This window comes from Raphanus sativus, chromosome 9 (assembly GCF_000801105.2).
Source record: "Raphanus sativus cultivar WK10039 chromosome 9, ASM80110v3, whole genome shotgun sequence".
Classification (NCBI taxonomy): domain Eukaryota; kingdom Viridiplantae; phylum Streptophyta; class Magnoliopsida; order Brassicales; family Brassicaceae; genus Raphanus; species Raphanus sativus.
In genome coordinates, this window is record NC_079519.1 from 18,330,186 (window position 1) to 18,474,364 (window position 144,179).

At 35.6% G+C, this 144,179-nt stretch overlaps 15 protein-coding genes, 1 long non-coding RNA gene, 1 other non-coding gene and 8 pseudogenes across 18 annotated transcripts; 12 read left to right on the forward strand and 13 right to left on the reverse strand.

Annotated features, from left to right (window-relative positions):
* The first annotated feature begins 15,620 nt into the window (after nt 1-15,620).
* On the forward strand, nt 15,621-16,918 carry LOC108827037 (F-box/kelch-repeat protein At3g27150-like; annotated as a pseudogene).
* Nucleotides 16,919-19,410: 2,492 nt separating this feature from the next.
* Nucleotides 19,411-19,518, reverse strand: LOC130500517 (small nucleolar RNA R71). The gene has a single exon (XR_008939138.1). It is a non-coding gene; the product is annotated as a small nucleolar RNA R71 (small nucleolar RNA).
* Nucleotides 19,519-28,427: 8,909 nt separating this feature from the next.
* Nucleotides 28,428-29,704, forward strand: LOC108830357 (F-box/kelch-repeat protein At3g27150-like; annotated as a pseudogene).
* A 2,119-nt stretch (nt 29,705-31,823) lies between these two features.
* Nucleotides 31,824-33,098, forward strand: LOC108826988 (F-box/kelch-repeat protein At3g27150-like; annotated as a pseudogene).
* Nucleotides 33,099-35,218: 2,120 nt separating this feature from the next.
* On the forward strand, nt 35,219-36,492 carry LOC108827042 (F-box/kelch-repeat protein At3g27150-like; annotated as a pseudogene).
* Nucleotides 36,493-38,694: 2,202 nt separating this feature from the next.
* Nucleotides 38,695-39,964, forward strand: LOC108830351 (F-box/kelch-repeat protein At3g27150-like; annotated as a pseudogene).
* Nucleotides 39,965-42,128: 2,164 nt separating this feature from the next.
* On the forward strand, nt 42,129-43,396 carry LOC108824806 (F-box/kelch-repeat protein At3g27150-like; annotated as a pseudogene).
* A 3,792-nt stretch (nt 43,397-47,188) lies between these two features.
* LOC108824808 (F-box/kelch-repeat protein At3g27150-like) lies at nt 47,189-48,413 on the forward strand (annotated as a pseudogene).
* Nucleotides 48,414-48,739: 326 nt separating this feature from the next.
* Nucleotides 48,740-50,821, forward strand: LOC108830349 (uncharacterized). The gene is made up of 10 exons (XM_018603952.2): nt 48,740-48,898; nt 49,006-49,067; nt 49,136-49,255; nt 49,347-49,446; nt 49,533-49,613; nt 49,700-49,749; nt 49,824-49,974; nt 50,058-50,114; nt 50,187-50,308; nt 50,390-50,821. Exons 1-10 carry the CDS (start codon nt 48,884-48,886, stop codon nt 50,592-50,594), a joined length of 963 nt encoding a protein of 320 aa, XP_018459454.2. The 5' UTR covers nt 48,740-48,883; the 3' UTR covers nt 50,595-50,821.
* LOC108823450 (probable choline kinase 3) lies at nt 50,698-53,566 on the reverse strand. 2 transcript variants are annotated; one of them, XM_018596660.2, is made up of 8 exons: nt 53,413-53,566; nt 52,935-53,288; nt 51,885-52,006; nt 51,602-51,803; nt 51,311-51,428; nt 51,179-51,226; nt 51,008-51,108; nt 50,698-50,929 (listed from the first exon to the last, which is right to left on the reverse strand). In XM_018596660.2, exons 2-8 carry the CDS (start codon nt 53,286-53,288, stop codon nt 50,819-50,821), a joined length of 1,056 nt encoding a protein of 351 aa, XP_018452162.1. In that variant the 5' UTR covers nt 53,413-53,566; the 3' UTR covers nt 50,698-50,818. The 2 variants fall into 2 exon arrangements, with proteins under 2 accessions (XP_018452162.1, XP_018452161.1); XM_018596659.2 differs by having other exon boundaries at nt 52,935-53,294; nt 53,413-53,557.
* Nucleotides 53,567-58,856: 5,290 nt separating this feature from the next.
* LOC108824809 (uncharacterized) lies at nt 58,857-59,204 on the reverse strand. The gene has a single exon (XM_056993933.1). The coding sequence runs from the start codon at nt 59,202-59,204 to the stop codon at nt 58,857-58,859; it is 348 nt and encodes a 115-aa protein (XP_056849913.1).
* Nucleotides 59,205-60,529: 1,325 nt separating this feature from the next.
* On the reverse strand, nt 60,530-60,877 carry LOC130499648 (uncharacterized). Its single transcript, XM_056993934.1, has one exon. It carries the CDS (start codon nt 60,875-60,877, stop codon nt 60,530-60,532), a length of 348 nt encoding a protein of 115 aa, XP_056849914.1.
* Nucleotides 60,878-62,202: 1,325 nt separating this feature from the next.
* Nucleotides 62,203-62,550, reverse strand: LOC108837065 (uncharacterized). The gene has a single exon (XM_018610139.2). It carries the CDS (start codon nt 62,548-62,550, stop codon nt 62,203-62,205), a length of 348 nt encoding a protein of 115 aa, XP_018465641.2.
* Nucleotides 62,551-63,874: 1,324 nt separating this feature from the next.
* LOC108837064 (uncharacterized) lies at nt 63,875-64,222 on the reverse strand. Its single transcript, XM_018610138.2, has one exon. It carries the CDS (start codon nt 64,220-64,222, stop codon nt 63,875-63,877), a length of 348 nt encoding a protein of 115 aa, XP_018465640.2.
* A 1,326-nt stretch (nt 64,223-65,548) lies between these two features.
* On the reverse strand, nt 65,549-65,896 carry LOC108829773 (uncharacterized). The gene has a single exon (XM_018603372.2). It carries the CDS (start codon nt 65,894-65,896, stop codon nt 65,549-65,551), a length of 348 nt encoding a protein of 115 aa, XP_018458874.2.
* A 1,325-nt stretch (nt 65,897-67,221) lies between these two features.
* Nucleotides 67,222-67,569, reverse strand: LOC108830356 (uncharacterized). Its single transcript, XM_018603959.2, has one exon. The coding sequence runs from the start codon at nt 67,567-67,569 to the stop codon at nt 67,222-67,224; it is 348 nt and encodes a 115-aa protein (XP_018459461.2).
* A 1,326-nt stretch (nt 67,570-68,895) lies between these two features.
* LOC108829774 (uncharacterized) lies at nt 68,896-69,243 on the reverse strand. The gene has a single exon (XM_018603373.2). The coding sequence runs from the start codon at nt 69,241-69,243 to the stop codon at nt 68,896-68,898; it is 348 nt and encodes a 115-aa protein (XP_018458875.2).
* Nucleotides 69,244-70,567: 1,324 nt separating this feature from the next.
* Nucleotides 70,568-70,915, reverse strand: LOC130499647 (uncharacterized). Its single transcript, XM_056993931.1, has one exon. It carries the CDS (start codon nt 70,913-70,915, stop codon nt 70,568-70,570), a length of 348 nt encoding a protein of 115 aa, XP_056849911.1.
* A 1,325-nt stretch (nt 70,916-72,240) lies between these two features.
* Nucleotides 72,241-72,585, reverse strand: LOC130499646 (uncharacterized; annotated as a pseudogene).
* A 16,876-nt stretch (nt 72,586-89,461) lies between these two features.
* Nucleotides 89,462-90,749, forward strand: LOC108829770 (40S ribosomal protein S18). The gene is made up of 4 exons (XM_018603368.2): nt 89,462-89,615; nt 89,738-89,898; nt 90,224-90,412; nt 90,483-90,749. Exons 1-4 carry the CDS (start codon nt 89,613-89,615, stop codon nt 90,586-90,588), a joined length of 459 nt encoding a protein of 152 aa, XP_018458870.1. The 5' UTR covers nt 89,462-89,612; the 3' UTR covers nt 90,589-90,749.
* A 12,664-nt stretch (nt 90,750-103,413) lies between these two features.
* On the reverse strand, nt 103,414-104,401 carry LOC130499887 (uncharacterized). The gene has a single exon (XM_056994361.1). It carries the CDS (start codon nt 104,267-104,269, stop codon nt 103,766-103,768), a length of 504 nt encoding a protein of 167 aa, XP_056850341.1. The 5' UTR covers nt 104,270-104,401; the 3' UTR covers nt 103,414-103,765.
* Nucleotides 104,402-109,941: 5,540 nt separating this feature from the next.
* LOC108838184 (transcription factor TT8) lies at nt 109,942-113,143 on the forward strand. Its single transcript, XM_056993685.1, is given in 8 exon segments — nt 109,942-110,281; nt 110,398-110,649; nt 111,188-111,284; nt 111,413-111,427; nt 111,541-111,597; nt 111,842-112,076; nt 112,204-112,949; nt 112,952-113,143. Coding segments are annotated over 8 exon segments (1,581 nt in total). The 5' UTR covers nt 109,942-110,123; the 3' UTR covers nt 112,973-113,143.
* A 553-nt stretch (nt 113,144-113,696) lies between these two features.
* LOC130499419 (uncharacterized) lies at nt 113,697-114,475 on the forward strand. Its single transcript, XR_008938272.1, has 2 exons — nt 113,697-114,102; nt 114,268-114,475. It is a non-coding gene; the product is annotated as an uncharacterized LOC130499419 (long non-coding RNA).
* A 7,370-nt stretch (nt 114,476-121,845) lies between these two features.
* Nucleotides 121,846-123,489, forward strand: LOC108830577 (uncharacterized). The gene is made up of 3 exons (XM_018604181.2): nt 121,846-122,170; nt 122,891-122,971; nt 123,061-123,489. The coding sequence occupies exons 1-3, from the start codon at nt 122,012-122,014 to the stop codon at nt 123,382-123,384; spliced, it is 564 nt and encodes a 187-aa protein (XP_018459683.1). The 5' UTR covers nt 121,846-122,011; the 3' UTR covers nt 123,385-123,489.
* Nucleotides 123,490-131,232: 7,743 nt separating this feature from the next.
* On the reverse strand, nt 131,233-132,946 carry LOC108830579 (uncharacterized). The gene is made up of 4 exons (XM_018604182.1): nt 132,828-132,946; nt 132,453-132,767; nt 131,710-132,306; nt 131,233-131,659 (listed from the first exon to the last, which is right to left on the reverse strand). The coding sequence occupies exons 1-4, from the start codon at nt 132,944-132,946 to the stop codon at nt 131,233-131,235; spliced, it is 1,458 nt and encodes a 485-aa protein (XP_018459684.1).
* Between the last annotated feature and the right edge of the window lie 11,233 nt (nt 132,947-144,179).

The following is a 144,179-nucleotide window of genomic DNA, read 5'->3' on the forward strand; positions in this document are numbered from 1 at the left end:
AAAGTTTACAAGTCGAAGCTCTCTTGAGCAAACCCTCCCCTCAATCGAGCCCCGACTCGAGGGTGGACTTTATCCTTGGAGGATCAGACATATGTCAAGACTCCGTCAATTCCATTAAGAATCACGTGCGGAAGGCTGTGTCTAACACTGGACCTAAGCCTCCTAACCCTGAGTCCAATACTAAGATTTCTTTCTGGGAAAGCGAGACCTCAAATCTTGACAGACCTCACGATGATGCGTTGATTGTCACCCTGAACATCGCAGGATACGAGGTTCCTAAGCTCATGATAGACACAGGAAGCTCTGTCGACCTCATTTTCTATAACACCCTAAAAGGGATGGAAATAGACGACTACGAAATTATTGGCCAAAAAGCTAACCTCGTAGGCTTCTCCGGAGAAACAACTACCTCATTGGGAACTATCAAGCTCCCAGTCATAGCTGGCGGAATAATGAAAATGACCAACTTAGTAGTCATCGATAGACCTTCCCCGTTCCACGCGATTTTGGGAAGACCCTGGATTCACAAAATGAAGGCAGTAGCCTCAACGTACCATCAGTGCGTAAAATTCCCAACACCCGAAGGGATAGCTACCGTACATGGTAGCCAGAAGATATCCAGGATCTGCTATTTGGGAGGATTTGAAATCCTCAAAAAGTCCCCCAATAGCAATTACAGATCCAGGAGGGTCGCGAAATGCAACAAAATATTCGAGGTCCCCCCAGGAACCTAACCGAAAAAGTTTGCATCGACGACTCAGATCCTGAAAGACAGGTGAGCATCGGGTCCGAGCTACCTCCTGAGACCAAAAAGGAGCTCATTGATTTTTTGAAAAGCAATGCCAAAACCTTTGCATGGTCCACCAGTGACATGAAAGGAATAGATCCGAACGTCACCACCCATAAGCTAAAAGTTGACCCTACTTTCAAACCGATCAAACAGAAGCGTCGTAAGCTAGGCCTCGAAAAGGCTCAAGCTGTTAACGACGAAGTTGACCGACTTACGAAAGCTGGGTCCATTCGAGAGGTACATTACCCCGACTGGTTAGCTAACCCAGTAGTGGTAAAGAAGAAAAACGGGAAATGGAGAATCTGTATAGACTTCACAGACCTAAACAAAGCTTATCCTAAAGACAGCTTCCCGTTACCTCACATCGACCGCCTGGTTGAAGCAACAGCTGGCCATCGACTCCTATCCTTCATGGATGCCTTCTCAGGATACAACCAAATCATGATGGATCCTGAGGACAAGGAGAAAACTGCATTCATAACCGAACGAGGAACCTATTGTTACAAGGTTATGCCATTCGGATTAAAGAACGCAGGAGCTACCTATCAGAGGCTAGTAAATAAGATGTTTGCTGGACAACTTGGAAAAACCATGGAGGTCTATATCGACGACATGCTAGTCAAATCCTCAGCTGGAGAAGATCATATCTCCCACTTAAGGGAATGCTTCGATATCCTTAACAAGTACGATATGAAGCTCAATCCCACTAAATGTACTTTCGGGGTACCCTCAGGCGAGTTCCTAGGCTATCTCGTAACCGAAAGAGGCATTGAAGCCAACCCGCAGCAGATAGCAACCTTCCTAGAAATGCCGTCACCTAAGACGACCATAGAGGTATAGAGATTGACTGGACGAATCGCGGCATTGAATCGATTCATTTCCAAGTCCACCGATAAATGTCTCCCATTTTACAAGCTTCTAAGAAATAATAAGAAGTTCTTATGGGACGAGAAATGCGAGGAAGCCTTCAAGCAATTGAAAGCCTATCTCTCCGAACCTCCGATCCTATCTAAACCAGTAGTAGGAGAGCCATTGTACCTATACCTCGCTGTATCAACTGCTGCAGTCAGCGGCGTTCTAGTACGAGAGGAACAAAACGAACAAAGACCTGTCTATTACACCAGTAAGAGTTTGATAGACGCCGAAACCAGGTACCCTGCAATGGAAAAACTAGCTCTAGCAGTCGTAACAGCTGCCAGAAAATTGCGACCTTACTTCCAATCGCACTCGATCGTTGTAATGACCTCACAACCATTACGAATGATCTTGCACAGCCCTAGCCAGTCAGAGCGATTGGCTAAATGGGCCATAGAGCTCAGCGAATATGATATTGAGTATAGACCTCGAGCAGCAGCGAAAGCTCAGTTATACTCCGAAATGGAATCTCCGAAGTGGAGCCTATACGTCGACGGAGCCTCATCAAAACAGGGCTCCGGTATCGGTCTAAGGCTAACCTCTTCAGCAGGAGAAACCATTGAGCAGTCATATAGGCTCGGATTCAGCGCCTCAAACAACGAAGCTGAATATGAAGCACTAATCGCAGGGTTGAAGCTCGCCCTAAGCCTCGGAATCCGTGAGCTAAATGCTTATAGTGATTCACAGCTAGTAGCTAGCCAGTTTCACGGAGAATATGAAACGAGGGACGAAAGAATGGGGGCATATCTCGAAGTCGTCCAGAACCTCACTAGGCAGTTCGACCAATTCGAGCTAACGAGAATCCCACGAGGAGAGAACTCCTCAGCAGATGCGTTGGCTGCTTTAGCTTCCACGTCAGATCCCCTCGTAAAACGGATTATACCCGTAGAAGGAATCGAGAAACCAAGCATCGACATAGCTACTAAAGCTGAGAAAGAGAGCAAACTAACAGCGCAACTCGAAGGTACCTGCCCTGAAACGGTAGCTACCCAGGTTGTCACAACATTTTGGTTTCCAAAAACCAGAATATGCAGCTCTAAAAAGCATACCTCCGGGAACACAATCCAAATCATGGAAGATATTCCTCGAAATTCAGACTCCCTAGAGCCTGATCTCAAGAATACCCCTGGGGGCACCAACTCAGACCCAATCATCTGCAGAGTTAAAACCAGAAGCCGTACAGCTCTCCAAAATTCATCTGGAGGTATTCCTCGGAATTCAGACTCCCTGGAGCCCAATCCTACCAATACCTCCGGGGGCACCACGACACCAGGTCCTGAACAGGAACCTCCCTCGTCTCTTCATAACAAAGTTGTAGGAAGAGAGGATTGGAGAATTCCAATCACGCAATACATCCTGGAGGGAAAGACTCCACCCAATAAATGGGAGGCTCGAAAGCTCAAAGCACTAAGCGCCAGATATTGCGTAACTGAATCTGTCCTCCTCAAACGAAGCATTTCCGGACCTTACCTAAAATGCGTCCATGGCCTCGTTGCTATGAGACTCATGAAGGAAATGCACGACGGTTCCTGCGGGAACCACTCTGGAGGAAGAGCTCTAGCCATCAGAATCAAAAGACAAGGATATTTCTGGCCTACCATTATTGCAGACTGTGAGGCCTATTCCTCTTCATGCGACAAATGCCAGAGGCATGCACTGATTATACACCAACCTGCGGAAAAGCTGTCTAACATATCTGCCCCTTATCCATTTATGAGATGGTCCATGGATATCGTGGGACCACTAGTAGCATCAGGAAGTGGAAAGAAGAAGCTACGCTTCCTTTTAGTCCTAACAGACTACTTCACGAAATAGATAGAAGCTGAAGCTTTCCAACAGGTAACCAGGGTCGAGGTCGAGCAATTCGTATGGAAAGAAATCGTGTGTAGACACGGCGTCCTATACGAAATCGTAACTGACAATGGAGGACAATTCATATCCCACGATTTCAAAATTTTTTGTGACAAGTGGAATATTCGCCTGACCTTCTCATCACCTCGCCGACCTCAAGGTAACGGACAGGCGGAGGCTGCTAATAAATCAGTATTAGCAAACCTCAAGAAACGCCTCGGAACCCAGAAGGAACTCTGGTCAGAGAAGTTACTTGAAGTACTTTGGGCATGTCGGACCACCCCACGAAAAGCTACAGAAGAAACTCCTTTCTCCTTAGCATATGGGATGGAAGTTGTCGTTCCAGCTGAAACCATTGCTGGTAGCCTCCGCCGGGAACTCTGTACGTCCAATCCTGCAGCTAATGATCAGCTCCTAACCGACAGCCTCGATCTAATCGAGGAAGGACGGGACCGAGCTTTGATTCGCATTCAGAACTATCAGCAAGCAATGGCACGACAGTACAATTCCAAAGTCAGGCTCCGGCAGTTCGCTGTAGGTGACCTAGTACTTAGGAAAGTTTTCGAAGGAACCAAAGAACCAGATGCTGGGAAGTTAGGAACCAACTGGGAAGGTCCCTACCAGATCATCCACGTGGTACGACCTGGCGTTTACAAGCTCCGAAAGGTGCGAACCGGGGTACCTGAAATCAGATCGTGGAATGCCACGAATCTTAAGAGATATTATCATTAGGTACCTAAAATTCCTGAACTACGTTAGGCTTGATCCCTTGACTGGGTACGTAGGCAACTCCGTCATGAGTGCAGCCCCAACCTCATCTCAACACTTCGTTCACTACAATCAAAGGGGGCATATGACTAATTAAAATCACATAGCCCACACAGAAAGTGTATGATCGTTATAATGCAACAACTGTATGATTACTGTGATACCACATATCCAATTATCAATAAAGAAATTGTTCTTGATATCTCAATTCTTTGACCAAAACAGGTCCCCGTAAACGTGGACCTAGGGTCCTAAAAATCCTTCGGTTTAGCTCAGGTCCCTACAAACCTGGATCTAAGGTCTTAAAATCCTTAACAATCTAAAAGGTCTTAAAACCCTTCAAGCAATATCAGGTCTCGACGAACCCGGACCTAAGGTCTTAAAATCCTTACCAAATCTCCAAGGTCTTAAAATCCTCATCAAATCACAAAGGTCTTAAAATCCTTATCAAACCTCAGAAGGTCTTAAATCCTTATCAAATCCCAAAAGGTCTTAAAATCCTTATCAAATCTCAAAAGGTCTTAAAATCCTTATCAAATCTCAAAAGGTCTTAAAATCCTAAGCAAACTTCAATGGGTCTTAAAATCCCACACACGAATTCAGGTTCCCATGAACCCCCTCCTAAGGTCTTCAGAGTAGCTCAGCCCTGAGCTAATCTCAATGTTTCAGGAACTCCTTCTAAGGATCCTCGTAATCGAATGTACTCGAAATCTTCAAGACCTGATAAGTCATTGGACATTGTATATAATAATCACGATACATGTCCAAACCAAAACTTCCACTTGACAAAAGTCAATCTCATCCAAGAAACGATCAAACCAAGTCAAATGACTTAATACGAAAAACAAAACCGAAATTTGAATAAAAGGGTTTAAAAGCCTCCTAGGCTAACGAGGGTTTAGAAGACCCTAAGGCTTAAAAGCCTCCTCAGGCTATAAGTCTGAAACGTAAACAAATCCCATTGGGCAAAAGTCATGAAAAGCAACATTACAATTCAAAAAGAGCCGCAGCTCTTAGCCATCATTATCACGGGAGCTCATCCCGACATCCTTGTCTCCCTCGACTGGATCACTTTCTTTGGCTGGATCTCCCTCATCTGCCTCCTTGTCATCGCCCATCTGGGACGTCTCGACTGGAGCTGAATCAGGGCCCACCAAACCTAAGTTTGAACCATACTCTCCGGAAAAGGATAGATTAAACATGTTAATCTCGAAAGTACCTGAATTCTCTGAGAATTGAGGAATGGGAAGCTTGCTGGCCGAGAAGTCGGATACTTGCGCCTTTTCATACGCAATCGTAGCCATCAGATTAAGCAAAGGAAATCTTCAATAAAGATAACTGTTGCTCGAGATCTCAACAAAAAGATTGATGCTCGGCGGCTAGGTTTAGCTTCCGAGATAAGAAATCTTATCTCGAAAGCTGGGGGCAACTGTTGGGTCCAAATATGACCCCCTAGCTAGTAATAGACAATAAGAAATGATAACGGGCCGCGAAAGGCCCATCATGAATTCAATCTTCAAAAACAGCTAAGTCAGATCCGGAGGCTGTGAGCTAGAGATGTTCATCAGAGAGGTCAAGGAAAAGAGGCAGCTCGTTGACAAGTAAACAGGCGCAGGACCCGGTCAAAGAGGTAGCTCGTGGGCAAATAAATAGGCGCAGGACCCGGTCAAAGGGGAGCTGTTACAAATCCCTCAAATCACGGAGGAGATCTCGGGAACCAGTTGGTAGCGACCAAAGGGGGCCTGAGGCTATTTAAAGAAGACATCAAACAATAATCAAGGGACCCGCATTCTTACGATTCATAAGCAATAGCTCTCAAATTCATTACTTTCCTTGTAAACGTTATAAACATCTCTTGTAAACAATTCTTACAAAAATATCAATAAATCATTCATTCATTCTACAAAGTTCTTACGGGATTCAGCCCACGTTATCTTTCCCTAATCTTTCCCTAATCTTAACCTGATCTCAAAACCAGGAGGTGAGTTTAATCCCTCACAGAGGTGATCTCAAAGGAGGCGAAGAGCTGGGTCACTGCGGCTCAGATAAAGAAGAGTTTGAAGAAGTTTGATGTTGCGATTTTTACACAGGATGGGAAGCATAAGGTGATGATACCGGATGAGGTCCTCGCGGATCAAACTCTGTTGTGGGATGATTTTCTTGTAGGTAAATTTCTAGATCTTGCTCCTCACATGGCGAAGGTCCACATGGTGGTGAACAAAATTTGGAAATATGGGGAGCTTGATACGAAGGTGGATATCTATGAGATAAGTGCGACGACGATGCGATTTAGGATCTCCAGTTCTAAAGCCCGTGAAAAGATATTGAAGCGTGGTATGTGGAATATTGCAGGAGTTCCTATGGTTGTGTCGAAATGGTCTCCAAAGACGGAGGAAGAGAAGCAAGAAGAGAATGAGATTCTTATGTGGGTTCATCTTAGAAAGGTGCCACTGCACATGTATTCCTGGGAGGGTATTAGCTTCATGTCTAGCACGGTTGGGTTTCCTGATAGATTGCATCCTGAGACGATTGCGTGCACGAACATGGAGGTAGCAAAAGTGTTTGTGAACGTCGATATCTCAAAGAAGTTATCTAAGGAGATTGATTTCACAAAGGATGGGAAGGAGTTTACGGTGGAATTTCACTATCCTTGGTTACCAGCGAAATGTAATTTGTGTGGTAAGTGGGGGCATACAGAGAGGGTATGCATGAAGAATGGTAAAGAGAAGAGGAAGAGAGTTGATAGTAAAGAACAGAGTGAAGGTAGTGGAGTGAAGGAAGTCAGGGTTCTTGGTAATTCTCATGAAGACAAAGTTAAGGAGCAGGAGAAAACTGATGATATGATGAGTCCTCAAGTGAATCAAGGTGATAAATTAGCTAGTAGCCCAAAGGAGAGTAACATCTTAAATTGGTCTCTAGTTTCTCCAGCAAAGGTGGGCAGATCGCAGTCGACGCAAAGTCATGTTCCTGAAATACAGATATCTGCTTCAAAATTCTCAGTTCTTGTTGACGAGACTGAGGAGGTTTAAGAAGGAGAATTTCTTGAGGATGATCTAGAGAACAATGAAGAAGAGAAGTTGGATATAAGGGAGGTAGGTAGTGAGTTTGAAGGTGATCAGTTGGAGGATGATATTTTGGAGCAACATACAAAAGAGAAGAATAAGGTGGGGGCGAAGAAAGGGACAAGAAGAGTTCAGAGGGGTAAAGCTCAAGATGCAAATCCAAAGAGCACAAGACCATCTCGCAAAAAAACTGATATGACGAGTTTCTTCTGGAATGTGAGAGGATTCAATAAATCTTTAAAACATTCAGTAGTTAAGCAGTGGATAGGGAATAAGGATATGAAGTTTGGTTGTTTACTTGAGACAAGGGTTAAAGAAAGAAAGTCAGAGAAAATTATGAAGGAGGAGTTTAAGGATTGGTCGATGATGAATAACTATGATTGCAGTCAGGGAGGAAGGATTTGGGTTCTTTGGAGGGATTCTGTTTGTATGACACCATTTTACAAGTCAGATCAGTTGATCACTTGTTCAGTTGGTATTGAGAAGGAGGAAGATTTCTTTTGCACTTTTGTTTATGCGCGCAACCAGGTGGAGCAGAGAAAAAAGTTGTGGGATGATCTATGTTATCACCATGATTCAGTAATGTTTAAAAACAAGGAGTGGGTGATCATGGGAGATTTCAATGAGATTCTTGACGGAGAGGAAAATTCAAGATTCTCAAGTTTAGAAAGGTTGCCTAGAGGTATGAAGGATTTTCAGAAGGCGATTCTACATTGTCACCTATCTGATTTGGGGTATCAAGGGCCACTCTTTACTTGGACTAATAAACAAGAGGAAGGTATCATCTGTAAAAAGCTTGACAGGGTTTTGATGAATGAAGCTGCACTTCAGAGATTCTCTTCTGCTTATTCTGTTTTCGAAGCAGGTGGATGTTCGGATCACATGCGATGTAAGACTCAATTCTGGCCTCCTCAAGAAAAAATCAGACGTCCTTTCAAATATGTAAATGCTCTTGCAAGATTATGAAGCTTCCTACGGATGGTGGAGGAATTTTGGAACTCAACGGATGTTCTATTTCACTCTACTTCAGCTATGTACAGATTTTCAAAGAAGTTAAAGAGTCTTAAGCCTCTGTTGAGAGAATTGGGCAAAGAAGGACTTGGTAACTTATCAAGAAGAGCTAAAGAGGCGCATGAGCATCTATGTGAGAAGTAGAAAAGTAAGCTATCAAATCCGAGTGAAGGAGCAGATCAGGAAGAAGCGGTAGCATATGAGAAATGGTTGCACATTGCTAGTCTTGAAGAAGATTTCCTTAAGCAAAGGTCGAAACTACACTGGTTAGATGTTGGTAATCAGAACAACAAAAGTTTCTATAATGCTATAAGGACGTGTCAGGCTCAAAATATGATAAGAGAGTTGAGATGTTCAGATGGCAAAGTTGTCACAAGTCATCAAGACATCAAGATAGAAGCTGAGAGATTTTTTCACACTGATTAAATCACTGTCCAGAAGAGTATAAAGGGGTAACAGAGGAGGAGCTTCGAGAAATGTTAGATTTCAGATGCAGTGAGGAGGACTGTGCTATGCTTGAGGCTGAGGTAACTGGAGAGGAGATTCAAAAGGTATTGTTTGCAATGCCAAATAATAAATCACCTGGTCCAGACGGCTTTCCTTGTGAGTTCTTCAAGTCTACTTGGTCGATATTGGGGCATGACTTCATTGTGGCGGTTCAGTCAGTCTTCAAGTTTGGATTTCTTCCGAAAGGGGTGAATTCTACAATACTAGCATTGATCCCAAAGAAGATAGATTCAATGCAGATGAAGGACTATAGACCGATTGCATGTTGCAATGTTCTATATAAAGTTGTTTCAAAACTTCTGGCCAATCGTTTGAAGTTGCTGTTGCCAAGGATTGTTTGTGAGAATCAGTCTGCATTAATAAAAGGGCGTCTGCTTATGGAAAATGTTCTTTTGGCCTCTGAGATGGTTAAAGACTATCATCAGGATTCGATCTCACCAAGATGTCTTCTGAAGATAGATATATCAAAGGCCTTTGATTCTGTTCAGTGGGAGTTTGTTCTGAAGGGATTGGAGGTTCTAGGATTTCCGGCTACATTTATACACTGGATTCATCTATGCATTACAAGTCCTTCATTCTCGGCTCAGGTAAATGGGGATCTTGCTGGGTATTTTCAAAGCACTAGGGGGCTGAGACAGGGATGCTCTCTCTCTCCATATCTCTTTGTGCTTTGTATGGATATCCTATCGAAGAAGATTGATAAAGCAGTTGCAGAAAAGAAGTTCAAAATTCATCCTCGTTGTCAATCCCTCTCCCTTACTCATTTGTGCTTTACGGACGACTTGATGGTGTTCGTGGAGGGTTCCAAAGCTTCTATTGAAGGTGCTCTGGCAGTGTTTGATGATTTTGCAGTCTGATCAGGTTTGAAAATCAGTATAGAGAAATCTAGGATCTATATGGCAGGCATATAAGAAGTTGAGAAGAGTAGCATCTTAACAAATCTCCCACTGGCTGTTGGTACTCTACCTGTGAGGTATCTTGGGCTACCCCTTATGACACAAGCGATGAAGAAGCAAGATTATCAGCCCCTTATAGAAAAAATCAGGAACAAGATCAGTACTTGGACGAACAGATTTTTATCCTACGCAGGTAGATTGCAATCGATAAAAGCTGTACTAATGAGTATTGTGAATTTCTGGTCTGCTGCATTTAGGTTACCTAGTCAATGTATGAAAGAAGTTGAGCAAATTTTCTCTGCTTTCTTATGGTCCGGTCCATCTCTTAAGACTACTGGAGCCAAAGTTGCATGGGTTGAAGTATGTAAAGGGAAGGATGAAGGTGGGCTGGAGTTGAGAACGCTTAAAGATGTCAACAAAGTGTGTGGTTTAAAGCTAATATGGAGGTTGCTGTCGGGTGATTCTTTGTGGAGTAAATGGTTAAAAGCAAATATGTTAAAGAAGAAAAGCTTTTGGGAAGTGAAGCATGTCACGCAAAGTGGATCATGGATGTGGAGAAAATTACTCAAGTTAAGAGATGTAGCCAAGAGCTTTTATCGTAAAGAAGTGGGTAATGGACGTCACACATCTTTCTGGTTTGATAACTGGAGTGATAAAGGGGTCCTCTTTGATCTATTGGGTACAAGAGGATTTATTGATATGGGAATTCGAAGAGAAGCATCAGTAGAGGAAGCTGTTCTGTGTTATCGAAGAAGGAGGAAGCATCGAGTTATGATTTTAAACAACATTGAGGAGGATTTGGATAGGCTAAGAGAAAAGATTGGTGAAGCTACGGAGGATATCTGTCAATGGAAGAGGGAGGCGGGGTTTAAACAGGATTTTTCGACGAGTGAGACTTGGAAGCTTATTCGGGCAGTGCAGGAGAAAAGGGAATGGGCGAAGTGTATCTGGTTCTCTCAAGCTACTCCTAAGTATGCGTTCATGATGTGGTTAGCTTGCTTGAACAGGTTGTCCACAATGGATAGGATTGCTCGTTGGAATAGAGGAGTAGACACTACTTGCGTTTTGTGCAAGAATGCTAATGCTCCGTTTTGAGTGCTCCTATTCTCTTCAATTATGGGAGAGTCTTGCTAAGGGGATTATGGGTAGCTCGTTCACAAACTCTTTTTTGGATATAGTAAGTATTGCTACTGCTGGAGCAATGGAGAGAAGAAATAGATTCTGTTTTCGTTACGCTTTTCATGCTGCCATGTATTCTCTGTGGTGTGAAAGAAACAGAGTCAAGCATGGAGAAAGATTGAACCCGGTGATAGTGTTAAAGAAGCTGGTGGATAAGGGAGTAAGAAATAAATTGAGCTTGTTGAGACAGAAGGGAGTGAAGGGGATGGAGGATACCATTCAGTTGTGGTTCAGCACTCGTGGCTGAGATTTCTCTTTGGAGATAGTAGAGTTTGAGGGTTTATCTAACTGTTTGAAGTAGGACGAAGAGTTGATGTCTTGTCCCCTAGCTAAGGGATTCTTACTCTTTTTCCCCATTAGAGTTTTGTCACATTTGGGTTTTCTCTAATGTGGGTTTTAATGAGGAGAATCTCTTAGCACTTCCAAATTTGACTTGTGTCTCATGGTCAAATTTGAGAGGGAATGGGAAGCTTGGAGTAGAGTAAGAAAATAGGTTTTTCTCTTTTGAGTTGTTTGTTTCTATTTTGCTTGTTGCACAAGTAATCAGTATGCACTAGTTTGTACAAAGGTTTTTTTGATGAATAAAATTTAACATTCATTTAAAAAAAAAAAAAGAAGATTTTGACAAGTGTTATTCTGAGTTTGATTCAATCATATATTTGTATTTCTTTTAACGTGGGTGATTTTTTTGTAAGATATGTGCATAACAAGTTTAGTCTGCAGTACAAAGCGACAACTGGTGCTGATTTCGTCACCAAAGAGCTTCAGATTGGGGATAAGCTTGTTACTCTACAGGTGGTGACTCTTTTTTTAAGATTTACATCCATTTAATTAAAAAGTGTTTTATTGTAAAAATATATGGGATACTGCGGGACAAGAGAGGTTCCCGAGTCTTGGTGCTGTCTTCTACAGAGGCGCTGATTGTTGTGCCCTTGTTTATGATGTACAACATTGCCAAGTCCTTTGAGTCCCTCGATAACTGGCACCAGGAGTTTCTTAAACAGGTTCCTTACTCTCACTATGCTTTTTATATACAAAACAAGATGATTCACATGCTTTATATCTTTGAAAGATCATTATTTCCCAATAATTGTAACAATTTATCTTCTCGTCCTGCCAAGGCTAGTCCATCGGATCCAAATAAATTTCCGTTTATAGTGCTTGGAAACAAGGTTGACATAGATGGAGGGCGCAGTAGAGTGGTAAGAAGAAGTCCCAATCGTTTTGAAAAAACATATTCTACTCGGGGTCTGGTTTTCATCCTCTCTATATAACTTACAGGTCTCAGAGAAGAAAGCGGATGACTGGTGTGCTTCAAATGGAAACATACCTTATTCCAAGACTTCAGCAAAATAGGACTACAATGTTGATGAGGAAGTCCTTACCATTGCCCAGACCGCTCTTGCCAACGAGCATGATCAGGACACGTATGTGAGAGCTCGGCTCATTTAAGATTTCTTTACAAGTGTTTTAAATTTCCCTAATCCCTAAAGACGAGAGAGACTGAATAGTGCAGAATCTCAATCTAAATCTGAATTAGGACGTTTAAAAGTAAAAAGGCAGAAGAACTTTATTGACATCGTATCTGAGTGAGATTTATTTGTTTACCCTTAAAATCCATATTCCGTATGTTGCAGATACTTCCAAGGCATAGCAGAAGAAGTTACCGAGAACGAGCCAAGAGGGGGTGGTTGCGCTTGTTGAACCATCTATTTTCAGTTTTGTTTACATTCGTTTTTGATGCATTTTGCCTATTATTGATTGGAGGAACTGTTATTGCTCTTTAGTCATTTTGCATCGGTAATGGCTTTTTTTAATTGCACATATTTAAGCATATGAACTTAGTAGCACACATTTTAAGTACATGAACTTATTTACTTCCATTTTCAAAGATCAAAACCCGAAACCACACAGACATAAGTTTTGGAGAAAATTTCACTTTTACATTTTTTTGGATACCACTAATCAATTTTACCATCAATTAAAAAATATTTTCAAAAATACTATATTCATTAATCTGTAAAAGACTAAACTAACCTTACCTTATCTACAGCATCATCTACCTCTCTCTAATCCTAAAACATCAATTCTAAACCCTAAAACATTAACTCTAAACCTAAACCCTAAATTTAAACCCTAAATACTAAATCCTAAACTCTATATTTTTTGAAATTCAAACCCTCAACTCTAAACCTAAACTCTATATTTTTTGAAATTTGAACCCTTAACCCTGAACCCTAAACCCTAAGCCCTAAACCCTAAACCCACAACTCCAAACCCTAAACTATATTTTTGAAATTTGAACCCTAAACCCTAAACCCTAAGTCCTAAACCTTAAACCCAAATTCGAAAAAACAAAAATATTTTTTTATTTGTAGGGTTTAGAGTTTCGGGTTTAGGTTTTATACCCTAAACCCTCAACTCTATACCCTAAACCCTAATTCGAAAACAAAAAAAATATTTTAGGGTTTAGGGTTTAGGTTTTAGTTAAACCTACTCTAAACCCTAAACCCTAAACCCTACCCCACCCTAGAATTATAAATGTCTTTTACCCTTCATTAAAAATGAGGGTAAAAGTAGTTAGTGTAAACATAAAAGGTGATACCATGAAAATGCTATTTTTGGCAATTTCCCAAAGTTTAGCTTGGTTTTACTAGTTGTGAAACTAAAATGGTATCTAAACTGGTATCAAACCAGTTAAACCTATCAAACCAGTTGGTATCAAACTGAAATTAAAATCCTATTGACCTGATATCCAAATAGAACTTGACCCAACAACTTACTAAAGAGTTGGATCGAGTACTATTTGAATATCAGATTGATCGGGTTTTAATTCGATACTTACTAGTTTGATCGGTTTACTTAAATGGGAGAAAGACTGTTTATAGGTTATTTGGTTTTTAACCATAAACCATGGTTGTATTTTTTTTTTTAATTCCTATTTTATTTTATATGGTTAGATAATGGAGTTACTAAACATAGAATATACTAATTTAGTTTTGGTAATTTTGATACAACAATTGTATTATATTTTATATGAACCCAAATTGTATTATTTTCATAGAGGAGTGGCAAAATAATTGAGTTATCAATAATTAGAAATAAGCAAGCAAACGATATGAAAAAGTGCTTATTTATCTATAAATAATAGTAAGAATAACGTTTTTATTTTTATAATATTATTTATCAGTGTAATACTAGTGGCTTGATGTCCGTACTAGCTACTAGATAATCCCAATTTCAAAATTCTTTATTATTTATCCGTGATCAACGATTTGTCTTCACTATATTTTGTTTCTTTGAAGATGATTTAAGGAACTCTCTGAAGCTATAGGAGAATCAGGTTTTTGTTCATACAAGTGAACATTGTTAGCTACCTAAAAAGTTATCCGAGAAACAATAAATATCTATTGCATTGTAATAAATAATACATTTTTCCTATTATGATAGTAACCAAATACAATTCGGTTCGAGTCAGGTTAATTAGTTTTGTTTATAAATTGTATGTGTTATATATACAAATAGAACTTGATCTGAGAAAAAAAAAATACAAATGGACTTTCATGATACCTGTAAAGTAATCTTTTAATTTGAAATGCAATCATCTTATTTCGGAAGTGTTAACTTTGTTATTTATTAAGTTTTTTAATAATGCATACATATTTTTAAAAGTTACAATGAATTAAAATAAGTAAGTTAATTGATAGCAAAAAAATATTCAACTTAATAATTCTGAAACAATTAAGAAAAACTTAGTCAAACCTGCAAAAAGTTACTAATTAGTAGTCTTTTATTGTGTGTGAAAGATTTGAAAAAAATGATTAAAGTCGAATTACAAATTTTTAGAGAATTTATAACTTGTATTTATGGTAGAACGTTGAATAAGCATATAGCATTACTATGGAAAGAAAATTAAGCAAAAGATTATAATTATGGAAGAGAATTCATAATAGATATATAATATATATCTGAGGAACAGAGTGAGAATTTCCTATTTATATATTCAATAAACTAAATATAACTGAGATTCAAGTGTGCGTTCAATAAACATAAGCTTTTAAGGTACACATGCAATTTTTATAAAAATCTAATCACTAATTAAATTATTAGTTATTCAGATTTTTATACTATATCAACATCAAAAATATATTTATCTTTGTCCTAATATGCTTGAAATTATAATTTATATAAATTTCATATTCTATAAGTTTTTAAATGGTTAAATTTATAATCGTAGAAATTATCTAATTGTATATATTCAGAAGAGTAGTTTTCCCTTTTCATCGTGTTACATAATTTAAAATTTTAATTTCTCTTTTGTTTTGTTTATAGTCTCTTTCGATTTTTAAAAAAATAATGAGATAATTTTTTAATCTCGTGTAATATCAATTGATGAATACATGAAAATTTAGAAAAACATTAATTAATTAGTTTTTGGAAAATGATTGAGTTTAATTTAGTTAATGCAATTTTGAATCTCTTTGTTTTCCCAGTGTACATAAAAACTATTTATGGTTTTATTAAATAAAAATTGGGAGTTCTGATTATTAAGTTTGTAATTATATTTAGTAAAATTGTTATGTCTGATTCTTTCAAATAAGTGATGTTACTACTAGTATTATTTTGGAATTCAAAGGAATGATGTCTAAAGAGATGGCTAAAATAAACCAAGATATGCTAATGCTAAGAGAAGATTAGGCTCCTAAAGTTGGAGAAAGCTTGAGCCAATATAAACGGAGGAAGATTTCAACAGTTGGCGTTAAACCCCATGTACCTGACCTGAATGTGAAACCTTGTTCTGATTCCGATGAGGAAGAAAAAGGAGAAATTACAAAAGCATTTTAGAATCTTTCAGGTTTAAAATCTCATGATGCATGTTATGTTGATCATAAGCTTTCGTACGAGCTTGAGGTCGAGATCTTTGCTCGTCTTCCATGCTTCGAATACTGGAAACTGCAGTTTCTTAACAAGAAAAATTAGCTATTGTTAAGAAGTTGTGAAATTTTCAGGGTGAGACAAGAAAGGGGACTTGTGAAACCCCATGTGATTTTGCATTCAGGGGGCTGAATCTAATTGTGAAATGTTTGATAAGGATTTTAAAACCTTTCGAAGACTTCTTAAAGTTCTTTCTTCTCACTATTGCTTTTTCTACAGTGATAAAGAAACAATTAGTGGGGGTACTCAACTAATTATCATAGGAAAAGAAGTTGAGGGAATTATGGTGTTTCACTATGAGCTAGAGAATCAAGCGGTTCAAAGGTCCTTCGATGATCAAACCGAGGGTCATGTACGGTTCTGCAAGCCATGGAAAACCGCATTTTTGCAGGAGTCATTCAAATGGATGACAATAGGAACCCTAATGTTGTGCGAACTGTAGAAAAGTATAATGCTGATACAAAAAGTTGGACTATGGTTAGTGGAATGCATAAAGCAAGAAAGTTCAGCTCAGGATGTTTCTTGCGTGGAAAATTTTATGTCATCGGTGGCAGAGATGAGAATAATAAACACCTCACTTGTGGAGAAAGTTATGATGAGACCACAAATTCTTGGGAATCAATACCTGACATTTTAAAATACATGAAATTCATCATGCCTTCTCAATCTCCGCCCCTTATTGCTTTGGATGATAACAATCTATACATGCTGGAGACATCTTTGAACGAGCTTCGTGTATATGATATTAACAAAAATGTTTGGAAGAAACTTGGTGTTGTCCCTGTGAGAGCAAACGCTGCTTTTGGTTGGGGGGTTGCGTTTAAATCGATGGGAGATATACTTCTGGTTATTGGAACTTCTCACTCTTGCATAGGACGGCAGCAGTCTATTCATGCTGTCCGTCTCCAGACGTGGAAGAGCAGCACTGGGAAGAACTAAAACACTGGTGTGATGGTGCTGAAATCCCACAATTCATTCATAACTGTTGTCTGATGTTTGCTTAAAGTTGTTTTCGAGGAAAACTTGGCTGTTTTGAATTATGCTTACAACAAGTTTTATGTTGTTTGTGTTTTTTGATTCTTTTGTTTTGAATGTGGGATACAAAGGTTGTTTTTTCGTTTATTTTAAGTGCTTCTGTTTATTCAAAAAAAAAAGATCAATGTTTTTTATGGAATGCTTATTGAATTTTATGGTTTTGTGTTTTCCGCTCTGCAGCCATGTAATTTCACTTAATCATGTTCAGTTAAACTTTTATATGGTTTCAGTTTGTTTTTCCAAAGTTTATAGGTTTACAAAATTATGTAACACATTAAAATCAAATCTAAATTTATTTGCTTGGTTTGGATGACTAGAGTTTTTAGGTTATTGATATACCATGGATTTTATCCGTTTTTAACCATGGTATACTAGTATTTTATTATATATTTAATCTGTTTTCTAGCATGTTAGGTATGTTTTCAGGTTCAGGAGCATTTTATGAGAAAGTGATGTTTTTGGAGCATTTTGGAGTACAAGAGATGATATACCCGAGTTGACCATTCAAGACTAAGTCGGAAGTCAACATTGCGGTTATAATCGATCGATACTCATCCTGAGTCGTCGATCGATGTAGCTGAGAAGATCCGCGTACTAGAAGATTATAATCGATCGATACACATCCAGTGTTGTCGATCGATATCGAGGACGAAATGGTTTAGCCGACTACTTCACCAAGACTTCACCAAATTACGAGATTGCCCCTGACAAGTTTTTAACCTAATGGAAATGCTTAAATATTCCTGCAAAGTGTCTTTTGACGGCAACCTTCGAAAGAAGCAAGCTTTTAACAACCCTCAAATCAGAGAGTGTGAGAGAGAGACTAGATTTTTATTTGTGTTGAGAGATTGGAGAGATTTCTCATCTCCTTTTGTATTTCTACTTTATTCTATCTATGCAATTCTTTCATCTATCTATTGTTATGAATTGCTTAGCTATGTCTGAGTAGTCTACTTGTTAGATCTAGGGTTCAAATAGGTTTGTGGGATTAGCCCCAAACTATAATTGCTAAGTTGTGATACTCATCAAATGGATTGCACCCTATGCTTGTTTTAAATTAGCTAACTAGAACATAGATCACTAGGATCTTTGATTATCTTGAATTATCCATTTGAGCTTGCCTGTCTCCCGTTGAGAAGAACGGCAGTTCCTCCTTGAGACCTTGTGGTCATATTTGGCTCGCGCCTAGGCAGATCTAGAAGCCGTCGATCGATATCCCAACAGGTGAATTGATCGGCGCTGCGAAAGGTGTATCGCTTGATATCTCAAAAGGATATCGACCGACTATTTTTATGTGTCATCATGCGAAAGGTGTGGCCAGAGATCTAGATAATTTAACCAGTGATACTTCACTTGAGTTAAGCGGCTGAGATCTATAGTATCATGCAAGCAACTTGTTAAAGCATTTATAGAGATTATAATCTCCATTCCTGAATAGAAACCCTATGTCTAGCACTCTTTATCACATTTAAACAACCCATCATATTGTTAGTTAGAGCAACTACCTTGCTCATTTTAGGAATTGTTACTTTTTATCTCCATCATATAAACCAACCTTGCCTAGGATTGATTAGTAGATTTTATTTAATTGGTTCCCTAGCTCCTCGTGATTCGATCCCTAAGTACTACAGTTGTACCTCTTATTTGAGAGAGTAAGCTCTACTGGGTAATTTGAGCACTATCAAATTTGGCGCCGTTGCCGGGGAGCTTTGATCGCCATTAGATTTAATCTTATTAATCTTAGGTTTTTCTTTTTACCCCCTTTCTAATTAATTTTTTTCTTGTCTTTTCAGGTACATGCCCAGCAGTACCAGAAGCAACAGGGAAAATCAACTATTATTCTCAGAAGATCCTGCACACTTGGAACGTTCAATCCGCAAAGACCTACGCTCTGCATCGATCGGTCGACTGATACTCACGTTCAACAGTCGACCGACACTCAGACAGAACCGTCGACCGATACCGTTCGCCGATCCACATCGTTCGATACTTCTAACCGTATATCGATCGACACTACTCCGCGAAGCATGGTCGCGATTGTTATTCTCACGCAGGGCGAGAATGGAAACCTGTACGACCAAGATGGTCATCTGCGTAATGCAACAGGTCAGAAGCTAGATGCACAGGGAAACATAATCCTTGAGCCTAAAGCTGAGGCTACAGAAATTCAGAAGCCGAACTTTGAACTCAAGCCTCAGTACTACTCTCATGTGTCTCAGATACCTTACTCTGGGCTATCACACGAGCATCCTATGGACCATCTGGAGAGGTTCGAGGATCTTATCGCTGTTATTCGTATGGATGGAGTCCCTGAGGACTACCTACTCTGCAAGCTCTTCAAATACTCACTGGTTGGAGAAGCTTCGCACTGGCTCAAGCAGCTACCTACAGGATCACTGACATCCTGGGCCGACATCAAAAACGCCTTCCTGCGTAATTTATTTGATGAGGCACGCGCTGAAGACTTAAGGAGCAAAATCGCTACTTTCGCGCAAAAGCCTAGTGAGACTTTTAAAGATGCGTGGATCAGATTTAAGTTCTTCCAGCGAGACTGTCCACACCATGGATTCAATGAAGTGCAGCTGCTAAGCACTTTCTACAGAGGTATCAGATGGCTCTTGATACTGCTAGTGAGGAGAACTTCAACACTAGGAATCCAATAGAGGCTGTGAGACTTATTGAGAACCTAGCCAATAGCAGCAGCACCAAGAACACTGACTCTGACAAGAAGAAATCGGTTGCAGCCATCAGGGAAGACCAGATGAATGAAGTCAGAGCCAAGATAGATGCTTTACATGCATTTCTGGGGCAGCCAGTCTTCTCAGCTGAAGAAGGAGAGGCTAGAGAAGATGATACAGAGGAAGATGTGAACTACATTGAAGGTACTGGATTTCAGAGATATGGAAACCAGAGTGGAAACAGAAACTCTTTTGGCAGTGGTCAGAAGAGTAACTACAACCAGAGTTCACAGTATATGAAACCCTTCACCAACACAAGGAACTACGGCAACTCAGCTTACCAAAACCCACCGCCACCCACCCAGGAGAGTAAATTTGATGCCATGATTGATAGAGTTCTAGAAGGACAGCAGAAGCTTACAGTAGACTTCAATGGGAAGATTGATTCTGTCTTCAACAATCTGACCACGAGGATAGACACCATTTGCACTCAAGTTAAGAAACTTAAGACACAGATTGTCCAGACTGAAGACTCTATCAGGAGAATTGGAACTTCTAAGGAAGTAGGAGAAGGAAATAGGAAACACCACGTCAATGCTATCATAGATGATGATTTTTGGCAAGTGGTGAAACAGGAGAAGCTACAAGAAGGAGACTATGAAGTGGAAAGTTCATTAAGTTTCGGTGGATCACAATGGTGTCGATCGACACCAACTAGTCCACATCGATCGACATCGAGTATGTCATTTCCGGATACGACTGCAGATTGTAACGCGGTTAGGATATTGACACATGCTGAAAATTCACGGCTTCTCATCCATACCCACCCACCCACACCTACAAAGATATCGATCGACGAGACAAGCCACTTATCGATCGACACAAAGACGAGAAACGTATCGATCGACCCTACTCACCACCTATCGATCAACACGCACCTCTCACATACTGAGTGCAACTACCATCGATAGACAGCAACCGAATAAATGCACTCAGACCCACACCGAAACCACAAGCTAACCCTACAGAAATCACTGGTAACCCTTCAGACACTACACCTATATCAGAGGGAACTGAAGGAAGAAGGTTAAGGAGTAGGAAGGAGAAGATTCCTAAGAACCTTAAGAGGGAAGCTAATGAAAAAGAGATTGATGGTTTCACTAAGAGAGTTATCAGAATCCCACCAGAGAAACCTTTTGAGGAGGTTTACTTCACAAGCAGATTGTGGATGTTCTTCAGAGAAACAAGGGAGACTGAAACTGACATTAGGAGAAGGTTTGACAATGTCAGAGAGGATATGAGGAAAAGGATTACTTTGGAGAAGAAGAGTGATCCTGGGAAGTTTGCAATACCCTGTGTAGTAAAAGGGATTGAATTTGCTCATGCACTATGTGACACTGGTTCATCAGTCAGCATCTTACCAAAGGTCATGGCAGACCATCTAGGCCTGCAAGTAGAGCCTTCACCAGAGATCTTTACATTCGTGGATTACACTCAGAAAAACTCTGGTGGCTTCATCAGAGACCTGGAGGTACATATTGGTAATGCTATCGTCCGTGTGGATTTTCATGTCCTTGACATCAAGCTAAATTAGAACTCTTCCCTCTTACTTGGAAGAGCATTTATGGCTACAGTAGGAGCCATATGTGACATGAACACCAACAGGATGTGCTTGACTATGATAGATCCAGAGATCCACTACGACCCTGTCAAGCTTGGCAAACCACCAGCCAAATCAGTGGTAAAAGATGATGATACTGGTATCATAGCAGTTTGTTATTGTGAAGTCGAGTACGAGACAGAGTACTCGGGATCGATCGACAGCACTTTAACATCATCGATCGACACTTGCAAGACAGAGGAGATCGACAACAAATACGGATCATCGATCGACAAAGACCCACCTGATGATGAACTCGATCTACCAGATCATTGCTACCCTAATTTCGCCATCCCACCCAGCCGAAAGGAAGATGATTACTTAGTAAGGAGTTGGGCAGATAGCGGATTTCATGAGAGTTTTGCAGTAGACATAGCCACCTCTTCCCACAGTGGAGACCACAGTGAAGAACATGATGCAGACTATTGGGAAGAGAGAGCTTGGGAAAATTACTTGGAGAATGACAGATTTGCAATTCGATTCCCACCATCGATCGACATCAAACGCCCACCATCGATCGATTATCTACTTCATCCAGCAAAACGACATCGTCCATCGATCGACATCGCCAGTATCACATCGATCGATATTAACCCGGACGACTTGAAGGACAAAATCGGAATTTCACCGATTAGGGCAACACATGGGTATAAAAGGTTGACAACTCAAGCCACGAAAATTCAAAACTTTTCACCTTCTACCCAGCAGCTTCCAGCATTCAGAAACTCATCAATGGAGGACTGCAACAACATGTACAATCGATCCAACCGTGCAGCTAGACGTGCACCATCGATCGCCACCACCACATCACCATCGATCGACGCCTTCAACAGAGCTCAACCTCGATCTCATGAACCTTACGATATCAGGAACGTTTCACTAACACCTGATGAATTTGGAATTTTCAGGGACACAGATGGCTATGCAAGAGCAATGGATGGAAGAGTTCTGCACATAACCAGAGAAGACGTAGCAGACATCCTCCAAGTTGCTAATGGACCAGAAAACCTGTTCACACAGCAACGTAGCCATCCAGACATCCTAGCTCACATCCAGGACAACCGCAACACCAACACAAGGGAGGATACAGTTCCTCAACAATTCGGTCAACCTAGGAATTCCGCATCGATCGACATCATTTCAACACCATCGATCGACGGCGGATATCCCGGATCGATCGACAGACCAAGAGTCAGATCGCCCGACCTACGATTGGAGTTTGGATGACGCGCCTTCAACACTGATGGATCCAGGAGATTCAGATGGGAAGCTAAGGATGAATATGGTGTCTACAGAGATGAGTTTGGCTATGCTAGAGGAGTTGATGGTGAGATCATCCAAGTTACCAAGAAGCAAGTAAAGAGAATTCTGGATAGAGCATCCATTTTTCACAAATGTTGCTTACGCCTTCCAGAACACACACGCTCTTACCATGCATACATACCACCACCAGTACCCTACAGTAGAGAGGAGATAGATGATATGGTGACTGATGTATGGAGAGCTCAGGCAGACCTTGAGGCGAACTTGCACACATTGGTGGAAGACACTTTCCAGCTTTTGGATGTCAGTTACAAGGACTTCCAGAATGATATGGCTGAGATAAGAGTGGAGCTTGGAAACATATTGACCATGCTTGAGAAAGAGGCTACGCCACCAGTATCGACCGACAGAGTACCTGTACCATCGATCGACATCGGCAAGACTACATCCATGGACCGACCAGAATGTTCATCACCTAAAAGAGATGAATGGGAGGTTGCTTACATCAATACACGGATTGGAGACGTCTACAGCCCTCTCAGCAACAATGTCGAATGGTTAAGCAAGAGGATCGATCTTCTACAGAACGAGCTAGCATCAATTCGCAAGAAAGATCAAGCTCAGAATGCTAATTTTCCATCGATCGACACACTGAACTCATCGTCGATCGACACAAGGTTCGCAGAACTGGAAGATAGGATGAAAGCATACGAAGAGAAGCATGATCTTTTAAGTTCACCTATCATGCGATACCTGGATACACTGTCACGACAGCTGGACAAACTAGAAAGAGATATGAGAATAGTTCAAGCTTATATTGATCTTCGTGACAGAAACGAAGCATCGATCGACAGGCCTAGACCAACATCGATCGACACCGAACCACCACCAGGAAAGAGAGCATGCACCACAGCAGAAGTTGATGAGATCAAACATAAGCTGTACGTAGCCATGAATTCTATGGAGGAGAGACTCATAGAACGAAGTGATGACATTGACAACACCCTCAACGGAAGAGTGACCAACCTCTGTAGAGCTACTGGTCTCTTGAAGAATGAGATAAGCAATATGCAGAGAATTCTTGCGTACCAAGGCCAACGCTCAGAATCGATCTACCCAGATGAAACTTTGTCGACCGACAGAGATCCCAGCGAAACGACCGACACACAAGTTGTAGCATCGATCGATACAGAATCCTTAGCGGTCCAAAATCAACAAATTCAAGACCAGCACGAAAAAGACCAACATGCAGAACTACCTGAGCATTCTAGATTTGATTTCTATCAGCATCAGTTAGACACGGAGGATTTGGTCAGAAGGTTGCAAGTCATCAAAGCAGATTTAGCAAAGATATCTCCTAGATGGACAAAATCAGATGATGCCACAAGAAGCTTCACTGCTGCTGAGTCCAAAGATGAGGGAAGTGTTTGCCCACCAGCAAACAACAACCCCCACTGCACCCCATGAGTCACTCACCTACCACAGTCAAGCTAAATGACTATAACAAAGCGCTGAGTGGGAGGCAACCCACTATTAGGTTTTCTTTTATTTTACTTTATTTTATTTATTTTTCATTTTTGCTTTTATTTTTCGGATTTATTTTGCAGTTTTTATTAGATCTAAGTAGAATGATGATTCCATTGACCGACATTCACCATTCATATCGCTCGACACCACACGACCATTACTAACGATCGACGTATACCACTACGAATCGATCGACACCTTGTCGATCAGGTTTATTCATTCTACCTAGTTATACTTATTATTTATGATTTATTTTACCTCACCACCGGCTGTGTTATACTGGGACAGTGTAATTTAAGTCTGTGGGGGAGTTTACTAATATGTGTTTTTATTTTGTTTTTTTTATTTAAATTGTTTTTCAAAATTATTTTTCGCATAAGTATTAAATAAGGAACATTGATATATATTTATATTTGATTGTCTGACCACTCTTTAGCACCATTCTAGATTACTGACTGCAGATAGTACTAAAGATGCTAAAGTGGATCAACCTGCCATCTATATTCACTAGCTAAGATTGTTTGAAGGAACCAAAGCTGACCTCCAATACTAATACTGACCTATTTGCTTGTCTTGGGGCTTGGAAATCACTGGATCGGAATCCTCTTACAAGTCTGGAAGGTAAAAAGTCTGTGTGTTTCTGGTTCCCTTCCTTCTCTCTCTTCAGCGTCTCGAGATCTAAGTTTATGTTATAAAAGATTGAAATGATTTCTTGAGAGGCAGAGGGGTAGGAGTGTCTCCCGCGACCCCAGTATTCTAAATCTCAAGGATAATCACACATTGTGGAAACGAGGGATAGGTGGAGTACCGAACCCCATTATTCGCTACACTTTGCCAAAAATGTATGAGTTACAATGCAAATGTCAATGAGATGGACTAGATGACCTATGTGGCATCGAAACCTGTTGAAATTGAAACTAATAAGAGATTCAGAGAAGAGAGATGAGGGGAGAAAGGGATCAAAGAAGACTACATGTGTGTTCAGATACTTGTTTGAGTTGAATCCATGTGTCCTTTGATCGATACTCCCAAGGTAAAGCCTGCACTTTTATTTTATGTTAAGAAATGAGGTTAGTAGAGGGGAATGTCAGATGAGATTTGCTAAGTTGTTGACTAGATGAGTTTGGTTGCTAAGCTAGGATAAAGCATAATGAACTTCTGTGATTAGGATGTTTAGACATGAATTGCAAACCCATAGAGTGATGACTTCAATATTTTTAATCTTTGAGTTCCTGCTATTTTCAAACCTTTTCCAAAGACTACTGTTTTTGCTTGAGGACAAGCAAAGGAGTAAGTCTGTGGGAGTTGATATACCATGGATTTTACCCGTTTTTAACCATGGTATACTAGTATTTTATTATATATTTAATCTGTTTTCTAGCCTGTTAGGTATGTTTTCAGGTTCAGAAGCATTTTGTGAGAAAGTGATGTTTTGGAGCATTTTGGAGTACAAGAGATGATATACCCGAGTTGACCATTCAAGACTAAGTCGGAAGTCAACATTGCGATTATAATCGATCGATACTCATCCTGAGTCGTCGATCGATGTAGCTGAGAAGATCCGCGTACTAGAAGATTATAATCGATCGATACACATCCAGTGTTGTCGATCGATATCGAGGACGAAATGGTTTAGCCGACTACTTCACCAAGACTTCACCAAATTACGAGATTGCCCCTGACGAGTTTTTAACCTAATGGAAATGCTTAAATATTCCTGCAAAGTGTCTTTTGACGGCAACCTTCAAAAGAAGCAAGCTTTTAACAACCCTCAAAGCAGAGAGTGTGAGAGAGAGACTAGAGTTTTATTTGTGTTTGAGAGATTGGAGAGATTTTTCATCTCCTTTTGTATTTCTACTTTATTCTATCTATGCAATTCTTTCATCTATCTATTGTTATGAATTGCTTAGCTATGTCTGAGTAGTCTACTTGTTAGATCTAGGGTTCAAATAGGTTTGTGGGATTAGCCCCAAACTATAATTGCTAAGTTGTGATACTCATCAAATGGATTGCACCCTATGCTTGTTTTAGATTAGCTAACTAGAACATAGATCACTAGGATCTTTGATTATCTTGAATTATCCATTTGAGCTTCCATGTCTCCCGTTGAGAAGAACGACAGTTCCTCCTTGAGACCTTGTGGTCATATTCGGCTCGCCCTAGGCAGATCTAGAAGCCGTCAATCGATATCCCGACAGGTGAATCGATCGGCGCTGCGAAAGGTGTATCGCTCGATATATCAAAAGGATATCGACCGACTCTTTTTCTGTGTCATCATGCGAAAGGTGTGGCCAGAGATCTAGATAATATAACCAGTGATACTTCACTTGAGTTAAGAGGCTGAGATCTATAGTATCATGCAAGCAACTTGTTAAAGCATTTATAGAGATTATAATCTCCATTCCTGAACAGAAACCCTATGTCTAGCACTCTTTATCACATTTAAACAACCCATCATATTGTTAGTTAGAGCAACTACCTTGCTCAGTTTATGAATTGTTACTTTTTATCTCCATCATATAAACCAACCTTGCCTAGGATTGATTAGTAGATTTTATTTAATTGGTTCCCTAACTCCTCGTGATTCGATCCCTAAGTACTACAGCTGTACCTCTTATTTGAGAGAGTAAGCTCTACTGGGTAATTTGAGCACTATCAGTTATTTGGTTTTTAACCATAAACCATGGTTGTATTAATTTTTTTTTAATTCCTATTTTATTTTATATGGTTAGATAATGGAGTTACTACACATAGAATTTACTAATTTAGTTTAGGTAATTTTGATATAACAATTGTATTATATTTTATATGAACCCAAATGGGATTATTTTCATAGAAATCAATAATTAGAAATAAGCAAGCAAGCGTTATGAAGATGTGCTTATTCATCTATAAATAATAGTAAGAATAACGTATTTATTTTTATAATATTATTTATCAGTGTAATATTAGCAGCTTGATCTCCATAACTATCTACTAAATAATCCCAATTTCAAAATTCTTTATTATTTATCCGTGAGAAACAATTTGACTTCACTATATTTTGTTTCTTTGAAGACTATTTACGAAATTCTCTGAAGCTATAGGAGAATCAGGTTTTTATTCATAGAAGTGTGACATTGTTAGCTACCTAAAAAGTTATCCGAGAAACAATAAATATCTATTGCATTGTAATAAAGAATACATTTTTTTCCTATTCTGCGAGTAACCAAATACAGTTCGGTTCGAGTAAGGTTAATCAGTTTTGTTTATAAAGTGTATGTGTTATATATACAAATATAACTTGATTGAAGAAAAAAATATACAAATGGACTTTCATGATAACTGTAAAGTAATATTTTAATTTGAAATGCAATCATCTTATTTCGGAAGTGTTAACTTTGTTATTTATTAAGTTCTTTAATAACGCATGCATATTTTTAAATGTTACAATAAATTAAATAAGTAAGTTAATTGATAGCAAAAAAATTCAACTTAATAATTATTCTGAAACAATTTAAAAAACTTAGTCAAATCTGCAAATAGACACTAACTAGTAGTCTTTTGATGTTTGTGAAAGATTTGAACAAACTGATTAAAGTTTAATTATAATTTTTAGAGAATTTATTACTTGTATTTAACGTTGAATAAGCATGTTGCATTACTATGGAAACAAAGTTAAGAAAAAGATTATAATAATGGAAGAGAATTCAGAATAGATATACTATATATATCTGAGGAACAGAGTCAGAATTTCCTATTTATCTTGTCAATAAACTAAATATAACTGAGATTCAAGTGTGCGTTCAATAAACATGAGATTTTAAAGTACACATGCAATTTTTATAAAAATCTAATCAATAATTAAAATTATTAGTTATTCAGATTTTTATACTATATCAACATCATAAAATATATTTATCTTTGTCTTAATATGCTTGAAATTATAATTTATATCAATTTCATATTCTATAAGTTTTTAAATGGTTAAAATTTATAATCTTAAAAATCTTCTAATTGTATCTATTAAGAAGAGTAGTTTTCCCTTTTCATCGTGTTACATAATTTAAAATTTTATTTTCTCTTTTGTTTTCTTTATTGTCGCTTTGGATTTTGTTAACAATAATGAGATAATTTTTTAATCTCGTGTAATATCAATTGATGAATACAAGAAAATTTAGAAAAACATTAATTAATTAGTTTTTGGAAAATGATTGAGTTCATTTAGTTAATGCAATTTGGAATCTCTTTGATTTCCCAGTGTACATAAAAAATATTTATTTTTTAATTAAATAAATATTGGGAGTTCGGATTATTAAGTTTTTAATTATATTTAGTAAAACTGTTCTGTCTGATTCTGTCAACTAAGTGATGTTACTAATAGTATTATTTTGGAATTCACAGGAATGATGTCAAAAGAGATGGCTAAAATAAACCAAGATATGCTAATGCTAAGAGAAGATCAGGCTCTTAAAGTTGAAGAAAGCTTGAGCCAATCTAAACGGAGGAAGATTTCAACAGTTGACGTTAAACCCCACGTACCTGACCTAAATGTGAAACCTTGTTCTGATTCCGATGAGGAAGAAAAAGGAGAAATTATAAAAGCATTTCAGAATCTTGCAGGTTTAAAATCTAATAATGCATGTTATGTTGATCATAAGCTTTCGTACGAGCTTGAGGTCGAGATCTTTGCTCGTCTTCCATGCTTCGAATACTGGAAACTGCAGTTTCTTAACAAGAAAAATTTGCAATTGTTAAGAAGTTGTGAAATTTTCAGGGTGAGACAAGAAAGGTGACTTGTGAAACCCCATGTGATTTTGCGTTCAGGGGCTGAATCTAATTGGGAAATGTTTGATAAGGATTTTAAAACCTTCCGAAGACTTCCTAAAGTTCCTTCTTCTGACTATTGTTTTTTCCACAGCGATAAAGAAACAATTAGTGTGGGTACTCAACTAATTGTCATAGGAAAAGAAATTGAGGGAATTGTGGTGTTTCTCTATGAGCTAGAGAATCATAAGTGGTTCAGAGGTCCTTCGATGATCACACCGAGGGTCATGAACGGTTCTGCAAGCCATGGAAAAACCGCATTTTTTGCAGGAGGCATTCAAATGGATGACAATGGGAACCCTAATGTTGTGCGAACTGTAGAAAAGTATAATGCTGATACAAAAAGTTGCACTATGGTTAGTGGAATGCATAAAGCAAGGAAGTTCAGCTCAGGCTGTTTCTTGCGTGGAAAAGTTTATGTCATCGGTGGCAGAGATGAGAATGATAAACACCTCACTTGTGGAGAATGTTATGATGAGACCACAAATTCTTGGGAATTGATACCTGACATTTTAAAAGATATGACATTCATCATGCCTTCTCAATCTCCGCCCCTTATTGTTGTGGTTGATAACAATCTATACATGCTGGAGACATCTTTGAACGAGCTTCGTGTATATGATATTAACAAAAATATATTTGGAAGAAACTTGGTGTTGTCCCTGTGAGATCAAACGCTCCCTTTGGATGCGGGGTTGCGTTTAAATCGATGGGAGATGGACTTCTGGTTATTGGAACTTCTCACTCTTTGCATAGGACAGCAGCAGTCTATTTGTGCTGTCCATCTCCAGACGTGGAAGAGCAGCACTGAGAAGAATTAAAACATTGGTGTCGTGGTGCTGAGATCCCACAGTTTATTCATCACTGTTGTGTGATGTTTGCTTAAAGTTGTTTCCGAGGCAAACTTGACTGTTTTGAATTATGCTTACAATAAGTTTGTGGCCGTTTGGACCCAAAACAAGTGAAGTTGTGGTTTTATGTTGTTTTTGTTTTCTGATTTTTTTTTGTTTTGAATTTGGGATACAAATGTTTTTTCGTTTATTTTAAGTGCTTCTGTTTATAAAAAAAAAAAATCAATGTTGTTTATGGAATGCTTATTGAATTTTATGGTTTTGTGTTTTCCGCTCTACAGCCATATAATTTCATTTAATCTTGTTCATTTAAACTTTTATATGGTTTACAAAAGTTATATAACACATTAAAATCAAATCTAAATTTATTTGCTTGGTTTGGATGACTAGAGTTGTAGGTTATTTGGTTTTTAACCATAAACCATGGTCGTATTAATTTTTTTAATTCCTATTTTATTTTATATGGTTAGATAATGGCGTTACTAAACATAGAATATACTAATATAGTTTCGGTAATTTTTATATAACAATTGAATTATATTTTATATGAACCCAAATAATAATCAATAATTAGAAATAAGCAAACAAACATTATGAAGATGTGCTTATTTATCTATAAATAATAGTAAGAATAATTTTTTTATTTTTATAATATTATTTATCAGTGTAATATTAGCGGCTTGATCTCCGTACCTAGCTACTAGATAACCCCAATTTCAAAATTCTTTATTATTTATCCGTGATCAACGATTTGACTTCACTATATTTTGTTTCTTTGAAGACAATTTAAGGAACTCTATGAAACTATAGGAGAATCAGGTTTTTGTTCGTAGAAGTGAACATTGTTAGCTACCTAAAAAGTTATCCAAGAAACAATAAATATCTATTGCATTGTAATAAAGAATACATTTTTTCCTATGCCGAGAGTAACCAAGCACAGTTTGGTTCGAGTCAGGTTAATCAGTTTTGTTTATAAATTGTATATGTTATATATACAAATAGAACTTGATCGAAGAAAATAAATATACAAATGGACTTTCATGATAACTGAAAAGTAATCTTTTAATTTGAAATGCAATCATCTTATTTTAGAAGTGTTAGCTTTGTTATTTATTAAGTTCTTTAATAACGCATTCATATTTTTAAAAGTTACCATGAATTAAAATAAGTAAGTTAATTGATAGCAAAAAATATTCAAAATATTCAACTTAATAATTATTCTGAAACAATTAAAAAAACTTAGTCAAACCTGCAAAGAGTCACTAATTAGTAGTCTTTTGATGTTTGTGAAAGATTTGAACAAACTGATTAAAGTTTAATTACAATTTTTAGAGAATTTATTACTTGTATTTATGGTAGAACGTTGAATAAGCATGTTGCATTACTATGGAAAGAAAATTAAGGAAAAGATTATAATAATGAAAGAGAATTCAGAATAGATATACTATATATATCTGAGGAACAGAGTCAGAATTTCCTATTTATCTTTTCAATAAACTAAATATAACTGAGATTCAAGTGTGCGTTCAATAAACATAAGCTTTTAAGGTACACATGCAATTTTTATAAAAATCTAATCACTAATTAAATTATTAGTTATTCAGATTTTTATAATATATCAACATCATAAGATATATTTATCTTTGTCTTAATATGCTTGAAATTATAATTTATATCAATTTCATATTCTATAAGTTTTTAAATGGTTAAAATTTATAATCGTAAAAATCATCTAATTGTATCTATTAAGAAGAGTAGTTTTCCCTTTTCATCGTGTTACATAATTTAAATTTTTATTTTCTCTTTTGTTTTCTTTATAGTCGCTTTGGATTTTGTTAAAAATAATGAGATAATTTTTTAATCTCGTGTAATATCAATTGATGAATACAAGAAAATTTAGAAAAACATTAATTAATTAGTTTTTGGAAAATGATTGAGTTCATTTAGTTAATGCAATTTGGAATCTCTTTGATTTCCCAGTGTACATAAAAACTATTTATTTTTAATTAAATAAATATTGGGAGTTCGGATTATTAAGTTTTTAATTGTATTTAGTAAAACTGTTCTGTCTGATTCTGTCAACTAAGTGATGTTACTAATAGTATTATTTTGGAATTCACAGGAATGATGTCAAAAGAGATGGCTAAAATAAACCAAGATATGCTAATGCTAAGAGAAGATCAGGCTCTTAAAGTTGGAGAAAGCTTGAGCCAATCTAAACGGAGGAAGATTTCAACAGTTGACGTTAAACCCCACGTACCTGACCTGAATGTGAAACCTTGTTCTGATTCCGATGAGGAAGAAAAAGGAGAAATTATAAAAGCATTTCAGAATCTGTCAGGTTTAAAATCTAATAATGCATGTTATGTTGATCATAAGCTTTCGTACGAGCTTGAGGTCGAGATCTTTGCTCGTCTTCCATGCTTCGAATACTGGAAACTGCAGTTTCTTAACAAGAAAAATTTGCAATTGTTAAGAAGTTGTGAAATTTTCAGGGTGAGACAAGAAAGGGGAGTTGTGAAACCCCATGTGATTTTGCGTTCAGGGGCTGAATCTAATTGGGAAATGTTTGATAAGGATTTTAAAACCTTTCGAAGACTTCCTAAAGTTCCTTCTTCTGACTATTGCTTTTTCCACAGCGATAAAGAAACAATTAGTGTGGGTACTCAACTAATTGTCATAGGAAAAGAAATTGAGGGAATTGTGGTGTTTCGCTATGAGCTAGAGAATCATAAGTGGTTCAAAGGTCCTTCGATGATCACACCGAGGGTCATGTACGGCTCTGCAAGCCATGGAAAAACCGCATTTTTTGCAGGAGGCATTCAAATGGATGACAATGGGAACCCTAATGTTGTGCGAACTGTTGAAAAGTATAATGCTGATACAAAAAGTTGGACTATGGTTAGTGGAATGCATAAAGCAAGGAAGTTCAGCTCAGGCTGTTTCTTGCGTGGAAAATTTTATGTCATCGGTGGCAGAAATGAGAATGATAAACACCTCACTTGTGGAGAATGTTATGATGAGACCACAAATTCTTGGGAATTGATACCTGACATGTTAAAAGACATGACATTCATCATGCCTTCTCAATCTCCGCCCCTTATTGCTGTGGTTGATAACAATCTATACATGCTGGAGACATCTTTCAACGAGCTTCGTGTTTATGATATTAACAAAAATATTTGGAAGAAACTTGGTGTTGTCCCTGTGAGATCAAACGCTGCCTTTGGATGGGGGGTTGCGTTTAAATCGATGGGAGATAGACTTCTGGTTATTGGAACTTCTCACTCTTTGTATAGGACAGCAGCAGTCTATTTGTGCCGTCCATCTCCAGACGTGGAAGAGCAGCACTGGGAAGAATTAAAATATTGGTGTCGTGGTGCTGAGATCCCACAGTTTATTCATAACTGTTGTGTGATGTTTGCTTAAAGTTGTTTCCGAGGAAAACTTGACTGTTTTGAATTATGCTTACAATAAGTTTGTGGCTGTTTGGACCCAAAACAATTGAAGTTGTGGTTTTATGTTGTTTGTGTTTTCTGATTTTTTTTGTTTTGAATTTGGGATACAAATGTTTTTTCGTTTATTTTAAGTGCTTCTGTTTATGAAAAAAAAATCAATGTTGTTTATGGAATGCTTATTGAATTTTATGGTTTTGTGTTTTCCGCTCTACAGCCATATAATTTCACTTAATCTTGCTCATTTAAACTTTTATATGGTTTCAGTTTGTTTTTCCAAACTTTACAGGTTTACAAAAGTTATATAACACATTAAAATCAAATCTAAATTTATTTGCTTGGTTTGGATGACTAGAGTTTTAGGTTATTTGGTTTTTAACCATAAACCATGGTTGTATTAATTTTTTTAATTCCTATTTTATTTTATATGGTTAGATAATGGCGTTACCAAAAATAGAATATACTAATTTAGTTTCGGTAATTTTGATATAACAATTGTATTATATTTTTTATGAACCCAAATGGTATTATTTTCATAGAGGAGTGGAAAAATAATGAAGTTATCAATAATTAGAAATAAGGAAACAAACGTTATGAAGATGTGCTTATTTATCTATAAATAATAGTAAGAATAACGTTTTTATTTTTATAATATTATTTATCAGTGTAATATTAGCGGCTTGATCTCCGTAACTAGCTACTAGATAACCCCAATTTCAAAATTCTTTTTTATTTATCCGTGATCAACGATTTGACTTCACTATATTTTGTTTCTTTGAAGACAATTTAAGGAACTCTATGAAACTATAGGATAATCAGGTTTTTGTTCGTAGAAGTGAACATTGTTAGCTACCTAAAAAGTTATCCGAGAAACAATAAATATATATTGCATTGTAATAAAGAATACATTTTTTCCTATGCCGAGAGTAACCAAGCACAGTTTGGTTCGAGTCAGGTTAATCAGTTTTGTTTATAAATTGTATATGTTATATAGACAAATAGAACTTGATCGAAGAAAATAAATATACAAATGGACTTTCATGATAACTGAAAAGTAATCTTTTAATTTGAAATGCAATCATCTTATTTTAGAAGTGTTAACTTTGTTATTTATTAAGTTCTTTAATAACGCATACATATTCAAATATTCAACTTAATAATTATTCTGAAACAATTAAAAAACTTAGTCAAACCTGCAAAGAGTCCTAATTAGTAGTCTTTTGATGTTTGTGAAAGATTTGAACAAACTGATTAAAGTTTAATTACAATTTTTAGAGAATTTATTACTTGTATTTATGGTAGAACGTTGAATATGCATGTTGCATTACTATGGAAAGAAAATTAAGCAAAATATTATAATAATGGAAGAGAATTCAGAATAGATATACTATATATATCTGAGGAACAGAGTCAGAATTTCCTATTTATCTTTTCAATAAACTAAATATAACTGAGATTCAAGTGTGCGTTCAATAAACATAAGCTTTTAATACACATGCAATTTTTATAAAAATCTAATCACTAATTAAATTATTAGTTATTCAGATTTTTATACTATATCAACATCATAAAATATATTTATCTTTGTCTTAATATGCTTGAAATTATAATTTATATCAATTTCATATTCTATAAGTTTTTAAATGGTTAAAATTTATAATCGTAAAAATCATATAATTGTATCTATTAAGAAGAGTAGTTTTCCCTTTTCATCGTGTTACATAATTTAAATTTTTATTTTCTCTTTTGTTTTCTTAATAGTCGCTTTGGATTTTGTTAAAAATAATGAGATAATTTTTTAATCTCGTGTAATATCAATTGATGAATACAAGAAAATTTAGAAAAACATTAATTAATTAGTTTTTGAAAATGATTGAGTTCATTTAGTTAATGCAATTTGGAATCTCTTTGATTTCCCAGTGTACATAAAAACTATTTATTTTTAATTAAATAAATATTGGGAGTTCGGATTATTAAGTTTTTAATTATATTTAGTAAAACTGTTCTGTCTGATTCTGTCAACTAAGTGATGTTACTAATAGTATTATTTTGGAATTCACAGGAATGATGTCAAAAGAGATGGCTAAAATAAACCAAGATATGCTAATGCTAAGAGAAGATCAGGCTCTTAAAGTTGGAGAAAGCTTGAGCCAATCTAAACGGAGGAAGATTTCAACAGTTGACGTTAAACCCCACGTACCTGACCTGAATGTGAAACCTTGTTCTGATTCCGATGAGGAAGAAAAAGGAGAAATTATAAAAGCATTTCAGAATCTTGCAGGTTTAAAATCTAATAATGCATGTTATGTTGATCATAAACTTTCGTACGAGCTTGAGGTCGAGATCTTTGCTCGTCTTTCATGCTTCGAATACTGGAAACTGCAGTTTCTTAACAAGAAAAATTTGCAATTGTTAAGAAGTTGTGAAATTTTCAGGGTGAGACAAGAAAGGGGACTTGTGAAACCCCATGTGATTTTGCGTTCAGGGGCTGAATCTAATTGGGAAATGTTTGATAAGGATTTTAAAACCTTTCGAAGACTTCCTAAAGTTCCTTCTTCTGACTATTGCTTTTTCCACAGCGATAAAGAAACAATTAGTGTGGGTACTCAACTAATTGTCATAGGAAAAGAAATTGAGGGAATTGTGGTGTTTCGCTATGAGCTAGAGAATCATAAGTGGTTCAAAGGTCCTTCGATGATCACACCGAGGGTCATGTACGTTTCTGCAAGCCATGGAAAAACCGCATTTTTTGCAGGAGGCATTCAAATGGATGACAATGGGAACCCTAATGTTGTGCGAACTGTTGAAAAGTATAATGCTGATACAAAAAGTTGGGCTATGGTTAGTGGAATGCATAAAGCAAGGAAGTTCAGCTCAGGCTGTTTCTTGCGTGGAAAATTTTATGTCATCGGTGGCAGAGATGAGAATGATAAACACCTCACTTGTGGAGAATGTTATGATGAGACCACAAATTCTTGGGAATTGATACCTGACATGTTAAAAGACATGACATTCATCATGCCTTCTCAATCTCCGCCCCTTATTGCTGTGGTTGATAACAATCTATACATGCTGGAGACATCTTTGAACGAGCTTCGTGTATATGATATTAACAAAAATATTTGGAAGAAACTTGGTGTTGTCCCTGTGAGATCAAACGCTGCCTTTGGATGGGGGTTGCGTTTAAATCTATGGGAGATAGACTTCTGGTTATTGGAACTTCTCACTCTTTGCATAGGACAGCAGCAGTCTATTTGTGCCGTCCATCTCCAGACACGGAAGAGCAGCACTGGGAAGAATTAAAATATTGGTGTCGTGGTGCTGAGATCCCACAGTTTATTCATAACTGGTGTGTGATGTTTGCTTAAAGTTGTTTCCGAGGCAAACTTGACTGTTTTGAATTATGCTTACAATAAGTTTGTGGCCGTTTGGACCCAAAACAATTGAAGTTTTGGTTTTATGTTGTTTGTTTTTTCTGATTTTTTTTTGTTTTGAATTTGGGATACAAATGTTTTTTCGTTTATTTTAAGTGCTTCTGTTGATGGAAAAAAAGATCAATGTTGTTTATGGATTTGTTATTGAATTTTACGGTTTTGTGTTTTCCGCTCTACAGCCATATAATTTCACTTAATCCTGTTCATTTAAACTTTTATATGGTTTCAGTTTGTTTATCCAAACTTTATAGGTTTACAAAAGTTATATAACACATTAAAATCAAATCTAAATTTATTTACTTGGTTTGGATGACTAGAGTTTTTAGGTTATTTGGTTTTTAACCATAAACCATGGTTGTATTAATTTTTTTAATTCCTATTTATTTTATATGGTTAGATAATGGAGTTACTAAACATAGAATATACTAATTTAGTTTCGTTAATTTTGATATAACAATTGTAATATATTTTATATGAACCCAAATGGTATTATTTTCACAGAGGAGTGGAAAAATAATGAAGTTATTAATAATTAGAAATAAGCAAACAAATGTTATGAAGATGTGCTTATTTATCTATAAAAAATTGTAAGAATAACGTTTTATTTTTATAATATTATTTATCAGTGTAATATTAGTGGCTTGATCTCCGTAACTAGCTACTAGATAATCCCAATTTCAAAATTCTTTTATATTTATCCGTGATCAATGATTTGACTTCACTATATTTTGTTTCTTTGACGACAATTTAAGGAACTCTCTGAAGCTATAGAAGAAACAGGTTTTTGTTCGTAGAAGTAAACATTGTTAGCTACCTAAAAAGTTATCCGAGAAACAATAAATATCTATTTCATTGTAATAATGAATACATTTTTTCCTATTCCGAGAGTAACCAAATACAGTTTGGTTCGAGTCAGGTTAATCAGTTTTGTTTATAAATTGTATGTGTTGTATATACAAATATAACTTGATCGAAGAAAAAAAAACTTGATCGAAGAAAATAAATATACAAATGGACTTTCATGATAACTGGAAAGTAATCTTTTAATTTGAAATGCAATCATCTTATTTCGGAAGTGTTAACTTTGTTAATTATTAAGTTCTTTAATAACGCATACATATTTTTAAAAGTTACAATGAATTAAAATAAGTAAGTTAATTGATAGCAAAAAATATTCAAAATATTCAACTTAATAATTATTCTGAAACAATTAAAAAAAACTTAGTCAAACCTGCAAAGAGTCACTAATTAGTAGTCTTTTGATGTTTGTGAAAGATTTGAACAAACTGATTAAAGTTTAATTACAATTTTTAGAGAATTTATTACTTGTATTTATGGTAGAACGTTGAATAAGCATGTTGCATTACTATGGAAAGAAAATTAAGCAAAAGATTATAATAATGGAAGAGAATTCAGAATAGATATACTATATATATCTGAGAAACAGAGTCAGAATTTCCTATTTATCTTTTCAATAAACTAAATATAACTGAGATTCAAGTGTGCGTTCAATAAACATAAGCTTTTAAGGTAGACATGCAATTTTTATAAAAATATAATCACTAATTAAATTATTAGTTATTCAGATTTTATACTATATCAACATCATAAAAATATCTTATCTTTGTCATAATATGCTTGAAATTATAATTTATATCAATTTCATATTCTATAAGTTTTTAAATGGTTAAAATTTATAATCGTCAAAATCAACTAATTGTATCTATTCAGAAGAGTAGTTTTCCCTTTTCATCGTGTTACATAATTTAAAATTTTATTTTCTCTTTTGTTTTCTTTATAGTCGCTTTGGATTTTGTTAAAAATAATGAGATAATTTTTTAATCTCGTGTAATATCAATTGATGAATACAAGCAAATTCAGAAAAACATTAATTAATTAGTTTTTGGAAAATGATTGAGTTTCATTTAGTTAATGCAATTTGGAATCTCTTTGATTTCCCAGTGTACATAAAAACTATTTATTTTTTAATTAAACAAATATTGGGAGTTCGGATTATAAAGTTTTTAATTATTTTTAGTAAAATTGTTCTGCTGATTCTTTCAACTAAGTGATGTTACTAATAGTATTATTTTGGAATTCACAGGAATGATGTCAAAAGAGATGGCTAAAATAAACCAAGATATGCTAATTCTAAGAGAAGATCAGGCTCCTAAAGTTGGAGAAAGCTTGTGCCAATCTAAACGGAGGAAGATTTCAACAGTTGGCGTTAAACCCCACGTACCTGACCTGAATGTGAAACCTTGTTCTGATTCCGATGAGGAAGAAAAAGGAGAAATTATAAAAGCATTTCAGAATCTTGCAGGTTTAAAATCTAATGATGCATGTTATGTTGATCATAAGCTTTCGTACGAGCTTGAGGTCGAGATCTTTGCTCGTCTTCCATGCTTCGAATACTGGAAACTGCAGTTTCTTAACAAGAAAAATTTGCAATTGTTAAGAAGTTGTGAAATTTTCAGGGTGAGACAAGAAAGGGGACTTGTGAAACCCCATGTGATTTTGCGTTCAGGGGCTGAATCTAATTAGGAAATGTTTGATAAGGATTTTAAAACCTTTCGAAGACTTCCTAAAGTTTCTTCTTCTGACTATTGCTTTTTCCACAGCGATAAAGAAACAATTAGTGTGGGCACTAATTGTCATAGGAAAAGAAATTGAGGGAATTGTGGTGTTTTGCTATGAGCTAGAGAATCATAAGTGGTTCAAAGGTCCTTCGATGATCACACCGAGGGTCATGTACGGTTCTGCAAGCCATGGAAAAACCGCATTTTTTGCAGGAGGCATTCAAATGGATGACAATGGGAACCCTAATGTTGTGCGAACTGTAGAAAAGTATAATGCTGATACAAAAAGTTGGACTATGGTTAGTGGAATGCATAAAGCAAGGAAGTTCAGCTCAGGATGTTTCTTGCGTGGAAAATTTTATGTCATCGGTGGCAAAGATGGGAATGATAAACACCTCACTTGTGGAGAAAGTTATGATGAGACCACATATTCTTGGGAGTTGATACCTGACATGTTAAAAGACATGACATTCATCATGCCTTCTCAATCTCCACCCCTTATTGCTGTGGTTGATAACAATCTATACATGCTGGAGACATCTTTGAACGAGCTTCGTGTATATGATATTAACAAAAATATTTGGAAAAAACTTGGTTTTGTCCCTGTGAGATCAAACGCTGCCTTTGGATGGGGGGTTGCGTTTAAATCGATGGGAGATAGACTTCTGGTTATTGGAACTTCTCACTCTTTGCAAAGGACAGCAGCAGTCTATTTGTGCCGTCCGTCTCCAGACGTGGAAGAGCAGCACTGGGAAGAATTAAAACATTGGTGTCATGGTGCTGAGATCCCACAGTTTATTCATAACTGTTGTGTGATGTTTGCTTAAAGTTATTTCCGAGGCAAACTTGACTGTTTTGAATTATGCTTACAATAAGTCTGTGGCTGTTTGGACCCAAAACAATTGAAGTTGTGGATTTCTGTTGTTTGTGTTTTCTGATTTTTTTTTTTTGAATTTGGGATACAAATGTTTTTTCGTTTAGTTTAAGTGCTTCTGTTTATGCAAAAAAAAAAAATCAAAGTTGTTTATGGAATGCTTATTGAATTTTACGGTTTTGTGTTTTCCGCTCTACATCCATATAATTTCACTTAATCTTGTTCATTTAAACTCTTATATGGTTTCAGTTTGTGTTTCCAAACTTTATAGGTTTACAAAAGTTATATAACACATTAAAATCAAATCTAAATTTATTTGCTTGGTTTGGATGACTAGAGTTTTTAGGTTATTTGATTTTTAACCATAAACCATGGTTGTATTAATTTTTTTAATTCCTATTTATTTTATATGGTTAGATAATGGAGTTACTAAACATTGAATATACTAATTTAGTTTTGGAAATTTTGATATAACAATTGTATTATATTTTATATGAACCCAAATGGTATTATTTTCATAGAGGAGTGGAAAAATAATGAAGTTATCAATAATTAGAAATAAGCAAACAAACATTATGAAGATGTGCTTATTTATCTACAAATAATAGTAAGAATAACGTTTTTATTTTTATAATATTATTATCAGTGTAATATTAGTGGCTTGATCTCCGTAACTAGCTACTAGATAATCCCAATTTCAAAATTATTTATTATTTATACGTGATCAACGATTTGAATTCACTATATTTTGTTTCTTTGAAGACAATTTAAGGAACTCTCTGAAGCTATAGGAGAATCAGGTTTTTGTTCGTAGAAGTGAACATTGTTAGCTACCTAAAAAGTTATCCGAGAAACAATAAATATCTATTGCATTGTAATAAAGAATACATTTTTTTCCTATTCCGAGAGTAACCAAATACAGTTTGGTTCGAGTTAGGTTAATCAGTTTTGTTTATAAATTGTATGTGTTGTATATACAAATAGAACTTGATCGAAGAAAATAAATATACAAATGGACATTCATGATAACTGGAAAGTAATCTTTTAATTTGAAATGCAATCATCTTATTTCGGAAGTGTTAACTTTGTTAATTATTAAGTTCTTTAATAACTCATACATATTTTTAAAAGTTACAATGAATTAAAATAAATAAGTTAATTGATAGCAAAAAATATTCAAAATATTCAACTTAATAATTATTCTGAAACAATTAAAAAAACTTAGTCAAACCTGCAAAGAGTCACAAATTAGTAGTCTTTTGATGTTTGTGAAAGATTTGAACAAACTGATTAAAGTTTAATTACAATTTTAGAGAATTTATTACTTGTATTTGTGGTAGAACGTTGAATAAGCATGTTGCATTACTATGGAAAGAAAATTAAGCAAACGATTATAATAATGGAAGAGAATTCAGAATAGATATACTATATATATCTGAGGAACAGAGTCAGAATTTCCTATTTATCTTTTCAATATACTAAATATAACTGAGATTCAAGTGTGCGTTCAATAAACATAAGCTTTTAAGGTACACATGCAATTTTTATAAAAATATAATCACTAATTAAATTATCAGTTATTCAGATTTTTATACTAAATCAACATCATAAAATATATTTACCTTTGTCTTAATATTTTTGAAATTATAACTTATATCAATTTCATATTCTATAAGTTTTTAAATAGTTAAAATTTATAATCGTAAAAATCATCTAATTGTATCTATTCAGAATAGTAGTTATCCCTTTTCATCTTGTTACATAATTTAAATTTTATTTTCTCTTCGCTTTGGATTTTGTTAAAAATAATGAGATAATTTTTTAATCTCGTGTAATATCAATTGATGAATACAAGAAATTTAGAAAACATTAATTAATTAGTTTTTGGAAAATGATTGAGTTTCATTTAGTTAATGAAATTTGGAATCTCTTTGATTTCCCAGTGTACATAAAAGAGATTTATTTTTAATTAAATAAATATTGGGAGTTCGGATTATTAAGTTTTTAATTATATTTAGTAAAATTGTTTTGTCTGATTCTTTCAACTAAGTGATGTTACTAATAGTATTATTTTGGAATTCACAGGAATGATGTCAAAAGAGATGGCTAAAATAAACCAAGATATGCTAATGCTAAGAGAAGATCAGGCTCATAAAGTTGGAGAAAGCTTGAGCCAATCTAAACGAAGGAAGATTTCAAAAGTTGGCGTTAAAACCCCACGTACCTGACCTGAATGTGAAACCTTGTTCTGATTCCGATGAGGAAGAAAAAGGAGAAATTATAAAAGCATTTCAGAATCTTGCAGGTTTAAAATCTAATGATGCATGTTATGTTGATCATAAGCTTTCGTACGAGCTTGAGGTCGAGATCTTTGCTCGTCTTCCATGCTTCGAATACTGGAAACTGCAGTTTCTTAACAAGAAAAATTTGCAATTGTTAAGAAGTTGTGAAATTTTCAGGGTGAGACAAGAAAGGGGACTTGTGAAACCCCATGTGATTTTGCATTCAGGGGCTGAATCTAATTAGGAAATGTTTGATAAGGATTTTAAAACCTTTCGAAGACTTCCTAAAGTTTCTTCTTCTGACTATTGCTTTTTCCACAGCGATAAAGAAACAATTAGTGTGGGCACTAATTGTCATAGGAAAAGAAATTGAGGGAATTGTGGTGTTTTGCTATGAGCTAGAGAATCATAAGTGGTTCAAAGGTCCTTCGATGATCACACCGAGGGTCATGTACGGTTCTGCAAGCCATGGAAAAACCGCATTTTTTGCAGGAGGCATTCAAATGGATGACAATGGGAACCCTAATGTTGTGCGAACTGTAGAAAAGTATAATGCTGATACAAAAAGTTGGACTATGGTTAGTGGAATGCATAAAGCAAGGAAGTTCAGCTCAGTTTGTTTCTTGCGTGGAAAATTTTATGTCATCGGTGACAGAGATGAGAATGATAAACATCTCACTTGTGGAGAAAGTTATGATGAGACCACAAATTCTTGGAAATTGATACCTGACATGTTAAAAGACATGGCATTCATCATGCCTTCTCAATCTCCACCCCTTATTGCTGTGGTTGATAACAATCTATACATGCTGGAGACATCTTTGAACGAGCTTCGTGTATATGATATTAACAAAAATATTTGGAAGAAACTTGGTGTTGTCCCTGTGAGATCAAACGCTGCATTTGGATGGGGGGGGGGGGTTGCGTTGGGAGATAGACTTCTGGTTATTGGAACTTCTCACTCTTTGCATAGGACAGCAGAAGTCTATTTGTGCCGTCCGTCTCCAGACGTGGAAGAGCAGCACTGGGAAGAATTAAAACATTGGTGTCACGGTGCTGAGATCCCACAGTTTATTCATAACTGTTGTGTGATGTTTGCTTAAAGTTGTTTCCGAGGCAAACTTGACTGTTTTGAATTATGCTTACAATAAGTTCGTGGACGTTTGGACACAAAACAATTGAAGTTGTGGTTTTATGTTGTTTGTGTTTTCTGATTTTTTTTTGTTTTGAATTTGGGATACAAATGTTTTTTCGTTTATTTTAAGTGCTTCTGTTTATGCAAAAAAAAGGAAGATCAATGTTGTTTATGGAATGCTTATTGAATTCTATGGTTTTGTGTTTTCCGTTCTACAGCCATATAATTTCACTTAATCTTGTTCATTTAAACTTTTATATGGTTTCAGTTTGTATTTGCTTGGTTTGGATGACTAGAGTTTTTAGGTTATTTGGTTTTTAACCATAAACCATGGTTGTATTATTTTTTTAATTCCTATTTAGTTTATATGGTTAGATAATGGAGTTACTAAACATAGAATATACTACTTTAGTTTTGGTAATTTTGATATAACAATTGTATTATATTTTATATGAACCCAAATGGTATTATTTTCATAGAGGAGTGGAAAAATAATGAAGTTATCAATAAATAGAAATAAGCAAACAAATGTTATGAAGATGTGCTTATTTATCTATAAATAATAGTAAGAATAACATTTTTATTTTTATAATATTATTTATCAGTGTAATATTAGTGGCTTGATCTCCGTAACTCGCTACTAGATAATCCCAATTTCAAAATTCTTTATTATTTATCCGTGATCAACGATTTGACTTCACTATATTTTGTTTATTTGAAGACAATTTAAGGAACTCTCTGAAGCTATAGGAGAATCAGGTTTTTGTTCGTAGAAGTGAACATTGTTAGCTACCTAAAAAGTTATCCGAGAACAATAAATATATAGTGCATTGCAATAAAGAATACATTTTTTCCAATTCCGAGAGTAACCAAATACAGTTTGGTTCGAGTCAGGTTAATCAGTTTTGTTTATAAATTGTATGTGTTGTATATACAAATATAGCTTGATCGAAGGAAATAAATATACAAATGGTCTTTCATGATAACTGAAAAGTAATCTTTTAATTTGAAATGCAATCATCTTATTTCGGAAGTGTTAACTTTGTTAATTATTAGGTTCTTTAATAACACATACATATTTTTAAAAGTTACAATGAATTAAAATAAGTAAGTTAATTGATAGCAAGAAATATTAAAAATATTCAACTTAATAATTGTTCTGAAACAATTAAAAAAACTTAGTCAAACCTGCAAAGAGTCACTAATTAGTAGTCTTTTGATTTTTGTGAAAGATTTGAACAAATTGATTAAATTTTAATTACAATTTTTAGAGAATTTATTACTCACAACACTTATGAGATTTATTCATGCAGTTTACTATCACGAGAATATACAACTTCCTTGTTTCTCTCCACTGATTAGTGGAATAGAGTCTGGAATATACATTTATTTGATAAGCGTATCGTGACACATTTTTCCTTTCTTAACAAGATCGTGGCAACATCATCAGTGATGGCTAAATTTTCAAAGAGAACGCCAATTATATCCAATGCACACTTGGGACTGATTTTAGAAGGCAGGTATCCCATAGTGATTTTGCTTCAGCTTCTTCGACTGAGAAATCAGGAACAAACATGCAAACCAAAGCTAAAATAATTATTAAAAAACTTCTTAGAAAAATGTTAACGACAATATTTTTATGGTCATATCTCACAACTCCTTGATCGACAATATTTTTATGGCCATATTAAAAAAACTTCTTAAAAAACTTCCTGGAAAGTCATGACCACATCCGATCTCATTAACATAATTTCCATTTTCTAATCCTTGGTTTGATAAGTCTATTAATAAATCTCTGGTGATTGTGAGGAAAAAGATATCCCACCTGTCGAATGTGGTCATGAATCAATAATCAGCCTCGGAGGTGATTTATGGCCATATCTCACAACTCCTGGATCGCTAACAAATCTCATAGGAGTTTAAATAACTCCTATGAGATTTATTCAACTTCCTTGTTACTCTCCACTGATTAGTGGTTCCCAATCAAGTTTCTTACATATTGGTTCATCCTGGTTTGATAATTATCATGAAGATATTGCCATATGTCTGAACAGGTTAATCTGGAATCACCTGGATGGAAAGTGGGATATCTTCTTCCTCACAACTCCTATGAGATTTATTTAACTTCCTGGTTATTCTCCTATGTGATTTGGAACCATTATGATTATATCCCACTTTCTCTCGTGTGATTTATTCACTTACACTGATTAGTGGTTCCCAATCAAGTTACATAGTTTAAAATTGCCACATTAGCCTGTTCGGAAATAGGATAATCCCAATTTCAAATTTTTTTATTATTTATCCGTGATCAACGATATAACTTCACTATATTTTTTTTTCTTTGAAGACAATTTAAGGAACTCTCTCAAGCTACAGGAGAATCAGGTTTTTGTTCGTAGAAGTGAACATTGTTAGCTACCTAAAAAGTTATCCGAGAAACAATAAATATCTATTGCATTGTAATAAAGAATACATTTTTTCCTATTCCAAGAGTAACCAAATACAGTTTGGTTCGAGTCAGGTTAATCAGTTTTGTTTATAAATTGTATGTGTTGTATATACAAATAGAACTTGATCGAAGAAAATAAATATACAAATGGACTTTCATGATAACTGGAAAGTAATCTTTTAATTTGAAATGCATTCATCTTATTTCAGAAGTGTTAACTTTGTTAATTATTAAGTTCTTTAGTAACGCATTCATATTTTTAAACTTACAATGAATTAAAATAAGTAAGTTAATTGATAGCAAGAAATATTCAAAATATTCAACTTAATAATTATTCTGAAACAATTAAAAAAACTTAGTCAAACCTGCAAAGAGTCACTAATTAGTAGTCTTTTGATGTTTGTGAAAGATTTGAACTAACTGATTAAAGTTTAATTACTATTTTTAAGGAATTTATTACTTGTATTTATGGTAGAACGTTGAATAGGTATGTTGCATTACTATGGAAAGAAAATTAAGCAAAAAATTATAATAATGGAAGAGAATTCAGAATAGATATACTATATATATCTGAGGAACAGAGTCAGATTTCCTATTTATCTTTTCAATAGACTAAATATAACTGAGATTCAAGTGTGCGTTCAATAAACATAAGCTTTTAAGATACACATGCAATTTTTATAAAAATCTAATCACTAATTAAATTATTAGTTATTCAGATTTTTATACTAAATCAACCTCATAAAATATATTTATCTTTTTCTTAATATGCTTGAAATTATAATTTATATCAATTTCATATTCTATAAGTTTTTAAATAGTTAAAATTTATAATTGTAAAAATCATCTAATTGTATCTATTCAGAAGAGTAGTTTTCCTTTTTCATCGTGTTACGTAATTTAAATTTTTATTTTCTCTTATGTTTTCTTTATAGTCGCTTTGGATTTTGTTAAAAATAATGAGATAATTTTTTAATCTCGTGTAATATCAATTGATGAATACAAGAAAATTTAGAAAAAAACATTAATTAATTAGTTTTTGGAAAATGATTGAGTTTCATTTAGTTAATGCAATTTGGAATCTCTTTGATTTTCCAGTGTACATAAAAACTATTTATTTTTTAATTAAATAAATATTGAGAGTTCCGATTATTAAGTTTTTAATTATATTTAGTAAAATGGTTCTGTCTGATTCTTTCAACTAAGTGATGTTACTAATAGTATTATTTTGGAATTCACAGGAATGATGTCAAAAGAGATGGCTAAAATAAACCAAGATATGCTAATGCTAAGAGAAGATCAGGCTCCTAAAGTTGGAGAAAGCTTGAGCCAATCTAAACGGAGGAAGATTTCAACAGTTGGCGTTAAACCCCACGTACCTGACCTGAATGTGAAACCTTGTTCTGATTCCGATGAGAAAAAGGAGAAATTATAAAAGCATTTCAGAATATTGCAGGTTTAAAATCTAATGATGCATGTTATGTTGATCATAAGATTTCGTACGAGCCTGAGGTCGAGATCTTTGCTCGTCTTCCATGCTTCGAATACTGGAAACTGCAGTTTCTTAACAAGAAAAATTTGCAATTGTTAAGAAGTTGTGAAATTTTCAGGGTGAGTCAAGAAAGAGGACTTGTGAAACTCCATGTGATTTTGCGTTCAGGGTCTGAATCTAATTGGGAAATGTTTGATAAGGAATTTAAAACCTTTCGAAGACTTCCTAAAGTTCCTTCTTCTGACTATTGCTTTTTCCGTAGCGATAAAGAAACAATTAGTGTGGGTATTCAACTAATTGTCATAGGAAAAGAAATTGAAGTAATTGTGGTGTTTTGCTATGAGCTAGAGAATCATAAGTGGTTCAAAGGTCCTTCGATGATCACACCGAGGGTCATGTACGGTTCTGCAAGCCATGGAAAAACTACATTTTTTGCAGGAGGCATTCAAGTGGATGACAATGGGAACCCTAATGTTGTGCGGCCTGTAGAAAAGTTTAATTCTGATACAAAAAGTTGGACTATGGTTAGTGGAATGCATAAAACAAGGAAGTTCAGCTCAGGATGTTTCTTGCGTGGAAAATTTTATGTCATCGGTGGCAGAGATGAGAATGATAAACACCTCACTTGTTGAGAAAGTTATGATGAGACCACAAATTCTTGGGAATTGATACCTGACATGTTAAAAGACATGACATTCATCATGCCTTCTCAATCTTTGCCTCTTATTGCTGTGGTTGATAACAATCTATACATGTTAGAGACATCTTTGAACGAGTTTCGTGTATATGATATTAACAAAAATATTTGGAAGAAATTTGGTGTTGTCCCTGTGAGATCAAATGCTGCCTTTGGATGGGGGTTGCGTTTAAATCGATGGGAGATAGACTTTTGGTTATTGGAACTGTAACGCCTCGACCGCCCACGGATAATGGGCCACCCACGCTCGTTCTCTCGGCCCGTGGGCTCCATCCTATCTGACGGTCGGTTGTTAATTTTCCAAAGCTCGAAATCATTGTTTACTGACTCTGCAATCACCACTCGACCTTTCCCCGTGCATTGGCCTCACTTACACGGTATCGCGAATCACTTCTCGATAGGTCACCCATCCTTCCACTACTTCAACTCAAGCATGCTTAACTCTTGAGTTCTAAACAGATGTGTGACAGAAAAGGTAAGTTAATTTTGGTAACATAGGTAGCAAAAAAAAAGTTTTTTTTTTTTTGCAATTTGGAACGATCGACGTCATCATTACTATTTTGTATGGGCGAGGCTATCTCTACGTGGCGCAACGTGTACCGGGAAATCTGAATCGACGACTTGACTAAGGATTCATTCACATGACTGACTTGTAACTCCTCCTCGGCACCGTTACGACTAATCTAACACCTCTCTCTCTCCACCAACTCAGGAACTCGCATCATCTTATCATCTTCCGTAACTAAACCAAAATGTTCCTCTTAAAGGTATGTCCTTTTTTTCCCTTGGACTCACTTATCTCTGTTTGTCTCTTTGTTTTTTTTTTTGTCTAGTGTAGAATTAAATTGTACCTCTGTCTGATTATGATATATAGACATGGAGATCAACCGCTTTCGGGATTTATGGCTATATGAATTTCACCAAGAATGGTTTCCTGTAAGTCGCAAACAAGTTTCATCATTTATATTTGTGCCCTATTTGTGATTTTGTTTTGTATATGGCAGAGACCATTCAAAGAAGTTCAAACCTGAAGATATGCAGATACAAATACAAGGAAAGAATTGTGTGGTCACTGGAGCTAACTCTGGTATTGGTTACGCCGCTGCTGAAGGTCTTGCTTCACGGTAAAAGCTTTCTCAGTTATATTTGAAAACATAGAAATGATTTCGTCACTATGTTTAACATTATAAAGTCTCTTTCTCTCTTTGTTTATAGTGGAGCAAATGTTTACATGGTGTGTCGGAACAAGGAAAGAGGAGAAGAGGCTCTTTCTAAGATTCAAAACTCTACAGGAAACCAGAATGTCTACCTTGAAGTATGTTTTCTTGAATACTCTTTTCTATGCATATATTGGAAGATATATATCAAACTCATTTTTAGCTTTGCTTTTTCTTTGTTTAGGTTTGTGATTTGTCTTCTGTTAATGATATAAAGTCATTTGCTTCGACTTTTGCTTCCAAGGATGTTCATGTTCATGTCCTGGTAATAATAATGCCCGTCTTTTCCTTTTTACTGTTTCTTAGAATGACTATTTTCACTAGAACTTGTTTGATTCTTTTGGTTCCTAGGTTAATAACGCCGGTTTGCTCGAGAACAAACGGACTACTACACCTGAAGGGTTAGTCTCAGTTATATCTTTCTTGAGGATTTTATCTTTGATTATGTACCCTTATGTTGTTCTGCTCTTATCAGATTCGAGCTGAACTTCGCAATAAATGTACTTGGGACATACACGATGACAGAGCTGATGCTTCCACTGTTGGAGAAAGCCTCACCTGACTCCAAAGTCATCACCGTCTCCTCTGGTGGAATGTACACCTCGCCACTTACAACAGATCTTCAGGTTAACCAATCTGACACCCATGACACATTTTTTGTGTAACTTATTGCATCGCTCAACTCTATGCGTATGGTTTTTTTCTGCAGTTTAGTGGTGAAAAGTTCGATGGAGTGTTGCAATACGCACGGAATAAAAGAATCCAGGTCGGTATAAATCAAGAATCTTTTTTTTTTTTGGTCTGTTTTCTAAGTTTTGTGGGTGTGGAAATGATATAGGTGGCTCTGACAGAAAAATGGACTGATAAGTACAAGAACAAAGGCATAGGTTTCTACTCAATGCACCCTGGCTGGGCTGAGACACCTGGTGTCGCCAGGAGTTTGCCCAGTTTCAAAGAATCGTAAGAAGACCAAACAAAAAAAATCTCTATAATCGAAAGAAAAATCTCTTTCTTTGTGCTAAAAAAGAAAGTTTGAATCAGGTTCTCTGGTAAGCTTAGAACAAGCGAAGAAGGAGCAGACACTGTGGTATGGCTAGCACTTCAGCCTAAGGAGAAGCTCGTCTCTGGTGCATTCTATTTCGATAGAGCAGAAGCACCAAAACATCTGACGCTTGCAGGTACAAGCAAGTCTCATGACCTTATCGACTCTGTCATTGATACAGTGCACTCCATGGCAGCTCTTTGATCCTTAAATCTCTATCTTATCTTCTTCTCCATTGTGGTTTTCTCTCGAGAATAAAATGTGATCGATCTCAGGTAAATATCACACAATTGAATAAAGATTCAAATATTAAAACTTTTCTTTCTTTCCGTGGAAATATTATTGTACTAATAACAGAAGAAATACACATGGTTTTTCAACACTGGCATAGTAGCTATATTGTGGATCCCAAACATTGGATTCTTTTTTTACTGATGAGATGAGTAGAAAGGTAAAAGCTGGGGCTTTCGAAGCCAATACTGTTTGAATCTCTGCTTCGAATACTCGTGATAATTGAAGTCAATCTTGTTCACATAGCCCTGCACATAACACACAATCATAAGCTTCTGAAATGCTTTTGTAGTTTATCCCAAGAGAGAGAGAGAATTATAGCTCACAGAGATGATTCCCCATAAACCCCAGAAGAGATGGCTCGCCAGTGTATATTTCTCGACATCATCCAAAAGCTCTTCTATGTCTTCTTCTCTTGGTTCTTCATCTGTTTTAAAAACCAAGTTTAAGGTCATAGGAAGGAAATATTCTTTAAACAAACGGAATAAGCTTTTAACCTGAAGAGGCAAGGTAGTTGCTGATGAATCTCCTCCTTTCTTCTTCTCCTGCAAAACTCCAAACCATGAATTCAAAAAGCCCACAATCTAGATTATGGAATTACAAAAGTTTCTTTAATTGATTCACTGTACCTGGATATAAAGTGTAGTCCAAGATATGAGGAGTGTCAGAATGGTAATTTGCTACCATCTCACAGAAGTGATTTGCTATGTCATAAGCAACTGGATTGTAACTTGCATACTCATAATCCTGTCCAAAAACCCCATGATTAGACACAGAAACTTAAACGATTCATTTTCATCAATGCATGATGTCATTGTTCAACCTTTGAATTAATGGTAAGTAAGGGTTTTAAAAAAACTTCCCATGCTGGAAAAGAATGAAAATGTTCAAAGAAAAATTGTGTTTATGAGAGACTTTACAATGATAGTGATGGCATTGGTGTCTTCGTCAATCATGATGTTACCATACTGCAAATCATTGTGACAAAACCCTATTTCTTGTTGATGATACTCATTGTTCACTTCTTGTTCTACCAAGTTAATTTCATCTTCAATGTTGTCTAGACCAAACTCTTCTGAATCTTCAGCTGAACACAGATTCTTGGCTTGTCCTACCCAAGTCCTGTTAGCTTCCAATGAATATAACTTTTTGTCTGATCTAACATTTAAGGGAAAAAAACTTGCACGTTTGAAGTTTCTTTACCTCATTCTGTCCCAGATGTGAACAGTTTGATCTCCAGGAATGTTTATGCTGTGAAACTTTTTCAGCTTAGTTGCCACTAAAGCTGATACGTTCGGATCACGAAGATCGCTTGCTGATAGAGTCTGATCCGAAGGTACAGATGCATGAGTCAGTTTCTTAGCATTTTTATAATAATACTATTTTTTTGTCACAAATATAATCTTCAAGGATCAAAATACCGAAATATTTTGTTAAAGATATAAATATATACTTATATCTATAGGGTTAATTAATTTATACTTATAGTTAAAGTTAAGGGATGTAGTTTTGAGGTTTAAAATTTAAAAAAAAATTAAAATTAAAATAAAAAGACTATCTTCATCATTTTAGAATTATTTTGGTTATCAAAACTTTGAAAAAAACTATTTGAGAGATTTTTCCATTAAATTATTCTTATTGTTATTTTGTGGAAACTATAGTATTTTAATTACTTTTATTTATTTAACTAACATTTATTTTACTAATTTTTTTTTATTGAAATAATTAAATGAAGTTAAAAAACATTTTAAAAGTACCAAATATTAGAAAATAATTATGATTTATAATAAACCCAAGCAATTAAAAATCAGTAATCGAAAGTATGTAAATCTAACCAAACCACAATAGTTATACGCTTTATTAAACAACTACTCCCTCTGTTTCATTATAAGTGTCGTTTTAGATTTGTGTACACGGATTAAGAAAGTGCATATTTTCAATATAAAAACATCATTACCGATAACCAATAGAAAAATAGAAAAATAGAATGGAGAATAAAGTTAGTAAATTTTGCATTGAAACTCTAAAACAACACTTATTTTGCAACGAAAAAAATTCTCTAAAACGACACTTAATATAAAATGGAGGAAGTAATTTTTATAAACTGACATACCAAAAAGAACTGAAAAACTAAACCGAATCTAATTGCGAACACACCCCTAACAATAACATGCTATTAAATATTGCGGACCAATCAAATGAACAGAACATTCATGATTAACAATAAGAGCAGATTATAGGGAAACAAGTTACCCGGGCATGGATAAACTCCTCGACTCTGCCGCCGGCGAAACGGCCTAACAGTCTTGGACCATGGCCATGTCGGGCCACGAACTCGAAAGTCCGAACCTCGTCGTCTCTGTTAAAGAAAAGCTCAACGCCTTCACCATAGACACGAACAAGAAGTTTCCTAGATCGAAGATTCGTTTCTTTTCTAGGCCAACTCACCATGAACACTTCGTTAGTCATCGCTCCTTTCATCGGCTTCACTTCAAGACTCTCAAGATCCTCAATTACGTCTCCCCATTTTGTTGAAAGTGTTTGCAGAATCTTCCTTAGCTCGTCTGGTGATGAGCTTGGGATCAATCCAAAGATTCCTACTGCCATCTGGAACTTCAAATAAAATAAGTCAAGATCAAGAAGTAAGCTATTTCTGTTCGTATCAAGGGACTGACAAATCAAGAAGTCTGTTTAACTAAATGATCAAACTTGGGATGAAAAAGAAGCGTACCAAGAGAGTTGCGAGGAATCTTGGAACCAGAGAAAGACTTTGAAACAGAGAGAATGAGAAAAGAAGAAGATATTGTTGGAGAGAAGTCTTGGTGTGAAGGAAAGACAAATTGCATGGTGAATGAGAGAGGTGTCCAAAGGGGGTATTTATGGACTTTTGTCTTGACGTTAGAAGGGGAAGATCTATCTCTCTGTCTTGGTGGGGTTGTCTTCAGAGGATCAAGACAAAACGAAAAGAAAAATAAATAGTCCCTCTATTTTTTTAATTTACTTCAAAAATAGAGTTTGAAATAAAGTATGGATAAAAAATAAAAATATTTCATTAATGTCTTATTTTTATTCATATTTAACTTTTTATTCTATTTTAGAATAAATTATGAAGCAGAGAAGTAAATACTTTAAATAATGGCATGAAAATCAATAAACAAAACACGTTTAATAGTAATAATTATAAAAGATTAAGACGAAAGTCAAACTTGGACCCATGATTTTATTTCATCACAGTTACATAGTTATAAGATGATAAGAACCAAATATATTATGCATTAATTATCCGGAAAATGGCATTCACTTTATACACATTAGTCACATCGTTGATCAAAAAAAAAAAGAAAAGTCACATCGTTGTAGAAGTTGGGCCGAGATAAAAACCATATAATATATCATGTTAACATGACTAGAGAATGACATTTTCAACGAGTACTCTAATAAAGAACTTTAGAAGTTTTTCGCAAATACTTTCAGAAACAGACAATCCCTCAATTTAATTTGCAAAAAAGTTTTCCAGAAAAGAATATCCTATTAGGAGGGTGGTCATTTTTGTAAGTAGGAGTCATACATTCATAACATTTCTATCAATATTATTGTAATTTAACAACATTCATATCATGATCTTCCCTAACAGTTTTGCTTCTTTATTTTAGGTTTGATTTCTACATATATAATTCAAGGTTCGATACACTATTTTTGACAGTGAGACAAAAGTAGGTAACGACTGCATCGGACCTTTTGCTGCTGATTTTCAGACAGATAAGCTTTACTTATCCATTTTTTTTTGAAAGCATGAAAAAAAGGGAGTGGAAGTTAAAGTGAGTAGGACGGAAAAAAAAAAGTGAGTAGGACGGCAATGTAAAAACTCTCAACGTTATCCTGTTCAAAGGAGTGATTATATTAAACGTGTCGTATGTTGATCTGTTTAATAGGCAAGTGGAATACAAGTTGAGCTCTGCAGTTTACTAGACGCTTTAACTGCGTAAGTAAGGAAGCTTTCAAAAAAACGCGGCGCATAATATATATAACACGAGAAAGTAAACATAATATTCTATCGGTTTCACAATAAATATCGTTTGAAGTTTTTGTACATAAATTAAATAAATGCTTATATTTTCTGTTTTATTGATATTCAATATTTTATTTTGCTTGATTTTAGTAACTAATAAGTTAAAAATAAAGGTAAAAGTTGGAAAAAAAATTAATATTTGTTTTGAAAATATAAACAACATTTATAATAAAACAAAAATTAAAACTTAAAACGACACTTAATATGAAATGAAAGGAATACTAACTAGATTTTGACATTCATTTAAAGATGTGATATTTTCTTGTTTTAAATATTTCATTGAAAATTTTAAATTACGAAATTATGTGTTTTGATTTTTGTTTAATATAGAGTTTAGACATAATATCCAGATCCGAAAAATCAACTGGAAAACGGCCTGAGAATCAAGATATCGAACCCGGTTAAATCCGGCTTAAATATTTGAATTGGTTTGTTTTTAATACCGAACCTCATACATACCGAAAATCGAATGTGTATACATATCCAAATATATAAATATAAATATATTAGTTGTAATTATACTTATAATAATATGAATATCTAAAATTAAAACTATAAATAGGATATATCATTATTTTATGTATTTATGGATATAAACAAATGACTTGGATATGAAATACACAAATAAGATTATATAATTATTATTAGATAGTATCCATAAATATCTTTAAAATAATTAATATAATTAAGTAGCTATAAATATAGGAGTGACATGCTATTGTAAATAAATTAGAAAAATATGGATAGAATGCTATAAGTGATATAATTTCCAAATGTGATGGTTGTTGACGGAAGAACAAAAGCTGTGGTGATGATATAAGATTGTATTTTAAGTAGGCTTATACAAAAAAAAACCTGGAACTAAACCAAAATATCTAAAATAAGAATTGGAATGATACTTCCAAATACCCTATCTGTTCCTATATTTCTATGCTCAAAATAACAAAACCGACGGAATCGAACTTAAGATCAAATTGATACTCGAATATATAAAAATATAAATTATTTATATATAACATAACTAAATATATATATTTATAACTTAAAAACAATTAAATGTAACCAAAAATATTTCAAAAAGCTAAATTATTAAAAACATCTTTACTACCCCGAAAGTTTCCAAATATCCAAAATTATTCAAAATATTTGAGATTATCCAAATCATCAAAATTATTCGATATTATATCCAAAATATTCAATATTTTGCCTCAACTATATGAGATAACCGAAAGGAAATCGAACTTAACGAGAATCAAAATTTCAAGTTTTTTTTTTCAGTTCCAGTTTTCTTATCTGAATCAAACCAAATCAAATCTGAACTAAAAATTGATCATGTAATAAATGGATCCTCCGATCTTTTATCCAAACCATCCATTATTCAAAATATCCGAACCAACCTGATATTCAAAAAAAATGCGCGATATTTTAAGAGTAACGCTCAGTGGAATACAATTTATTTTGTTGAAATGGAGGAAGCAACATGAATGATCCTTTTTTTCAAAAAAAAAAAATCAATGATCCGGAATTTGGAATTGATAAATTTATTTTGTTGGCGGTATAAATATACTTTAGCTATACGTCCACGTCATGTGAGAATAAAGTCAAAAGAGTTGAAAAATGGAATTGACGTAAGAATTAACGTCTGGCTGAGAGACAAGATTCCCCCTAACTTATAATTTTGCTTTAAATATTACGTGATGCTTTGCCTTTTGTTTAACAAAATATTATTCTCCTTCTCGTTCAACCGTTTATTGTGTTTCAGTCGATTTTATTCTTAAAAGTTTGTTCTCACTTTAATATTATACTCTTTAATATCTTCGTTTCGTGATTTCTATCATGACTGAATTTCAAGATTACCAATTATATTTTGTACTTTTAGAAATTGTATATGTAGATGTAAAGATCAGATGGACTTTTTGATTCAGTCGCAAGTACATCAACGAATGGAGCAGAGTGTACGATAGAGAATGCACATACAAAAAAACAAATCAATATGAAGATTATGATTTGAAAAATGAATTGCAGATTAAGGCGAAATTAATGCGAAGACATCTTGGGAAGTAAACTTGAAGAGATTCACTTTGGAGAAAGGAGATCTCACGATGAGAAATTTTTAAATGACTTAAACGATTTAAGAGAATTTACCATATTTAAGTAAATAGTAAATATTGGGTAGATAACCCTGTATAACCGACTTGACTGTATTGTATATATAGTCATATTCGACTTGTGTATTAGGGTTGTCGAGAGAACTGAATTTTTAGCATAAGAGTGGAGTTCACTAATCTTAGAAGCGAGTGAATAACACTAAGGCATAAGGGGGAGAGGTTCTAGAGATCTTGTATTCGATCTTAGGATGTGTGAGGGTAAAACAACAAATCAAAAAGGGTCTTGATCTTGTTAGGGTTCTGTTTAAAGAGAGACTTGTAAGTTGACTTTAAAAGAATATTAATATAAACCCTTGTTCTAAAACGCGTCCGATTCGGATGATTACGCGGCGGATAAACGTGAATCGGCTTGGAACCGTGGCGATTTCACTCTGTTCGGTCAAGAAATCGGGCTCAACAAAAAAGTCATTTTTCTGAAGTTTTGAGTATTTTAAATCATTAGAGAAGAACATATGTATGAAACTGATGCAGAAACAAGAAGAAAACACATAGATTTGAGGCTTTTGACATGTATAATTTGCTGGCTGCGACCAATTTTTTTTTGCAGAATCCCTAAGAATCATAAGGAAGATGATGATATAATTACCATTGTGCCACTCTTTAAAAAACAATTAAAAAACAATTAAAGAACGAAAAATGTGTTGTATTTTGTTTCAATCTGGGCTGTTACAATGTTACACAAGCCCAATAACCATCAAGCCACAGCAATCACTATTGTTTTGTTACCGAACGATCACTAATATATAGTATATAATATTATTCCCTGTTCTAAAACATGTATTATGCATAAAAAACTGGTAATATATGTATGAATGGCGTATTATACGTATAAAATACCAAAAATTCCGCCCCGCGTACTCCCCGATTTTTTTCCGCTTTTCTAATAAATCGCTAAGCCCCGGTGCACCGCACACGTAACGCCTAGCGAATTTCCGAACAAGGATATAAACACATATCTTTGTAGAGATATTCTTTGGTGTACTTTGTGCTTTACAGTTGTGATATAGTTCTTGCAATAACAATTGAAGCCATGGCGTGGAAGTCCGTTATGACAGGATGGTTTAAACCTATAGTCAATGACAAAAATGGTGTTGAATCTAACAAGGAGGAAGAAGACTGGACTGAGACGGAACTAAATCTGGCAAAATTCAACTCAAGAGCTCTTTCAGCTATACATGCAAGTGTTACGAAGAAGCACTTTGAGTTGATTCAAAGGTGTGGGACTACCAAGGAAGCATGGGAGATTCTGCACACAGATGGACTACTTAGCGTCAAAGTTTGAGAATCTAAAGATGGGAGAACATGAATCAATTGAGGAATTCAGCTTGCAACTCAGTGTCATAGCTCAGGAGTCGTTAACCTTGGGGAAGAAATTCAAGGATAAGAAACTGGTCAAGAAATTCATGAGTTGTCTTCCTTCCAAGTATATGGCATACAAGGCAGCCATGTCAGTTTCTCTCAACACTGATGAGATAAGCTTTGATGAAGTTGTGGGGATGCTCAGAGCTCATGAAATGGAAATAATTATTTTAACTTGTACAATTAAACTCTGAGATTCATAATGTGAAATATTAGATATTACTTTTAGATTCAAATTTTCAACTATCATCATAATTTTTCAGTGTATACATAATTAGTGATTGACATCTTAGATGAAAATATAATTTCAAATAGAAGACATATAACATCAGATTTATTAGGAAATATTATATTAAATTATATATCATTATCTGTCTCGTTTTTATTTTAAAAATCTTCTACTGAACGCATTGGTTTTCCAACTGAGTGAAAATTTATAAAGATTCATTCAGAATGAGATTCACATGATGTTCCGTTCATAATGCATATATGCCCGATATATGAATTGTGATTAAAGAAAATTTAATGACAGTTAAATTAATATGTTTGTTAATCTTAATGGTACAAGCATTAAATATTTTAAGCAGTTTGAGAGATTGAGACACAATGAATCCATAAATCATCGCTTTTCTTCAAATACTGTGTTTCGTGGGAGACTAAAAGCGGCCTATCAGCAATATATTTGATAAGAGTATCGTGACACATTTTTCCTTCTTGGAAAAGATCATGGCAACATGCATCAGTGATGGTCCCATTTTCAAAGACAACACCAATTACATCCAACGCACATTTTGGACTGATTTTAAGAAGACATGTATCCCATAGTGATTTTGCTTCAGCATCTTCAACGGAGAATGCAGGAATGAACGCACAAATAAAAACGACAGTAGTGATTATGACTGTAGTTCGGGAGGTGGTGTAAGACATTATGCTACTGTTTCAGAAATATGTGACAAATGTTATTTACTTAATATATTAAAATGTTTGTATTTGGTATTTCAGATTAAAATTTTCTCTCATATTTATAATAGATTCAACACTCAAACAAAAGCTAAAACGTATTTTCAAGTAAATATTAAAATTAATTAATGCTAATTAACGTTAATAAAAATGTGACCCTCATTATGAGCTTTCTCTATCATATTTAGAATATTTAGAAATATGATATGCTTAATATTTAAAATAAATTCAATCAAAATAATATATTGTTACATTATTTATATATTTTAAGTTATTTGTTATTAAAATAACCTACTAATCCAATTTAACAGTTTTTACATGATATCTATTTTCTGTAAATGTTAATTTTCTGCACAATTTTAGGGAAAATCGTGTTTTAGAATGTGAATTTAATCAAGTTTATATTTTCATTTATCAGATATATTTATTTATTTAGAATTTAAAACATAATAAATTCTGATAACTAAACGATAACTAGTTTATAAATTATGTAAATATAACTGTACCTAAATAAGATTGTAACTTACATTAAAATGATATTTTGATTAAACTAATCAATAGAATAAATAATCGGCCAAAATTTAATGATTCTAATGTATTAAAAATATTCAAACCAAATCTTCAAATTGTAAGAATAATATAAAAAAATGTTCACTGTGTTAAATATTTTTTTCCAAAATTTTTGAGATCAATCTAAAATTCAAATCCATATTCTCAATCCTAATATAATTGACTTAAGTTTTTATCATATTTGTGCTAGTCATGGGATATTTTAATTCTTATGATTAGATTCAGTCTCATTATTTTCTATATAAATGATCGTTTTAACAAAATAAGACGATAATAAGAGTATTCGAACTACCGTTTTTGCCAAATAATTATTTTAACTTGTACAATTAAACTTTGAGATTCATAATGTGAAATATTAGATATTACTTTTAGATTCAAATTTTCAACTATCATCATAATTTTTCAGTGTATACATAAATAGTGATTGACATCTTAGATGAAAATATAATTTCAAATATAAGACATATAACATCAGATTTATTAAGAAATATTATATTAAATTATATATCATTATCTGTCTCGTTTTTATTTTAACAATCTTTTACTGAACGCATTGGTTTTCCAACTGAGTGAAAATTTATAAAGATTCATTCAGAATGAGATTCACATGATGTTCCGTTCATAATGCATATATGCCCTATCCATGAATTGTGATTATAGAACATTTAATGACAGTTGAATTAATATGTTTGTTAATCTTAATGGTACAAGCATTAAATATTTTAAGCAGTTTGAGAGATTGAGACACAATGAGTCCATAAATCATCGCTTTTCTTCAAATAATGTGTTTCGTGGGAGACTAAAAGCGGCCTATCAGCAATATATTTGATAAGAGTATCGTGACACATTTTTCCTTCTTGGAAAAGATCATGGCAACATGCATCAGTGATGGTCCCATTTTCAAAGACAACACCAATTACATCCAACGCACATTTTGGACTGATTTTAAGAAGACATGTATCCCATAGTGATTTTGCTTCAGCGTCTTCAACGGAGAATGCAGGAACGAACGCACAAATAAAAACGACAGCAGTGATTATGACTGTAGTTCGGGAGGTGGTGTAAGACATTATGCTACTGTTTCAGAAATATGTGACAAATGTTATTTACTTAATATATTAAAATGTTTGTATTTGGTATTTCAGATTAAAATTTTCTCTCATATTTATAATGGATTCAACACTCAAACAAAAGCTAAAACGTATTTTCAAGTAAATATTAAAATTAATTAATGCTGATTAACGTTAATAAAAATGTGACCCTCATTATGAGCTTTCTCTATCATATTTAGAATATTTAGAAAAGCTGATATGCTTAATATTTAAAATAAATTCAATCAAAATAATATATTTTTACATTATTTATATATTTTAAGTTATTTGTTATTAAAATAACCTACTAATCCAATTTAACAGTTTTTACATGTTATCTATTTTCTGTAAATGTTAATTTTCTGCACAATTTTAGGGAAACTCGTGTTTTAGAATGTGAATTTAATCAAGTTTATATTTTCATTTATCAGATATATTTATTTATTTAGAATTTAAAACATAATAAATTCTGATAACTAAACGATAACTAGTTTATAAATTATGTAAATATAACTGTACCTAAATGAGATTGTAACTTACTTTAAAATGATATTTTGATTAAACTAATCAATAGAATAAATAATCGGCCAAAATTTAATGATTCTAATGTATTAAAAATATTCAAACCAAATCTTCAAATTGTAAGAATAATATAAAAAATGTTCACTGTGTTAAATATTTTTTTCCAAAATTTTTGAGATCAATCTAAAATTCAAATCCATATTCTCAATCCTAATATAATTGACTTAAGTTTTTATCATATTTGTGCTAGTCATGGGATATTTTAATTCTCATGATTAGATTCAGTCTCATTATTTTCTATATAAATGATCGTTTTAACAAAATAAGACGATAATAAGAGTATTCGAACTACCGTTTTTGCCAAATAATTATTTTAACTTGTACAATTAAACTCTGAGATTCATAATGTGAAATATTAGATATTACTTTTAGATTCAAATTTTCAACTATCATCATAATTTTTCAGTGTATACATAAATAGTGATTGACATCTTAGATGAAAATATAATTTCAAATAGAAGACATATAACATCAGATTTATTAGGAAATATTATATTAAATTATATATCATTATCTGTCTCGTTTTTATTTTAACAATCTTTTACTGAACGCATTGCTTTTCCAACTGAGTGAAAATTTATAAAGATTCATTCAGAATGAGATTCACATGATGTTCCGTTCATAATGCATATATGCCCTATCCATGAATTGTGATTATAGAAAATTTAATGACAGTTGAATTAATATTTTTGTTAATCTTAATGGTACAAGCATTAAATATTTTAAGCAGTTTGAGAGATTGAGACACAATGAGTCCATAAATCATCGCTTTTCTTCAAATACTGTGTTTCGTGGGAGACTAAAAGCGGCCTATCAGCAATATATTTGATAAGAGTATCGTGACACATTTTTCCTTCTTGGAAAAGATCATGGCAACATGCATCAGTGATGGTTCCATTTTCAAAGACAACACCAATTACATCCAACGCACATTTTGGACTGATTTTAAGAAGACATGTATCCCATAGTGATTTTGCTTCAGCGTCTTCAACGGAGAATGCAGGAACGAACGCACAAATAAAAACGACAGCAGTGATTATGACTGTAGTTCGGGAGGTGGTGTAAGACATTATGCTACTGTTTCAGAAATATGTGACAAATGTTATTTACTTAATATATTAAAATGTTTGTATTTGGTATTTCAGATTAAAATTTCTCTCATATTTATAATGGATTCAACACTCAAACAAAAGCTAAAACGTATTTTCAAGTAAACATTAAAATTAATTAATGCTGATTAACGTTAATAAAAATGTGACCCTCATTATGAGTTTTCTCTATCATATTTAGAATATTTAGAAAAGCTGATATGCTTATTATTTAAAATAAATTCAATCAAAATAATATATTTTACATTATTTATATATTTTAAGTTATTGTTATTAAAATAACCTACTAATCTAATTTAACAGTTTTTACATGTTATCTATTTTCTGTAAATGTTAATTTTCTGCACAATTTTAGGGAAACTCGTGTTTTAGAATGTGAATTTAATCAAGTTTATATTTTCATTTATCAGATATCTTTATTTATTTAGAATTTAAAACATAATAAATTCTGATAACTAAACGATAACTAGTTTATAAATTATGTAAATATAACTGTACCTAAATGAGATTGTAACTTACTTTAAAATGATATTTTGATTAAACTAATCAATAGAATAAATAATCGGCCAAAATTTAATGATTCTAATGTATTAAAAATATTCAAACCAAATCTTCAAATTGTAAGAACAATATAAAAAAAATGTTCACTGTGTTAAATATTTTTTTCCAAAATTTTTGAGATCAATCTAAAATTCAAATCCATATTCTCAATCCTAATATAATTGACTTAAGTTTTTATCATATTTGTGCTAGTCATGGGATATTTTAATTCTCATGATTAGATTCAGTCTCATTATTTTCTATATAAATGATCGTTTTAACAAAATAAGACGATAATAAGAGTATTCGAACTACCGTTTTTGCCAAATAATTATTTTAACTTGTACAATTAAACTCTGAGATTCATAATGTGAAATATTAGATATTACTTTTAGATTCAAATTTTCAACTATCATCATAATTTTTCAGTGTATACATAAATAGTGATTGACATCTTAGATGAAAATATAATTTCAAATAGAAGACATATAACATCAGATTTATTAGGAAATATTATATTAAATTATATATCATTATCTGTCTCGTTTTTATTTTAACAATCTTTTACTGAACGCATTGGTTTTCCAACTGAGTGAAAATTTATAAAGATTCATTCAGAATGAGATTCACATGATGTTCCGTTCATAATGCATATATGCCCTATCCATGAATTGTGATTATAGAAAATTTAATGACAGTTGAATTAATATGTTTGTTAATCTTAATGGTACAAGCATTAAATATTTTAAGCAGTTTGAGAGATTGAGACACAATGAGTCCATAAATCATCGCTTTTCTTCAAATACTGTGTTTCGTGGGAGACTAAAAGCGGCCTATCAGCAATATATTTGATAAGAGTATCGTGACACATTTTTCCTTCTTGGAAAAGATCATGGCAACATGCATCAGTGATGGTTCCATTTTCAAAGACAACACCAATTACATCCAACGCACATTTTGGACTGATTTTAAGAAGACATGTATCCCATAGTGATTTTGCTTCCGCGTCTTCAACGGAGAATGCAGGAACGAACGCACAAATAAAAACGACAGCAGTGATTATGACTGTAGTTCGGGAGGTGGTGTAAGACATTATGCTACTGTTTCAGAAATATGTGACAAATGTTATTTACTTAATATATTAAAATGTTTGTATTTGGTATTTCAGATTAAAATTTTCTCTCATATTTATAATGGATTCAACACTCAAACAAAAGCTAAAACGTATTTTCAAGTAAACATTAAAATTAATTAATGCTGATTAACGTTAATAAAAATGTGACCCTCATTATGAGTTTTCTCTATCATATTTAGAATATTTAGAAAAGCTGATATGCTTATTATTTAAAATAAATTCAATCAAAATAATATATTTCTACATTATTTATATATTTTAAGTTATTGTTATTAAAATAAACTACTAATCTAATTTAACAGTTTTTACATGTTATCTATTTTCCGTAAATGTTAATTTTCTGCACAATTTTAGGGAAACTCGTGTTTTAGAATGTAAATTTAATCAAATTTATATTTTCATTTATCAGATATCTTTATTTATTTAGAATTTAAAACATAATAAATTCTGATAACTAAACGATAACTAGTTTATAAATTATGTAAATATAACTGTACCTAAATGAGATTGTAACTTACTTTAAAATGATATTTTGATTAAACTAATCAATAGAATAAATAATCGGCCAAAATTTAATGATTCTAATGTATTAAAAATATTCAAACCAAATCTTCAAATTGTAAGAACAACATATAAAAAATGTTCACTGTGTTAAATATTTTTTTCCAAAATTTTTGAGATCAATCTAAAACTCAAATCCATATTCTCAATCCTAATATAATTGACTTAAGTTTTTATCATATTTGTGCTAGTCATGGGATATTTTAATTCTCATGATTAGATTCAGTCTCATTATTTTCTATATAAATGATCGTTTTAACAAAATAAGACGATAATAAGAGTATTCGAACTACCGTTTTTGCCAAATAATTATTTTAACTTGTACAATTAAACTCTGAGATTCATAATGTGAAATATTAGATATTACTTTTAGATTCAAATTTTCAACTATCATCATAATTTTTCAGTGTATACATAAATAGTGATTGACATCTTAGATGAAAATATAATTTCAAATAGAAGACATATAACATCAGATTTATTAGGAAATATTATATTAAATTATATATCATTATCTGTCTCGTTTTTATTTTAACAATCTTTTACTGAACGCATTGGTTTTCCAACTGAGTGAAAATTTATAAAGATTCATTCAGAATGAGATTCACATGATGTTCCGTTCATAATGCATATATGCCCGATCCATGAATTGTGATTATAGAAAATTTAATGACAGTTGAATTAATATGTTTGTTAATCTTAATGGTACAAGCATTAAATATTTTAAGCAGTTTGAGAGATTGAGACACAATGAGTCCATAAATCATCGCTTTTCTTCAAATACTGTGTTTCGTGGGAGACTAAAAGCGGCCTATCAGCAATATATTTGATAAGAGTATCGTGACACATTTTTCCTTCTTGGAAAAGATCATGGCAACATGCATCAGTGATGGTTCCATTTTCAAAGACAACACCAATTACATCCAACGCACATTTTGGACTGATTTTAAGAAGACATGTATCCCATAGTGATTTTGCTTCCGCGTCTTCAACGGAGAATGCAGGAACGAACGCACAAATAAAAACGACAGCAGTGATTATGACTGTAGTTCGGGAGGTGGTGTAAGACATTATGCTACTGTTTCAGAAATATGTGACAAATGTTATTTACTTAATATATTAAAATGTTTGTATTTGGTATTTCAGATTAAAATTTTCTCTCATATTTATAATGGATTCAACACTCAAACAAAAGCTAAAACGTATTTTCAAGTAAACATTAAAATTAATTAATGCTGATTAACGTTAATAAAAATGTGACCCTCATTATGAGTTTTCTCTATCATATTTAGAATATTTAGAAAAGCTGATATGCTTATTATTTAAAATAAATTCAATCAAAATAATATATTTCTACATTATTTATATATTTTAAGTTATTGTTATTAAAATAAACTACTAATCTAATTTAACAGTTTTTACATGTTATCTATTTTCCGTAAATGTTAATTTTCTGCACAATTTTAGGGAAACTCGTGTTTTAGAATGTGAATTTAATCAAGTTTATATTTTCATTTATCAGATATCTTTATTTATTTAGAATTTAAAACATAATAAATTCTGATAACTAAACGATAACTAGTTTATAAATTATGTAAATATAACTGTACCTAAATGAGATTGTAACTTACTTTAAAATGATATTTTGATTAAACTAATCAATAGAATAAATAATCGGCCAAAATTTAATGATTCTAATGTATTAAAAATATTCAAACCAAATCTTCAAATTGTAAGAACAACATATAAAAAATGTTCACTGTGTTAAATATTTTTTTCCAAAATTTTGAGATCAATCTAAAACTCAAATCCATATTCTCAATCCTAATATAATTGACTTAAGTTTTTATCATATTTGTGCTAGTCATGGGATATTTTAATTCTCATGATTAGATTCAGTCTCATTATTTTCTATATAAATGATCGTTTTAACAAAATAAGACGATAATAAGAGTATTCGAACTACCGTTTTTGCCAAATAATTATTTTAACTTGTACAATTAAACTCTGAGATTCATAATGTGAAATATTAGATATTACTTTTAGATTCAAATTTTCAACTATCATCATAATTTTTCAGTGTATACATAAATAGTGATTGACATCTTAGATGAAAATATAATTTCAAATAGAAGACATATAACATCAGATTTATTAGGAAATATTATATTAAATTATATATCATTATCTGTCTCGTTTTTATTTTAACAATCTTTTACTGAACGCATTGGTTTTCCAACTGAGTGAAAATTTATAAAGATTCATTCAGAATGAGATTCACATGATGTTCCGTTCATAATGCATATATGCCCTATCCATGAATTGTGATTATAGAAAATTTAATGACAGTTGAATTAATATGTTTGTTAATCTTAATGGTACAAGCATTAAATATTTTAAGCAGTTTGAGAGATTGAGACACAATGAGTCCATAAATCATCGCTTTTCTTCAAATACTGTGTTTCGTGGGAGACTAAAAGCGGCCTATCAGCAATATATTTGATAAGAGTATCGTGACACATTTTTCCTTCTTGGAAAAGATCATGGCAACATGCATCAGTGATGGTTCCATTTTCAAAGACAACACCAATTACATCCAACGCACATTTTGGACTGATTTTAAGAAGACATGTATCCCATAGTGATTTTGCTTCCGCGTCTTCAACGGAGAATGCAGGAACGAACGCACAAATAAAAACGACAGCAGTGATTATGACTGTAGTTCGGGAGGTGGTGTAAGACATTATGCTACTGTTTCAGAAATATGTGACAAATGTTATTTACTTAATATATTAAAATGTTTGTATTTGGTATTTCAGATTAAAATTTTCTCTCATATTTATAATGGATTCAACACTCAAACAAAAGCTAAAACGTATTTTCAAGTAAACATTAAAATTAATTAATGCTGATTAACGTTAATAAAAATGTGACCCTCATTATGAGTTTTCTCTATCATATTTAGAATATTTAGAAAAGCTGATATGCTTATTATTTAAAATAAATTCAATCAAAATAATATATTTCTACATTATTTATATATTTTAAGTTATTGTTATTAAAATAAACTACTAATCTAATTTAACAGTTTTTACATGTTATCTATTTTCCGTAAATGTTAATTTTCTGCACAATTTTAGGGAAACTCGTGTTTTAGAATGTGAATTTAATCAAGTTTATATTTTCATTTATCAGATATCTTTATTTATTTAGAATTTAAAACATAATAAATTCTGATAACTAAACGATAACTAGTTTATAAATTATGTAAATATAACTGTACCTAAATGAGATTGTAACTTACTTTAAAATGATATTTTGATTAAACTAATCAATAGAATAAATAATCGGCCAAAATTTAATGATTCTAATGTATTAAAAATATTCAAACCAAATCTTCAAATTGTAAGAACAACATATAAAAAATGTTCACTGTGTTAAATATTTTTTTCCAAAATTTTTGAGATCAATCTAAAACTCAAATCCATATTCTCAATCCTAATATAATTGACTTAAGTTTTTATCATATTTGTGCTAGTCATGGGATATTTTAATTCTCATGATTAGATTCAGTCTCATTATTTTCTATATAAATGATCGTTTTAACAAAATAAGACGATAATAAGAGTATTCGAACTACCGTTTTTGCCAAATAATTATTTTAACTTGTACAATTAAACTCTGAGATTCATAATGTGAAATATTAGATATTACTTTTAGATTCAAATTTTCAACTATCATCATAATTTTTCAGTGTATACATAAATAGTGATTGACATCTTAGATGAAAATATAATTTCAAATAGAAGACATATAACATCAGATTTATTAGGAAATATTATATTAAATTATATATCATTATCTGTCTCGTTTTTATTTTAACAATCTTTTACTGAACGCATTGGTTTTCCAACTGAGTGAAAATTTATAAAGATTCATTCAGAATGAGATTCACATGATGTTCCGTTCATAATGCATATATGCCCGATCCATGAATTGTGATTATAGAAAATTTAATGACAGTTGAATTAATATGTTTGTTAATCTTAATGTTACAAGCATTAAATATTTTAAGCAGTTTGAGAGATTGAGACACAATGAGTCCATAAATCATCGCTTTTCTTCAAATACTGTGTTTCGTGGGAGACTAAAAGCGGCCTATCAGCAATATATTTGATAAGAGTATCGTGACACATTTTTCCTTCTTGGAAAAGATCATGGCAACATGCATCAGTGATGGTTCCATTTTCAAAGACAACACCAATTACATCCAACGCACATTTTGGACTGATTTTAAGAAGACATGTATCCCATAGTGATTTTGCTTCAGCGTCTTCAACGGAGAATGCAGGAACGAACGCACAAATAAAAACGACAGCAGTGATTATGACTGTAGTTCGGGAGGTGGTGTAAGACATTATGCTACTGTTTCAGAAATATGTGACAAATGTTATTTACTTAATATATTAAAATGTTTGTATTTGGTATTTCAGATTAAAATTTTCTCTCATATTTATAATGGATTCAACACTCAAACAAAAGCTAAAACGTATTTTCAAGTAAACATTAAAATTAATTTATGCTGATTAACGTTAATAAAAATGTGACCCTCATTATGAGTTTTCTCTATCATATTTAGAATATTTAGAAAAGCTGATATGCTTATTATTTAAAATAAATTCAATCAAAATAATATATTTCTACATTATTTATATATTTTAAGTTATTGTTATTAAAATAAACTACTAATCTAATTTAACAGTTTTTACATGTTATCTATTTTCTGTAAATGTTAATTTTCTGCACAATTTTAGGGAAACTCGTGTTTTAGAATGTGAATTTAATCAAGTTTATATTTTCATTTATCAGATATCTTTATTTATTTAGAATTTAAAACATAATAAATTCTGATAACTAAACGATAACTAGTTTATAAATTATGTAAATATAACTGTACCTAAATGAGATTGTAACTTACTTTAAAATGATATTTTGATTAAACTAATCAATAGAATAAATAATCGGCCAAAATTTAATGATTCTAATGTATTAAAATATTCAAACAAATCTTCAAATTGTAAGAACAACATATAAAAAATGTTCACTGTGTTAAATATTTTTTTCCAAAATTTTTGAGATCAATCTAAAACTCAAATCCATATTCTCAATCCTAATATAATTGACTTAAGTTTTTATCATATTTGTGCTAGTCATGGGATATTTTAATTCTCATGATTAGATTCAGTCTCATTATTTTCTATATAAATGACCGTTTTAACAAAATAAGACGATAATAAGAGTATTCGAACTACCGTTTTTGCCAAATAATTATTTTAACTTGTACAATTAAACTCTGAGATTTATAATGTGAAATATTAGATATTACTTTTAGATTCAAATTTTCAACTATCATCATAATTTTTCAGTGTATACATAAATAGTGATTGACATCTTAGATGAAAATATAATTTCAAATAGAAGACATATAACATCAGATTTATTAGGAAATATTATATTAATTTATATATCATTGTCTGTATCGTTTTTATATTTAACAATCTTTTACTGAACGCATTGATTTTCCAACTGAGTGAAAATTTATAAAGATTCATTCAGAATGAGATTCACATGATGTTCCGTTCATAATGCATATATGCCCGATCCATGAATTGTGATTATAGAAAATTTAATGACAGTTGAATTAATATGTTTGTTAATCTAATGGTACAAGCATTAAATATTTTAAGCAGTTTGAGAGATTGAGACACAATGAGTCCATAAATCATCGCTTTTCTTCAAATACTGTGTTTCGTGGGAGACTAAAAGCGGCCTATCAGAAATATATTTGATAAGAGTATCGTGACACATTTTTCCTTCTTGGAAAAGATCATGGCAACATGCATCAGTGATGGTTCCATTTTCAAAGACAACACCAATTACATCCAACGCACATTTTGGACTGATTTTAAGAAGACATGTATCCCATAGTGATTTTGCTTCCGCGTCTTCAACGGAGAATGCAGGAACGAACGCACAAATAAAAACGACAGCAGTGATTATGACTGTAGTTCGGGAGGTGGTGTAAGACATTATGCTACTGTTTCAGAAATATGTGACAAATGTTATTTACTTAATATATTAAAATGTTTGTATTTGGTATTTCAGATTAAAATTTTCTCTCATATTTATAATGGATTCAACACTCAAACAAAAGCTAAAACGTATTTTCAAGTAAACATTAAAATTAATTAATGCTGATTAACGTTAATAAAAATGTGACCCTCATTATGAGTTTTCTCTATCATATTTAGAATATTTAGAAAACCTGATATGCTTATTATTTAAAATAAATTCAATCAAAATAATATATTTCTACATTCTTTATATATTTTAAGTTATTGTTATTAAAATAAACTACTAATCTAATTTAACAGTTTTTACATGTTATCTATTTTCCGTAAATGTTAATTTTCTGCACAATTTTAGGGAAACTCGTGTTTTAGAATGTAAATTTAATCAAGTTTATATTTTCATTTATCAGATATCTTTATTTGTTTAGAATTTAAAACATAATAAATTCTATAACTAAACGATAACTAGTTTATAAATTATGTAAATATAACTGTACCTAAATGAGATTGTAACTTACTTTAAAATGATATTTTGATTAAACTAATCAATAGAATAAATAATCGGCCAAAATTTAATGATTCTAATGTATTAAAAATATTCAAACCAAATCTTCAAATTGTAAGAACAACATATAAAAAATGTTCACTGTGTTAAAAAAAAATTTCCAAAATTTTTGAGATCAATCTAAAACTCAAATCCATATTCTCAATCCTAATATAATTGACTTAAGTTTTTATCATATTTGTGCTAGTCATGGGATATTTTAATTCTCATGATTAGATTCAGTCTCATTGTTTTCTATATAAATGACCGTTTTAACAAAATAAGACGATAATAAGAGTATTCGAACTACCGTTTTTGCCAAATAATTATTTTAACTTGTACAATTAAACTCTGAGATTCGTAATGTGAAATATTAGATATTACTTTTAGATTCAAATTTTCAACTATCATCATAATTTTTCAGTGTATACATAAATAGTGATTGACATCTGAGATGAAAATATAATTTCAAATAGAAGACATATAATATCAGATTTATTAGGAAATATTATATTAAATTATATATCATTATCTGTTTCATTTTTATTTTAACAATGTTTTACTGAACGCATTGGTTTTCCAACTGAGTGAAAATTTATAAAAATTCATTCAGAATGAGATTCACATGATGTTCCGTTCATAATGCATATATGCCCGATCCATGATTTGTGATTATAGAAAATTTAATGACAGTTGAATTAATATGTTTGTTAATCATAATGTTACAAGCATTAAATATTTTAAGCAGTTTGAGAGATTGAGACACAATGAGTCCATAAATCATTGCTTTTCTTCAAATACTGTGTTTCGTGGGAGACTAAAAGCGGCCTATCAGCAATATTTTTGATAAGAGTATCGTGACACATTTTTCCTTCTTGGAAAAGATCATGGCAACATGCATCAGTGATGGTTCCATTTTCAAAGACAACACCAATTACATCCAACGCACATTTTGGACTGATTTTAAGAAGACATGTATCCCATAGTGATTTTGCTTCAGCGTCTTTAATGGTGAATGCTGGAACGAACACACAAATAAAAACGACAGCAGTGATTACAACTGTAGTTCAGGTGGTGTAAGACATTATGCTACTGTTTCAGAAATATGTGACAAATACTATTTACTTAATATACTAAAATGTTTGTATTTGGTATTTCAGATTAAAATTTTCTCTCATATTTATAATGGATTCAACACTCAAACAAAAGTTAAAACGTATTTTCAAGTAAACATTAAAATTAATTTATGATGATTAACGTTAATAAAAATGTGACCCTCATTATGAGTTTTCTCTATCATATTTAGAATATTTAGAAAAGCAGATATGCTTATTATTTAAAATAAATTCAATTAAAATAATATATTTCTACATTATTTCTATATTTTAAGTTATTGTTATTAAAATAAACTACTAATCTAATTTAACAGTTTTTACATGTTATCTATTTTCTGTAAATGTTAATTTTCTGCACAATTTTAGGGAAACTCGTGTTTTAGAATGTGAATTTAATCAAGTTTATATTTTCATTTATCAGATATCTTTATTTATTTAGAATTTAAAACATAATAAATTCTGATAACTAAACGATAACTAGTTTATAAATCATGTAAATATAACTGTACCTAAATGAGATTGTAACTTACTTTAAAATGATATTTTGATTAAACTAATCAATAGAATAAATAATCGGCCAAAATTTAATGATTCTAATGTATTAAAAATATTCAAACCAAATCTTCAAATTGTAAGAACAACATATAAAAATGTTCACTGTGTTAATTCTATATAAATGACCGTTTTAACAAAATAAGACGATAATGAGGAATGGGAGGAAGGCGAGTTTCCAGAGTTTATGGAGAAGGTAGAGGATATGCTTCCTGACGCAGGCCTGAGCGAGTGGAATGAAATTGAGATCATCTATGAAGATCGTAGCGTAAGAGAGGATAATGGTGCAAAAGCTTCAAAGAAAAAGGGTTTGAAGAGGAGTTCTTTCGGTGGAGCCACAAAGAAGTGTTTTGTCCAAAACTTACCTTCCCCCGGAAGAATAAGATCTCAAAAGAACCAGTGAAGAACGGTCACAAAGGTAATTGTAACGCCCCGACTCGCCCACGGCTAATGGGCCACCCACGCCCGCTCTCTCGGCCCGTGGGCCCCATCCCATCCGACGGTCGGTCGTTAATTTTCCAAGGCTCGAAATCATTGTTTACTGACCCTGCAATCACCACCCGACCTTTCCCCGTGCTTTGGCCTCACTCGCACGCTATCGCGAATCACTTCCCGATAGGTCACCCATCTTTTCACTACTCCAGCCCAAGCACGCTTAACTCTGGAGTTCTAAATGGATGTGTGACGGAAAAGGTAAGTCAACTTTGGTAACATAGGTAGCCAAATCAATTCTCTTAAGCTTTTCCGTATATCACAACTCGGGATGTTACAATTCACCCCCTTTCAAAGAACGCAACATACTCGTTGCGTCCCATGACAGGTCTCAAGACGCCTCTCAGGTCAGAGCTGAGACAGCTAACCAGCTCTGATACCACTTGTAACGTCCCCACTCGCCCACGGCTAATGGGCCACCCACGCCCGCTCTCTCGGCCCGTGGGCCCCATCCCATCCAACGGTCGGTCGTTAATTTTCCAAGGCTCGAAATCATTGTTTACTGACCCTGCAATCACCACCCGACTTTCCCCATGCTTTGGCTTCACTTACACGGTATCACGAATTACTTCCCGATAGGTCACCCATCCTTTCACTACTCCAGCCCAAGCACGCTTAACTCTGGAGTTCTAAACGGATGTGTGACGGAAAAGGTAAGTCAACTTTGGTAACATAGGTAGCCAAATCAATTCTCTTAAGCTTTTCCGTATATCACAACTCGGGATGTTACAATTCACCCCCTCTCAAAGAACGCAACGTCCTCGTTACGCCCCACGACAGGTCCCAAGACACCTCTCAGGTCAGAACTGAGACGGCTAACCAGCTCTGATACCACTTGTAACGCCCCGACTCGCCCACGGCTAATGGGCCACCCACGCCCACTCTCTCGGCCTGTGGGCCCCATCCCATCCGACGGTCGGTCGTTAATTTTCCAAGGCTCAAAATCATTGTTTACTGACCCTGCAATCACCACCCGACCTTTCCCCGTGCTTTGGCCTCACTCGCACGCTATCGCGAATCACTTCCCGATAGGTCACCCATCCTTTCACTACTCCAGCCCAAGCACGCTTAACTCTGGAGTTCTAAATGGATGTGTGACGGAAAAGGTAAATCAACTTTGGTAACATAGGTAGCCAAATCAATTCTCTTAAGCTTTTCCGTATATCACAACTCGAGATGTTACAGTAATGGTGATGGTAAGAAGGCTGGTAGTAAGCCTAAAGATGGTGCGGTGTAGGATGGTAATCTTCGGGGGGAGTTGGAAATGTTTTCTTGTAATCTTATTTTAGTTTTAATAATGACGGATTATGTTATAAAATCATGGGTCTTTACGTTTGTTTTTTATTATTGGCTGGATCTGATTTGGTATCAGGGTTGGCTGTTGTTTGACCTGAAATGTAAGGTCTTATGTTGTTTCTGAAGATGCAAGATGTCTATCCTGAAGTAGTCGCTGACGTAGTTGCTGAAACAGATGTCGTGTTGAGTGGTGAAGACTATGTGGAGTCGAGATGCTGAGCTGGAGTCGTGTAGACTTGGAGTCGTGTAGACTTGGAGAGAAAGGGAGTATCTTGGAGATAAGGAAAGAGGAATAAACCTGGCGAGCAAATTTATGACTTATAGGAATAAACCTGGCGAGCAAATATGTATAGGAATAAACATATTTATTGATAAAAAAACCAAATAAATGAAAGTATAAAACGAAAACCACGTTCTCATGAAATGAGAAATATTGTTTAGTGAAAAAAAATCTAAAACTAAATATTTCAAGATTCAATAGCCAATTTAACCATCAATCTTCTTGTAATAGTACCACCAACCTTCATGTAATAGATAAGTATTTTAAATGTTCAATATATATTAATGTATTTTCAATACATATTAGGAATTGACATCATATTTGGTACAAGATCTTTTCGGGATTTTGAATGTTTTGGGTTCTATCGGATATCCATTTAGATTCGGGTTCGGTTCGGATAATACCCATAACCCGTAATACCATAAAACAAGATCCATTCGGTTTTTATGTCGGGTTCAGATCGGTTCGGATTCGGTTCGGATTTTCGGGTTCGGTTTATTTGCCCAGCCCTAGGAAGAAGAATAAGTGCATTCCAAAAAAGGAAAATTGCAATTATTGTTATGGAAGATGTCCATATCTATGTTGCCTTGGAGACTAGGGTTTCGGGAACGTGGAGAATTATATAAGATAGCTATGGAGTCGTCTGTATTGGGACAAAGACACAGAGGCTTATCTTATAGAGAGAGAGAAGCTCATGGAAGTGTTCTGGGGTCGTGCTGAAGCAGTGGTTGAAGTACTTGACGGAAGAGAGACATAAGTGGATTGCTTAGGAATCTTTCAGTAGTGTGTGTTAGGGTGATAACACTAGACGTGTAAAAGCTGAATTAAGCAGATCTTGTAATAGATTGTTTAAGGAGATTCTAATAAAGCGTTGGTGTTTACTTGTGCATTTTGTCTCTTGGTTTATCTTCTGCATTACCTTATTGTGGTGTCATCTTTGCACTAACAATTGGTATCAGAGCGGGTCACCTAAATTACTGGTGTGATCCTAGAGGTGAAGATGGACACGGTTGTTTCTGCGCAGAAGGCAATCATGTTGAAAGCGGACCAGTATGGTCATTGGAAGGCTCGCATGAAGCAGTTGATTCGAGGAATTAACGAAGATGCATGGACAGCTGTGGAGATTGGTTACGAGGAGCCTACCTTAGTCACAGCAGATGGGAAGAAGCATAAGCCAAAAGAGGATTGGTCAGGGGTAGAGCGCAATGCATCAAAGTTTAATGCAAAGGCGTTGTCGGCGATTTTCAGAGCTGTTGAAGTAGGGCAGTTCCAACTGATTCAATGGAGTACTTCAGCTAAAGAGGCGTGGGAGATCCTGATGAATTCGTTTGAAGGAGATGATTGTGTGAAGAGGACACGCATGGATCATCTTGCATCGCAATTTGAGAATCTCAGGTGGTCTGATAATGATTCTATGACGAGCTTCAGTGTCAAACTTAGTGATATGGCACATGAAGCGTGTGTACTTGGAAAGAAATACAAGGAGAAGAATATGACTGCACACACGGATGAGCTCAAGTTTGACAAGGTAGTGGGTATGCTGAAGGTGAAAGAGATGAAGGCAGGTAGTAGCTCGGTCTCTACATCAGGTGGTACACCAAGGAGTATAGCGCTTGTAGCTGACAAAGAAGATGATAGACTTCAAAAGGTTGAAGATGCTATTGATATGTTGGTTAGGAATTTTGGTAAGACGAATCCCTCTGGTGGGAAAAATCCCTGTGGAGGGAAGTTGCTACTGGTGAACAAGAGAGAGCAAGGATGCTGGAGCGTAATTTGGCTGACAATCGCAAACAGATCAAGATGCTCAATAGTGGATCCAAGGAGTTGGATAAGATACTCTCGATGGGACAACCAGCCAAGGTGAATTAGGGATTGGGATATCGAGGAGCTGAGAGTACTAAGGAAGTACAACATAAGGGGCTGTTATACTTTGTGCAAGGAAGCACATCAAAAAGTGGAGCCAATGAAGCTTGTCAGGAAGTACGTCGGGACGTACGAAAAGGAGTACGGCAGGAAGTACTACATCGTGTAGCTGTGAGTAACAAGCCAAAAGTAGTACATCAGTGCAGCAACATGAAGGTCAGACATGAGGGTCTGAAGCATGGGTGTGCAGCTGGTACAAGGAAGGAGGCTGATCGGTGCATCAGCAATTGTGTCAGGCGGATATGTTGCTGATTCTGTGGAAATGTTGGGCACAAGAAGGTGGAGTCTTTTGCTCGTGAGAAGAGCAGAAACATGGCTAAAAAGGTGAACAAGGCCTTCATTAAACCCAAGAGGGTTGATGAGGTGCTCTTAGACAAGAGTTGCTTACCTGATGAGATCAAAGAAGAGACATCAGAAGAAGTGTGCAGCTCTGTTAGGAGAGATCTTGAGGAAGATCAAGAAGCATCAAGTCTGGAGTCAGAACATGAGGTTTTTAATGGTACAAAGGGGAAGGAGATCGAAGTGCGTCAGGAAATGATGCGAAATGATCTTCATGAGAGTGATAGTGAAATCACTCCAAGACAATAGCAACGAGTGCAGAGTGCACTCGAGGTGGTTGAGGAAGGACTCATGGTCAAGGAGACAACACATGAAGGAAGCCAGGTCCTCAACAAAACTGGGTCGAGAGGTAGCTCGACAGGTGCGTCAGATCGTGATGTAGTACTTGTAATCTATTCCGCTGCAGCAGGGGCTGTATCATGATTACGCATGGAGTAGAAGATGGATTTGTATGTAAGGCTTGACATCTAAGCATCTAGTTTTAGCTTAGTATGCAATCAATCTGGGGGAGAAGTGGTGACGTTCTGGTCCAAGGAGTGCATATCTCGTGGGGGAGAAGAGCATGGTGATGGACGTCCTGATATATATGGTGCTTGTCTCATGGGGGAGAAAAGCATGGTGTGGTGCACATCTCGTGGGGGGAGAAAAGCACAATTAGCGTGGAAGTTCCGAGATAAGAAACATGGTTGTTGAACCAGAAGAATGTTGTGCTTGATCGGCACACAAAGCTAAAAGGAGGAGATTGAAGATGCAAGATGTCTGCCACGAAATAGTCGCTGACGTAGTTGCTGAAGAAGACGTCGTGTTGAGTGGTAAGACCATGTGGAGTCGAGACGCTGAGCTGGAGTCGTGTAGACTTGGAGAGAAAGAATCTTGGAGATAAGGAAAGAGGAATAAACTTGGCGAGCAAGTTTATGACTTATAAGAAGAGGAATAAGTACATTCTAAGAAAAGGAAAGTTGCATTAATTGTTATAGAAGATGTCCATATCTATGTTGCCTTGGAGACTAGGATTTCGGGAACGTGGAGAATTATATAAGATAGCTATGGGGTCGTCTATATTGGGACAGAGACATAGAGGCTGATCTTACACAGAGAGAGAGAAGCTCTTGGAAGTGTTCTGGGGTCGTGTTGAAGCATTGGCTGAAGTACTTGACGGAAGAGAGACATAAGCAGGGTAGCTTAACTTATGAATCTTTCAGTAGCGTGTGTTAGGGTGATAACACTAGACGTATAAAAGCTGAATTAAGCAGATCTTGTAATAGTTGTTTAAGGAGATTCTAATAAAGCATTGGTGTTTACTTTTGTATTTTGTCTCTTGGTTTATCTTTTGCATTCCTTACTGTGTTGTCATCTTTACACTAACAGTTTCCATTCTATGAATAAGATGATCTGATTATGGTCTCCTGATGGTATCTTGATTGTGGTTGTCGTTTGGTTTAATATTCGCAGGTGGTGTCCAAATTGTTTCTGTGCATATATGGATCCGATCTGGATGGACAGGTCTATGAGATTATTATGTTTGGATATTTGTTACTCTGCAAAAGTGTGTTTGGTTGATGATGTTCGGTGTAGATTGAGGTATAAAGATATATATACGGTTTGGTGGTTTGAGGTATTATGGTTGAGTTATGAACATCAGGAAAATCAACGTTGTGATACTATAAGTTATCTTGGTAGGAAGTATTATGCTTTCAGTTGGTTATATATCTCTTTAATTCAGGGTTGGATGTGGGGGTGTGGGCTTTCATCCTGCTTGATGCATTTTTGTTATGGTTAATGCTTTTATGCTTCTTTTTTGGTTAGGTTGTATATGTTTTCTCATTGTTATGTTATTTCATGGTTTGTAGAAGTATTATCGTGGTTTTCTTGGAAAGAGACATAGATCTCCACGGAGTTCTACCTTTATTATGTAAGGATGTTTTGTGGAGGATTCGGTTCAGTAGTAATAGAAAAGGACCTACAGGTTTCTTTCTTATTGATGAGAAGAGGTTAATGATAAGATTGAGTTCCTTTTTACGACATCATCAGTGTCTTTCTTCTTCAGTACAGAATATGGTTGCTTTACATAACTTAAAAGTCGGATAAATGAAAGTCTTGAGTTGGAATTATCAAGGTTTTGGTAGCAAATGGACTATTAGTTATTTAAGAGAAATTTATTCTAAACATAAACCAATTTTTCTTTTTCTTTCTAAAATAAAACCACATTTTGATTTTGTTCAGTCTTTTCAATTTCATTTTGTTATTCTCATTTTCATATTGTTGATCCTCAAAGAAAAAGTGAAAGGATGGCTCTTTTCTATGATTCCACTTACAAGGTCAATATCATTTCTTCGAGTAATAGGATTATAGATGTTGAGACAGAGTATAAAGGCAAGCATATTTTTCTTTCATTTGTGTATGGAGAACCGAATCGAGGTCTCAGGTTTGTGAGAGGCTTACAAGGATATGTATTGTTAGGGATGAACCTTGGTTTATTATTGGTGATTTAAATGAAATTACGGAGAATCATTAAAAACAATGGGGGCCTCTCCGTCATGCGGATTCATTTTTTTAATAATATGATTCAAAATTGTGGGTTGGAGGAGTTTCTAAGCCTCGGGAATACACTCTTTTGGAGTGGATGTAGGGAGTCATGTTGTAGAATGTCGTTTAGATCGGGTTTTGGGGAACAATGAAAGGCATAATTTGTTTTCCTGCTCTTTTGTTGAATATTTGGGAATGATATGGTTAGATCATAGACCAATAGTGGAAACCATTGAAGAAAAATTCTCAAATTTCGTCAACAATTTCGGTTTGACAAAAGATAGTTTGGTGAGGAAGGATTGATCGATTCAATTGAACGAGGCTGGTCAGTGCATAAAGGTAATTAGAATATTTGACAAAATTCATAATTGTCGGCATAAGATATATGTATGGTAGAAGGGTAACCCGATGTATGGGAAAGAGAAAATAAATATATTATAGAAAGCACTTGAGGAATGTCAAAATGATATGTCAAAATCACATGAGGAGGTGGTAGAGGTTTCGTACAAATTACAAGAATCATATAAGGAAGAGGAACTATATTTGTTAGGGGATTTTTGTGTAGGATCTTTGTGAGTACTACGGAACAATAGAAGAGCTGGAGAATCAAAGAGAATCGAGACTAAAAGATTGTTTTATTGATGATTGAGCAGGAACTACAACATTTTGGTGTATAAACCCTAGTTCTAATTGCATAGCTCTAATCTCTTAGTCTCTGAATACTGATCCCTTATTCTTGGGTATGGATTCCCCTTATATAATTGTAGATGTCAGTTGAAGTAGGTTAAACTCTTCCATATTCGGAAATATGGAAGAATCCTCTTTATCGGAAAACTTCCATTTTACCATGAGGCATGGAGGTAAGCAGGGGTCGGAACCGGAGTTCCTTTTGGCAGGAGTCTGGAGGCCGGTGTCCTTCACAGGGCCTGGAGGAGTTTTACCTTGGAGTATTTTTTCCCCAACGGTTTGCCCCTTATTGCTCAATTTCGTCATCGATATCAGGGAATAACATGTGCATTTGACTCAACCGGAGTTGCCCTATCTCAGCAGGTTCCCCTTGGCAGGACATCACACCAATTTCTCCATATTCCAGGTTCGCTTTACGCCCGGACCATGTTTTGAACCTGGACGACCGTGTTTTGAACCTGGAAGAAGGCTACGTTTTTCTCCAGAGTAGACAAGAGTCTAGCAGGTATCCTTAGGTTCTGGACATGTTTGGAGTTGATCTCGCAGGGCTTGGACCTTGATCTTTTATTTCTGGCAATTGGTAGAAGTAGCATGCACGGATTGGACCTTATGTAGGAGTCAGAACCCGAAGTTGTTCTCTGGAGTTGGTGCACAGTTGATTGAGAAATCATATTTAGCCTTCGGGAGTTTTTGCTGGAAGCTGATTCTAAGTAGATGGGTCTTTGGGCCTTGCACAAGACCCTGGAAGAAGAAACAAGGTTCTCGAAGGGCCGCCTGCTTTTCACGGACCTGGCGTCTGACGGGAAAGAAAAGTCATTCAGTTTCACCTCAAAATCTGTTTCCCGCGTGATGGCTTTCCCGAGGAGCGTGAAGCCCACTTAGTTCTTTTTCCCTTTCTTCTTCTTATCTCATTTTTCCAAATCTTCTAGTTTCCTGTTTTTGCATTTGAAGATCCTTTGGCGATTTACCATGTTTGGAGATCCTCCTTGTACTCCCTCGTTATTAAAACAAGTAGCCACTACATCTCTCTCCGGCGTCCACCTCCTAGAATGGGTGATAGAGCTAGCTATTGTTTAGACTCGTCCTCCGTAGGTAGTAGGGTTATATCAGGAACCAAATCGAAAATGAGCTCCTTAAATCTGCAGACTCTTCAGGTTTTTCTTTAGATCTGATGGCGGAGGTGTAGGGTCTGAAGTCCGTTGATACATGCTCAAATTATCCTAGAGCAACAATTACTCTCATCAAAAGAGGTTCAGATGTAGTACTTAGGGATCGAATCCACAGAGACTCTTGGATTACACAATAGATTTTATAGTCTTCGTACCTTCGGAGGGTGGATATTATAATCTTCAGCGTCCATGGGTTTGACCAACATATCGTCGATGCAAACTTTCATCATCTGTCCGATTTGATATGCGAACATCATGTTTACTAGCCTTTGGTAAGTGGACCATGCGTTCTTCAGGCTGACCAGCATAACCTTATAGCAGTAGATTCCCCTGGATGTCATAAATGAGGTTTTCTCCTGATCTCCAGGTTACATGAGTATTTGATAATAGCCAGAGAACGCGTCCATGAATCTCCTCAACTAGTGTCTGACGGTTGCATCGACGAGCTTGTCGATGTGGGCAGGGGAATGGATCCTTTGGGCATGATTTGTTGAGATCGGTGAAATCTATGAAGAATCTCCACTTCCAAATCTTCCTTTTTACCACTACTACTTTGGCCAACCATTATGGATATTGGACTTCCCTGATGAAGCCAGCATTTAGCAGGTTCTTAACCTCCTCGTTGATGATTTCGTCTCTTTCTAGAGCGAATTTCCTCATCTTATGTCTGACAGGTGGATATAGAGGGTCGACTTGCTGTTTATGCATGATGATTCCGGGGTCGATTCCTGGCATATCTTCATGAGAGAAAGCAAAGAAATCCAAGTTGTATTTGAGGAAGTCGATGAGCCATGTCCCAGTCATGTGGCAAGTTTGGATCTGATCTTTAGGCTTTGAGCTGGATCTCCATCTACCAGCGGCACCTTGTCCATTCTTCAATCTCTGGCTCCTTGGCGTGTGGAGCCTTGGGCTTGTTCTCTTGGTCTCATTTGATTGTCTTGATCCCCCAAGAAGTAAGGAATTTGACTGATTGATGCAGCGTCGAAAGGACAGCTCCCATGTCATGAATCCATGGTCGTGCGAGTATCATATTGTAAGATGATTAGCACTGAAACCTATGATCGGGGAAACTTTCCGTGTTAATGCGCCTTTTGCCAGACCCAAATGGTGATAAGCGGTCTGAAATATAATATTGCTTGAACTGCCATTATCCAGAGGATTCTTTTCACAAGGCTTGTGGCTATAGTGAGTGAGATCACCAAGGCGTCGTGATGAGGAGACATGGTTCTCTCCTGCTCCTTAGAGGTGAAACTTATCTAATCCGTGCCTAGGAGCAGGTGCTTTGGTTTCCCGATCTCCTGTCCGTTTCTGGCGTTCCTCGTACTTTTCTTAGCAGCAGCGTGGCTGATGCCGCTTACTTTGAACCACCGGAGATAACGTGGATAACTTGATTTTTCTGCGGCGGTGAGGCAGGAGCAGCTTCGGCGGATTGCTTAGCCGCATCCTTGTTTAAGAGGTTCTTGGCTTTGTCGGAAAGGAATTCCCTAAGGTGTCCTTTCTTCAGCAGCTCGTTGACCTAGATCCTTAGTGCAATGCAGTCCTTTGTCTTATGACCGTGGTCATTGTGGAAGTCGCACCACCGGCTGGAGTTCCAGAAAGAATCGGGGGAGGTCATCTTCTGAGGCCACTTGACATGTTGCCCATCTACCTCAGAACATTCACTAGCGCTGGTTTTGATATAGAGAGGTGAGAAATGTCGGGCCATGTTGATACGTTCATTCCTTCGGTCCTGTTGAGAGGTCGGTGTTGGTACCAGCCCCTGATTCTTCTCCATGCCTCCCTACTGGTTCTTTGGTGGAATCCTTCATCTCGATCGTCTTTCCATGATTTGGCCAGTTTTTGATCCTTTTTCTGTGGAGCCTTGGCTCGGCTGGCGACATCCTCTTCCCATATCACTTGCGCCTAGACTTGGGATAGGACTTCTTCCATGGTTCTGCGTTGGTACTTGGTCAGTTCCTTATATAGGTCATCGGGAAGGAGTCCCCTTTTGAAGGCAGAGATGGTTGTTGCGGCATTACACTCCGGGATGGTGACTTTCTCTTGATTGAAGCGGGCTATGTAGGTGCGGAGTGGCTCGGCTCTATGTTGGAGTATCTCGTAGAGATCATCCGAGGTTTTCTCCAGGCTCCTACTACTGGCGAATTGTTCAACGAACCGGTCGCTGAGGGATGCGAAGGAGCATATGGATCCAACGGGTAAGCTAATATACCATTGCAAGGCGGGTCCAATCAGGGTAGAATGGTAGCTTCCCTCAGTTTCTTCTGAATTGCTACAGTAAGCATTTCTTGCTTGTATTGGGCGACGTGGTTGTCGGGATCGCTGGTGCCGTCGTACATCGTTATGGTAGGGAATGCGAACTTGTGAGGCATATCTTCCAATGCAATGTCTTCCACGAAATGTGTGTCCGCATAGGAGTTAGGGTCGATTCTCCGGATGGGAGGAGCCACTCCAGGAAGCCTCTCCACCCTGGATTGAATTGCTTCGAACTTCTTGGAGAACACCCATTCGAGGTAGGCGGTGACAGCAGCATTCGATGTCTTTACCCCTTCTAGTATCTCTTCCTCGTCTTCCATCTTGGAATCACTATCGATGTTGGGAACCCGTGTTCTTTTTACCGCATCATTCGTGTTTTCTCCAAACCTCGGTGGAAGTCGTTGGACTCCGTCTGTCTCATCAATGGGAGTATCGTACGGCTGCATGGATCAAACCCAAATTCGGAATCGGCGTCGCTTGTTGCTCGCCATGTGCAGAGCTTGGCTCTCGTTCTAGAGAACAAGGTTTTCATCTTCGAGCTGAGAGAGCTTCTCGGCGCTCTTCCCTAATTGGTTGGTGTGCTCGCCTAGCTTCTCCTTTAGGCTTTGGACTTCCGAGAGGAGTTCGGGATTCTCCCTGACGGTTACTTGAGCTTTTTTTTAGCTCTGTTAGTTGCAGAACATCGAGTCGCGTCTGCAGCTCGAATTCTCTTGGGGTAGCTTGAGGTTGCTCGTCATGCTCCTTTATTGCCATCGTCACGTAGCTTAGATTACTCCCCTCCGTTTAGTGCCAAACTATTAGGGAATTTTTGTGTAGGATCGTTGTGAGTATTACAGAACAATAGAAGAGCTGGAGAATCAAAGAGAATCGAGACTAAAAGATTTTTTTATTGATGATTGAGCATGAACTACAATGTTTTGTGTATAAACCCTAGTTCTAGCCGCCTAGTTCTGATCTCTTAGTCTCTAAATGTCGATCCCTTATACTTGGGTATTGGTTCCCCTTATATAATTGTAGATTTCGGTTGAAGTAGGTTACACTTCCATATTCGGAAATATGGAAGAATCCCCTTTATCGGAAAACTCCCATTTTACCCGGAGACATGGATGGAAGCAGAGGTCGGAACCGGAGTTCCTTTTGGCAGGAGTGTGGAGGCCGGTGTACTGCCTAGGGTCTGGAGGAGTTTTACCTTAGAGTATTTTTTTCTCCAACAATATTGGAAAAAATAGGATTACGTGGCATACATGTGGAGATAGGAATACAAAGTTTTATCATGCACTAACAAGGCGGATTCAAAATATAATTATTGGTTTGTACAATGAGGAGAGGGATTAGATTAGTTTCGAAGTAGAAATTGAGGCAGATGCAGTCAACTACTTTACGGACATGTTTCAATCAACCTCACCTTTTGATTTTGATAGGTTTTTAGAGGAAGTTCTGGAACTGGTAATAGTAGTTCATAATAGGAGGTTAACGGCCTTGGCTACGGAGGAGGGAGTGAATATGGCGCTATTTATGATGCACCCTGAAAAACTCCAGAACCTGATAATATGATGCAAATATTTTATCAACAGTCTTGGTCCGTAATTAAGCATGATGTGTTGAATATGGTTAATGATTTTCTAAGGTCATGGAGTTTTGATGATAGACTTAATTTGACAAATATTTGGCTTATCTCTAAAACAGTTCGGCCAAATCGTGTGACGGAGCTACTCCCTATTAGTCTTTGCAATGTTGGTTATAAGATTATTTCCCAGGTATTGTGCCAGCGGTTGAAAAGGTTACTTCCCACTGTATTTCAGAGACAAAATCTGCCTTTGTCTTAGAGAGACTAATTTCGGATAATATACTCATTTCTCAAGAAATGTTTCATAGGTTACGAACAAATAATGCTTATAAAGAAAAGTTTATGGCTATTAAGATGGATATGAATAGAGCTTATGATAAGGTAAAATGGTCTTTCATGGAACGACTTCTTTTGAAAATGGGTTTCTGTTCGATTTAGGTCTCTCCCCTTGTCGCAACCCCCTTTTTAGAACAATACTCCCTTTAGGTTGTCCGTAAATAATCACCTTATATCTAACAAATGAGATGTATTTCATCACTCCCTTGTCGCCGTATCAATTCATTTTATGTACGGAAGTTCTTATTGAAAATATTAGGAAAGAAAAAAGAGACAAACGATTGACGGGGTTAAAAATATCCTGTGGAGGTCCATCAGTGTCCCATCTTCTATTTACGGATGATAGTTTATTTTTTTTGTAAGGCCAACTCGGCTGAATTTGGAGTTATTCTTAAGCTTTTCAAAGAATATAAGGCTGTGTCAGGGCAGCCTATCAATTTCGGTAAACCCTCTTCACAAATTGGTCACAAGGTTCTAGAAACAATGAGGTTGGAAAATAAATCCCATCTCGGAATTACCAATTTGGGTGGGATGGGTAACTTTTTGGGTATACCGGAGAGTGTAGGTGGGTATAAGGTTCAGTTCTTTGGTTTCTTAAATGAAGGATTAATCAGAAGGTTAGTAGTTGGATAAATCACTAGCATCAGCGATGCCGAATCATGTTATGCTTGTTATAGATTACCTAAGACGGACACAAAGAAAAATACAGGGGTAATTGCTCATTTTTGGTGGGGTGGAAATGGAATTAAGAAAGGGATTCATTGGCTTTTATGGGATAAAGTGTGTAAACACAAAAACGAAGTTAGCTTAAGTTTTCAAGACCTTCAAGACTTCAATATTGTATTATTAACAAAGCAGTTATGGCGCTTAATAGAGAAACCAAATTGTTTGTTCTCAAAAGTGTTTAAAGGACGTTATTTTCAGAATACATATCCTTTGGTTCTCACGGAACTTACTATGCATCTTATGGTTAGAGAAGTATCTGCTCCGCTAGATCTCTGGTTAAAAAAGGGTTAATCAATAGAGTGGGAAACGGACAGTCCATATCAATATGGAATGACCCCTGGATTCAGGCTCCTCGCCTGAGGTCAGTAACCCCAAAAAATCAACCCCATTTTTTAAACCACTTCCTGAAGGTGGAACATCTCATTAACCCGGCTACGTCTTCTTGGAATGTAGATTTGTTTAATGCATACATAAATCCAGATTTGTTTAATGCATACATAAATCCAGATGATGTTAAAATCATTTAAGGCATGGCTACTGTTACAATCAGGTTATAAAATAGAATCTCTATACCTAGATAAGGACCAACAAGCGGTTATTTACGGGGAAAATATTAATTCATTATTATGTTATACTTGAAAACTTAAATGTCAGCCAAAACTGAGACATTTTATTTGGCAAGTTCTCAAGGGTACTATTTCGGTTGCAAAAAAAGTGAGGTCGAGGGGTATTAACTATGATACACGTTGTAGTACTTGTGGTGCCAAAGAAGAATCCATTAATCATGTTCTTTTTGAATGTTCTCCAGCTTTGCAAATATGAGCTTTCTCGAAAATACCTTCTCCAATGGGTATTTTCCCAAACCCCCTCGGTATTTACTAATATGGATGATTTCTTCTGGAGATTACTAAAGAACTATGATTTTAGCTCTATTCCTTAAATATTATGGTATATCAAGAAAAATAGGAACCGTAAGATTTGCATGAACATGATTGAATCCGTAAGAAATCCTTCGGATACTTTTTTTTGTTAAAAAATTTTGTTTTACATTTTTTGTCATGATTGAATCCGTAGGAAATCCTTCGGATAGCGAAAGTGGAGGGAGCGGTGTGGGCAGATGCCGAACTCACGGTTCCTAAACGGGATCACGATCCTTCCTTCGTCTGATTGGCTTTCATTAGGGCACTCCAGAATAAGTTTTGTCGGCGGTGCATGGAGAGCACAAGATAAGTTTTCAGGATAAGGCTTATCCGCTTTGATATGGTTCAGAAGATTATATGATGGGGACAATAGATCTCCAAAAAAGCTTATCCGCTTTACATGCTGAATGTGAAACTTTGATATGGGTTATGGAGTGTATGAAGACCTTTAATTTCTCAGACATAGTTATTACAACAGACTGTTCTCAACAGGTGAAGATGATGTCATCACCGGATGAATGGCAAGGTTTTGCTATACACTTGGAGGAGTTCAAGCGCAGTAAGACTTTCTTTTCCACATTCAAGATTCGACATATTTTTAAGAGCTCATAATTCAGTGGCGGACAAGCTTGCACGCGGTGCTAGGTGTTCCTTTTCTGCTATGTTCTGTGTAGACTATTTATCTTTGGTTTGGTTTTCTGAATCGGTAAAGAATATATCATAATTTAGTTTATTGTTGTCAAAAAAACTTACAAAAACTTTGGAAATAAAAAAACTACTTTGCATTAAAATTAAATGAGGTGATAGATAAAATAATCCCGTTATAAAATGCTTTAAAATAATTTTTTAGTTCATTGATCATGTTTTTGTTATTATTTACTCAGAATCATTTAAATAATTTTAGCTACTTACATTAATATTATTGAATTACTACATCTCATGTTTCGAAAATTACAATACTGAAATTTTATATTCTCGAAAAAAATTTTGTTAAAAAATTTTGTTTTATATTTCTGGTTATTATTTAAAAATTTTGACATTGTATCTATGATATATATTTTTCATTCAATATTTAGATTAGCGAATTTGCGGGAAACCACCTAATTATCTTTTTTTTTTCACTCCACCTAGTTATCATTTTAACACATTACACACCAAACATAGATCGCATACTTTTTACAAACTAAAATATTATAAATTATGACATTTTATATTTGTACAGACCATGAATATAAATTGTTTTCTGAATATATTTGTCATTCAAATTAGAAATTTTTTCTTAGATACTCTTTTTAGTTTATTTTCACAAAATAACATTTCAAAGAGGAAAATGAACAAAATAAGTTTTATTAAATGGTAAATATGCATTTATAATCTTAGGGTTAACTAATATAAAACTTAGGGTTTAGAGTTAATAGGTGGAGTTTAGAAGATGAATTCAAATTTGTTAAAAATTAAAAATAAATATTAAAATTTTCAAAATGAAAAGAGGTTATTTTGGTCATTTTATTGTTTTAGGTTATTTTTGTGACAAAAACTTTAAAATGGCTATTTAGAATAATTGCCCTTTAGATTAACTTACATTCATAAAATAAATAAATAAAATCTAAGCATTTAATAAAACTGGAATAATTTGCATAATTTAGATGAAATTTTTAGCTAATCTAACCTCACCCGTTGACAAAAAAAAAAAAAACCCCCCACCCTGCGAATGGCGCGGAAACAAGCCGAAAATCATTAATTTTATGAAGGCTATAATGGTCTTTGACAATGTCAGGATTACGATAACCCTAATAATGAGGTATCTGTATAAAGCGCCGAAAACCCTTGGGCAGTCGTCCTCTATTTTTCTTGTGTTCAACTCTCCAGCGATCCTCACTGCTTGAAAGAACGGCTTGCCTCTTTTACGAATCTCATCTCTGCAAATCACAATGGTAATCTCCGTCTGCAATTTGCTTTTAGGAAGAGTAGGAGCTCTTTAGGTTGTGTTAGTTTCTGGAATCTGTAGTCGCGATTTCATGTTTGAAAAGTGATGATTTTGTTTATGATTGTGTAGTCTTTGGTCGCAAATGAGGAGTTTCAGCATATTCTCCGTGTTCTCAACACAAATGTTGATGGTAAGCAGAAGATAATGTTTGCCCTTACCTCTATCAAAGGTATTGGGAGGCGATTGGCTAACATCGTCTGCAAGAAGGCTGATGTCGACATGAACAAAAGGTTTTGAGCTTTTTTATTTTCTTCTCTGAAATAACAGGAATAGTTAGTAATTGTGTTTTTTTCTCCTGTGTAACGTCTAGATGATACCGTTTCTTGTTTAGTCCTATTGATATAAGTAACAGTTTGTTGTCTTATCCGGATGGAAATGTTTATGTAAATAATCAGCTGAGCCTTATTATAATGTTTTTAACATTAGCAATGCCTGACTGGGTCAATCTTTTCTAGATCCAGTTTTATTATTGTATGCTTGAACTGAGTTGTGTGTGAAGCATTTTGTTGCTTATTCCAATTTGCAAATCATGTTTTATTTCGATATTTGTTACAGGGCTGGTGAGTTATCTGCTGCTGAGATCGACAACCTGATGACGATTGTCGCTAACCCCAAGCAGTACAAGATCCCAGACTGGTTCCTGAACAGACAGAAGGATTACAAAGACGGCAAGTACTCTCAAGTTGTCTCCAATGCCCTTGACATGAAGCTCAGGGATGACCTTGAACGTCTCAAGAAAATCAGGTAAAACCGTGTCTTCTCTTGGTGTTTGTATTGAATGTGATTTATATAACGGTGGTTTTGCAACGTGCAGGAACCATCGTGGTCTGAGACACTACTGGGGTCTCCGTGTTCGTGGACAACACACCAAGACAACTGGCCGCAGAGGAAAGACTGTTGGTGTGTCAAAGAAGCGTTAAGCAAGCCTATTGGTGTTGCTAGTTACTGCTCTACTGGATATGCTTCACAAGAATCGATTTTAATTTATGTTTTTCTTCGAACTAGTTTGTGAGACACCTTTTGAATCTAGTTGAGACATTTTCAATCTTGTGATCTGTCTTTGTGAACCATTTTTTACACATGTGCCTGCTCCCTTCTCTATTGCTATCTATATTGGTTTCAAAGTGATTACAGATTAAACATAGATTAATTTGCATGTTACGTATAACTTGTTGGATCAAATAAAGGCCTAGTCCTTTTAATAAAATGTTAAAGGAAATGTTTTGGGCCGGTAAACTTATCAGAATCAGTTGTGTGATATCTCGCCTCTGTTTCGGGGATCAAGATAGTCTCTGGCCATGAGACGAGTCATGACATAAGTTGGAAGCTCGGTGGTGTATCAAATGCTTGGACGTAGAACACATGGTGTAAACATGCTTTGTTTACGAAACGGCTTCTCATCAGTGTTCACATTCAATGAGAAGAGAGGTAGAGTAACTTCACAACTCCAATGTTCATGGTCTTTTTCAAACACAGTAAACAAACACTATTATCTCATTTTATAGGTTTACTGATCTAAAAATATTTATGAGTCTACACATATATTATCAGTTTTGTAATCAGCAAATAACTTAACTTATTACAGTTTCAGATCCATTATATCCATTCAAAACATTCAACTAAGCGTCCCCTATTTTACATCGGTAAACAAGTCCATAAATTATATCAACACTAAGAAAATCAAAAACAAGGCACATTAACATTGCGACAAAAACTAACAATATTTTCCTGCGTAAAGGATATGTAAATTTGTCGAGAAAAATTGTTCATTCAAAGAAGACCCACAATGTTAAGTACTGTCCCTACACATAACGTCCACAACAACAACACACTAACCCCCACTGATCATGACCAAACTTCAACCCTCTCCACATACAAATATCAGAAAGTGAACAACCCAAGTCAAACAAAAACTTCACAAGCAATGTTCATCTTTCAACGATAACTCACCAGCCCTGTACAAATCTCGAAATATGAACAGGGAACATTACACCAAAAAAGAGAGTGAACAAAAAGAGAGTTCTAGTCCGAAAAATGAACAAGGAACATTACAATTATTACAGAAAGTGAACAAATATCTAGAAATTAAAACAACGCATTCATTACACCAAAAAAGAGAGTTCTAGTCCGAAAAATGAACAGGGAACATTACAATTATTACATGGTCCTTAATCTTCCAAGAAAAGGCAGTACCAGTCCAGCAAAGCCATGAAATAACCAGAAAAGTACTAGTAATGTGCTGATTCTCCTGCAAGATAATGTTTGAAGGTGACGACCTTCAATATGAATGGCAACGAGACTATTTTCTTAACTGAGCAAGCTTTTATGGAGCTAGTAAATAAGTTATCAGATAATCATAGGCATTATAGAGAACAAAATCCCAAGTATTGCGTATATGTAGACTAAGAAATCTTCAAGCCAGAGCAATGATTGTTCGCTCATAAGCCATGGGAATACTGTACTGCCACGCATTCTTGAACCCAAAAAACATATGGATATACCAATCCAAGATTCACTTCTCGCCCATCAGCCTGACCCAAGATAACACATTTTATATTCAAAACTACCTTCGTTTAGGGAAAACATTTAACAAACACACAAAAATATGAAACGTACAGAAGAAAACACAAAAGCGAGAGATTGCAGCTACCTTCTCAAGTGTGACAGCCAAATTCTGAAGCCTCTGATTGTAGATACCCTCAGCCTGTATCAACAAAGTTACAAATATAATCAGTCCCCTTTTACTACATACCAAAGCCAGCACAGAGTTTCAGATCACAAAAGACATGACCTATTGAAAGAACCTTGCAAGAAGATTAAAAGAGTGATAATCTGACCTGAACCTCAGCATCACTTTTGTCAACATCAAGGTGTACGTCTGAGAAATTCTTTTTCTCTTTTCTTTATTGAGAGAGTTATATACCAAGTTGTAATTACATTCTAATATAAGGATGTATAGGCAAATAACTAAATATTGTATTAGGTCAACTATGTGTATAAGAGGCTAACGCCTACTACGATATTGAATAAGAAAACTTTTTATACCAAGCTAGAGTTTTATCATGGTATCAGAGCCGGCCCAATACTCTGACCCTTTAATCCGGCCCGGACAGTGGTCCGATCAACCCATTAGCTGATGGCCCAGAGAAGGCTCAGTTCTTCGAGATAGCTAGAAAAGAGCATTATCTCGGAGGGGTATGATGGATTCTGCAAGATTAATGGTTATACGCACCATTATCTCGAGGGAGGGTATTGGAAAGAAGATCCCACATCGGATATATGATGGGGACATAAGTAATATATAAGGGACTTGGGTCACACCACTAATTGCCAATTGGTTTTAAGTGGAAGCCCAAGAAACTTGTCATGGTATCAGAGCTATAACCTAAAATTTTAGGTTTTCGATTCTTGATCTGTTCTATCTTCATTCCATTCATCTAGTACTCTTGATCTCTCTATCAAAGTACTCTTTCGTATTACGACTATGACTGGAGAAGATTCTAGTGTAACCAAAGATGGTTCAACTCTCACATCATCATCATCCAAGCCTAGGCGAAGGATTGATCCCTATGATTTGTCGTCTAGTGATAACCCTGGACATATCATCTCTCAACCACAGCTTCGAGGACCGAATTATGATGAATGGTCTTTGAACATACGACTTGCTTTACGGGCACGGAAAAAGTTTGGTTTTGCAGATGGTAGTATTCCCAAACCTGCTGAAGACTCTGATGATATTGATGATTGGTGGGCAAATAACGCCATGGTTGTCTCGTGGATTAAACTCACTAGCTCCTGATCTGAGCAGTTCATTGTCACATCATGAAGTGGCTCATGATCTCTGGATGCATATTCAGAAGCGATTTTCTGTGAGAAACGAACAGCGAGTACAGAGGATCAAAGCTGAACTTGCAAATTGTAATCAGAAGGGTTCGGCCGTAGAAGCTTATTACGGCAAGTTGACGAAGCTTTGGACAAGTTTGGCTGATTTTCAAAGGGCAAAAACTGCAGAAGAAATAGCCAAGGAACGCGAAGAAGACAAACTTCATCAGTTTTTGATGGGACTTGACGAAAATCTGTTCGGTGCTGTGAAATCAAATCTGCTCTCGCGTGATCCTTTACCTTCACTTGATGAGGCTTATCAGGTTGTTGTACAAGACGAGGAATCCAAGCGTGTAAGTCACATGATAGAAGAACGTCCTGAGGCTGCGAGCTTTGCGGTACAGAGTAACTCATCGGGTCCGCATCAACGTCATCAACCCGAGCTCCGAGATCCTTCGGCGCTCTGTACTTTGTGTGGCATAACTGGGCATCTTGCTCCAAACTGCTTTCGTAAGATTGGATATCCAATTTGGTGGGGAAGTCGATATCGCGAGCCACCTTCCAACACACAATCTGATCGCCGGTTATCTTCTGGTGCTCCGTCCTCTGCTCCTAAGCAATTTGTTCCTCCTACTTCATCTTCCACACGTCGTCCAGAACAAGCAAGAGCAAATCAGATGCTTGCAACTGCTCCGATTTCATCAGCGTTGACAGCCATAACTGATGCTGATCGTGTGGGCTTCACGGGACTGAATGATCAACAATGGAGAACCCTTGTTCACATGCTTAACGAGCGTAACTCTGGTGGTCATGACCACCTCTCAGGTATGTATTTCTCTGGATCTTGGATCATAGATTCTGGAGCTTCGAATCATATGACTGGTACTCTTGAGTTTCTTACGGATATTGGGGATATGGCTCCAATGCGTATCAAACTTCCTGACGGTCGTTTTACTACTACAAATAGACAAGGAAAAGTCTACCTTGGTTCTCAGCTACAGCTGATTAACGTGTTCTTTGTTGAGGGATTGGATTGTCATCTTATCTCTGTTTCTCAGTTAGCAAAAGATAATGGATGTATCGTTCAGATGTCTGATAGAATTTGTGTTGTTCAGGACCGCATCACTCAAACCCTGATTGGAGCGGGTAAGGAGCTAAACGATTGTATTTCTTTTGTGGAGTGGCTGTTGCAGCGATGGCACGAGTTCAGACTGTACCAGAAATGGAAGTGTGGCATCGGAGATTCGGGCACCCAGCTTCTACCGCAATGGAGATGATGCGTTTACCAGATTCTAATAGTAGTGTGTTTTTTGATTCGAAGTCATGCGATATTTGTATTCAAGCAAAACAATCCAGAGATTCTTTTCCTATAAGCATTAATAAAACTACAGAGGTTTTTGAGTTAGTTCATTGTGATCTTTGGGGTCCTTACCGGACACAAGCTTTATGTGGATCACGCTACTTTCTCACTATTGTTGATGATTTCTCGAGAGCCTTATGGATCTATCTACTCCCTGATAAATCAAAGACGATGACAACTCTCCAAAATTTTATTGCGTTTGTTGAAAGACAGTTTGAACGCAAGGTAAAGATTATTCGTAGCGACAATGGTACTGAGTTTGTTGCCTTACGAAATTTCTTTAAGGAAAAAGGGATTGTACACGAGACATCTTGTGTTGGTACGCCACAGCAAAATGGAAGGGTTGAGCGGAAACACCGACATATTCTGAATGTTTCTAGAGCACTTCGGTTTCAAGCAAATCTTCCTGTTGAATTTTGGGGATATTGTGTTCTTGCTGCATGCTACTTGATTAATCGCACGCCAACAGCTATTTTGAAGGGCAAGTCCCCATATGAGCTGCTGTATTCGCGATCTCCTCCACTTGATCATCTGCGAGTGTTTGGCAGTTTATGTTATGTTCATAACCAGAAACATAGAGGGGATAAATTTGCACCTCGGGGAACTCGTTCTGTTTTCATTGGATATCCATTTGGACAGAAAGGCTGGCTTGTATATAATCCTGACACGGGCAGAATATCTACATCTCGTGATGTTGTTTTCATGGAAAACGAATTTCCATTTGTCAAGACAATCACCGCCGACGCCACTCCTCTGCAATCTCCGTTGGTACAGCAATCTACTAGTATCGATGATGATCATCCCCTGCTTGACCTCCCTATCTTTGTTCCTTCTCCTATGACTGAGCTGTCGCCTGGTCCTGTCGTACCTGCTACAACTCCAACTACACCGGTTCCTTTAACTGAACCTAACAACACTGATCTTCTCTCTACACCTACAGCATCCTCTACTGCGCCACCTAAGCAAGATGATCCAACTCCATCTTCTCCAGAGTCAATGCAGGCTCCAACAGTGCATGTAGACATATCTCCTCATATTCTCGTTGAGCCAGAACTTGGAAGAGGGCATCGAAATAAAATTCCATCTACTCGCCTGCATGACTATGTTACCAATACGACTCATGCTGGATCAGACAGTGATTTTACGGAGTCGTCATGGTACCCGATTGATGATTATGTTGACTGTGATCGTTTTTCTCCGGAACATCAGGTTTTTCTTGCCGCTATTACTTCTGGTGTGATTTCTAAGACTTATGCTGAAGCTTTTACTGATGAGAGATGGCGTGGAGCAGTTGGAAACGAGATTGATGCTTTGGAAGAGAGAGGTACTTGGACGGTGGTGACACTACCTGCTGGTAAGAAAGCATTAGGCTGTAAGTGGGTTTTTACTATTAAATATCGAGCTGATGGAACTATCGAACGATATAAGGCGCGATTGGTAGTAGTTGGGAATAATCAGACTGAAGGAGTTGATTACGAAGAAACCTTTGCACCAGTGTGTAAGATGGTTAGTGTCCGTAATTTCCTGCAAGTCGCTGTCTCCCGTGATTGGGAAATCCATCAAATGGATGTTCATAATGCTTTCTTACACGGAGACTTGGATGAAGAAGTTTACATCAAGTTCCCACCCGGTTTCCGAACTTCTGATGCAACACAAGTTTGTCGTCTACATAAGTCTCTCTACGGGCTTAAACAGGCGCCTCGTTGTTGGTTCGCTAAGCTGTCAGAGTCGCTTAAGGAATATGGTTTTATTCAAGACGTCTCAGATTACTCCTTGTTTACCTTCGTACAAGGTGATATCAGACTTCATGTTCTTATATATGTGGATGATTTAATCATCTCTGGGAGTTCTCCTGAAGCAATACAAGTTTTTAAAGATTATTTAAGTTTCTGCTTTCATATGAAAGACCTTGGGCACTTGAAATATTTTCTGGGTATTGAAGTGGCTCGAAGCCCCACTGGAATCTATCTATGTCAATGTAAGTATGTACTTGACATCATCTCTGACTCTGGTCTTCTTGGCGCCAAACCGGCTTCTCATCCTATCGAACAGAATCATCAATTGGGCAAGTCGACAGCAGCGCTCTTACCGAATCCTTCTTTGTATCGCCGCCTTGTTGGTCGTCTGATATATCTTGGAACTACTCGTCCAGACCTATTGTATGCCATTCACTGTTTGTCCTAGTTTATGCATAAACCGACTACTGAGCACTGGGATGCTGCCCTACGGGTGGTCCGATATCTGAAAGGCAATCCGGGACAGGGTATTTTGCTTCGTTCTGATTCCGATCTTCGTCTGTCGGCTTGGTGCGACTCTGACTGGGCAGCCTGTTCTTCTAGTCGCAGGTCTCTTACTGCTTGGTTCATTCAGCTCGGTAATTCTCCGGTGTCTTGGAAGACACGAAAACAGGATCGTGTCTCGCGTTCATCAGCCGAAGCTGAATATCGCGCCATGGCAGATACGGTGAGTGAAATTATCTGGCTGCGTGCTCTCTTAGACACTCTTGGAGTTGATTGTTCTGCGTCTGTTACTCTTCATTGTGACAGTATGTCTGCTATATATCTGAGCAAGAATCCAGTCTTTCACGAGCAAACAAAGCATATTGGAAAGGAGTGCCATTTCATACGCGACGAGATTCTACGAGGGGTGATAACTCCTAAACATGTTTCGACTACTACTCAGCTTGCGGATATTCTTACTAAGGCTCTAGGACGCAAGGAGTTTGAAGCTTTTCTCTCCAAGTTGGGTGTTTGTGATCTCCACACTCCAACTTGAGGGGGGGGGGGGTATTGAGAGAGTTATATACCAAGTTGTAATTACATTCTAATATAAGGATGTATAGGCAAATAACTAAATATTGTATTAGGTCAACTATGTGTATAAGAGGCTAACGCCTACTACAATATTGAATAAGAAAACTCTTTATACCAAGCTAGAGTTTTGTCATTCTTCCATATTAGTGCTTAAGAATTTCCTCTGGAAGCTTAGTTCTTTCAAAATTGATGAACCAACCGCACCTTTATGCACAATTAACTTTCTGTCAGAAGTTGTAATCCCATCAATAGTTCTGAGATAACTAACAGAAACTGATTCAAGACTAAGACTACGACTCCTCGTAATCCTCTTCCACACACTGACAAGGAAGTGCAAGATGCGATAGAGAAGACAGACCTCTACAAAAGTTACATACTTAAAGCAATCAGTTGATAAAAACAAAACTTCCCAAGTTACCAGCATTGTGATCAGAGGTGGAGTAGCCAAAGAACAGAGAGATAAAACACCATTGATTCTTTACTCACGCCATAAGAAGGAGAAGTGAGCTAAGAGATGGAAGCAATAGAGTTAGCAGGGAAGAGATGATTCCAAGGTGGTTTTGAATTGAACCGCTATTATTTGTTTTGGAAAAATGGTAATTGGTTCCACAAAAAAAAAGGACAAATGGACCCTACTTCGTTTTCTATTCAAAATGAAGATGTATATTCTGTATCAGTTCGTGAAGTACTACAGGAGGTAGTACATGTGTGTGTCATGAAGATGGGCTGAGTTGGAGTTCGTGTTTTGTGATGTACGTGGTCTTGTTAAGCTTGAAGAAGAAGTAATATATTTATCAGAAAGTTTACATTAAAGATAAATGGTATTACTTGGAGAGGAAAAGGCAAGAGAGTTAATTTCCTAAAGAGAAAATGGAAAGTTGCTTAAGTTGCTTTTGGAAGAACTTGTGGAGCAAGTTCTGGTTATCTACATAAGGAGGACGTGCCTCTATGGAGAAAGGTGTCTCTGCTAAAAAGAAAAACAGTTGAGAGATCGTTTGGTGTTGCTTGTGTGATCAAGCCTTTGGTGTCACTGCTCTGCGTTAAGTGTTGACGTAGTTGGTGAAGTACTTCCGAGAAGTGGAAGATTGAAGCCTAGACTCAGGGGGAGTTTAGCTCGGGGTTTGGAGGATCCTGATAAACAGAAGTCTAGACTCTAGGGTGAGTTTTAGCTTAGGATTGAGGCTAATCCTAAAGGATTCTTGTAATAGAAAAGATTGGTGTAAGACTCTCTTGTTCTAGTGAATTCGAAAAGATAAACTTGTGTGTTTTACTTTCTACTATTATTTCTCTGCCCTAACTACATTAACAAGTGGTATCAGAGCGGGGCTCGATAGAGTTAACGACTTAGTTTCGAGTAGATCAAGATGAGTGACAGAGACTGTGTCAAGAAGAAGAACAGAGTTTGTGATGGCGGCATATCAAGAGGGAACGTCTATGACAAAACCCCCACGTCTTGATTCATCCAATTATGGATATTGGAAGGTTTGTATGCAAGCTTTTATCAGTGGGCTTGATGAGGATTGTTGGAGTTCTATTGAAGCTGGTTGGAGTCCTCCGGTGATGCTTGATGATGAGAAGGTTGAAATTCTTAAGCCAAGAGATAAGTGGACTGCTGCAGAGAAGAAGGCTTCAAGTTGCAACTCTAAGGCGAAGACTGCAATTTACAATGCTATTGATGCAAGCTACTTCAAGTTGATTTATCAATGTGCTTCAGCTCAGAAGGCATGGAAGACATTGGAGAATATGTTTGAAGGTACTACAAGTGTGAAGCGTACCAAGCTGGATATGTTAGCATCAAGTTTTGAGAATCTGAGGATGGATGAAGAGGAAACCGTGGCTCAGTTTAGTGCTAAGTTGTGTGATATTTCCAATGAATGTTTTGTACTTGGAAAGCAGTACAAGGACAAGAAGCTGGTGAAGAAGCTGAAGAGATCGTTGCCATCCAAGTTTGAGTCAAAGATCTCTGCTGTAGAAGAAGCTCACAATCTGGATGAGATGCCTTTTGATGAGTTTGTTGGGATTCTTCAAGCTTTTGAGCTGAGTAGATTACATGGAGGAAAGGTGAAAAGCAAAGAAGATCCGCATGGAATTGCTTTGAAGAGTTCATCTTCTGAAGATCCTACGGTGTTGCTGTCAAGAGATTTTGCTGGCTTTCTGAAGCGCAGAGAAGAGAGGATGAAGAATGCAAGAAGAAGTGATTCAGGCAGATCATCATCAAGGGTACAATGCTATGAATGCAATGGATTTGGCCATGTCCGCAAAGAATGTGGGAATTTACTGAAGTTAAAAAAGAAGGATGAATCTGGTACTGATTCAGATGATGGTGTGGAGTTGAAGAACTTGGTGGCGTTCACAACTTTTGTGCCTAGTTCTAAGACGGAATCTGCGACGGGATCTGCGTCAGCATCTGCGTCAGGGTCTTCATGTGGAGGTGATGATGATGCTGTAAGTGATGATGATGATGGAGACTTTGATCTTGCTGGGAAATATGAGAGACTGTATGAGAATTGGCTCAAGCAGGTTGATGCTAATTCACAGTTTGCTAAGGAGAAAGCTAAGCTAGAAGCTGAAGTTGCTGAAGCACTTAAGTATGCCTCGGAGAAAGAAGAAGAAGCACGACTGGCTGGTGCTCAACTTGCAGAAACTCAGAAGGGTTTGAAGATGCTGAATAGTGGGACGAAGCAGCTAGATCATCTGCTCAGTATTGGAAAGAGTGATCGATGTGGCCTTGGATATCAAGGAGAATGTTCTACAGCTGAAGGGGTTTTTGTGTCAGCAGGGAAAACTGAGGTTTTTGCTATGAAGCCAGAGGTTAAGGTGTCTGCTGGGAATGCAACAAAGGGAAAGACTGCAGTGAAGGCAGCAACTGATGTGACGAATGCGAGTGCTACGGCGAGTGCTACGGCGACTGCTCCAGAGAGAGTTTTTGGATTGAAGAGTGTACTCAGGCGAAAGTTTCGGCCTGTTTGTCATCATTGTGGTGTTGTTGGACACATTAGGCCAAGATGTTTCAAGTTATTGAGGGAGAAGAATCAGATGAAGCAAGCTTATGGTACTTATGGTATGAAGTGTCATGGTCCAATATGTTATTCTTGTGGAGTTCAAGGGCATATGCGACGTGACTGTTTCAAGTCTGTTCAAGGAGCTAATCATGGAGGATTTGGGCTCATGAATACGTGGTCTAGGAGATTTGATCATTATGGAGATGGTGGAATGGGATTTCCTCCTTACTTTGGAGGATATAGATCTTCATATTAGTTTTTGAAAATGATGTGACTCATAGGGGGAGATTGAAGACGTGGTCTTATGTCCAGTGGTGATGAGTTCACATGCATAGTCAAAAAGGGGGAGATTAAAGATGTATATTCTGTATCAGTTCGTGAAGTACTACAGGAGGTAGTACATGTGTGTGTCATGAAGATGGGCTGAGTTGGAGTTCGTGTTTTGTGATGTACGTGGGCTTGTTAAGCTTGAAGAAGAAGTAATATATTTATCAGAAAGTTTACATTAAAGATAAATGGTATTACTTGGAGAAGAAAAGGCAAGAGAGTTAATTTCCTAAAGAGAAAATGGAAAGTTGCTTAAGTTGCTTTTGGAAGAACTTGTGGAGCAAGTTCTGGTTATCTACATAAAGGAGGACGTGCCTCTATGGAGAAAGGTGTCTCTGCTAAAAAGAAAAACAGTTGAGAGATCGTTTGGTGTTGCTTGTGTGATCAAGCCTTTGGTGTCACTGCTCTGCGTTAAGTGTTGACGTAGTTGGTGAAGTACTTCCGAGAAGTGGAAGATTGAAGCCTAGACTCAGGGGGAGTTTAGCTCGGGGTTTGGAGGATCCTGATAAACAGAAGTCTAGACTCTAGGGTGAGTTTTAGCTTAGGATTGAGGCTAATCCTAAAGGATTCTTGTAATAGAAAAGATTGGTGTAAGACTCTCTTGTTCTAGTGAATTCGAAAAGATAAACTTGTGTGTTTTACTTTCTGCTATTATTTCTCTGCCCTCACTACATTAACACAAAACATCAAATGGAATTATGGAGCGAACCTACTAATTGTTCCATTTTGGAGTTAGAATTTTTTCTATTTATAGAATGATCTTTTAAATTTTGAAGGTTTTTATTTCATATTTAAATATTTAAATATGATACAATAAATATAATATTTCATAAGAGATTAATAATTTTACATAAAATCATTAAATAATAAAATACCAAATTAAAAATAAATATAGCACAAAATAAGTAATAATTCGGTAAATCATATCTGAAACAACTATGATCCTTGAAGTATTATTGTCCAAGCAATGAAAATACTCGATTTTAAAATTTATTTCTCAATTTAAGAAATTTATAGATAAATAATACATTATGAAATGCCTTTGTTGAGTATTTGTGGAAAAAGTATTCTAATACTTATTGAACCAAAATATGATATCTTATTTATATATATTTTATGATCTATTATACTTTATAGTATTAAATAATTTAGATAAATTATATCTGTAGGATGTTTGATAAACTTAAAATAGTTGAGGTTAATTGGTAATTTTTCTAAGTAAAAAATATTAGTAATAATTGTTAATTAAATAAAATAGAATCATTTTATAATATTTTTTTGGAGTAAAAATAGAATAATAAGTTAGAATAGTCCAACTGCGTTGCATAATTTTAAAGTAAAAAATTAGAGTAATACCTTAAAGATCTGTCATGAGTCTTTACCAAGACATGTGAGATTTTTTTTTCATTTTTCAGAGTGGTTTGAAGGAAAGCGACACTACTTCCAAATTAAATTTTGGTATGATCCTATTTTCGTATTAGCAACTTAAAGTTTGCCCAATTTTCAACCAATGGGTCATTCTATTTGTTTTAGTAAAATGGTAATTGAATAAGACATATGAGATTTTTCAGAACGGTTAAAAAAGGAAAGCTGTGTTTGATACGAAACGGGGAAAAGCTTAGTCTTTCATTGTGAACATGCTTCACATGTGAAGTATTTAGGGATAACTCTTTTATTTTTCCAATTGTGGCCATTTGAATTTGTTATGATTTTCTTCATCATCATTAAACCGGGGTGACCCAGCCTGTCATGTCAAAGTGTGAATTTTTCTTTGAGTTCTTTGTTCATCACGGCATTAGCCTCAACCTGACTGGTCTTAACATAGTAAAGTCCAGTCCCATATGCTGGTATAGTCTCAAGGACTCTTTTATTTTCTTGGGTGATATTTATAAATCTGAAGAAATTCTTTATTTCCTTCACCTTTAGTTTCAATATGAAAATCATTAAGTCTTATGTCTTTGAAAGTTAACAAACCCCTATTAGAGCTAGGTGAGTACAATGCATCATATATCTCTAGATATTTACCATTAGGCAATAAAATGCATGCTTGGCCGCAGCCTTCGATTAGATTAGCTGTACCAGCTATGGTTGTGATATCGGCTGTTTTATTAATCAGATTTATGAAGTATCGTTTGTCTCTCAGGATGGTGTGGCTGGTACCACTGTCTACCACAAATGAATCCATTCCACTTTTCATTCTTCAAAACCAATACATATAATTAATAATAATTTTCATGTATGGTATATAAAAATTTTCATATATGTTTATTATATATTTATATAATTTTGAAGAATAAAAATTTGGTATATATGTTTGGTTTATTACTATACGATTATATATATATTTTTCATATATGTTTGGGTTTTCTTTTTCTTTCTTTCTTTAGGCGTAGGAATATATATATAAAAAAAAATGATGAATGCATAATATAATGTTTAACACCAAAACCAAACAGAAAAAAAACAGAAAAAAACACCAAATCCGGGGGAAAAAAACAAAACTATGGAATTTTAATTCCTTATTTCAGAATTTCTGAAGTTTGAAACTCCATCTCGGTATCTTGGTTGGATCCTTCCTCTTTGTTCTGGACATATTATGTGTCCTCTTCGTCATCATCTCCTTCATATCCTGAGTCTCGAACCATGTGAGCTTCCGGTTTCTCTGTTAGACTTTTTCATGTACAGTTCACATAGGTGCTTAGGAGTACTGCAGTTCTTTGCCCAATGGTTTCCCATACCGCAACGATGGCACAGATCAGTCTTGATCTGAGGTTTAAACGACACTACGGCCACGACCACGACCACGGCTGAAGCCTGGTGTGATCCCGTGACCACGTCCTCGCCCGTGTGCTTTAAACATGCCACCTCGTCCTCTACCTCTACCACGGAAAGAGCCGGGTTGGTTATTATGTTGGACAAGGTTACTCTCTTTCTTTTGCTCTATAGCAAGTTTAGAGATGTCGGGTAATGGAGCCGTTCCCGGAGGCCTCATCTCGCTGTTTTTCATTAACAGTTCATTATTGGCTTCAGCCAACAAGAGACACTCGATCAACTCAGTGTATGTGGTGAACTTCCTTTCTCTGTATTGCTGTTGCAATACCATATTACTGGAATGCATCGTAGAGAAAGTCTTGTTGAGCATCTCGAGCTCGGTAACTTTCTCACCACATAACTCCATCATGGAAACAATTTTAAACAGGACAGAGGTGTACTCGTCTACTGTTTTATAATCTTGAAATCTCAAGTGTTTCCAGTCATATTGAGCCCTTGGGAGCATCACCGTTTTCTGGTGGTCATAACGTCGCTGTAAAGCGTTTCAAAGGTCCAATGGATTTTCCATGGTTCTGTACTGAGTTTTCAAACTCTCTTGAAGATGATGGCGTATTATATACTCCCTCTGTTTTTTAAAGATACATATTCTAGACTTTTCACATATATTAAGAAATCACATTAAAAATGCATTGATTTTTGTGAATAACAATTTTCCATAATCTTTAACCAATAAAAATCCAATAAACACAATTAATTTTCTTGAAGTTAACAGATTTTCATTAAATAATACATTGAAAAAGTAAAAAAATGTATTTTTTTAAAACAATTTTTTTTTCTAGAACATGGATCTTTAAAAAACAGAGGGAGTAAATAGCACTGTATCGATCCTTATCACTGGACTTATTGTCACTGATGATCGTATCACCAAGTCCTTTTGATCGTAGCATGATTCTTGCATCAAGTGCCCAATCAAGATAATTTTCACCATTGCTTTTCAAAGCAGGGAAGTCAAGGTTTGCCAATTTGGACATCTGAAAAAAAATTATTTCCCCATTAGCTCGGATCATTCAATTGACATATATAATAAATTTCAGTTCAGATCAAAATATTCAGTCAATAGGTAATGCGATGATGATCAGTTAAGAGAACGTGTTGTATTAATGCGATGATGAACAATAGGTAATGCGATGGTGATCAAGGTAATGCGATGATGATCAGTTTTTAAAAAAAAAATATGCAAACAGATCAAACGAACAGAGAAATATATATATGCGAAACAGAGCAAACGAACAGAGCAATATATATATGTGAAACAGAGCAAACGAAACTAAACCATGATCTAACATGAAAATATCTTAGAGAGAGATTAAAAACGATTTCGAGAAACAGGTTTTAGATCAAGGCATATTCAAAACAATTATAATGTCAGGGTTTAAAAAAAATTAAAGGTTCTCGTTTTAGTTTTTTTTCTCGCAAGACATGTCGCTAAGATATAGCTACATGTATGCGGGTGAGGGTTTTAAACTCTTACGCGGGTCTAGTTTTTAGGTTTCCGATGTGATAGAACCAAAATACGGATCACTCTACCGGTACGGATGATATGAACTCAGATCCGAGAGGATTGAGAACTGGTGGGATGAACGGTGACACAAAGGGTTGCGGAAGGCCCGATGATACTACCAGAGGTGAACTCCGAAGAGAACTAATGGATTGAACGGTGACACAAAGGGTTGCGGAATGACCCAATGATACTACCAGAGGTGCTTGATTATCGCCTGATATGACTCACAGGTCCGACAAAGAAGCAAACTCGATCTGTTGCCGGATGTGACGCACCGGTCCAACGAGAAAGAGAGTGTTACTTGGAGCTAACCACACCAAGAACAAGAAAAGTGAGATACCCTCTCAAGGTTCCAAAAATAAACACTCAAAACTTATTTTATTTCATTGATCAAATGGCCTTTATATAATAGGCAAGAAATATAAAAGGTTGGAATACAAAAGGCTAGTCAACATAGAATTTAGCAATTTATGAAAACAATGAAGACTTGACCAAAGACTTTGAATTGACCAAGAAATGATGACTTGACCAAAGTTGGACGATTTGGAGTGAATAACTCTTCGGTTGATCTCGTGCTTCTGCCAGCTTGACGATCTCTGAATTACCGTCAGATTGATATATTATTTGGCCATGGCTTGTATGTTTATAAACATATTTTTCATAAATCATCAAGCCCATCTCGTTTGATCCAAACACATAAGCCAAACTATCTTGATTTGTTTCTGCTGCTGATTTAGGGTGCATCATTCCCTCCTTCTTTAAAAAAGATTTGCCCTCAAATCTGTCTTTCTTTAGCTTCAGATATAATGATCTCTTAGCTTTTCGTAAAACTCTTTTTTTTTTTTTTTTTTTTTTTAGAAAAGAAGATGAAAGGTAGAAGATGGATGAAGAAGATGGAAAGATGAGAAAAATGAACAGATAGTACCGGTTGAGTGGCTCTGATACCACTTGATAGAACCAAAATACGGATCACTCTACCGGTACGGATGATATGAACTCAGATCCGAGAGGATTGAGAACTGGTGGGATGAACGGTGACACAAAGGGTTGCGGAAGGCCCGATGATACTACCAGAGGTGAACTCCGAAGAGAACTGATGGATTGAACGGTGACACAAAGGGTTGCGGAATGACCCAATGATACTACCAGAGGTGCTTGATTGTCGCCTGATATGACTCACAGGTCCGACAAAGAAGCAAACTCGATCTGTTGCCGGATGTGACGCACCGGTCCAACGAGAAAGAGAGTGTTACTTGGAGCTAACCACACCAAGAACAAGAAAAGTGAGATACCCTCTCAAGGTTCCAAAAATAAACACTCAAAACTTATTTTATTTCATTGATCAAATGGCCTTTATATAATAGGCAAGAAATACAAAAGGTTGGAATACAAAAGGCTAGTCAACATAGAATTTAGCAATTTATGAAAACAATGAAGACTTGACCAAAGACTTTGAATTGACCAAGAAATGATGACTTGACCAAAGTTGGACGATTTGGAATGAATAACTCTTCGGTTGATCTCGTGCTTCTGCCAGCTTGACGATCTCTGAATTACCGTCAGATTGATATATTATTTGGCCATGGCTTGTATTTTCTTATTGGGCTCTTCTTTCTTTGGGCTGAAATATGTTTATAAACATATTTTTCATAAATCATCAAGCCCATCTCGTTTGATCCAAACACATAAGCCAAACTATCTTGATTTGTTTCTGCTGCTGATTTAGGGTGCATCACGATGATACCTTAGGCTTTTGATGGGTTGATCGGTCTAGAAGAATGAGATCATCGGAGCTCTGTTTCTTCTCGTCGCAGGTTGATTCTCGTCGGAGCTTGCTTCTTCTCGGAGCTTGCTTATTCTCGTCGCAGGTTGATTCTCGTCGGAGAACCAGGAAAGGAGGCTATTTGTTTCTGTTTTTTGGTTGGCTATTAGCTAGGGTTTCTAGAGCAGTACCGTTGCTGATAACGTGTTTGATACCAAACGGGGAAAGGCTTAGTCTTTCATTGACTCAAAACCGTCATATATATACATAGATCATATAGTTATCCTAACTATAAGATAAACACCAACACTAGATATAGATAATGACTAAGATTATGTCGATCATATATTTCGGTTCATAACAAGCTGCACCTATTTCGAAATTAATTTTTTTTATTGTTCTATTTTCGTATTTGCAACTGAAAGTTTGCCCAATTTTCAAGTTTTCCTCTTCTCTTATCTAACCAAGTACATGAAAAAAAATCATTTAATATTTTTTGTTTTTTTTTTGTTAAACTCCATTCAGAAAAGTGATTTAGGTAAAGCTGTGCCTTAATTATTGAGGTAAAATTTGAAAACCTTATTTAGAACTCAAAAACAAATTAACGAAGGAGAAAAGAGAGACAGAGAAGAGAGCGGGCCAAAGACTCAATACTAATTTGCAGGGATTTTGAATTTTGGCCGACACAAATATTTTAAAGTTACAACTTACAGAGAAAAAGACTATCTCCATGGTAGATGTAAAAACTTAAGTGGCTTTCACAAAGTGTATTCGGTGTGGGAGGTAGTACAAAATAAATAAGAAAAACCGTTTAAGTTAAGGGAAAACAACATATTTGAAACTAAGATTACTTATCTAACAAGGAATACAAACTAGGAAACAAAAGAATAAAAAGAAGTGGGTAGAGTGAAAACAAAGAAGTAGGTTTGATTGTATTGGTCGATTGAATGTTGAAGTACATCATCTATTTATAGCAATACAAAGTAAATCTTGTTCACACATATAAATATATTTGAAAACCAAAAGGGCAACATTCCATCACACTTTGTCTTCAATTCTTCTTCAGTTATGTGATTCACTTGGTAGATAGATCATTCTCATCACAAAGCAGAGTACACCAAAGCTTATCTTGTATACTCCAACGTAGAACTATTGTCAAAAATCGAAGCAAAAAAAACTGCGGAAACATATAACTAGACCTACAATTCTAAACCAGACCGAATCGCCTGAGCCAAATAAAAAAAAAACTGGTTTTCATTTCAAGTTCAGTAATAAGTTTTGAACCGGTGGGTAGAGTTATGAAAAAGTAGTTATCAGTTTGGTTTGGCTTGATAGTCACTTAGTTTTTTCTTAAAAATCAAAACAAAGTGATATTGGTTTAGAAATATTTCAAACAAAATCTGAATTAAGGTAATACAATAAAAATAGTTATATTGAATAAAATTATCTAACTTTTAACTAAATTAAATCCAAATCTATAAAAAACCTAAAAATTATGGTCTAGTTCAGTAAAAAATTTACAAACTGATCGAATCAAAACCAGACCGAATTTTTGTTTGGTTCAATTTGACAAAAAGTGCAAACTGAATTAAGCAAAATTGACTTAACCAAACTGAACTACCATATTAACTGATGAACCCGCAAGCCTACATATCACAATGAAAACCCCGATTATCTCATATATCATAATATTTATTTCTCTGTAAATTTCAGTTATAATATAAGGGAGATAAAGAGAGAGAAAGATGTGTGTGTTAAGTCAGTTAAGTTAGTCATAAGTTAGTCATATGTTCTTCCATGGGAGCTTCCGTTAAGTTAGTCATAAGAGAGATTTTTGCACAGCTAGCCGCATCAATATGTTAGCAACTGAAGAAACATTGATTAGCGGACAATCGGGAAGGAAAATCAAGATCGAGCAACAAGCGTTTGCACTCAAGAATTTTTTTTTTTTTTTGTTCGGGCACCATGGCCATAAGGATTAAATGATCATCGTCCCACACATGGACAGAATTTGGACGCACCCAGTCAATCCAAGTGGCCGTTAGTATAAAACATAATCCTGAAGCACAAGCCAAATAACTTTATTTATTGGTCGACAAAAAGGCCAAGAAACGTTTAATGTTGCTTTTGTCTAAACCAGGATACATCTCACATACCACATACCCAACTGTATAAACTATATGTGTACGTAACTGTATCTATGTGTCTATCAAATTTTTATATGTTTCTGGGGTCAGCTATGTCTAACTTTATTGAGTTTTCCAAGACATTACAAGGGAAACAGATGGTGGCTACTTGGCTAGCAATTCACATCAATTACTATTAAAAACTTGAATTGTGAAACATCTCATTCTCCTCCTTTATTACACCAAACTACTTTCTTTTCTCTACTTACCGGTCAGGTCAACAGTTCTACCATTCCCCTTCTTCTTTTTACTCTTTTCGTTTAAATAAAACTAAAGATGCTACTCTTTTATTATGGTTGATAAACACTGGAATATTGCAAATTTCCAAATAAGAGAAAAGAAAGAGAGATGTAAAACCGAAATCATAGTAACACAAGTCAAAGCAACGTCTGTTTTCTCTTGTTTGTCAGTTAGCTATTTTCTCTACTAAAATATGTTATGCTTTTTTCCCAATAATATTATAACATATTAATGCATTCGGCATTTTTGGTTCTCCAATCCGTGGGGGACACGATTACAAGACCATTTCATCTTTTTATTTCATCTGTATTCTACTCTCTCATCCGACGTCTGGTTTACCAACCAGTCAGAACGCATAAAAGCCAACTTTTACTAAATCTTGAGTTTTTGGTCATGCATTTATACACATACATAGAATTAATCTAGATTACTTTACTTATGTCAGCATGTTACGAAAACACTAAAATGGTATATATATGCATACATATTGAATTAACGTGGTCCCAAACCAATTTAAATCAGCATAAAGAATATCTTCCTCTTTCATATCAAAACCCCTTCAGAGTTGCAAGATCTTACTCTCTTCAGAGTTGCGAGAGAGAGCTAATATATGTTTTCATCTCGGGGAAAAATGGATGAATCAAGTATTATACCGGTATGGAAAGTGATCGGAGCTGAGGAAAAAGAGATTCAAGGGCTACTTAAGGCGGTGGTGCAATCTGTGGGGTGGACTTATAGTCTCTTCTGGCAACTTTGTCCTCAACGAAGGTTCTCTTTTCATTTCATCCATCTCTCACAATATATAAAGCAATATATTAATTTATCCTTATTAATTATAACCTCAATTATAACAAGTAGAAGTGACTAAATGTTAAATCGATTAGGAAATTGGTGTGGAGTAGTGGATTCTACAACGGTGCAATAAAGACTAGAAAGACAACTCAGCCGGCGGAAATAACGGCTGAAGAGGCTGCGTTGGAGAGAAGCCAACAGCTCATGGAGCTTTACCAGACGCTTTTTGCCGGAGAATCATCGATGGAAGCGAGGGCTTGCACAGCACTGTCGCCTGAGGATTTGACGGACACTGAATGGTTTTATGTGCTGTGTCTCACTTACTCTTTTGAACCTCCTTCTGGGTACAACAACTCTTTCTCTCTCTCTCTCTCTCTCTCTCTCTCTCTCTCTCTCTCTCTCTCTCTCTCTCTCTCTCTCTCTCTCTCTCTCTCTCTCTCTCTCTCTCTCTCTCTCTCTCTCTCTCTTTCTCTCTCTCTCTCTCTCTCTCTCTCTCTCTCCAAAGTTTTTTCTTTCTTTCTATAAAGGCTACTCAGAGTTTCTTAATTTGTCCTTTTCATCTCCTCTTAGTGAAGACAAAAATAGTATTGTGTGTTAAATGCGAATCGAAAATACTATGGAGCATTAAAGACAAACTGAGGAGTTTAAGTTACTGAAAGAAGAAATTTATTGAAGTTTGTGAAAACGTACACTTCATTTTGGTGAACATAATTGGACCGTTGAGATTCGTATTGGTTTGTTTATTGATTATCTAAAGTAGAACTGTAGAAGCATATAAAAAATGCATAACAAAGTGTGTTAGTTATCGTTATAATTAATGTTTTTTTCTCTATGGAGGAGAAAAAAAAATCAAAATATAAATGTAGAAGTATTAATTTGTAGGATGCCAGGAAAGGCGTATGCGAGGAGGAAGCAAGTATGGATGAGTGGTGTAAATGAGGTTGACAGTAAAATCTTCTCTAGGGCTATTTCTGCAAAGGTTTATTTCCTTTTATTCATTCACCACTACACGGTGTATCTACTTCTACTTATTTAGATATACGAAATTTTATATTATCTCATTTCAAACTAATTAATTTTATCTTCTTAATGCTCTTTCTACACTAGAGTGCCAAAATTCAGGTAAATGTTGCCGTTATTATTTTATTTTCGTAGAAATGAAAGGTATCAGTTAACAGAGTTATTATTTTACATATTTGAGAATTGTTTTGTGATGAAAAAACAAATAAAAACAGACAGTGGTTTGCATTCCCGTGCTTGATGGCGTTTTGGAAATAGGCACAACGAACAAGGTAATAAAAGTCTATTATGTCGGTACCAACAAGTGTAAACGAATACATTAGCTCGTTCTATTACATAGATAAATAAAGAAAAATAATGTACAGAACATCAACCATTCGCAGTCATATGATTAAAATATAGTTTTTCGATACATTATATACACAACCAAATGATGTAAAAACCTAATCAAAAATATGCATAAGAGGGAGAACAAAGCCGGAGATGGATGCGTGATATGTTGTGTTTTATGTGAAGGTCAAAGAAAATGAAGAGTTTGTTGAACACATAAAGAGTTTCTTCCAAAACCACCCGAAGTCAAACACGAAGCCTGCTCTTTTTGAACACTCCATCAACGAAGAGCATGAAGAAGACGAAGAAGTAGAAGAAATGACAATGTCAGAGGAGATAAGACTTGGTTCTCCTGATGACGATGACGTCTCCAATCAAAATCTACTCTCTGATTTCCATATAGAAGCACCCAATAGTTTAGGTATGCCGTACACCTTTCTTATTAGATTAAAATAGTTAACAAGATCATTTTAACTAATTTTCTAATAAATTTTTTTTTGAAATGTTTCACATGTCTGGTAATTTTACATATATCATTGTATATATAGATACACAAATGGACATGATGAATCTAATGGAGGAAGGCGGAAGTTATTCTCAGACAGTATCAACACTTCTCATGTCACAACTCCCCAATCTTCTTTCAGATTCAGTTTCCACATCTTCTTACGTTCAATCATCGTTTGTCTCGTGGAGGGTTGAGAATGTCAAAGAGCATCAGCAATATCAACGAGAGGAGAAAGCGTCGTCGTCATCCTCGTCGCAATGGATGCTCAAACACATGATCTTGAGAGTTCCTTTACTCCATGAAAACACTAAAAACAAGAGGGTGCCGCGGGAAGAGCTCAACCATGTGGTGGCCGAGCGACGCAGAAGAGAGAAGCTTAACGAGAGATTCATAACGTTGAGATCATTGGTTCCATTTGTGACCAAGATGGATAAAGTCTCGATCCTTGGAGACACCATTGATTACGTAAACCATCTTTGTAAGAGGATCCATGAGCTGGAATCTACTCATCACGAGCCAAACCAAAAGCGGATGCGTATCGGTAAGGGAAGAACGTGGGAAGAGGTGGAGGTTTCCATTATAGAGAGCGATGTTTTGTTAGAGATGAGATGCGAGTACCGAGATGGTTTATTGCTCAACATTCTTCAGGTACTTAAGGAGCTGGGTATAGAGACCACTGCAGTTCACACCGCCGTGAACGACCATGATTTTGAGGCAGAGATAAGGGCGAAAGTGAGAGGGAAGAAACCAACCATTGCTGAGGTTAAAATAGCCATCCATCAAATCATATATCTCAAAATAAACTCTAGTTCCTAGATTCTAACTTCATTGATGCCAACTTTAGAGAAGGAAATGTGAGCTTATTTTATTTTAGCGTCGTCTATGCCACATTATCAGTTTTACATATACAAACTACTGTGTATATCACTATATGTGGTGTAAGTTTAAGTCGAATTAATAAATACAAAAACAAAAAATAATAAATGCAAAAGCAAAATACCACTTAGATTATTGTTCTATTAATAGTGTGAATTAGTAAAAAATCATCATTAATTGTATATTTATAATTCCAAAATCCAATATTAAAAATAATTAACTTTCTGTCTACTAACACCATATTTAAATACTAGATTTTGATCCGTGCTTTCAAAGATCATGTTTATTTTCCTCTAAAACTTTCTTCTAAAATTGAACAATATTTGTGAAATTTCATATTTTCATATATGTGTATTTTATTTTATAGAAAACAAACTTATTATCTTTCTTTATTATTATTTTTAAATCAGTATTTATGTTTACAAAATTCAACTTGATCTTTTAAATGAATTAAATTGGTATATTTCTAATAAATTAATTTTATTATGTGGTGAACTTTTTTTGTAAAGTTATTTTTTTCTAAAGTCATTGTTTAGAATTTTGAACTGTTAACAAACTATTATATTACTCTTTTATTAAAGATTTACATCTTTCAATACTAAAATTCCTATAATTTATGAAATTTTAAATTATATTAGAAAAGGAAAAATATAATAATCATGTGTTTAATTTTTGTTCATATAAACAAAATATCTGAAATGGTTGATTTTTTTTTTAAAAGTTGGACTGAATGGCCCAAAGGAAAAGGCTGCGGAAATTGGATCAAATTTTCCTACTCAGCCCAAATGGTCCAAAAGATTTTCTTACCTCTCAACCAAATGTATGGTCATAGACAATCGAGGAAAGAAAAAAAAATCTCTCTCGACGTTTCTTTCTCAAATGAATCGATTTCCATGGCGATTCGAATCTAAAATAATAAAAAAATTCATGCTGGTAAAGACTGTAACAATTGCTTGAAGAGGTGAATACTTAGGGTAGCAAATTTGATTTGGAAACAAAGTCAAACAGATGGTCGGAAACTCGTTAGATCCACCAAGGACTTCTCATACTCCAATCTGTTAAGGTTATTTTCTTTAACCTTTTTCTTCAGTTTATATTAATTGTTTACACAACTCTAAGATCGATGAAGATCAAAAATATATTTGTAACTGCTTTGCATGTCAGATCCGAAGGTATTAGTGAGAAGAACATGGGTTGATACATATGCATTAATCTAATTTTTTTGTAGGAAACGTGGGTTGACACAGATGACATGTTCTGAAAGTGGGCCTATTTTTAAGACATTCAAACTTTGTAGAAAACCAACGTGTGGCCTTTTAAAGCGTATTTTGTTAACCGAACAAAATGAGTTTGCAATAGCCAATAGATTTGGGATAAATCATGTAATGAAAAAGTACGGTATTTCCCTTAATGAAGATGTCGATTTATTTTGAAAATGAATGGTGTAGGTAGGAAATAAAAGGATAATGTAGGGGTAAAAAATAGATAGGATCCTACTTTAATAGTATAGATTTGACTGATAGAACAATTGTTATGGGGGAAGATAATATCCTTTAGCCCTGCCTCTTAGTTAGGGAAGCAGGATTAAGAGCAAACTTAAGTTTGCAATCGATCTAACTTATGATAATAACCATCAAAAGCACCAAAAATTGTCCAATTATCCATGATTAATAATGGTTTACATTGTGTCCATTCAAGTGGACTTATTCAAACCAGGGTTAGCTTAACAGGGAGGCGGCCAATGTGACCGCCCTTAGGACCATAGTATTACAAAATTTGAAGGTATTAAGTAGACTTCGATGGTATTAAGTCATAGTATTACAAAATTTCTAACTAAATTATCTAAGAAACATGTATGTTCGATGCTAACAAAAGCTCAAGAACAAATAAGTTGTTATTTCTTTGGCAACATTAAAAAGTAACTTATTATAGGGCCAAACAGAAAAATTATGCCCCAAGAGCTCTTTTTTGTATTAAACCGGCCGGGATACAAATACTCTTAAATTGATTCAAAATGATGTTGGTGCTACATAGATGACTCTATGAAAAACACTCGTCAGATTTAAGGACACTAATGGCTCCTTAGCCAATATGGAGTTAAATGTGTGATAATGGGGACTAGGAATATCAAAGATATCTTTTCACCATTGCCTACTGCATGTGAAATGCTTCATTTGGGCTATGGAATTTGTGATCATATATCAATAAATGAAGTATATTTTGCAACATACTATTTTGAATTGGTGAAAGTGGAATCCACATTAGTGGAATAGTTTTTCATCCATAAGAGTAGCATAAACATAAGAAGTCATTCAGTATATTTGCTATCTCAACTATTCACACAAATAACCCAAATGTGGACAAATTTCCAGAAACTGTTTGAATCCATTTGTCATCTTAGTGTTCATAAAATGTGTGCAAAAAAAATTTTTGAAACACAAGTATACAAAAAAAAATTAAGATTTTTTTTTCCTAAAATGTTTAATATGATATTTTAATAAAATTTAAATTATTTTTAAATGTAATCTAATTACCATGTAATCTAATTACGAAAGTACGTAAAAGTAAAGTTTGGTTAGTATATATATATATATATATATATATATATATATATATATACATATATATAGAGAGAGAGAGAGAGAGAGCAAATATGAGTTTTGGATTATAGGCGGTTCCATTTTTTTTACAGCAAACAGCTATTTTATTACTCAAACTTGAGATGGTTTGGATAAATAGACTAGAATAGAATAATTAATGTAACAAAGCTCTCTATGAAAAGAACGTGCATTTCTAGCTAAAGAATCAACTATTCCATTTTGCGTCTTGGGATGTATGAGATTTTGAACTCCGGAAAGCATAGCCGAAGAGTCTGAATCGTCTCCATCTGTTGCAAAACTTTAGACTCCTTTATCATTGAAATCAGATCCTTGCAATTTGTTCCAAATTTTTGGCATGTCGAATGTTAGAGCATACTTTCCATAGTCCATCTTAGTGCCTCCAATTCTGTGTACAAAGCAGCCTCTCGACATCTTATGTTCTACATCCCATAAGATGGATATTTCCCAAGTTATCTAACTAAACCGATCCGCATCCACTGAACTGACATGTAGAGTTCCATAAACCATCCACCATATAAATGTTATCCAAAATTAAAACTTCAGTTTCCTCAATCGGATGTTCCTGAGAGATGAGGTTAATGTCTCTTTTGCATTAAACTAAAATTGACATTCACTTTTCGCATATCTGACAAGCTCCAAAGGATCTCTATTTATTTCCCTTCAAGTTTATCATTTTGAACCTTCCATATATATCAGATTATACATGGATAAAGATTTTCTGTCCAATTTTAGGTCTCCAATGATGTTCTTTCTTCAGAATAAGTAATCTAGATTGGCATAAATGCTCGGAAGTGAAAAAGCATCACAACTATATGAAGTTGCTTAAAGATCATGCATGTAAAGCTGGTATGCATTCAAAAATAGCATGAATGACAGTTTTTTTTATGGTTCTCCACATCTTGGATGATAATTATCGCATCGCACATACAACATGTTAGATTTCTTGTGACCACCACATGCCATATTATCAGTTACCAAATAAAGTGACATTTCGTCTCAGGTACCTTTATTTCCCATGCAAAGGTTTAAAGTTTAATTATATTGGACTCGAAAACCTCAATTCCTTCATCATTTTCTAGTATATTTGGTGATTCCATTGCTTGCTTGCTTTCAAATTTTAAGTTCTCGGATCTCTTACTATGACTGTCTTTCCCTTATATTTTTACCTTTAATTACTTAAGCTAAAACTTAATCGACAATATTGATTTACCCTCGTTTCAAGGTAATAAAATCGCAGATCATTTTGATGAGATCATATCGTCCTTTCTAAATTTTGAGTTAAATCTCATTAGCATTTTTAGCTATATCCGTATGAACTTTTTTTACTTTGACATTATGATCAAGTACTATTATAACATAATTTTTTTTATCTACTTGCAAATATTCTTGGCTGGACCACTACATTTGTTTAACTTTCTATTATTTTTCTTACAACTAACTTATTTATTATTAAATATATACCATATATAATCAATTATTATAATACTTTCAAAATAAGATATCTACAAAGATATTTTAAGTATCCTTTTCTAAGATTACATTTTAATAATGTCTTTTAACGCCTTTTAAAAATGTAAATACATGTTTCTTTTTAATATTTACTTTTAAATAATAAAATCATAATTAAAATTAACTATAATTAAAAAACGAATGTTGATTCATTTTCATTTATATAATAAGAAATAACATTTTTATAATATTTATATATACATAATTTATATTAATTATTAAATTACCACAAGTAACTTAATCCATAGATTAACTATTTTATAAATTATTAAATAACAGAATAAAATATATTCATGAATTTTACAACATACTTCAACTTATAAAACAAATATTAAGGGAGTTTTGAAAATATGACTCAAAACTCAAATTCAAACACAAAACTGACCCATGTTTTTTTTTTGGAAATTTCAATTGTCCTATTCACCCAAAAAATTCAGATTATTCACGAAAATACCATTTTTTAAAAAATGAGTTTTTACTCTCTCTCATCCTCATTTTCTTCAAGTATTTACAATGTTGTCATTGCCATCAATAAACTAAACACCATGAACAAAAATTTGAAGCTCTTAATACACCTAAAATTGATTTACACTCCTTCTATCTCATTTCTTATTAACTAAAAACCACACCTCTTTCACTTTCTCTATATAATCATCCAAAAACCCGAGATTTTGATTCTAAATTTTTTATGGTTCATAGAGCCATTCAAGCTTGCAATTCTTGGTGGGTTGCTTTCGTTTGAGCTTTTGTGTGCTTAGAGAAGACTTATATGTGCTAAACAAGTTATCTCGCTGGTTGAATCTATGAAATCAATTTTTTTCCAGATCTGTCTGTCAAACAACGTTCGTATAAGTTTTATGGTAGTAGAAGACTTAAAAATAAGTCTTCTGGTCAATGCAGATGTTAGTTTTGCAATTGAATTTTATATGTGTTTTTAGAGACGATTTCTATTGAATTTTCCATTTTTCTTTGTTAAAGAAAATCTCGAAAATACCAGAGAAGACCTCCTGGTAAATCGTCTAGGATAAACATGTTAGTTTTGTATTTGACCGAATTGTGTCCGAAATTTGAATTTTCCTGGTAAGTCGTCCAACAGAAAAATAAAACTTCAATATTTAATTATAATTAGACAACTTCCATGTAAGTCGTTTCAGATTACTTTTGCAATTGAAAAATAAAACTTAAATATTTAATTTTATTTGGAAGACTTACACGGAAATCTTCCAGAATTTTATTCGGGATTCTGGTCAAACCTTGATTATTACAGAAGACTTCTGTGTAAGTCGTCTACCGGAAAACTTCCATGTAAGTCATCTAGATAAAAATAATTATTTATGTTTTAATTTTCAATTGCAAAAATAAATTGAAACGGCTTACACAGAAGTCTTCTAACTAAAACTAAAAATTAAAAAAAAAAAAAATTCTGCTGAACGACTTCCTGGTAAGTTGTCTGCGAAAAGTCAAATTTCTGACACAATCCGGTCAAATGGCTTCAAAAAAGAGAAAATAAGTGGAAGATGAGATATATTTACCTTAAAGAACATACATACATATCCAAAAATTTAGATATACCTTTAAAGGAGTGGAAGATGAAAACCATGTGATAAAAATCTGCAAAAACAAGATAGATTAGTAAGAAAGACATGAGAAAAATTGAGAAATTGATATAAAATTTGGTGTTTTCAAGTTTAAAAAGATTAGAGAGAGGTTGAAGAATTTTAGTTTGGGAAAAATGTAAGATTTTTATGCAACAAAAGTTACTAAATGACGGAAATTTAGGCAGGGTGACTTACCAAAACGCTTAGATCTGTTGTGAAAAAGAGATATTGGAGAAGACTTCTCAAGAAGTCTTCTGAAAATCTTCTAGCGCATTATATTTTAGAAGACTTCCCAGAAGTCTTCCAAAATCTCATCCAGAGCTGAAAAACTTGCATAACAAAACCCAGATCTGAAAAATCTTTATATCCAAAAATGTTCAAATGACTTCAAAATTGAGAAAATAAGTGAAAGATTAGATATAAATACTTTTATAGAACACACAAAAATATATATCCAACTGGAAGATGAAGACCATCTTATTAAAAGCCTACAAAAAGATAGATTGGTGATAAAGATATGAGACAAAAAAAATTAAAATTCATATAAAATTTGGTATTTTCAAGTTCAAAGAGATTAGAGAGGGGTTAGAAAGTTTTTTTTTGACAGCCGAAAGTTTTATTTTTGGAAAAAAATTAAGAGATTTATGGAACAGAAGGTTACCAAATGAAGAAAAATTAGAAATAAAAACTTATCAAAACACTCAGATATGTTATGAAAGAGGAGACGTGGGAGAAAACTCCATCAAAAGACTTCCTGGAAGTCTTCCCAGAAATCTTTCAAAGTCTGATCCAGATATGAAAAACCTTCATATCCAAATCCAGATCTGAAAAACCCTCCGTATCCAAAAAAGTTTAAATGGCTTTAAAAAAAGAGAAAATGAGTGGAAAATTAGACGTGATTTGCTTCCTTCTTGGTTTATGTGGCCGTGTGTGCCTCAGGTAGAGGGGCTGATCCATGAGGTCTCATTTCACTGTTTCTCATTAACAATTCATTGTTTTGCTCAGCAAGCAATAGACAAGAAATAAGATTAGCATAAGTCGTGAATCCTTTCTCACGGTACTGTTGTTGTAACAGCACATTGCTTGTGTGGAAGGTGGAAAAAGTTTTCTCAAGCATATCCTTATCTGTTACACTCTCACCACACAGTTTCAATTTCGAAACAATCTCAAACAATACCGAGTTATACTCATCCACAGACTTATAGTCCTGGATCCTGAGATTCCTCCAATCATACAGAGCCTTTGGTAAGATCACCGTTCTCTGGTGATCATATCACGCTTTTAATTATGTCCGAAGGTCCAATGGATTCTTAATGGTCAGATACTGGTCTTTTAGACTCTCAGTTAGATGATGGCAGATGATCAAGATGGCTCTGTACCGATCTTTCTCACTGACATTATTGTCCTCTGTGATACTTTCACCGAGTCCCTTGGATTTCAAGATGATCTTAGCATCAAATGCCCATTGCAAATAATTATCTCCAGAGAGATTTATGGTAGAAAAATCCAAGTTGGTTATTTTCGACATCTTAAATCATATGTTTTATAATTTAGATTTAAAAGTGTTCATGTTTAATGACAATCATATATGCAAATTGGTCACACGACCAAACGGGTATGATATAATATTTAAACAAGCCGCACGGCCAGAACAACATGGAATGATCAATCTTATCAAACGGTTTCTATTAACCTAGTCGTGCAATTCTTTTCTTTCACCTTAGCTTTCAGGAAATCACAAGTTATTTCAATCAATTTTCCACAGCATCAATCAGTCCATTAATTTCTTTAAAACAGTATGAGCGTTCTTATGCAATATGGTATATGCATTTAGCCACTTAGTAACCATTATGATCTATCAACCTAACTTTCAATCAATCTAAAACCAAATCCTAATTCATCATTGATTAGGGTTTTTTTTATCGCGAATTAGAGTTCTTTAGGTTCTAGGGTTTTGATTGTTACCTTGACCTCAAGTAGGGTTGAACGGACCACCGAAGAGAAGTGATCGAGCTGGAACAGGCCGCGAACGAGAGCTTGTTGGTATCGGGTCACGAACATGGATCGGGATTGGCGGTCAGCTGTGCTATCGGATTCGTCGGATCGTCGGTTTGAACGAGTGGAGGTCGTTGTTAGCTATGAACTCCTTTTGATGGAAAAGAGAGTTTGATCGCACGGGCAGCAACTCCTCTCGGCTTGAACTCCTTGTTAATATTAGATTTTAATTCCCTCGGCTCATGAAACAACACGAGGAGCATCAGATAACATGAACACCATAAGCTAACCAGATAACATAAATCAAATAAGGTATAATAAACTTATCTTGCACAGGAGTTGAGTTCGGCTAGAAAATCCTTGTTGGAATCAGATTTGGTTTCCAAAGCAAATCTGCGCGCACTGTATTTGTGCATGAGGGCGCGTCGGTGGTCAGAACGATAAGCGGTTTGAGAAAATGACCTCTTTGAAGTTCCGAGGCAGATTCCTTTGCGTTTAGGGTGTGATGATTTTCGGCTGAGTTGAAGAATATTTTGTGGATGCTTAGTACTAGACCCTATCGTGCTGATAACGTGTTGTAAACTAATGGGAATAATAGTTGTATTATTCATAAGCATGAGAAGTTTTTTTTATAGTGATTTACAAATAGACCGTCATAGATAAATGGAAAGATAACAAATCATAATTCAACTAGGAAAAGAAAAACAAGACCAGAACATAACGGAAAAAGCTGTCCGCCTATGATTCATGCATGGGTCGGTATGGACCGGGTCGGTTATGGATCGTCCACCATATGATGTATAACATATATTCTTATATCAAAGATAACCCGAAACTGAACTGGGGATGATTTTTTTTGTGTGGATATTAGTATTAGTTAGCTCCCAGTTTTGCAATCTCAACCAAATGACAAACCGGAAAAAAACTGAACTAAAACCAGCTTAAGTTAAACGGTTTCTACACAAAATATCTGAAAACCGAAAAATCGGACTGGGCCGAATTGGACCCAACGAAACAAGACCGAACCGGACAGCATCGAACTCCCATGCCTAGTCTTGCGGTTTCGTATAAAGTGAGAGAAGTGCCCTCTCTCTTTTGTCCAATCTGCTGTCTTTATAACATATCAGAATCGCCGATTGATCGATAGAGAACAACGACCATCCGTTAATCGCCGACGGAGAAATCGTGGCCGTCTAAATTAGGCGAAGAAGATCCGATTCCGATTTATAGAAGAATCAATCTTTAAGAGATGGGGAAGAAGAGAAAAGGTACAGCGACGAGCCTAGATGAGGTAGATCGGACTGTTTACGCCTCGTTTCGAACCGCCGCGAACTCGTTATCTCAGCTTTATACTCAGTCCATGAACCACCAGAAATTATCTTTCCAAGCCGGTGAACGCCATGGTCTCGTATGTATTTTACCCCTTTTTTCTTTATTTTTATCTATTCGATTTGAAATCTTTTTTTTTTTCCGAGTTTATGGAGTCAAGTTTTGATTTTTAGATAAGTTGTTAGTTCTGCCTAATCTATTAAGTTCTGTTATGAGTGTATTAGTTGCATTGTTCTTTTGATGTTTCATGTACAATTACTGATTGTCATTGAAGATGAGTTTTTGGTTTTTTGACCAAAATTGTTAGTTTCCTCTCTTTTGTCTTAAATCTTAATCTAGTGTTGTTTGCATTATAATGTTGCATGAAGCTTTTGGTGTTTCATGTACAACCTGTGTGTTAATTTTCCTCAAGATAGTTTAGGTGTCTAGGATCTTCTTGATTCCAGTTGTGACAGTGGAATAAGTCTCTCTGTGTGTCTCTTTCTTTTGTAGTTTGTCATCTTAGTTCTTGTGTCCGTACATAAAGATTTCTTTCTTTTTTTTTGATGAAAAGTGTTTCTGTGTCATAGCATCTCCTATCAGTGAAACCAAAGCCAAAGAAGTGAAAGCATTTTCCTCTTCTTGTTTTCATGGTTCTTTTATTGATTCAGATTATCTGTTGTTCATGTCGTCCTTGGTTGACTGAAGCTTATTCTTAGGTGATGAGATGACATACTGAATGGGATCAGATTATGCGACTCTAGCTAGTTTTATGCATTCTTTACTTAAGTTAACTTTCTGCTCATCTTCCATGTTTCAGGAGAAATTGTACCAATGGATATGGAGACAACAAGAAGGAGGGTCAAGAGTGACGTCTATGGATATAATCAATTACATTCAGGTTCGTATGATATTTATCTATCTATCTATCTATATAACACCTTGGAACTTGGTCAGATCTGATTGAGTTTCTTGTTTTCCCCAATGCAGAACGAGCTAGAGTGCTGCCCAGAGGAGCCCCCAATTTCCCCAAGAGCGCCGCCAACACAACCAGCAATGAATGCCGGGCTCATGGCCTCTTCAGGCACGTCTTGCCCAACAGCTGTTCCAGTGGTTCGGTCTGAGCAATGCGAAAACCAGGTGAAGAACTCGGTTTTCTCAAACGCCCTTTCAAGCCCCATACGCCGTAGCCTTCAAAACTACCAAATTCCGCAGGGAGGCTACATATCTGGCGCAACCAGAAGCAGTGAACTGAACAGGGGATCTAACTCTCCAGGCTCTTTTGATTCCTCAATGGACATGCATGCAGACTAATAACTATGATGTAATACACTCTCGTTTGATGATGTTTGCTTTATACAAAACTGGTTTTATTCTTCATAATGTATCAATTGGTTCTTATCTGATGGTTTGCTGTTATTTTGGTTAGGGTGTCACATGTAAATCATTGCGTCTGTGATTTTTATCACTCTTTCAACTCTTTACTGTTAATGTTTCGAACTACTCGAAGATCATCTATCAAATCGTTCTTATCATAACTCTTAGAGCAGTGGAATTATTGCCAAGTAGGTAAATAAATGAATATGTATTCTAAAGTAATTGACAGTTGCAGATATTGCTATAGCAAAATGGTTTCTATATTTTCTACTTATTGTATGTAAAAATTACAAATAAGGCATGATTCTTGTGATATATTATTGCATTCTTCGTTACATCACACTTCCACAAGACAAGCGAGAGGAGGGCAGAAACATGGGCTTAGTTAGATCGAATTGAGAGGCCGGTTGCCCGTTTCTGATGATAACATAAAACAAATGTTTACTCACAAAGCCTATGTTGGTTTCTACAGATTTAGTCTGCTAATGTTGGACGGAGTGGTGGAGTGATAAACCAACCGCGCTCAGGGTATTGCAACAATTGGTTGCGCAGCCCTGTAGTATTCACTAGCTCAGTCACATTTGTCTTGGTCTTGACCTGCATTAGATTGCAAAAAAGTTGATTGGAGTTAAAATGATCAATCTAATATTGTTTTCACAAAGAAACACAATATACCTTTGTTATAAGATGTACATGGTTCAGTCTAATTGGTCTAAAACAGGTCCTTGTTCTTGTTCGTAGTAATGGGAAAATAGGCCTAATGTCGCACCTCGGTCAGTGTTCATAGTCATGGCCTGATGTTTTCACCCATGTATAGGAAAAGTGTCGATGTGCCTTGAATATAGATTTTGCATCTAGTCGCTCTAAGGATGATGCATCAATTTATTATACTAATTTGGTTGCATCAAGTTACTGTGGTTATTACATATGGTCGTGACTTAGGCTCATCTCTAAACATTATTTGAAAAATTGTTTTGTATAGATGAACTTATAGATAAAGTCATAATTAAATTAAATATTTAAGATAAATTAATTATTAAAACTAATTTAACTAATAATTTTAAATCTAACTAATTAGTTATAATTTGAAGTATTTATTTAAATTATAATATTATTAAAAATAATTATATGCAATATTAATTTTTTATCAAATATACGATATTATATTTTATAATAAGAAAACTATAATATGTAAAAGTTTGTTCATTAAACATCTATTTATTTATGAAAAAAATCATACTAAGATTGGGCTTTAAAACAAATTTAAAGTTAGTTAAAATCGCTTTTGGGCTTAAGGCCCGGAAACAAAATGGAAACCGAAGCTTCGTTCGATACATGGATATAGAATATAAAAAGAATCAATTTGGACCAATTGAGCTTATTCTATCAACATAGTGCAAAAGTACACAAGTCTTATATACTCTTTAAGGGGTGTCAACTGTCAAAAGTCAACCCTCCTTCCACGTGGATACCCCATATGTGTCATTAATAAGTCGGGAAAATTGTTATTTAAATCATGAACTTTTAAATTTGGTTGAAAAAAATACGAATTTTCACTTAAACCATTTAAAACACCAACTTTCGTTGACAAATCATTTTAGTTATAAACTTTCATTGATCATATCATTTTAGTCTTATCGTTAGTCAGCATTTATAATTGACTAACACTAGGCCTAAAATGACCTTCAAAGTTGATGATTTTTTAGCCCAAATATAAATTATCTAACTTTTACAATAAATTATAACTAGAATTTTTTTTATAAATATTGAATAAATAAATATAATTTTTATTATTTTCTTCAAATGAAAATTTAAATAATTTTCATTATGTTGTAAAATAGTTAGTTAACATATCATTAGTTTAATAATTATTTATTAAAAAATTATAAAGAATAATTATGTCAGTTTTGTAACTATTCATAGAGTTTGTATTATGTTTCATAATTTTATTGCCAAAATTAATACTTTTTTGGAAAATTATATAAATAATTTTTATTATTAGTGTTATAGTTATCAAAAATATATTTTCAATATTTAATATTTAATCTTTTGGAAAAACGTTGATTTATACTTTTGCCAAAGAGACACTAACTTTGACAATAAAATTATGAAACATAATCCAAACTCTATGAATAGTTACAAAACTGACATAATTATTCTTTATAATTTTTTAATAAATAATTATTAAACTAATAAGAAGTTAACTAATTATTTTACAATATAATGAAAATTATTTAAATTTTAATTGGTATAAAAAAAATATTATTTATTCAAAATTTATTAAAAACATTTTACCTACTAAATAATTTATTCTAAAGTTAGATAATTTATATTTGGGCCAAAAATCATAAACTTTAAAAGCCATTTTAGTCCTACCGTTAGTTAACTGTTGACTAATGGTAGGCTTAAAATGATATAGTCAATGAAAGTTTATAACTAAAATGACTTGTCAACGAAAGTTGGTGTTTTAAATGGTCCAAGTGAAAGTTCATGTTTTTTTCCAATCAAATTTTAAAATTCGTGATTTAAATGATAATTTTCCCTTAATAAATATGTTTTCAACAACCAAAAAACGACATGACTTTAATAACTCATAAACGATTTTTTTTGGCAAAAATTTGAAGTATAATAATATCTAATAAATATCAATAAATATTCATTTTGCTAAGATTTTAGAAATATGGTAATAACTCATAAATTTAATATATATATATATATATATATATATATATATATTGAAATAATATATATTACATTATTGAATAAAAAATAATTATGAATATAACTGTAGAACCTTAAATCTACACTCAGTATTTTGTAGTATTTGTAAGTAAACTAGAGAATTGACAAAAGATGTAGGCAACGATATCCTTAGAACACAACGATGTAATCGGAATTCGGTTGACAAAAATGGACTTTTATTGATTAAGAGGTTGATTACAAGGAATAACAAAGAGATTGATTATAATAAGGAGATCGATCAACAATAAGATCTAAGACGAAGTGAGAAAGGTGAAAATGTGTGGTGTGCTCTCTCTCTAGGGGTTTTCGCTGTGTTCTTAGCATTGATCTCCTCTCCCTTTTATAAACTTGACTCCGCTATCCATGCAACTGCTTCCGCGACTTTCTCGACTTCGACGACCTCCTCTTTTACTTCGTTGACGTCGCTATGGGCTTTGTTCTTTTATGGCCCATTTTAGATATAGCCCATTTAGCCTGTGTCATAAATTGGGTCCAACATTTGTCCCCCAGTCTCTTTTCTTTGGTCGAAATGGAAAGAGACGGTTTGGTTTGCTTGGTTCGGGATTCGATTAGATTTTTTTTTCTCCGACCTTCGGTGTTATCGTTGATCCGTTATTTTTATACTTTTGTTTTATAACGGTCATATGCGTGGATTTCTAGGGCGAAACCGGATTGGTTGCGGCGGCTGCAGCGTAACCTAGGTAACTATTGCGTTTCTCGGGTTGCGATATAGCCGTTAGAGGCTTTACTTTAAATAGCGATGGAGTTCCGATTTTTCTTTTTCACTTCCGATCATCTTTTTTTCTCCTGATTTTGCAATTCTCTTTTTCTATTGTCTCTACGCGATGTCTTCCTCTTGATTTCCTCGTCCAACGATTAAGCAAGAACATCTTGAAGCCTTATACTCCTCGTTCGGCGTTGATCGCGCCGTGGTATGTGAGCTTGTTTCTGATCAGGAGACTCCGGAAACTGTCAGAGAAGGCTACTGCGGTGCATATCTCCGTTTCTTCGAGCCCTGCGGGCTCTCTTTCCCGATTCTGAAACAGGTGTTGGAGATTCTTGCTGAGCTTGGGATTTCTCTTACTCAGCTATGTCCGAATCTTCTTAGGCATCTCTTGGCGATTCTCGTCAGAGCCAGGGAAGAGAAACTCTCTTATTTGAGCTCGAGGAGCTACATAATTTGTACTTTATAAAGCGTAATCAGAAGAATCCCAAGACTTTCTTGGTATCTCCTCGTCCTGGTCGCCACGTGATTAGTGAGACTCCCTATCGAAACGACCCGTGGCGAGAGCAGTTCTTCGTCTTTAAGGTCGACTCGTCCACCGTAGAGGATTTCTACTTTTCTCTGCTCCCTCGCCGTTGGGCTAAAAATATTGGTTAGGTTTTTTTTTTTTTTTGAATATATATTCCTTTTATTTGCTTGTTATCCAAGGAACTTACACGAGTTCGCACATATGTATCTATTGTTTAGTTCACCCGAAGATCTCTCCGATGTCGGATCAACTCCGTGGTCTGGTGGCCGTTTTGAGACGAAGGGACACTGATTGTTCGTCGTTCACCAGGGAACGGATTCGGACTTTGAATTCGCTCCCGGTCGGTTTAGGAATTGCTCCTGCGATCTCGGAACCGATCGAGCTGCTTGAGGAAGCTCACTCTTCTGATCATGAAGAACCTACTTCTGCGGAGGAGGTTATTGTTCCTCCTAACACGAGCCGTTCTGAGAGGTGCTCGTTACAGAGGTCGTTTAGGACCTTGATGTCTGCTTCGAAGAAACCGCTAGTGGATCCTACTCCGATGTCTTTGAGTTCTGATTCGGAGGAAGGTATGCCGATTCGCGAGCACGGGTCTGTCAAAGCATCGCGAAGCGCTTCACCGAGACCGTCGCGACCTGCTCCTAAGACGTCGAAAAGACGGAGAGTAGGGAGGAGCGACCACTCCCCTATACGTGAGACCAATGCTGGTCCTAAACGCTTGGGTGAAGGGACTAGCTCTCGAAACTTCGGAGCGACGTTCTTTTCTTCCTTGGAGGAGGAAGACGCTTATACCAAGGTCGCCGAAGCGTATGCAAAGGTTTGATCTCAGAGAATCGTTATTTTTCTGCTTTATTTCATTGTTTTCCTGACTACATTTACTTACAGGTCATGGAAGCTTGTAACGACCTTGTTCTGAAGATGGCGGAGCGCACAGGGACGTTTCAGAGAGATGTGGAAATTGATCGGATCTCTCTTGACATCAAGAGGATCTCTGCTGAGCTTGAGGCTTCTAAGCGGGAGAACAAGGAGGAGGTTGAGAAGATTAACTCCATGATGACAGATTGTGTGAAGGTCTGAGATGAGAAGTCGGTTCTAGAGATCGAAATCGCTGCCCAACAGGCTAAGATTGCTAGACTCGAAGCCGAGAAGGATGTCGCAGCAGTACACAGTAATTTTGAAGTCTTTGGAAGACAAGTGGTCCGACAAGGAGAAAGAGAAGGCGGCTAGGATTCAGCTTCAGGAGGTGGTCGTGAACATCGACCTTCTGACTGAAATTAAGGAGGAAAGCTGCGACGTTGATGGAGAGTTGGTTCGTTTACAGGATTTGGAGAGAGACTGCGAAGCGATCGTCGAGTCCTGCCCTTCCTCGAGTTGGACTATCTCTGAGCTCGATCTACCGAAAGTGTCGGAGGAGTCGGATCTTGGGGAGCCGTCAAACGCGGGAAGCGATGCAAACTCCTGATTTCTTTTCCCTTTTTAATTTTGCTTTGTTGTTGGATAATTACGTTATCGCGGAGATCCTATTTTTCCCTGGATTTTGTGGGTTTAAATTTGAGTCGTTCAGATATTATATGTTTCTCGTTTGTTTGAGATAAAAATCTTTTGGTGTTTCGGGTTTGCTAAAAAATTCTGGTTAGGATATTCGTAGTACTTCGTTCTTTATAAGACCTCGAATTTTTGACTTAGGTTTCATCCGAACAACCTTCGAACTCCCTACTCTCTTTTCAAATAGAGCGATTATGTCAACAAGAAGATCGAATCCCCGTGAGGCCGATAAGTCAAGGAATCGAGCCGGCAACGTCGGTGCGGAGAGGATTCGATCCGGTGATGTTAGCGAGGCGCTTACTGAGGTTCTTCGTGAGGAAACCCGAGTTCCCCAGGTTCCTTCTAGACAGGTTGGCAAGGAATCTAGTGGCAAAGGCTCGGATATTCGTGTGAAGTCGAGTAGTCCTACTGGCTCGGAGGGTCACGAAAGTCCCTCCGAGAAGGCGAAGACAAATGGTTCTGACCATCGCCCAAGTTCTCTTGGTGACGGGGTCGCGAAGCCATTTCATTGGCAATTTACGCACTCCAAGGATTGTCCGATTACGGAGGATCCGGAGAGTGTGGCTCATTTAATGAGGCATTTTAATCCCGCTGGTTGCCCGCTTCCTTCCCTTCAGAACATGACCGAGCGTGAACTTACGTCAAGATGGCGGTGGCTCATGCAAAGGTAGGTTTGCTTATCTTTTGAATGTTTTGTTCGAGCTTATTCTGAACCTTTTATGATTTATAGGTCATGGAGGCTAACAACGAGTTTGCGGCGACCTTGGAACGGCACCTCCAAGATGTTCTGCGATCTGATTAGCTCCTCGAAGTTAAGAGGGTCGTGAGGGAGCTGAAGTCAAACCTGAAACTATTGCAGGAGCGCGATCGCGCCAATGCGGATCGTTTGTCTATTGCAGAAGAATCGGAGAACCGAGTTGCTTTGCTTGAGGCTCGTCTTCGTATTGCGGAAAACGAGAGGAAGTCGACCCTCGAACGAGTTTCCTTGCTCGAGTCGCAGCTAGAGTCGGACGCTTTGAGGCATGTCGATGTTCTTCGAAGTTCGATTCACGAGGCCAAAAAGGCTTAACTGATGATTATCAGGACACTCTGAAGTCTTTGAAGGAGAAATGGGAAGACAAGCGGTCTAACGTCGTTGACGAGCTCCAGCTTGGGGAGGTTGTCGCGAGGATATACCTTCTGAAGGAGATAATGGGCAAGAACCTATTGGCTTCCTGTGGAGCAGAGCGATCGGGAGAGAAGGGAGTCGAGCTCGGAGAGTTCGATGTATCTCTGATGACCGAAAGGCTGGATCTTCCTCATGCTTCGGGAGATTACTTTGCCAAAGGGGCCTTTGATGGTAATGAGAGGAAGCACATGGACAGGTGCTTTGGGGATGGAGAGTTCGATGTCGGAGAGTAGGAAGCTGCTCCTCATCGATTGCTTTCCATGTTTTTTTTTTTTTAGTAATTTATTTGTTTCTGTTATTGAATTTAATAAAGGGAATGATTTTGATTGCCTCGTATTTTCTTTTTAAGGGTAGAGTTCTGATTTTTCTTATGAACTTTTGATCGAAACGAGTTGATACTCCGTCGATGCCTTGCCGGCGTAGGGTGAGGTTTTTACTAAAACCAATATGCCGCGTTTTTCAGCGGGACCGAAATGTACTCTGAGACTTGATCAGGGCCTCGAGCTTACACCTAGTCGTTTAGTAAGTAGGAGAATTGTATGGTGGTAAAACTTGTGTTTTGAAAACTGTAGATCTTGGAAAAATTGCTTTTGATAAATTTTGCTTGTTAATTTATTACAATCAAATTCTTGTTAAAAGAAAGTCTGTATAGTGGGGTCCTTAATTTGGATAGGTCGCTTGTGTTGCTGCGGAATGCTCCCTTCTTGTTTTTAATGTTGGGAGGTGACTGAACTCGTGCTGTGAGCTGCCTACGTACCCTTAAGAAGGGATCAAGTCTTAACGTAGTTCAATTGTTTCCCCCTAGTCAAGGGTCGTTTTGGCTTTTGATCGCGTACGAGCGTCCGTACGGCTCTTGTCGGGGTTGCCTTGGGGTATTTGTTTCGGCTTAAGGGTGTGATTCGATGTCTTTGAAACTCGCGAGGTAGCATGTTCGAGAGCTCCTCTGACTTCTGCGAATAGTTTCGATGCCTTTCGGAGTTGGGAATTTCAGGCATTGGTGGTAAGTCGATGGTACTGCTTTCATACTGTATAGCCAGGGTCTTCCTAGAATCGCGTTGAGCGGTGCTGGTCGGTTTATTACGATAACTCCACAATTTTCCTAACGTCTCCGGCAGTGACTGTGAGCTCGATAGATCCTAGGGAGTAGGTTATTTCTCCTGCAAATCCAATGAGCGGGGTTGGTTCTTGTTTAAGGAGATTTTTGGTGAATACCATTCCTTTGAAGGCGTCGTAGAATAGGACACCAGCTGAGCTTCCGGTATCGATCATGATTCGTGAGAGCTCGCATCGTCTGACATCGAGTCGTAGAACAAGGGCGTCGTCGTGTGGTTGATCAAGGCCAGCGGTTTCGTTCTCGTCGAATGTGGTCTCGTGGTCAGGTCCGCAGAGAGGTTCTTGGATTCTTAGAGGTCTTTTGGTTCTCCGCTGGTGAGCCTTTATCGAGTTGACATAATTACAGAATTTTGATCCTCCATAGATAAAATCGATACGTCGTATGATCTGACTGTTTATAGCGGGGAGAACCATTTCTTTTTCCATGCGGACTGGTATTGCCTTTGCCCCCTACACAGCTTGTAGTTGGGCTGCTGCATGCTGTTTTTCTTTCGGTTTCTGAGTTCGTATGGTCTCGCTTCCTCTAGCTGATGTCTGAGTTTTGTAACTCTATTGGCTAGTGTTGGCTTGATGGGTTGTCTTTTTGGTACAAACTCGAATTCCTCATAGAGTCCGGGGATTAGTATAGTGATTGTTATGTTTCCTTGCGTCGAGGTTGCTGTCGTACCTTGGACGTCGTATCGATCTTGCCTGTTTGTGCTTAGCGAGATCATGTCAACCCGCTTTTTGGGAGCGGGTGGTGGCGAGTTTGGTGATTCGGCCTCTACCTCCCAAGCTCTTTTGTGGGAAGACGTTTTCGGCTTTTTATCGCTTTTTGGAGTCGAAGGAGGTTCATCTTCTTGAGAGTTTTCTTCTTCCTCCCTTCTCGCCTTTTCGCGTAACGCAGCTCGACATTCCTCTGTGAAATGTCCTTTCCGTTTGTGGAAGTCGCAATGCTTGTTTAGATCGAAAGTGGACGATTTGTTTTTCGCGGAGTTATCTATTGCGTAAGAATGTTGACCTTTGGTCGGTGCTTCCTTAGTTGCCAAATTTTTTTTGCTGGTGGCATTTTTGCTTGCCAAAAATTATTCTTTCAAGTTAGCTACGTCCTCTTCATACGCTGCAAAGAATGATGCTCGATGCAGCGCGTCATCTAGTGACACTGGGGCCCTGACCGACATTTCTTCTTTGAATTTAGAGAGAACCATACACCATTTTTCAAGGCGGCGAGAGCCACTCCGTCGTTTAGGTTTGCGATTTTTGCTTTGGTTTCTCTAAACTTATTTATGTAGGCTCTTAGAGGCTCGAAGGGTGCTTGTTTGAGGTTCCATAGGTCGGCTTCGATTGTTCTGGTTTCTATGAACACCGAGTACTGCTTTAGGAATGCCGATACTAGTTGTGTGAAGTTATCGATTGAATTTTCTTCTAGGCCGGCGAACCATTCTAGGGCGGAGCCCATGAGGTTCTTTGCGAAGAAACGACAGTATCCTGCCTCTTTTTCATCGTCGTTGAGATGCGCCCTGGATATCGCGAGTGTTAAGGCTCAGATGTGAGCTTTAGGATCTGAATTTCCAGAGTACTCGGGGAATTTAATTTTCCCGATTGTGCTTAGCTTCATCCCCGAGATTCTGTCTGTGAAGGGGGTCCTTCGGGTTTCCTCAATAGCGAGGTCGATGTCTGGGGCTGCGCTTGTTGCCATGTGCATAATGGCGTATAGTCGTTTGAGTTCTGCATCGTTTTTATCGATGTACTCTTGAAATTTCCCATTTCCTCCATCGGTCCTCAGATCATCGCTTCGTGGGGCTCGAACGGCGGTAGGAGAAAAAGGCGGCGCTTCGTTTCGTCTGCCCTGGTCGGGACCTGTGCCAGGTAGCTCGAAATCTTCCGTCGTTGTGTGATGGACTCTGGAAGCTCGTTGGTTAGAAGGCGGGGTCTCGAATCGAACTCTGTCGGCTCTTCCGGTGACGCCATTGGTACGAAGAGGTGTGATCGGGGAGCCTTGGGTTCTCCGGTTTCACTGAAACTTAGGTTCCGGGGGATCGGGCTAGTATACGGATTGTTAAGCGAGTTATCTCCGGCATAATGTCCTGATTGAGCACTCGAGAAACTGGGGGTCCCGAAGGCTCCGCCGTTTGGTGCTCGAGGCCGCGGATTTGTCTGGGATCGGATCTCGTCCTGAATGCTAGCTCGATGTTCGGCGAACTCCCTTTCGGTTTGTTCTAGCCTAGTGGTAATTGCTCGATGAGCGATCTCCTGCTCCTGAGCTTTGTCTAGGAGAGCTCGAACCATGCCTCGAAGCTCCGCGACTTCCTCCCTTGCTTGGGTTATTTGTATGGGAGAAATCGGTTTTGTTGGTTGAGTTCGGGTTAGCGAACTATCTATCGGAGACCTATCTCCACTTCGACTCCAGACTCGGGTTCCGGATCGGTCGGGAGCCGTGACTCCGGCTGAAGGAGCTTGTGGCATCTGGGTCGGATCGTTGATCCCCCTCATGTTAGCTGATCCGATCGGTAGGCCGGTCCTTTGTTCGGCTCCGATTGGATCGGTGTTGTCTGTTCTTTTTTGAGGGATTCCGGATTGGTTTGGATCCATAATCGTGCTTAGAAATCCTAGATCCGGTTCTTAGCAAGGATGTTTTTCGTTTATCTTCCCCACAGTTGGCGCCAAAATGTAGAACCTAAATTCTACACTCAGTATTTTGTAGTGTTTGTAAGTAAATTAGGGAAGTGACAAAAGATGTAGGCAACGATATCCTTAGAACACAACAATGTAATCGGAATTCGGTTGACAAAAATGGACTTTTATTGATTAAAAGGTCGATTACAAGGAATAACAAAGAGATTGATTATAATAAGGAGATCGATCAACAATAAGATCTAAGACAAAGTGAGAAAGGTGAAAATGTGTGGTGTGGTCTCTCTCTAGGGTCTTTCGCTGTGTCCTTAGCATTGATCTCCTGTCCCTTTTATAAACTTGACTCCACTATCCATGCAACTGCTTCCGCGACCTTCTCTACTTTGGCGATCTCCTCTTTTACTTCGTTGACGTCGCTATATGCTTTGTTCTTTTATTACCAATTTTGGATATAGCCCATTTAACATGTGTCCAAAATTAGATCCAACAATAACCTTTTTACATCAAATTATGAATCATATTTTGTATTTTTTTTGACATCGAATCATATTTTGTATTATTATATATATATATATATATATTATAAAAGTAAGTGTAGCTATAGCTATATATTTTATCAACTTATATAATTCTACTTATATTTAATATATATATTTATTATAATTAATTTATAGATTTATATATAAAAATATCTAAAATCAAAGTAACTAAATAACGTGTAGTATGAATAAAATATATTTATAAAATGTAAATTATTTTTATTAAATTTAATTAAAATTAACTTGAATTTTAAATTAAAATTGAATAAAAAATACAAAAAAATTACAATTTGGTTTTTATTTCAGCTAATAAAGTTAAAATATTAAAACTGAAAATTGAAAATTTTATTTTATATAAAATAATAATATTCTTAAACATATTATTTCTACGCCATCGAAAGCTCCTGGCAAGTCTGTATAGTATAGGTTTTAGGATGAGGTACACTACTATATATATATTGTATTCGAAGTAACATTAGTTTTGCATTTTGTAATTTTAATGTTGCTTCAAATAATTAAAATTTTATCTCCCCATAGAAGTAACCAACTGTTATAAATCATTGTGTGGATGAACCATAACCAAGTACTTAACCAAGTACTAGACAAGTCCAACAAGTACAAGAGGAAGTGCAAGGAGGTTTACATCCGGTCTACATCGGTTCATCTACAAACCGGTCCGAGATTAGAAGACTCAGTCAACCTCGTTATCATCACCTTGACCAAGTCTTCATGTATGACATCAATGTAGTCAAGAGTATTAATGTGTAGATTTACTTCCTTGTAAAGCATTTGTAAACCCTTGTACAAACCACTATATAATGTGGTGTTGGCTAATGAGAAATACACACAACTTTCTCACAAATCACTCTCCACATTCTCTTTAGTTTATAACACGTTATCAGCACGATAGTGCTCTCCACCTGAGCTCTCTTTTCCGGCCATCTTTTCCGGCCAGAAAATCTTAAATTCAGGCATAACTTTAAACCGCCGTATCTCTCAAACCCTGTGGAGCCAGACGACGATCCACCTATCAAACTGAAGCCCAAGACGAGAGGAATCCGTTGCCGAAGACGGCTTGTCGATCCGATCTCTGACGCGTCGTCACTCGCATAAACTATCCGCGTCGCCGACTCATGGTTTTTCCGGCCAGCTCCTCCACCTCTCTCTCAACCAGCTCATCTGTGGATTAGCTCTCTCTCATGGTGGTCCATTCAGATTCTTGTGGTGTAAAAGGGTAAACTAATATATCCATAAAATCTAAGAACACCATTATATTTGAAAAGAAATCTAAGGATCTATATGAATCCATAATATTAATCTTGTTTCTATGATCCATTTGTAAGCTCAAGAAAAGAGCTGTGATTGTGAAGAAGAGAGGAAGACTGTGTCACACATGTGATCGATGTGTGACACAATGGAAAAAGACGGTTATGGAAACTATGACGTGGCATAACGTGGTTATCAAGTAAGGAAGATATGGAAGATTAGATTGCATCGAGATATTAGGAAATTTAGTATATTCGATGAGGGCTACTTAACTAGATTATTGAGGGTAGATCTAGGTTAAGTACGCTAATTGGAAAAAGCTTGAGCAAGGGTTTGTCTTGTCAAGTAAAGAGGTGATCGAGTTCAGGGTGTTGAAGCTCGATCTACTGAGTTTAAGAGATTAGAAATTGGTCCGTCTCTAGTCGTGTGTGACTGAGAGTAATTCGGATTAAACAGATCTAGGAGATTGTTTAAGTGATTTCTAATATACAAGAAAGAGTGTTCTTGGATTCTCTGTGTGCTCCTTATATTCGTTTGTCCCTGAACTTTCACCATTGATCCATAAGAAACTTGATTCTGAATTATGTTGAATCCATAAAAGTTATAATTCTCTAAAGGTTTTAAGTATCTCAAAAATAGATTAAAATACCTAAAGATCTATATGAATCTTGTTTATAAAAACTTATGAACCATAAACTGTTTGAGATAGCTTAAACCTATGGATGCTTTGGCCAATTTACCAGATGTGATAAACATGAATGTATAATCTGGCCAAAAACAAAAATCCATGAATCCTTTTCTGTGCCACTTTCGGCCAGATCTCCCAAATTCAGTCAACACATCTATAAAATCGAAATTAAAATCATTCATTGCATATCCTTGACCAATAATTTTTATTTTGTATCTGTCAAGAGTTTTAAAACTTTTCTAAATGCAAAATCAGATTTTATAAACTGAAAATCGATTTTATAAATGCTTGCTTGATTTTATTAATTGCATATCTTTGACTGAAAATGTTTATAAAAGTTTTATAACATATAGTCTTGATTTTAAATTGATATGTCATAAGATAGAATAAATATGCATGAAATCATTTGATCATATAGGTTGATAGCTAAATAATTGAACCAACCTTGAATAGATTTCATATCATATTGAATATTGATCACATAAGTTGATAGTTAATCTTGATCTTTTACCATGCTTGAAATTGATGATTAAATTATAGTAATCTTGTTGCATACTTGATAGCATCAGTTTAGTAAAAATTTGAATCATCTTGAATCATCTTGAACCAACTTTGAATGCAATTTTCATATTGTTTAAAATCTGACCATACATAATTGTCATATTGCTAAGACTGAATTTTTGTTTGCATATCATTGACAATCCTGATAATAGTTCATATAAATTAAAATGGTTCATATTGCTTGCATCTAAATGATTCACACTGCTTGCATATAATTAAACCAAATCGGTTTTTATTTAAACTTAGCATGTTTGCTTTGATTGAAATTATAAACCTGTTTAAACCGATCAAACATGGATAAGTAAATTGTTAGATCATTCACATATCATGAACTGATCATTTCCATGCATCTTCCTGTCATATAGTTTTATTAAGAACTAAGCATGCTTGTCTTTATTAAAATATAACCAGCTTTGAAACCAATTGATAGAAAATCTAATTGAATTTGGTTTAGACATTTGCTGAAAATTATAAATTTTCTTGTCTTGGTTTACCCGGTAAAGGGGGGAAGGAATCGGTTATTATTTTATGATTTTTGAAAACCAAATATCCTCATGCATTAAGAATCACATTTATATTATTTTTGGTCCAATGCTTAGGACATAACATCCGATTAGTTCTTGAGCCATGCATTTATCATTCGACCATTGTGATTGATTTTCATCCATATTGCTTGATCTCATTTAAAATTATGATTGATCCTTATTCAAAATTCTAAAAGGGCTTGGAAACCCTATATGAAATTATATACATATATATAATCAATCCAAATATGAATTATAATTAAAAGGATCACTAGATGCAGTGATCAATTGATCATTGTCATACTAGAAATGCTTAAAGCAAATATATTATATGATTTGGGGGAAGCCTTATTAAATCATTATTAAATCATATAAATTAAATCATATAAATTAAGGCTTCTATTGCTTATATAAATTCTTGATGCTTGAAAGCAATGTTAAATATTCAGATGTTGAAAATCATCTTGAAATCTAAATCTTGGTGATTGAATCTAAATTTTTCACTTTTGAGATAGATACAAGGCGATTTTCTTAATCATAAGCCATCACCTTACTGAAAGTCTCAATGATCAATATCTCACTATTGAGAATCCTCTCGACCTTTGGATAAAACTTAAATCCAGAAATGATCACCATAATACGGTGCTATTACCAAAGGCCCTATATGATTTGAGGGACCTAAAGACTCAAGACTATAAGTCTGTGGATGAGTATAACTCGGCTCTATTCATGATAGTCTCAAAGTTGAAACTGTGTGGAGAGACTATCACATATGCTGACATGTTAGAGAAGAAATTCTCTACATTCCACAAGCAATGTTTTGCTTCAGCAATAATACCGAGAAAAGGGTTCCTCCACATATGCAAATTTAATCTCTTGTTTGTTGCTTGCTAAGTAAAACAATAAGTTACTCATGAGGAATAGTGAGATGAGGCCTCCTGGATTTTAAGGCATTTCCTAAGGCATATACGGCCAAAGAGCCATATGAAAGAGTCAAACCATGGCCATGTAAAAGGCCATGGAAGATGGCAAGGGTGTGCGTGGATATCACCCACAGTCACTCCATAGTCGAGGCCGAGGCCAAGGTTATCAACCTAGCCGTGGGTATAAGTCCGATTTTAAAAACCCATGCCTCGACAAAATTTGCTTGCCATCGGTGTGGGCTGAACAACCATTGGGCCAACCAATGTAGAACTCCCAAACACCTTATTGAACTCTACCAGGAGAGCATAAAGGGATAGAACCCTATAGCCCATTGGGTCCATCTAGATGGTGCGAATAATTTCGACCATAAGAATGATGATCAACTTGAATACGAGACTTCATATTGCCTTAAAAAGGCCAATTAGATTTCGACATCATTTTATTTTGTCTTTGTTCTCTATAGTGGACCAAGCCACATTAATTTAAGAGACAAAAAATATTTTTCAAGGTCATGGCTAGTCCAACCTCATAATGCCTAAAGGCACACATCTGAAAAATCTCTGATGCATTACATTCTCCATAAATCAAAGTGGAATTTATCAAAGTTTCAAAGACATTCATATGAATGGTCTATATATTGAAACTATGGGCAAAGAAAAGAAAGAATTCCTTATGATTTATGAAAATGCTCAAGGCCAAAGGAAAGTCCTAGAGACTATGCCTACTATATCTATAGGCCTTCTTTGAGCCAAGATAAATATGATTGTGGGTTAATACCCCAAATCACTTTCCAAAGAGTTCAGAGAAGCCTTTAACATATGGCACGACATGCTCGGCCATCTAGGCTCTATTATGATGCATAATATACTCTTGAACTCAACTGGACATTCCTTGAAAGAAAAGAAAAATGGTCCGACCAAGGCATTGTCTAAAAGGCATTATATTCACCCTATAAGACCCATTGAATTAAGAAGAAAATATGGTTTCCAACAATGGGCAAAAACGAATAAGATTACCTAAATTAAAATCGCCTAAGTGGTCGATACTACACTCTCTATTGATCTAGAAATCAATATGATATTAGGCAAATAGCCAGGGCAATCATAATCATGTTTGATTGACCCACGAAAATTATCACTTAGATGGCATTACCATACTTAGCCATCTGAATTATGATGCCAAGATTTAAAAAAGGCACAAAAGCTATCCCATAAGATCTCACGTTTGTGAAATTTATATCTATGCACAAGGGAATTTATTGTCCCAAGCACCACGAATTAGAGTATGTTCATGAGGGGGAGTGAGGACAAATCCCATGATACATGACCATACTAAAATCCGTGAAACATGGTCCACAACCATATTACATATTGGTTGAATTTATGATATTATGACCATTACCTATAAGGTTCAAAATCTAAAAGTCCATATGCTTGGGGACATCATGAGTTATAAAAGATTGACTTGCATCAGGCCATTGATATTATATCAGGCCATATAAGTGATAATAAATATTCCCACCTCAGACTAATACGGGTCATGAGTCCAGACATATATCATATTAAGATATTATGAATTAAGATATTATGAATGAATCCACCACAAATATATGTGCCATCTAAAGATCATATGATCTTAGAATCTCATAAGGAGGATTGGGAATATATGTTGGATATATATTATGAATATACTTTCTCCATAAGTTTAAAAGAAACCTTGAGCCAAAATGGGTGATTTAATCATAGGCCAAGGAACAAGGATTACATAGGGTTTATGAATCCCAATATCCAACATTTGAAAGGAGAAGTAGTAAGCTGGTAAAGAATGGTATCAACCATCATTGTCTTGGCAAAGATCCTCGGACTAGAAAAGATTTATAGACGTCCATATGCTACAATGATAGCAAAATAAAATGCCAGACACATTGACCCGAGAAAGAATGACTATGTCATCCCAGCTTAGCACCACACGGTTTTGATGTCTTAAAGACACAACCAAGTTGCTACAGAGTCTAATATAAGACCGAATATATGTTCTAAAAGGAACCTCGGAAATTAAAGAAAGGTGCAAAAAGAAACCGAGGTCATAGACTTTCCAGACAAGGCCGAAATGGCTATGCCGTCAGTATCAACACTTGGGGTTCGGGACGCCGGGCCTCATGGTACTGAAGGCATTGATAATGATGAGATCTCAATGAATTATTTAATGTCTGGAAGGAAACCATATATATATAAATGTGTCGACACAATACATTCATAAGAAAAAGCGCGAATATGTAGCACATGAATAATGAATCGAGGATCATGAACCCACGCAAGAGTACTCATAATAATGAATAAAGAAAGAAACGTGGGGTTTCTAAAGTGACAAATTAAAGGCGTATTGAATTGGCCATGAATATGTAAACGCCATATGATGCCCAGTGAATAGATAAATCCTGAAAGAAGGATAAAATCGTGAGACAGACCAAAGAAGGTCTATATAATCCAAAGTGGTGGATAATACTACATATGTCACTACATATAATGTCTGGAAGAAATTCAAAAGATGTAGTATGTTATATATGACTCACTGGATGATAATAATATTATTGGTACCTAAAAGGGTTTACCAAAATATACTGAGCTCAGAATCATAAGATGAGAAAAGAAGTTCTCATGAACAGCATTTTCCTAAAGCTGTCCATGGACTGAATTAAATTGCTATATGTAAGCAAATGAAAAAGGTTCTATAAGAACAATTCAAATCAGTCCATAGAGGAATTTTAAATTCCTTGTGTTATACTAACCAGCCTAAGATAAGGTTAAATGGTTATTCATCAAACCTTGGAAAGGTTATAGACCATCACCACAAATTAGCCAAATTTTGGTAATACTTATGGTTGGTCAAAATTCTCAGCATGAACCAACCAAGCTGTGGTATGAATGAATAAGCTATCATAAAGATAAGCTATAAGATTAAAGTTCATCTTTGAACAAAAGGTGTAGGACCGCATTATGTGTCCATATGCGACCAAACGGGTCCGACCATATTATAAGATTTGGTCCATGATAAAGCTGTAGATCATGGATGTCATTAGACATAAATTTGAGGATCAATTAGATCAATTCTATGTCATGACCGTGTCCGGTCTAGATCAGTCCATTCGTCCATATATATATATATGTGTGTACGAATTGCCGGCACACTAAGACTGCAAAATGTCTTAGATCGATCATAGATAAACTATGGATATAAGGATCATTGATCTAACAGACATGACCTATGTATAAAGTTGCCTATGGCAAATAATATTATACTCATAAAGCTAAGGCATGTCCATAAGTCCTAAAGAGCTAAGTAGCTCATACTTGATATAATGATGATCCATATTATATAAAGGATCTAAAGTACTAGCCGACCAATATTATGGATAGGCATATAAGAGTGATTTGGTCAAGGACCATAATCAAACGACCAGAGTATAAAATAGTACATTTTATCTAAAGTACTAAAGTGGTCGATATCAAAGTGGTACATTTTCTAAAGTACCATCAGGATTCTAAGAGACATGATATGTCCGAACAATACAAGATTGTTCAAGTAAGAATCCATGAACATCTATTCAACAAGTGATGTTCAAATCAGGGGGAGTAATATGTGTTGTACTCTTTTTCCTTAACTATGGTTTTATCCCAATGGGTTTTCCTAGTAAGGTTTTAATTAGGCAACATTAAGCATATTATGAACTCATATGGTTATGGCATCCAAGGGGGAGTGTTATAAACCATTGTGTGGATGGACCATAACCAAGTACTTAACCAAGTACTAGACAAGTCCAACAAGTACAAGAGGAAGTGCAAGGAGGTTTACATCCGGTCTACATCGGTTCATCTACAAACCGGTCCGAGATTAGAAGACTCAGTCAACCTCGTTATCATCACCTTGACCAAGTCTTCATGTATGACATCAATGTAGTCAAGAGTATTAATGTGTAGATTTAGTTCCTTGTAAAGCATTTGTAAACCCTTGTACAAACCACTATATAATGTGGTGTTGGCTAATGAGAAATACACACAACTTTCTCACAAATCACTCTCCACATTCTCTTTAGTTTATAACACCAACTTAGTAAACCACGTTAAATTTATGTGTCGTTATATCGCTTTATCCATTTGTTCCTGCAAATGTTCCTACTGACTTCTGTAACAAGAAAATGAGTATCAAAACTTCGGGTTTGTGTTCTGGTGAAAAGTTGTTGGGGATAAACGACAAGATACACAAGTGCTCGAGATAGACACGGCACAGTAGGCAGGATTTACGTTAATCTCATTGTTCTTGCTGAGTTACTCTGTATACCGAAAACTCATCTAAATCTCTTTGTAATGACTCGAAGAATTCAATAAATGTTTTTCTATCAATCCATATCAAAATCAAGTTTACTTTCAGTGCTATACCATATTCAGATTAAATAATTAGCACCGTAACAAACCTGTCGGGGACAGAGACTGTTGAGTAATGTCAATTTGTAATCAAACCAAATCAGAAGAAGAAAGGTAACTAAAGTGCTGTGTAGTTTGGTTTTAGACAAGTTGTCAAGTGTCTGAAATAGTGTTGTAGTGGTATGTGTGAAATAAGTTAAGTCAGAAATAGAGTTATGGGTTAGTGGGAGTTGGTATAGAGTTGTTAGCCATAGAAGGCTAGTTTTTGATATAAGGTATGTAAGTCTGAGAAACAAAACTTTTATGCAATGAATCAAGAAGAATATGTTTCTGATATGCTCTAAAACAAACACTTCAAATCGTGAGATTGAAACAATAACAGAGAGATGAGTGAACAAAACAGAGCAAGAGAAAGTTCTCAAAAGGATAACATGGTATCAGAGCTCCAGTTGATTCTAGGAGGCTCGTTGAACAAGATCACCGAACAAAGAGACTGCACAATGAAGGAGGCCAAGGTCAGAGACACCAAGGCACTGGTTCTAGGAACCAAACAGAACAAGAAGATGTTAGAAGAAAACATCAAACAGAAAAACAGAGAAGAAGAAAAGGAAGAGGAAGAAGAAGGAAAAGTTAATTATGCTTTCACGGCAAGTCAAGAAAATCAAGGGTCAAGAGAAAACAACAGTTGGTTGATTGATAGTGGGTGTACAAATCACATGACTCCAAATGAAGGAATGTTTGTAAATCTCAACACAAACATCAACGTACCAATACGTGTGGGAAATGGTGCTGTGCTTCTATCCAAAGGGAAAGGAGACATTGCTGTAATGACGCTGAAAGGAAAGAGAATCATTAAAGATGTTCTTCTTGTACCTAAACTTGGGAAGAATCTCTTAAGTGTGCCTCAAATGATCACCAACGGGTATCAGGTATTATTCAAAGAGAACCACTGCATAATCTATGATAAAAAAGGAAGAAATATTGGGAAAGTTCAAATGGTGAACAAGAGTTTTCACATAAAGTGGATTACTCAAGAAGAAACAGCCATGGTGGTCAACAACAATGAAGCAGACCTATGGCACAAGCGCCTTGGACACACTGGTTACTCTGATCTGAAGACTATGCAAGCTCAAAGAATGGTACATGGTCTGCCTAAATTCAAGGTAAATCATGAACGGTGTGAGAGCTGCATCATTGGCAAACACAGTCGAGATTCATTCCCAAAGGAATCAGAAACAAGAGCAAGAGATAAGCTGATGCTAATCCACATTGATCTCTGTGGACCAATGCAACATACATCGTTCAGTGGAAGCAAGTATCTGCTTACATTCATTGATGATGCCACAAGAATGGTCTGGGTATACTTTCTAAAGTC

Coding starts and splice junctions, on each gene's coding strand:
- LOC108830577 (XM_018604181.2), top strand. CDS start 122,012: ATGGGGAAGAAGAGAAAAGGTACAGCGACGAGCCTAGATGAGGTAGAT. Junction 122,171..122,890: donor CCGGTGAACGCCATGGTCTC/GTATGTATTTTA, acceptor TCCATGTTTCAG/GAGAAATTGTACCAATGGAT. Junction 122,972..123,060: donor ATATAATCAATTACATTCAG/GTTCGTATGATA, acceptor TCCCCAATGCAG/AACGAGCTAGAGTGCTGCCC.
- LOC130499887 (XM_056994361.1), bottom strand. CDS start 104,269: ATGCTCCCAAGGGCTCAATATGACTGGAAACACTTGAGATTTCAAGAT.
- LOC108829770 (XM_018603368.2), top strand. Junction 89,899..90,223: donor GATGTCGACATGAACAAAAG/GTTTTGAGCTTT, acceptor TATTTGTTACAG/GGCTGGTGAGTTATCTGCTG. Junction 90,413..90,482: donor GAACGTCTCAAGAAAATCAG/GTAAAACCGTGT, acceptor TGCAACGTGCAG/GAACCATCGTGGTCTGAGAC.
- LOC108830356 (XM_018603959.2), bottom strand. CDS start 67,569: ATGTCTTACACCACCTCCCGAACTACAGTCATAATCACTGCTGTCGTT.
- LOC108823450 (XM_018596660.2), bottom strand. CDS start 53,288: ATGGCAGTAGGAATCTTTGGATTGATCCCAAGCTCATCACCAGACGAG. Junction 52,007..52,934: donor AGGAGTTTATCCATGCCCGG/GTAACTTGTTTC, acceptor CCTTCGGATCAG/ACTCTATCAGCAAGCGATCT. Junction 51,429..51,601: donor CCAATGCCATCACTATCATT/GTAAAGTCTCTC, acceptor GTTTTTGGACAG/GATTATGAGTATGCAAGTTA.
- LOC108837064 (XM_018610138.2), bottom strand. CDS start 64,222: ATGTCTTACACCACCTCCCGAACTACAGTCATAATCACTGCTGTCGTT.
- LOC108829774 (XM_018603373.2), bottom strand. CDS start 69,243: ATGTCTTACACCACCTCCCGAACTACAGTCATAATCACTGCTGTCGTT.
- LOC108830579 (XM_018604182.1), bottom strand. CDS start 132,946: ATGGCAACAAGCGCAGCCCCAGACATCGACCTCGCTATTGAGGAAACC. Junction 132,307..132,452: donor GCCTTGAAAAATGGTGTATG/GTTCTCTCTAAA, acceptor AAATGCCACCAG/CAAAAAAAATTTGGCAACTA. Junction 131,660..131,709: donor AAGCTGTGTAGGGGGCAAAG/GCAATACCAGTC, acceptor CGCTATAAACAG/TCAGATCATACGACGTATCG.
- LOC108830349 (XM_018603952.2), top strand. Junction 49,256..49,346: donor GCTGAAGGTCTTGCTTCACG/GTAAAAGCTTTC, acceptor CTTTGTTTATAG/TGGAGCAAATGTTTACATGG. Junction 49,614..49,699: donor ATGTTCATGTTCATGTCCTG/GTAATAATAATG, acceptor TTTGGTTCCTAG/GTTAATAACGCCGGTTTGCT.
- LOC130499648 (XM_056993934.1), bottom strand. CDS start 60,877: ATGTCTTACACCACCTCCCGAACTACAGTCATAATCACTGCTGTCGTT.
- LOC108829773 (XM_018603372.2), bottom strand. CDS start 65,896: ATGTCTTACACCACCTCCCGAACTACAGTCATAATCACTGCTGTCGTT.
- LOC108824809 (XM_056993933.1), bottom strand. CDS start 59,204: ATGTCTTACACCACCTCCCGAACTACAGTCATAATCACTACTGTCGTT.
- LOC108837065 (XM_018610139.2), bottom strand. CDS start 62,550: ATGTCTTACACCACCTCCCGAACTACAGTCATAATCACTGCTGTCGTT.
- LOC130499647 (XM_056993931.1), bottom strand. CDS start 70,915: ATGTCTTACACCACCTCCCGAACTACAGTCATAATCACTGCTGTCGTT.